Here is a 144,179-nt window from a genome sequence, read left to right as displayed (position 1 = left end):
GGGCCCCCATGCTTGGATGAGGCTATGTGGCCACTTCTGGCCAAAGAGTTGTGCATGGAAGGTTCTAGATCCTTCAGAACTCCTTTTCCCTCTGGTAGTGACTGGCGACATTTGAGATGGTGGTTGTTCCATCAGCCGGCTCCCTGAGCTACTATTATGAGCACAGTTCTTTTGCTGACCCATAATGGACATGTTGGCTAAGCAAGAAAGAAAACATTTTAGTCTTAAGTCACTGAGATTTGAGGGCTGTTTGTTACTGTATCTTAACCAAATCTGTCCTGACTGATACAATCCCTGAGTGAGAATATATGAGATTATCTATCAGTTTACTTCTAGTATTAGACCATCTCTATCACCAGGAATAATAGAGGCATGGCACAAGACTGAGCCTTATGGATAAACACACCTTGAATCATGGACTAGCCATTTACTAGTTATGTGGTTTGGGTAAGCTACTTAACCTCTCTGAACTTAGTTTTCTCAACTTTAAAAAATAAGATACATAATTTCCACCTTGATTATCTATTTAAAGGAATTAGAAATAGCATACTTACTCCATGTGTAACACATAAACACTCTAAAAATAGAGACATATAAGCTAGTCTAGTAAAATTCTACTATGCTTAACTTCCATGTCCCTTTCTTTTGGCAACCTACTCTTCCCTTCCCTATCATGTGGGTCTAGTAAGGTTGCCAATCACAGTGGCCTCTGCCCTGGCTCAAGGGTGGACATGTCAAGTCTTCATCCCCCTTTGCATTCTCAAGGCCTGGACAAAGGGCTGGCATATGAGCCACGCAAGGCCAATCAGGACATTTCCATGCAACTTGATATAGGACGATGGGTGAGAGGCTTATCCTGCATGAACAGTGACCAGGGATATGATAGGTCTGAGACTGGCAGTGATCATATGCCTTACTACATAAAGAAAATGCTTCAAAGGAAGAGAATAAATTTCTTATAGAAAGAGAAGAGCCAGGAGATGGGGTAATTGGGGGTAGGAAAAGATGGAGATAGGAAAGTGGGGGGAGAGAGGAGAGAGAGGCTGTCATCAGAGCTGCTGGATCTTTCTCCACGCGACTTGCCCTGCCCCAGCTCCACCTTTCTTCCTAAATACATTCCTAATGGGTTACACCAGTTTGACCTGAGATTCTGTCACTGACAATCAAAAGGATCCTGAGGAACCAGATATGCACACTTGTCACAGAAGACAAGCACACACCGGCTGGGCACAATCCAGGCAGTATGTGATTCGCATCTCAGAAGGCATGCCAAAGGTGCAGCAAAAATGCAGGGGGGAGCCAGGTGAAGTGGTGCCCGACTGTAATCCCAGCAACTCAGGAGGCTGAGGCAGAAGAATCGTGAATTTTAGGCTAGCCTTGGCAACTTAGTGAGACCCGGTCTCGAAATAAAACATAAAGGTCTGGGGATGTAGCTCAGTAGTAGAGCACCCCTGGGCTCAATCCCCAGCACCACAAACAAAAATGCAGGTGGCTATTCACCTGACTGGCTAAGGAAGGCGGTGATCAGCAAGGTCTTCCTGAGGGAGGTGGCATTTGCAGCAAAGCCTTGGGGAAGGGTAACCTGTCAGCGGCTGCTATATTTATTACTTTGTGTTTTCAAGCACCAGCAAGAGCACACGTACTCCACCCGCCCCATCTCTATCAGACGGAGACAACAGCATCAGAGGTGATATGAATTTTTTCTCTACTTTCCATGAATGCAGAGTGAATTAATATCATGGAAAACGTTTCAGAAAGTTTCTGGATATTTCTGAAGCCCTGTAGTTTTCTCTTGTCTCCCACCACCCCAAATGCTGATCAGGTGTGAGCAAAGTGGAAGGTTCAGGGGCTGTAGAGGTAAGCAAGACTGATGGCCTGTTCCTCCTACCTCACGGAGCTGAGGGCCCACTGAGAGCCCTGGGCAGTGGGTGGGGTGTGAAAAATGTCACAGAGACTGGTGAGACCTATGAGAGAAAGCAGCAAGGAGCTGAGACAGAAAATAATTGTGGGGTAGAGTGTGAGGGCACCTGCCTCAGATAAGTGTCCAAAGCCTCGTTGAGTCCCTCCCTTAGAACCAAGAGAAGAGACTGTTGAAACGAGAGGAAGGGCTGGGGAGGTGGCTGAGTTGTAGCGTGCTCGCCTAGCATGCGGGAGGCCCTGAGTTCCATCCCCTCTGAAAGTGAGAGGAAGCTCCTTAGGGCAGAAGGACCAGCATGTTCAGATGCTCAGAAGTGGGAGCCTTTAAGGATGAGGAGGCTGGAGGGGGCCAGGCCAGAGAAGTAGCAAAGGACTCCATCATGCAGAGTGTGAGGGCCTTGGAAGGGGTTTAGATTTATTCTAGGGTGTGGGAGATCTCTAAACTTTTAAACTGAGGAATTACAAGATCCTTCCCATTCCCATCACTTCAAGCTTGAATCCTAACTCAACCCCACATGGAGATATCTGGGAACCTCACTCTGCCAAACTGGGGGTTTTCCCCAAGGGCCCAGTGTCTATCCTCGTGGCACCTGGCCCTCACCTCGTGTCTGGTGACTTGACTGCTTACCCTGCTGCCAATTTTCTGAGTAGTTGGGAGCTACCCTGCACTCATCGATAAGCTTCCTGAAATATGGTCCCCAAGACATCTGAATCAGAATCATCCAAGCAGCCTGCGCAAGACCAACTCCCAAGGCCCTTCCCAAAGGCTCGTGGGGCAGTCCTGGGGTTCCAAACCTGTAGAAATTTCTAAAGGCGTCAGAAGAACCCTTGAGTGTGAGTCTGGGGTCTCCTCACCGGCATCCCTCCCCAGGGATGACCACCTGCAGGCCACCTGAACAGGGACCACCTGCACAGCATTCCCCAACTCCCCAGGCTCCCAGACACTGGGGCACATCTGCTGGGCCCATAGTCATCCCCTGTATTGAACATCTTGGGGACTGAACAAACATCCATCTGAACCACCAACACCTATCACTGTGCCCTCCTCCCTAGGGTCCCTAGCTGGGCAACCGCCTATCAGCTTGGATCCACAGACAGGTCCATTGCCCACATGACCCCATCGCTGAGCATGTGGACTTGATGGTTGGGTAGGCACAGAGTTGGGATCCTGGCATGAATACAGACCAGCTGGGTGGCTTCAGGCAAGTTACTGACTCTCTTGGAGCTTCAGTCTCTTGTCTGAGAAATGGAGCTGGTAACATGAATGAGTGTTTGTGTCCCCTCCCCCCACCCCTAATTCTTCTGTTGAAGTCCTAATCCGCATGTGATAGTATTAGGAAGTAGGGCCTTGGAGAGGCGATTAAAAGGGTCTTGAGGTCATGAGGGTGAACAGGATTAGTTCCTATAAAGGGGACCACAGAGCGCTTCCTTTCTCCCCCTCCCCATCTCTCTCTCTCTCTCTCTCTCTCTCTCTCTCTCTCTCTCTCTCTCTCTCCCTCTCTCTCTCTCTCTCTCTCTCACACACACACACACACACACACACACATTCTACCACTTAAGGATATGAAGAGAAGTCAGGAGTCTAATCAGGAGGTCTGATCTGGAAGAGAGCCCTCACTAGAACCAGCCATGCTGGCACCCTCATTTAGACTTTCAGCCTCCAGCCCCCTTTCTGTTTTCAACACCCCCAACCCTTCCCCCAAGTGTGGATCTCCTATGGCATCCCAAACCGACTATGACACTATAACCCTGATACTTTTGCTATGAGAACTAAGTGAAATAACGCATGTGACAGTGCCTGGTGTATAGCCAGTGCTGAATACCAGTGGGTTATTGCCACTATCCATTACCAGGATTGCCTGGTAATAAACCTGGTTATTATTATTACCTGGACAAATGTGATCTTCTTGACATCAAAGCTCTCCTTCTCTGTTAAATGATGACATAAGCCCTCCTTCAAGCTCCCCTGTCCTTCCTTGAGAGACAAAGCTGGGACAGGACACTAGTCAGTGGTTCCGGAGAGGGAGGAGGGCAAGGAGCAATTGCCCCCGACCCCTGGGGTGGAGCTCAGAGCCTCTTCTGATTTTTCCGGAAGGAAAGGGACTTGTCCCCTCTTCCCATTCCTGCCACTGTGACGGAAGTCTATTTTTATCAGCTTTGCACTCCCTTGAGCTGAGATGTTTGGCTACAGGGAGCAGCTTCTCCAGGGGAAGGAAGAACACACGCGACCTCGAAGTCTCTCAAATCAACCGCATGACTGGTTTTGCTGCTCTGGCACCTCTGTGCTCCAGCTGGGAGACCAGCTGTCTGGGAGCGGGGGCCACGGAGCTGGGCTGGGACATGCCCAGATCCCAGATGGGAAAGGAATGCATTTTCTTCCAACCAAGCTGCCTGGGGGTGGTCTGAGAGCTGTAGCTCCCAGACCAGGGCCAAGGTGGACACAAACCCACATGTGAGCCATCCCGTTCCCGGGCACCTGCGGCTGTGCCAGGAGGTGAGCTGCCCAGAACCACACCTATCCAAGTGGCCAGGACCCTCAGAGATCACCTCTCCCTGACCTTCTGGAGAACTAAGGCCCAGAGTCAAGACACTCCCTGAGTCCATGGTGAGTCCAAGGCCCAGCTCCTGACCTCCCCGTGACCTCCCCGAGGGATGCTCCAGTTGGCTGCTCAGCAGGACTGTCTGTTGCCCACAGGAAGAGCTCCACACCTGGCCCCCAGTGCCCCTCACAGCTGCCTGGTTGGCCCCTGGTCCCGCTGTTTACTGCCAGGTTTGCCTCCCTGCTTATTTTCTTACGGAAAGAGTCAGAGGGGCCAGCCAGGGCCAAAGTTACTGAATGGCCTTCTGAAGAGCAGACTGTTATTCCAGCAGCTCTGGAATGTCTAGAAAGATGAAATGGAACTACTGTTTGCAGGGGTGGATGGAGTGGTCCGGCCCCTGCTCTAGCCCTGTGTATATTATGGGGCCAGAGTAATTAAACAACTCTAAATCCCAGATTCCAGAGCACATGCACATCGTTTTCATGCCTGCGCCTCCTAATTCCCCCAGGACACAGAGTCACTGGACCACAGCCGCTGCAGTCCACAGAGGATCAGTGGAGGCTCAAGCAGTCACGTGACCGTTTCCAGAATACACAGCCGCCGCATCTATGGCTCCCATTCTTCTTACCCTCGATGGAAGTTTTAGAAACCAGTTTAATCTCACATGACTAGATCCCAACACAACTGGCAGACTAATATTGACTTCAGGCATGATGCAGAAATCCTCTCAGAATGTATGGGGTTCCCAGTGTAGAACTACCCCAGCCTAAACAGCGTCTCTGTGTAACACACTTCATTCCCGGGTGTTGAAACAAGGTTGTAATCTATTGATCTTGTTAGTGGAGGATATCTGGTTGCCAGGAACCTGTTAACAACTCTTCTGCAGACCTACTGTGTATGAGATATGAATGGACTTCCCGGATGGTACAGTGCACCATCTGCACAATGGGGTGTAGTGGCCTAGACGGATGGCACTGCTTCTTTCTGCCTCATCTCTGATCCACTATGGTTCCATGGAGACCTTGAATTCTCCCCTTCCATTTCTTGAATAGCTGGCTCAGCCTGGAATGGACAACCCACAGAGTGCCTGAGCAAGGTCCCCAGAGTCTCCTCCACCCTCTACAGTCCAAGGAAATGGCCCCAGGATAGGGGTGGGAGCCTAGGTCCACCTCTGACTGGAAAGGCCAGGAGGCTGGGAGCTGCTCCCAGCAGCATGGATGTGCAGTGCCACGGGCCAGCATGGGGGTGGGGGACTGTAAGGACAGCAATAAGGAGAGAGAAAAGCCAAATGCATTCAACAAGCATCAAGACCTTCCCCCCAGGTCTCTCTCTAAGCATGGAAAGGAGAACCCTAGCTAGCTTCTCTTGCAGGAGAGCAGACTCAGTCTTATTTTGCTACCCAGGTTGGGGACAGAACTATTATACTCCTGGATTCTCTCCACCAACTGTCTCCAAATGGAGGCAGAAAAGGGAGACATGGTGGGAAGAGGGATCTCAAATTCACCTTCTCCTTCCATTAGGAGCCAGAAAGACAGCTTTGCCCACACTTCCCCTCCGCCACCCGCCGCGCCCTCTCTCTGAGCCCTCACCCTGTGTTCATTACCTGCCCACTGATATTCAGAATGCTTTCATTAACGTCATCTCAAAAGCAGTCATGAAGAACTTATTAATGAAACCTGAACTGGCCAACGCTTCCCACAAATAGCCAACTTAAATACCGAGTCAAAGATCCATTTGTGGTGACAAAGAAAACCCCAATGTGTAAGGTCAGGGAAATATTGTTGCTCCTGGTCGATGCACAGGGTACTGCCAGGGAAGCTGCAGGAAAATTATTAATGTCTATTTTGGGGAAACACAGCTTAAAAATAAACAGCCGTAGTGGAGGGCAGATGTGTAACGATGGAGCAAACGTGAAAGGCAACGGCAAGGGTGTTCAGTCACAGATTTCGAGCCTGAATGATCAAGCTTTATTTGTTCCCTGTGTGGCTCATAATTTTAACCTTTTATTATGCAAAGCAGCCAGTTTGGTTTTACATTGCAAAGCAGCCAGTTTGGTTTCACATTGCCTAAGGAAGCTTGGCGTGATGAACGGATCACATTTGCCCATCTCTTCATCTATGAAAAGGTGGGTGAGCCTGAAAAGAGATTGCTTAAGTTATTTTCAACTCTTTGGAGATGAAAGCACAGGCACCCTACATGAGCATTCCCTCCCATAAAGTTGAGGTGGTAAAAACTCACAGTGGGGTAGGCTGGGGTATGAGCTACAGAGGATGCTCCAGGAGAGTCCTTAGGGTCCCAGGGATGAGCTTTCCTGAGTATGCCAGAGAACAGCCTTCAACATCAGAGGGTCATCAGAGGGCTGAGCTGCTAGTTGGGCAAACAGGTTTAGTCTGTGATGCTCCTTGGGAGCTCTCCAGGGTACTGGACAGGCTCTGCTTGGAGTCTCTGACCCCGTGGACCCTCAGGTCTTGAGCTGGGTCCGCTACCTCTGCTTTCCTAGATTTTTGTCTTCAAATCCAGTTATATCTAATATTAACAGCCTGTCAGGGTCTACATCTTCTTCAGTTTTACAGCACATGAAAAAAAAAAGTAGTGTAGCATCGTTGAAAGAGGGGACATTTCTTTGGGTTTGAAATTCAGTTCTACCCCCTCAATATATGAGTTGAAAAAATTATCTCTTTTCCTTAATCTCAGCTCCCTGCTCTTGAACATGAGATAATAACACTTATATTTTAGGGTTGTTGTAGAAATTTTAAAAGTTGGAAGTATAAAATACTTATCTGTGTCTAGCATATAGTAGGTGCTCATGAACAAGTGCCTAATATTAATATCCATATGAGCTGTGACTAGGATGCTCCTATCACCAGTCAATATCTGGATTGGTAACTCATATTCTCCATTTTTGAGTTAGGACTCAATGGTTGCAAGTAACAGAAAAAGGAAGTGAGCTTGTGAATAATAATAATAATAATAACAGGGTTTGTGCTCCAGGACATGGTGGTGTCTCATGGAAGCTAAGAGCATGAACTGCCACACAGCTGGGCAGGGTTGCAGACTGGGAGCTGTAAACTTACCAGGATCCTGCATTGTCTCTGCTCTTCTATGGAGTCTCCTTATTTCCTCTGTAGGCTGATTGTCCCTTTGTCCCACCTGCCCATGTAGATCCAGAATAGACACTTGACCAGATTGGCTCCATTTTATTAGTCCCAACTCCAATTTTTTGGAAGATAAACTTTGAATTGACCTGTTTGGAATCACCCCTGATTCAACAGTCAGAAGGGGGACAGATCCCACAGCAGGAATATAGAGACTGAGCAGGGAGGTGCCATTCTTGGGCAAACCAAGAAGACATGATGAACTCACATCCAATAGAGTCACTTGGACTTCCAATGCAAACAACTTTTAAATGTTTGTTGATGCAAAGAAGTTCTTAAGTAGTTATATGATAGACACTCGAGAGAGACAGTAAATGGCTAGATAGAGGATAGATAGATGATAAGACTTCAGGAGTGATAGAGGCAGAATTACTTTAGTCACAGGTTTTTCAGTGTATTTTTCTTTTCACTGGACTTTCCAAAAAATAGAAAGTAATAGGGATTGTCAGAGTGGGACCTACAAGCGTCATTCAATAACTGTGGGGCAGATTTCACAGACATCATACTTGCACAGAAGCCCTTAAAGGCACATGCAGTCCCAAAGTCATCCAGGAAGATGTCAGAGTGAACAGGGCTCCTGGTTCCTCAGCTTATGTCTCAGAGGTGGCAAGACCCTGCAAGAGAAACTCCTGCCCAAGTAGGACTAGTCAAAAAGAGCTGAGCCCAGAATATGTCTCCACACAGCCTACTCCAGGACAAATGCTCAGCCTCAAAGTGTTTAGTTGTGGAAGCTCATTCTCTGGACCCTCCAGACCCTCCCCTGCATCTACCCAAATGTGCTAACAGTCTCGAGGCCTCCTGCGTAATCTGTGAAGTCAGTGTTTCCCAACTTTGCTCAACAGAATCATTAGGAGAGTGATTTTTTTAAATATAAAGATCCTTAGACCTCACGTCCCACCCCCCAGGGCTATGTCTGCAAGCCCAGTGGAAGGGACAGGAGTTTATTTTGAAGCAGTTTTCCAGGTGGTTTTGATTTAGTCCCTGAACCAGGGTAAACAGTCTTGAACCACAAACCCAAGTGGAGGTTCTATCGTACTGTAATGGGGACGGAGTCTTTAGGTGTGATTTCTAAGAACAGCCTGTACTGTTCGGAGGGAAACCATGCCTTCCCTTTATTCTGCACTACAAGCTCGTGCAGGAAATGGTTTGGGGAGCAAGTCAGACGGAGCAGAAGAACTGATGTGTCTGGACAGATGTTGCCCCATCTTCCCAAGGACACCCAGAAGAAAGGTACCCAGGAGGCTGCAGGCGGAGAAAAACGGTGTTTTAGGGAAAGGCAGCTAAACCAGTGTCCATGGAGCAGGAGTATGCTCTATATTAAGCCACGCTTTACAGAATCCTGCAGTCAGGGAAAGTGAGAGCCCCCTGTCCCCTTAGACAGCCAGAAGGGCTTTGGGGCTGGTGGCAGGTAGGACAGGCAGAGAATCAGGAAGCTGGAGCTTAAGTAGAGAGTAAGAAAGAGCTTGAGGGGACTGGAAGAGTTAAGCCAGGATTTAGCAAAGAACTCTGCTGATTTCTCAGGAAGGAGGACACTGGGCAGAAACAGACTGACCTCAACTGACCTCCAGACTTGGAGACCACGTAATCTCTGTGTGGCCAGAGGGAAGAGCTGGGAGCTCTCCAGAGACAGAATTTGGCCTTCGTCACAGTTTGTTTCTAACAGCTGTGGGACTTTGGACAAGATGCTCACCCACTCTGGGCCTTGCTTTCTCCATCAGAAAAATGACAGGGTGGGGACAGTTGATCTCTTCCAGCTCTGAGACTCTGTGGATGGTGATGTTACCAAGCGTGGAAAAGTTCAAGCCCAGCTTCTGTGTTTGCTGGAACCTCCCTTGCTCTTGGTCTAGGCTCTGAGGGACCCCAAGACACCACAGGACCCTGCACTGATAACTGGTTAGGAGGAGGGAGGTGGGTACCAGGGGCAGGGGGGCAACCTAAGAGGGAGCCATGGAAGTTGGAAACTGCCTAAGGAGACCTGAGGTCAGACACTTGCTTCCTTTCCTCCAGTGATCTCAAGGGTCCCCACCAAAAGTTCTCACTACTTCTAAGTACAGAAGGGGATCCATAACTTTGCCTGTGATCAGGTTGCATAGGCTAACCAAAATATCAGGGAGTTTTGCTTTGGGCTGGAATGGCCTCAACATGGTGAGGTAACTGGGTAAGATTACAACCACCTACTTCTTGGAGGGATGAAAAACAGATGGTAAATTATAGCTTCCTTATATCCTGGTTGGCAGCTGTGGGGTGTGTATTAGCTGGTGCCTGGTCCAGAAAACAGAAACCATTGCAGTTATTTTAACAGAGAGAATTTAACCTAGAGGATTTGTTAAACTGGTTTTGGATGGCAAGAAGGAAAAAAGGAGGGAATAAAGAAAAAGGAAGCCAGGTATGGTGGTTCACACCTGTAAACCCAGTGACTCCAGAAGCTGAGGCAGGAGGGTCACAAATCTGAGGCCAGCCTGGGAAAGTTAGCAAAACCCTGTCTCTAAATAAAACATTTTTAAAAAATAACGAGAAAGGACTGGGGATATAAAACAGCCCTGTGTTCAATCCTCAATGCAAAAGAAGGAAGGAGAGAAATGAAAAAGAATAAGGACACACTGAGATGACAGGGTGGTTAACTGCAAAAACCAGCCACCAACCCCAGGGCAGGAAGACAGGGAAGGGCTGGGATTCCCAGAACCCAGCAGTTTGGAAGAACAGCTCCCTGGGGGGCAGGAACTGGGACCCAAACTTCCGAGGAGGGGTGCTGCCAGGCTGGCACATCTAAAGGGACGCCGGGAGGTTGATTCTAGAAGTATGCAGAAAAGCTACAGACTGGGACTGCCTTCTGCTGCCCAGATGAAGGACCGGGGCGGGGTGGGGGGGGTGAGTTTACCAGAAGCAAGAAGAGATTCAGGAAGGAGCAAGGCCCAGCTCCCGCCTCCTGCATTCTTGTCTCCTTCTAGCCTCCCCATTGGCAGGACCTAACAGGAAATGGCTGGCCAAAGGAACATGTGGCTTGCAGAGTCCTGGCCCTGTACCACAAAGTGGAGTACAGAACAACGGGTTGGGGCTGAGAGATGTTGTCACCAGGCTGTTTGACAGCCTCAGGCCCCATGAAAAGTGAAGGAGAATCGAGCAAGCCTAGGGGTGGAAGGTGAGGCTGGGCTGGAGTTGGCTTCCATGGGATGCTTTGGGACCCATGCAACTGCAAGTGCTCCAGGTAGCTGAATTTGGGGTGACCCAGGCTTCTCATGGCAGTGGGTGCTCAGCGGAAACCCGAGAAAGACTGGCCTGAGAGCTGTTCCTTTCATCCTCAGCATTTTCTCCCACTGTTTCCTTCTATAGGGAGTCAGCTGGGAGGAAGTCACTCAGGTATGCCTGAGACCAGGTGTCATCCTTGCTGGAAAGGACTTGCTAAGCTGGCAGAAGAAAGGATGGCAGTTCTTTTCCTTGTCATAGAAATGCCAGCAGAGTGTGGAGCATGGGAGAGTGGTGTGCAAAATGTTGTCCTGGCCCACTTTTGCTGCCTCTGTTACCATAGGAGTGTGGAGTCTGGGAAGTACCTGCCTGCGTGGACCTCAATGCAGAAATGTCATCTGGAGGAACGGCCTCGCTGGGTGATTTGAGGTCACTTCCTAGGTTTCAGCTTCCATGTCTGGGGAAACTAAGACATCCCAAAAAAACAGAGACAGGGGAGAGAGGCCTCCTGTTGGGACAGGAGCTGTCCCCAGAAGAGCCAGCCAGGGTCTCGGGGTGGGCTCAAGTCTCACCTCCTGCAGGTGTCCCCAGAGGCACCACATGACTACCATCGCAGGCTGACCTTTGGAGTCTGGCCTGACTCAGGCCGAGGTTTATCCTGAGTGAAGCTCCAGCTGTCCTTTGGTTTGAGTTTTCCCTGCAACTCTGTCACGCCCACGTCGACATGACACCCGGGTCTTTGAGCTCTAAAGCGTATTTTTTAAAACAACAACAAAAAAAATCTAGGTCAGGCAGTCAGCATCCAAGCCAGGTTTCAAAGGACTTTCCACTCTCCAGGCCCTTCCCTTTGAACTTGGCCAAAACCTTCCTCCTGGGCTGATGTTTCTTCCCTGATTTGAGAACCCAAAGGTGAAAAATGCAGGCCGAGTTCACCACAAGTGGGTGGAGTTGTTTTTGAGCTTGATGAGTAAGTGGGAAAAGTACTGGCAGCTGAGGCCAACAGCCCAGACCCACCCAGGATGGCCCAGCTCTGCCCAAGACCTTGCCAGTCACTCATGCCACCAGCTGCCCCTCTGAGAACTATTCCCTTGGAACTGCAGATGGTTCAAGTCACCACCCGGCCTTTTCTCCTCCTGCCTCCTAATGCGATCCTATGACATGTGGGTCATCGGGTCTCAGACTTAGAAACAGTTTGCAGCCCAGGCTGGGCCAGAGGTACTTTCAACACTGGCATCATCACCCTGGGAGCTGTCACCCCTGGGCATCTCTTCCCGGCACCCTCCCATTATTCATGCCTGTGGCCCGTGGGGCTCCCAGCTAGCTTGGCCAACTCAGGCTAATTCAAATCTGGAGACTTTCCTAGTAGCAGGGTGGAGTGATTCTAGTTGATGAATGATTTGGGGTGGAAGTGGAGGTTGGGCTTCCTTTCTCTGGAATCCCAGGAAGTGGAGCATAGCTCCAAAGAGCAACCATGTGTGAGTAACACCTCTGTCCCCAGAACCAGCCATCTGTTCCCCAGCATCTGAAGGGAAAAGGGCTTTGGAATTTCTTGGCCAGTCTCAAAGAAGTCAAGAAAAAGCCTTGGAGCTTTCCAAGCTGGGTCCAGAGGAGAAGATGCACATTTCTCTAGGCTGGAGGTGACAGCTTAGGATGCACCAGTGCCATGCCAGGACTGGAGCCTTCCCCAGGCTTTGTCCTGCTGGTCTGGACAGGAGAAAGGGGCGTCTACAACAGCTGGTCCTCCTCATGAAGCATCTCTTCCTGATACTGATCTAGCAGGGATGGATCCTGTCCTTTTTGGTTTTTATTGAACTTTATTTTATTTTTGCTGAATACTTTTAGGTTTTATTTTTTCAGTGCTGGGGATTAAACCTAGGCAAGCGTTCTCCACTGAGCAGATTCACATACCCACAGTGAGGATACAGGCAGTCCCAACTGCCACAATCCGTCTGCAGCAAAATAACCGGGGGGTGACGAGCAACTTGTGTAGATTGATACAGCAGGAGTGGGAGCTGTTTATTGTAGGACAGGAGGGGTATATATACATTCCACACAGCTTATCTTAATTACCATAAACTAGATACAGCAGTCAACCAATAAGGAATCTCCACACTTAATGGCTCACTGGCGGTACTTCACAAAACACTCCCTCTGGCAAAATGCCAGGCGCCATCTTGACTTGTTTACAGACCCTAACATTTCCCCCTTTTGTTTAATTTAAATAATGACCATAGTGGTTTTTACACAAACACCATAAATAATCTGCTACAAGCCAAAGGGGAGGATACAAAATGCCACAATACCAAGCCAATTGATGGCTCCATGCAAGAAGCCCTTGGAAAAATTATACCAGCAATGACACCATTAGCAAAGATACCGAGTTACAATTTGTTGTAGATTACAGTTTGTTGTCTCAGTTCAGGTAAAGCAGTGTCTCAATAGATTAACTAACAGTCCAGGTAAATCACAGTCCAGGTAAGTTCTGCAGGCAGCTAGCTTGATCCGAAATCTCGTCCAGTTCTCAGCAACACTGGAAATTCTTCCACCCTCGTCCTCACCGGCACTGGGACGAAGGCAGGAACTCCAGCAATGATGCTAAAGAAAATCCTGTAGTATTCCACTAAGAAAACAACCTTCTGAACAATTTAGTACATTTGAAATAGGCCTTAGTGGCGCTCATTACTCATTAGCCTCCAGGTGTGGGAGAACCATTGTAGTTATTGACATTGGAAATGATCAAACTTCAGGGACACGGCCCCGTCTTCCGCCTGCAGTGTCCCGGGCAGCCCCAGATGGCCCCGGGGAGAATCTGGGGAGTGTTCCAGACTCAAACTGCCACTGGGCACAGGGAGCAAGAGCCTGCGAGACTGTGCCTCCGGGTCAGGTTTGGATTTGGGCTCTCGCAGTGGCATCCCGCTCCCCGGGCGGGGGGCAGGGAAGAGCCGGCTGCGGCCGCTTGGAAAGTCCTTGCTGCGCCATGACCGGCTCGCACACGTGGCAGCCGCCGCGCCAATTCATGCACCCTCTGGTAACGAAAAGTATTCAGTAATAGCCTTTTGCTGCAACTTTTTTCCTGGTAATCCTTCCTCCTCTGAACTTTCTTCTTTCTGACTAGAGTTCCTGGGCTTCCATCAACACATGCCTTAACTGCTCTTGGTTCCACTGGGGTGCCTTCTTCCCTTAGTAATTTACTTCTCACCCCTTCCATATTTTTGTCACAAAGACAATACAACATTTCAAGACAAAACAAGACACAAACATACTGTATCAATCTTCTCCATTTTCTCAAAATGGCCATTTTTCCTCTCGCCCTATCTGCCTAGGGATGAGAAGATTTGCTCCCGTCCTATCTAGGGACGGGCAGCTTTTTTTCGTCACTTACCCCCGAGTGTCCTGGGGCTCCTGGTACGGGCCACCATCTGCCGCAGTCTGGCTGCAGCAAAATAACCAGGGGGGTGATGAACAACTTGTGTACATTGATACAGCAGGAGTGAGAGCCATTTATTTAGGACAGGAGGGGTATATATACATTCCACACAGCTTATCTTAATTACCATAAACTAGATACAGCAGTCAACCAATAAGGAATCTCCACACTTAATGGCTCGCTGGCATTACTTCACAAAACACTCCCTCTGGCAAAATGCCAGGCGCCATCTTGACTTGTTTACAGACCCTAACACCCAACACCCCAAAACCTCATGCCGCTCTTTGTAGTTACACCATGTCCCATCCCCAGTCCCCGGCACCCTCTGATCTGTTCTCCCTCACTGTGGTTTTGCCTTTTCCAGAAGGTCCTAGGTCTGGAATCCAGTCTCTAGCCCTTGAGGCTGGCCCCTCTCATTGCACACAATGCCTTTGAAATTCACCCAGGTCGTTGAACTTTTCAGTAGTTTGTTCTGCGTGTAACCAAGGAGCATTCCACTGCATGGCTGCACCAACACTTCATTCACCTGTTGAAAGACATTTCGTTTGGATTGAGGGTGTGTTTTATTTATTTATTTATTTTGTGTGTGTGATTATGAATAGAGCTGCTAGAAACCTTCATGTGCAGGTTTTTTTGTGAACATAGGTTTTTATTTCTTTAGGGGAAATACCCAGGAGTGAGCCAGATCGTAGGTATGTGTGTGTTGAACTACTCAGGAAATCACCAGTTCTCCAGAGGAGCTTCGCCATTTTGCATTCTCCCCAGCAGACATTCTCTTTTTGACTTTCACCTGATGACAAAGTTACCTTCCCTCCAAGGTGGAGGGTGGGGACCCAGGAACCGAGACCAACCTGAGTCCAGGGATGAGTTAAATGGTGGAGCAGAATGATTGTGGCTAGGTGGGCCTTCCCCCATACACCAGGCGTGCCTAGGGCAGAGAGCACCTCGAGTAAGGGCTTCAGGGGGACATGTGGGATATTGCGAATGGGGAGAAGAAACTGGGCTGGGACTCAGGAGCATGGGGGGCTTAGTGGGGACACTGCCATGTGCCTGTGGGCAGGTGCTTCTGCTTCTCTGAGGCCCAAGTTTCTGCTAGGATTGATCCCAGCAGGTTAGGTAAGGCCATTTGTGATATTTCAATTGTTGCAATGTCAGGGCTTGGGGAATGCCAGAAAACGCTCTAAATAAAGCTTAGACTCACAGGAGGCCACCTCCAGGTCACACTGGAGAAAAAGAAACCTCTGAGGTGAGGAAGATACTTTGGAGTCATGCAAAATCTAAAAATGCTTTACTTCACAATAGAGAAGTTTCCAGTAGCTCGGGAACTGTTCTCAGACTTGTGGACCAGGGAATATTCGGACTCAGAGGACAGCGCTCCATTCTGGCAAAAAAAGGCCAAATACATTTGTTCTCACGTCCCTGGATCACTCCTGTCTTCCGCCCTTCCTCTTCTCCCCAGGTTTGGATCTCTGTGATCTAACCCTCCCACCCCCATTCTACAGCGAGTTTCCCAGGCCACCAATGGAGAGCTGGGCTTGGGATCAGTTAGATCTCATTCAAAGCTGCACCACCTTCGGGCCTGGTAACTGCAGACAAGTTATTCAGTTTCACCAGACCTCACTTTTCTGTTCTGTAAATGGGGATCATAGGAGTGCTCCCTCATGGGGCTACTCTGAGGCTGAATAAGACTGGAAGTAAGGAAGGCCCAGTTCTGTCCAAGTTCTATCATGGAACCAAACTAGCTTCGACATCAGCTTTGTTGGTTGTAAACCAGAAATTCTAGAGCTTCTCCTAGCTGGTGCAAGTCACTCCGGGCAGGTGGAGGGCTTCTGGAAGGCTGAACACATCACTCACACCCCCTCTGTTCTACAAGGAATCGTAAAACTCATGTCTTAAATCTCAGAACCTTGATTCTGGACATTGTGTTGGCCACAAGAGGTCAGAGGGCATTCGGCCCTGCACCCCTCCCCTGTAAATGTACTAATGGCCTCACATTTTCCTCAATAGATTCCTGAAAGCTACATAATAAAATGGTTGGTTGTAAAGCAGTCCCAGTTTCCCACGGGCGTGGGGTTATTATTGGTGGCTATGGCCTGATCAGCAGTGACTCAACAGCAAATTTATCACTGTTACAACCAACAATGTCATAAAAGCAAAAACTGAATGTCTCTATAATCACTTAAAATACTCAAGTTATGCTCCAAATCCTATAAAATGGGCATAAATATACTGAACACTTTATTATATGAAGGGAACCAATAGCCTATATGGGTAATATATGGGTAGCTATAAAAAATACAACCATGTCATAAATTTGAACTAAAACCAATATTCTAGCCTTAATGGACATGAATTAAATATTTAATTAATGCTGGTTTCCCCTACTTGCTTAGAATTCAAAATGAATTTGGGATGGGTGGTTTGGGTAGATTAGGTCTCTTTTTAAAACTGATCAGGGAGGACTGAGTTGTTACCTTCATCCCTCAATAAATGAAGGTCCCCAAGAGGAGCAGTGGCGTTCAGCTCAATGCACTGAGTGGCGGTTTTAAGGATGCTGTTAAAACCCCTGGTGAGCACGTTCAGAGGAAGGGCTGCCTGGCCAGCACTCCTGCCAGCCTCTCCCACCTCTTGCTTTACATGAATGGAGGGAAGTTTCCTGCCCTGTGACCCCGCAAGCCTGGGGCTGGGCGGTCTTGCTCTGAGCTGCGGGAGGGAAGCAGTTTAACGAGCTGTTGCAGGTGCTTTCAGGGAGAGCTGGCACCAGAATCTAGGGGGGCTGGTTACCATGCTGAGCCTGGGTTGTGTGCTCGGACACCCTACTTTAGAGGGACCTGGGAATCTGCATTTCCAGCAGCCCCTGGGGGATTATGGTGCACACTGGGGGTGATCCCTGCAATAGAGTTAATTTTCTTCTCACCTTCCTCCTGGCTAGGCATAACCGCTGCCACCATTCTCCCAACTACACAATAAAACGAATGATTATAGCTCTCCTTCCACCCATTCCAAGACTACTCTTTAATTTTTAAGTCATTTTAATTATGCAAGTAACATAGGAATGTATGTTAGATGTCTAAAAAAAATAAGTAAAACAAACACAAAAACAAAGTCTAAAGCATTTTCTTAGAAGTGAATTTCCTCCTCTCCCTTCCCCGCCCCCTTCCCCAATCTCACTTTCTTCTCTGGAGGGAAGCCCTGTCAATCACTGCTTGTGCATCTTTCTAGAACTTTTAAAAAATGCATCTGCACACTCATAAATAATTGGAGGTTTGGCATAAATGGTGTCCTTCTAGCTGCATGTGGAGTGGCACTTTCTCTAGGAATCAAACCCAGGACACATACTAGGTAAGCACTCTACCACTGAGTACGTCCCCAGCCCTGTACTTGATTTATTTTTTGACTTTATAATATGCCTGGAGACCATTTCATGTTTTCCTCATTCTTTTTCTCTGTTGCACCATATTCCATAACAGGGCTATGCCGTGGGTTATCCAATTACTTCTCTACCCAGAAACGTTTTCTCTGCCTTTTCCTTTGTAAATATTACAAAGAAATATTTACCATATTTCTTTGTAAATATCTTTGGAAGCACTTCCATACCCAGGAACTGGACCAAGGAATTGGGCTACCTGGCTCCAGAGAAGGGAGCAAACAGCCGTGCAGATTGTCCATGGAGGGTGGAGAGCACTTTGCTGGCACTCCATACCAGAGGTGCTCAGACATGAGCATCTCTAACTTTCCTATATCTTATTGAGGGGCTTTATTGCTTCATACCTGGGGTGACTTCCCAGCTGTTCTCCCTCATCCAGGTATCTCCAGTTTGTATTACCAGATTGCTCTTCCTAACCCACCATTTGATGTATCCATTAACCCTGCAATTTAGGCAGGGCCCCAACGCCTCCCCAGCACAGGTGCTCACTCCATCTAGAAGTGGACCTGCCTTTCTGGCATTCCCTCCCCTGGGGCCCTCTATCGATCTTATGCCCCAGAACGCTCTGCTCCTGGGTGAGTCCCACAGTGTAGACAAGCTACTCTTCAAGTCCCCTGCACGGTCACTCCCACGAGACCACTCTGTACCCTCCCCCTGCTGCAAGCCTGTCTCCAGCCCCATACACTGAACTCTTCAAGCAGGTTACAGCTCAACCGTGTGCAGATTTCATCTTTCCCATTCAAGGCTCAGCTCCTCCAGGGCAGGAACTGCCATGGGCTGTGGACATCAGAGGCCACCATAAAGGACTATCTCAGTGCAGAGGATCCTAAAGGACTCAGATTCTCTTCTCCATCTCTTTGCACTTTCCCTGAGTGACAAACCTGCTTGCTGATTACATCTCCAGCCCTAACCTAGACAACTTTTCTTAGCTGACTGCTAAAACTATCTACACGGAGACACAAAGCTTGCTTCCTGCCTCAGCCTCTGTGTTCTCTAATCCAGTAAACGAACACGGCAGCCCAGTTCTTCTTCTTGTCCAGCCACAGGCCTCTGCAGGATTTTAACTCTCAGCCTTTACTGGTTGGCTCTCAGCTCTTGGCACTGAGTTGGATCAGCCTGCTTGATGGGCCTCACCCAGACCCTCGGCTACCCTAGGACAAATCTATCCGTAGACAAGAAGGCCCACCCCCTGACAGCCGTGGTCTAAACTCCAGTGGGCGTGAGAACCCTTCCTGTGGGGACTTTGTTAGAACTCAGCTGCTGAATCCTGTCAGAGTTTCTGATTTAGGAGGTTGTGGGAGGGACCCCATAACTGGCATTTCCAGAAAAATTTCCTGCAATGCCGAAGTTGCCAATATAGAAAATCACATTCTGAGAACCACTGACTTACAGGGTTGGGAAGTGGCTCCTGCCACCTAAATTTGGGGTGATAAAAGCCTGGGGCAAGTCCCTAGTTCCCTCATATTCACTTCCCAATCTTGTCATTCTCCCTCTCCACAGCTGGTTTTATGCAGCTGACAGAGGAGTCACCCTGCCCAGTTCCCCTGAAGGCTAGGGGTGGGACATCGGGTTGCTCAGCTGAGGGAGGGTGGACAGTTTCTTGGGGCAGCAACAGAAGTGCTGGGGAGTGTGTGTTGGTGGGGGGGGGGAGGACACTAGCATCAGAATCACCAAAGCCTAAGTCCGCCTCCTCAGCCCCAGCTGGTCTTCTGTCTCCTCTGCTTCAGAGCTGTGTGTCCTCTGCAGAGCCATGGGACTCTGAGAATCTGATGAAAGCAATGCGTTCCTCTCCCTATAAATACATAGAGACAGACAACTTAGGGAACATCCCAGAGCCCCCCAAAGCCCAGGCTCTCTGCTTTAACTACAATCCCCTGGGACCTTAAAAATACAGATGTCGGGAGCCCCACTGCAGAGATTCTGATAGAATGAACCTGGGGGAGGACTGAGGCTTGGGCCTGTTTGAATGTACAACCAGGTTGAGGACCACAGCAACTCGCCTCCTTACCTTGACCTCTAAGCCCTTGCTCCCTTTTCCACACTGCCCGATGCTGCTCAAGGTCCTCCTTGCCACCTTGGCACCAGGCCAGGCCTGAGCCGCTGTGGCCCACCATGATGATTGTGGCTGGATGGAGTGCTTGGTGTCTGTCCAGGGTCACCTCTCCTCAATTCTCATCCTCACAAGAGTTCACGGCCAATCTCTAGACCGTAGCCAGTGTCCTCTCAGAAAGGGCATCTGGAGCAGCCAACCCAATCCTTCCCACCTGGGAACAGCTGTATGCCCCATTAACTGAGGCGCTCCTTCCCGCTCAGGTTCAGATTAGTCATAGAAGGAGCTGCTATTCTGTTCTGTCTTGAGAAACAATTAAGATGAGGAAGGATCTCGAGCATCCACATGGAAAGGTCTGCTTCAGCGCAGGGCATTGACACACGTATGACAGCCACAGGAGGGTGCTTTAAGATTTCAGAACAAGAAACACTATAATCAATACCAGGAGACAGCAGAGGCGATTGCAATTGATTAAGTGAGGCCTAAAATAGAATGATCACAGTCTAATTATTGCTCATCACTGATTGAAAGCATCCTCTAAAGTTATTAAAAAAAAAAAAAATCTCTGGTCCTCCCTGGTCCCTGTGGGAAGCAAGAACAGGGCAATATTTCACTGGGCCAGGAACAGGCTCTCTCGTCCCTTGCTGGGCAGCTGTTGTCCTGGTGTCCTTCCTCTCTTCCTGGTACCTGCACCTCGCTCTCCCCTTGAGGACCTCCCCCTCCCATTTCATGGTATCTGGAGGACTGTCAACGTGTCCTCTTCCCACTTCCATCCCCCTTGCCCCTGAGTGAAGCCTGGCCCACCTAGGCCTTCCCCGGCTGGGGATTCCATCTGAGTGGGACCAGCTGAGGCACTTGGCCAGCAGCAGCCTGGCTCACTCACTTGCTTTTCATTCTGGCTAATAACCAGACACTTATTCAGCTTTTCCTATACCCTTCCAGTAAATTTCTTTTTTGTTTCAGTTAACCAAAGCTGGTGTCCCATTGTTCCCAAACAAGACAAGCTAACGGATCCACCCACGTCACTACCAAGGCTCCTACTGGGAAGGACGCCTGGTAATGAGGCTGTGTCTTTGGGCAAAGCTGGACCTAGCAACTAAGCCACTTGGGGAACTAGGTGGGGAGCCCTGAGGGCCAAAGCAAAATTAAGAGGATATAAAGACTTCAGAGATGGCCAAGTTCCAGATGCCTAGGGCTGAAGTCCACGAGGTCAGCAGAGGGCAGACCACAGGAGTGACGTCTCCCCGCAACCTGAGGTAACAGCAATGAGGTGGCTGCTCATCAGGGGAACTGGAGCCTCTCACAGCACAAGTTGCCCTCTGTGGTGTTGTCCTAGTTTCCCAGGGCTGTCACAAGAAATTACGACAAACTGGGTGGCTTAAAACAACAGAAACGTATTCTCTCACAGACCGGAGGTCAGAGGTCCAAAGTCAAGGTTTCAGCAGGGCTACGTTCTGTCTGAAGGCTCCAAGGAAGAATCCTTCCTTATTTCCTCCAGCTTCTGGTAACTCTAGGAATTCTTAATCTTTTTTCTTCTTCATCTTCTTCTTTTTGTTAAAGTACTGGGGATTGAACCCAGGGGTGCTTAACCCCTGAGCCACATCCCCAGCCCTTTTTATTTTTCACTTTGAGAAAGGGTCTTGCAAAGTTGCTGAGGCTGGCCTTGAACTTTCGATCCTCCTGCCTCAGGATCCTCCTGGGATTACAGGTGTGCATCACTGTGCTCGGCTGGTTCTTAATCTTACGGCAGCATCACTTAGCTCTCTGGTTCTGTTTTCACGTGGGCTCCTCCCTTGTGTCCGTGTGTCTTAATCTCTCTCTCTCCTTTATTTTATAAAGACACTAATCAGTGGATTTAGAGCTCATCCTAAAATCCAAAATGAACTCATCTCAAGATCCTTAACTTAATTGCATCTGCAAAAACCCTCTTATCAGATAAAGTCACCTTCACAGAATCCAATTGTTAAGACTTGGACATCTCCTATTTAGGGCCACTACTCACTGGTCCAGCTGGTACCCGCAATCAGATCTGTTTCTGCCTCCCCCTCCCCTCCTTACCCCTTCTTAGAGGAAGGCAGGGTATCGACACCCCCCAAAAGCAGGTTTCATCTCATGGGAGAGAAACAACACTAGAGGAAACCTGCTTAATTAAGAGGCCAGCACAGTTGGGATCAGGTTAGGAGAAACCTAGGCACAATGGTAGGGGTCATGGCACAAGGTCAAAATATACTCAAAAGACTGTGGATATGGCTGCCAAGGCACCCAGATTTCACGTTCATGGAGGCCTGGCAGATCCCTTCTATATTCCAGGCTATAACCCCAGGTGTGGGTAAAGCCCCAAAGGCAACCCTCCACAAGACAGGACACAAATGGAGGGAGAGTTGATAAACAAACGCCCCAGACTCCTCTCTTTTATGAGGGGGTTCTTAGGTCCTCATTAGATAGAGCCCCATTGCTCACTGTGGGGACCAGCCTGGTGTCTGGTCTTCTGTTGGCTTCTCTCCCTTACTTGGGTTATCCTTCTCGGTCTTTTCTTCTGCTCCCTGGGATGACCTCCTGGGTGAACAGTTTTCATCCCTGACTTGTCTTGGACCTTGCCTTCCAGCTAATCTCATTGGTACCAAAAGTGGTACTAGACAGCACACCTCAGGGTGGGATTCTAGAACTGGATTATTTACTTATGCTATGTACCTGAGTAAATTCTGGAAGCATTTAAGGAGACCCAAATCCCCTGCAGCCATATGACAGACTGCTGAAAATGAGTCACAGGATTTAATCACAAGGGCGGCCGCAGAGTTTCAATAGACTTCTTATGCTGAAGTCGGGACCCTGAGAGGGAAGGAGTGGATGCTAAGACCTAGGGATGGGACATATGGTGGATGTGTTAGATTCACCTGAGCCCTCTGGGCTGGCAAAACCTCCCTTGGCCCTTAGTAGGGAAGAGAACTTCCCATGGAGGTGATCCCACCCATCAAATAGATGCCTCTCCAAGTCCTCAGCTCAAAGGCTCATCCTCATCAAGATCTGACCCACCAAGTAAAAAGGAGAGAAGACGCAATCTACCAATATTAAGAATGAAACAAGGCATAAATCTAACAAAATCTTGTCATGTGTGGGATCCTTATGCTGAAAACTTCAAATCCCAGATTAAATACATCGTTAAAGGCCAAAATAAATGGAGAATGATACTTTGTTCATGCGTCAAAGGCCCAATTTTCTTAAAAAGTCATCTGATCTATTAATTCAGTGGAATCCCAGTTAAGATCCCAGGAGGCTTATTTTTTTTTTTTGGTAGAAATTAACAAGCTGATTATAAAACGTGTGTGGAAATACAATAAACAAAGCAGCTTTGAAAAAGAACCAAGTCAGAGGGCTCATGTTATGCGATGTAAGACTTCATATAAAGCTATCAGGCTATGTGACATTGGTGAAGATGGGCCGTGGGCCCCGCAGGGCAGGACAGAGTGCAGGTGGCACTCTGCAGCATGGTGGGGGCATTTCCCTCCCTCCTGAAGCAGGTGGTACCATGTTGTGCCTGGAGAGGTGGCAACTGCAGAGCATCATGAGCTGGTCCCTCTGGCCTGGAACTTGGCTTCCCCCCCCCCGATCCCCCCCCTCTTTTTTTCCAGTGGATATGAGCCACAAAGATTTGAAAAGTTTGTCCAAGAAGCTTCCTGGATAATAAACATTGATGGCAGGGAGGGAGGGTAGAAGTGGCAGTGGAAGATTGTGGAAGGTGCTACAATCTAACCGCAGTGCACAGCCTGTTTGTGGGTACATGTTGATCATCCCTGAAAACTCATGGGTTAACCTTGGTGAGGACCTGATTGGGGTGGGGCATGGTGCTGGAAGTGCTATTAGAAAGAAGAACCCGGAAAGCATGGCCGTTATCATTCATGTGACCCCAGCAGCACCCTAGACTCTGGGAAACTTGGGTTACATTTTCTTTTTTAGGTCCCCAATGTGATTGCATAATTAATAGATGCTCAATAAATATCTGTGGTGTGAATAAGTAAATGAATGACCTCACCTATATAAACAGATGCCACTGGCTTTAGTGATTCATATTTTTCATATAACCCTATGAGCAGAGTTCACAACCAAAATGACATACACTGAGGACAGGAACTGAGTCTTTCCCTCTTTGTGTCCCCACAGTGCCTAGCAAAGTGCTCTCTTTACAAGTGATGGACCCATGCCCAGGACTGAGTACAGGACAACACCCCACCTTGAATGAGGCACATTGACCCATTAGCTCTGATTGACAAATCCTTGCCAAAGGCGTTACATGAAGTTCCCATCACACCACCTGATCACAGTGACAGTAATTCAAACAGGGCTGGTGGGCAGAGCTTATGCTCATTAATTGGTAATGAAGGGAGGAAATTATTTCCCCTCAGAAGTGAAGTTTCTACTGATATGTTTGTGGAATTCCTTCCCTCCCGCCTTGTTTACTAGCACTCAATGCTAAAAAGAGACGTGGTTTATCTACATTTTTTTTTTCTGGATAATTCAGGCAACACATTAGAGGTCAAGCTGTCCTGAGAAAAGTGGTTTTCAGTTAATGGCTAGGAAATGAAGCTTTTCTTGTCCTTTCTTGGGCAGTTTCCTTTTATGAAAATAATCAACAACCTTGAAGCTATTTAACTCTTCTTTGACTACCGGGATATCCACTATGGTGGGAACTAAGAATTATTTCGACAACTCTGGGTCACCTGTGAGTTAGGAAAACAAGGACCAAACTCCAAGGGGGAAGGGGAGCATTTGGAACAGGCTCCAGGTAACTTCTACCTGAGCAGAGCTGGTGGGCGTCTATGGCACCGGGTACCAATTGGCCAGCTGGTCTCCAACATGCACTCAGACTTTAGCCTGATGTCCACAACAGTACTAATACCTACGGTGTCGAATAGATGTTGAGTTTCCCATCACTCAGGAAGATCCCACAAGATCCTAGACTTCCCGTCCCTGGCCCAGCAAAGGTAGGGCCTCCTGAGGACAATAATGAGGACTCCCCACCACCATGTGACAGACTCCTTGGGGACATGGAGGTCCTTGTAGAACTCCAAGTAGGACAGTATGGCCTACCCAACCCACCACGAAGAGATTGAAATCCATTGGGGGATAACCGGGATATAGAAGGCTGTGATTCCCAGAGACTCAGCCCATCATATAGGGAGGAGGCCTCCCAGAACTTAAGAGGACCCCCAAGAGGGCTGAGCCTACCAGACAGTTCTGGGACTCCTAGGAAAATGGCATCTGCAAGGCTCTAGATTCTGTCAGAGCAAACATTTTCCAAGGGTGTGACCTAGAGAATCAGTTCTCCAGTGTCAGCAGACGTTTGAATTATCCAGAGAACTTGTTTAAACATGGATACTGGGCCCTGTCCCCAGAGTTTCTGATTTAGTGGGTCTGGGGTGGATCCCGGTAATTGGTACTTCTAACACAACCCAAGTGATGCTGATGTTGCTGGTCCAGGACCACACTCCGAGAACAGCTGGACTAGAATGTGGGATTGCCAGGTGTGCCTCCTGCTCTGTCTAGTATCGTCTGCACAGGCCTATTAGACCCAGGGGTCTCCCTTGACATCAGTCCTGGCAGGTTCTTCCCTATCCCACCCTAGCAAGCCAGGTCATGGAAATTTCCTACCCAAACAGCTCATTGCTGCCCCCTCCTGGTTCCTGGAGACTGACCGGAGGCTGGACACTCAGAAATTAACCCTTTGGAATCTATTAGTCCCAACGTTCAAACAATTTTAATTCTAGCTGGGAAGATAAAACTAATACCTCACAAAGAATCTTCAGAACATTTGCAAAAGTCTGGATCAACAGAATCCAATGCAAGAGGATATAAAACTGAAGATGTCTGAGTTAAGGTTAGATGTGGCTGTCTTTAATCAATAGCTCTGAGACTGAGCTCCTATTTCCCACTGAATATGTCAATTAATTCCAGAAGTAATTCTCCCTTGATCCAGTGCTGGGAGTGAGTGACTCCTAACACATAAGTGTTCTATTTGGCTTTGTTCCCAATGATTTTCCCAAAGGGGCTGAGAAGAAGCAAGACCCTGGGCTAGGAGAGACATCATGCAGGTTTTAAAGTTCCCAGGCTAGCCCACTAAGGCTTGTTGACCTCATCTCCCATGAGAGACTGGAAGAAGCAATGCAATTACTATCACTATTGCTGTCAAAGGCTCAGGAAAGCGCTGTGGAATAAGAAATGTCTTTTAATTTGTCTGGTGCTGCTTGAGGGAAAATGGGGCTCAATTACTAGCCGGTGAGAAGGTCAGCATAGGCTTTTGTGAGGTCCTGAAGGGACCTCAGGGGCCTCTAGGCTACGGTGCTGTCTTTATTCCATCTCATTTCTCCGCAGGACTTATGACTTTAATTTACCTGAACAGAAGCGTGTCCAAGCATTGTGCCTGTGTTTAGCTGCTGAGACAGAGAATCAGGAGGTTGCAGGTGACACTGGGCAGGGACAGGGAGGAGGAAGACATTACTAAGGGAACTAGAGAGGAACTGGAATTTAAGGGGGGGTGTGGCTAAGAGGGAGAGGAGAGGAGGAAAGGAGGGAGGTGGGAAGGGGTTTGGGGAGAGAGGAAGAAGGGCTGATGGGGGTAGCAGCTAGGGAGACAGCAAGCTTTCTCACATGAGGAGTTAAATATGAGAAATGGGGGTGGGGAGGGAAGGAAAGAAAAGATATATCTTTCTGAAGGGACAGGAAAAGGCTCTGGGGGAAAAGATGAGCATTACATTGTTGGTGGTGAATCAAACTGAAAGTCCAAACATCTGTGAGAAATTCCGGCATTTGCCCTGGGAATCCCAGATGTGGAGCGGAAGTGGAGGGTCGGGGAGCCTGAGTCCTGTTCCCTGCGTTTAAAGACTGACAGCTTCTACACGCCTCCCCATGCCTCTCTGACCAGGCTCCCTGACTCCCTGCCACCAGAGACACGGTCTGAGGAGTTAAATCCCAGACCCTCAGTGTTCCACACCAAGGGGTGCAGAGTTCTGATTTTTCAGACCTGAAAGTTCAGGTCAAAATTATATTTGCCAAAGTAGGAAGGTAGGCCATGCTTTATTTAGTAAAGAGTCCGATCTTATGATTTTTAAATGCTTAGACAAATGCATAGAATAAGGCCTCCTTTGACTCTTGCCCTGGGCCCTACATGTTGGTGTGAGCCTGCCCGGCTCTAAATCATATTGAGTATGGAGATTTTTCAAAAACTTTCCAGAGGAAGAAGGGAGAAGGTAACATTGCATGTCACAAAGCAAGACTTCCTAAAATTTCTATTTAACCACCTCGGCTCTACCCCCAATCTCCTCCCCTTCCTACAGCCAACTCCTCTCTCCTTTCTTACCCAGGGACTATCTCCCAGGTCAGCTAGCCTCCCCGGCCTTGCTAGGTCTTCCCTCCTTTCTCCACCACCCTCCACCTCTTCAAATCCCCTCAGCTCCCAACCTTCTTTGCCTAGATCAACAAATCCCACAAAGGAAAAGCCAAGATGGCTTGCGCTCCCCAATGTGTTAGACCTTTTGTCATCAGACCCCGTTTCCTTCACAGTGGCATGGGTCTGAGCCACCCCTCCCACAGTGGGGTGACTCCTTCAAGGCAGAGAGAGTGTCTGGTTCAGTCAGCTCTGTGAGTTTTCCAGCACCTTCTAGTTTGAGAGCGTCTATGCAGGGAGCTTCCATGGAAGACCCATGCGGGAACTGGAATCTGGGTTGGGCCAGGACAGAGAGAATATGGACAGTGAGGTCAGAAAGGGAAAGGATCTCTAGGGACAGGCAGCAGTGAATCCCCCGGATCCTGGGGCAGGCGTGCGCTACTGAAGGGTCTCAAGCTAGGGCAGGACAATGTTAGGAAGACCCTGTAACGTCCAATGAAGTCAGGCACAGAAAGTGCAGGGAAGAAAGGAAAGCAGTTTCAAGGCCATTGTCGTGGCACTGGACGTCAGAGGGACGGGGACGTGAAGACAGAACAATGGATGTAGGAGATACTACACGCCTCGGTAAAATGACTTGCCTGAGGCCACACAGTCAGAGCTAGAATTTGAGTCCTCCAGTGCCCAAGCTGTACAATTTCTTCTGTACTGAGCCTCAAAGGAGGGGAGTCTTGCAGGCTGCAGAGGAGGAAGTGGTCTACCTCCTGGGCACAGGCTACTCTCCCAGGTCCCCCACAGGAGAGGATCCTGCAGAATGTTCTGGCCTTAACATTTGCAAGGACAATACAGTCCTGATTTGGGGCAAGGGGCTGTTGAGAATCCTGTGGCCAAGAGATTCATGTTAGCTCCTGTCCCTGGGTTGGGGACTGGATAGACAGTACTGCTCACTGCCAAGGTCCCTTGGGACCAGCTTCGAAAGCAAACTTTATTTCCTACCATCCACCTAGTCACCTATCTGGGAATCAGATGGATACTTCCAGGCACAAGATGCTTCTCCCACTCTTCCTTCTTCTGTCTCCATTGCAACCTGTGCCTCTATTGCAGTTTTCCACCCACCACCCTCTGCAGATAACAGCTGTGTGACTTTAGCTGTGTCACTGAATCCCTCTATGCCCATTTCATCATTTGAGGTGAAGGTGATGGTTAAGTGAGAGGGTACAGAGAGCACTCTTCACCTCCCAGCCCTGAGGATGTCACTGATGTCTTCTCTTGCTGGTTGATTGTGGGTGTGTCTCCCCTACTACTCAGCAAATTCCCCAAGGACAGGGCATTATTACAACTGGCTTGTTTGTGTCACCCCAAGACCAGCTCAGAGACCGGCGCATACTAGGCCCGACTGTTCATTCCATGAGCGCTGATTAAGCACTTGCTTTGAGCCAGACCTTGTGAGCAAATCTGAGTTTAGGGTTAATAAGAAGGTCAAGGGCCCCATTTATATGGGCACATACCTGTATATAAAAAGAGGGTTTAGGGTGCTATGCTGGGGTCCTATGAGCAGACTGGCACGAAGGAGTACACAGTGGATTCGATCAAATCAAAGCCAGCTGAGATGATTTGAGTTGTCCTGTTTGACCCTCACGGCAACAGCATTTAAGGATGAGATGATGACTGAAAACAATCCCACCACTAGTCGGTCATAGGGCTTAGCCTAGGCCCAAGACCCTTGCTTCTCAAGGAAAAGGACTCACAGCAAACCCTTTTAAAAACCCCCTCCACCTCTCCACAGCCCTGGCCTCTGCCCAGTCTTATGAGTTAAAGGACTTCCAGGCAGCATCCATTCATTCTCTGGGCTCTCCCTGGTTCCAGCCCCTGGGCTCCAGGGTATTTTTAGTTCTGAGAAACTGGGCCTGGGTGGGTGATTGGCAGCAGGCGGAGCCCACGTTTTCCAGACCTCCGTGTTGCTCCTGGCTCAACATTAGAGGTGGCTGGGCACAGGGAGGGAGCGAGGCATACCTGGCACCCCAGGCCACAGCTGCTTCATTGTCCCTGGGGGAGGAGCTGGGCTGCTGCTGCTGCCACTGACCCAAGGCTGGGAGCATTCTTTCCTGTTGATTCATCACAGGGAATGTTTTGGGCCCAGCTGGGGCGGGGCAGGGGCACTGGGGGGACATCTTAGACATGAGCAGTCAGGGGTGGACCACAGGCCCGGGCAGCAGAGTGAGCATGACTTGGCCATCACCCAGGGATCACTGAGGTCCACCTGGCCACAGGGCCCTCATCACACTCTGTCTTTCAACAGCACTTGTTTGCACATCTGCCTCCCCCCACCAGTCTAGGAAGCCCCCTCCTAGCATCTACCCTCCAGTGCCCTGTCTAGCACATAGGAGAAAATCAATAAAAGTCTGCTGGATGAATGAGCCTTTGGAAGGACACTCAGGCAAGGTGGGGGTGAGAGGGGGAACCAGGCTGGACTGCTTGGGCCTAGCCAGGAATCTGAGAGGTGGCAAACCTCTACCCATTTTACAGATGGTGTCACAGAGGCACTGAGGGTACCAGGACTATAGGAAAGAACCTGGGCACCTAGATGCTCATGCATATGGTGGGACTGCCTCTCTCATCCATCTCTACATTTGTTTCATTCCGCCACCCCACCTCACCCGACCCTCCTCTTGCACCCGTCTCCAAGAGCCTGATAGGGCCAGGACCACATCATTCAACTTTGTCAAGGGTGTACTGAGGATTCAAGTTCTTCCATTTACTGTTTATAGCCTGGGGGAGCAAGTCGGGTCTCCTGGGGCTCAGTGTTCCCAGCTGCACAGCAGAAACAATAGTGCTTCACCCCAGGTAGTATTCCATAAACTGGGGACGGGCAATGAAGAGGCCACCTGTTACTGAAAAAGAGCACGGAAGCGCCCTGACTTCATTTGAACCGAGCCTGCACAAGGCCGCCTACATCGTCCTAACGGGCGCACGGGAGCCAGACCTGCCACGAGAGGGGCACTGTGCTGGGGTCTTAGGTGGCAGTCTCGCGGGTGGGCACCATCACCCAGTTTGACAGCTGGGATACTGCGCCTGGAGGGGGACTCAGGGGCCCCTGAGGCTCCTCCAGCCAACGCCAACGCCGCCCTCTCCCGGGGTCCCAGGGCGCCCCTTCCCTCCCGCCGCAGCGCGCGTGCCCGCGTCCCGGGGGAGCGACCGCCCGGCCTGCGCTCAGCCGGGACTTGCCGGCCTGGGCCGAGCCGAGCCGCGCGCCTGGCAGAGGGCCGGCCGGGCGGGGCGCGCACCGCGGCGCCCGGGGCGGGGCCTGCGGCCTCCCCCGCGGCCGGCTGGGGCTGGGGGCCGGCTGCAGGCTCCGGCGGATAAAAGGCCCCCAGGGCCCGGGAGGCCCGCTCGCGCTGCTCGTCGCGGCGCCCGGCCCAGCCAAGCCCCTGACCGTCCGCGATCCAGCTGGTGAGCTCGCGCTGGCCCGGCCCCCAGCCCCGGGGTCTGCCTCTTGCTGTGCTGTCTGTCCATCCTTCTGTCTATCCTGACTCTGCAGGCCTCTGGGGGGCTAGTGGTCCCTAGTCCGTGGGACTGTCTGCCTCGTCCCCAGTCTCTCACAGTCTTCTTCCAGTTGGACAAGTGACCAACTTGGGGAGGTTGGCTCAAGGCCCGCGTGGGTGGTGCGCCTGGCCCCGGGGGTGCCTGCGTGTCTAGTGTCTAGCTTTTGAACCCGAGGTGTGTAACACTTCTTCTGCCTTTTCACCCAAGGGGGTTCAGATGGGCAAGGTGAGTTCAGATGTCACTCTTGTGACTTGGGAGACTAAGAGGCAGATCTGTGCCCTGCAACTATAGGTTGACTATGCTGGGAGGTGAGAGGGGACAAGGAATGGAAGGAGGGTCAGAAGACTTCAACCCCTATCTTTCCTAGGGCTGCAGGGGAAATTCAGGGCCCATTTGCTGGCACTACTTCAGGCCCACAGAGATGGATTCCCAGGGAGGGTACAGGACCCAGAGAGGAAGCCCCACCACTAGAGAGCCACAGAGAAGGGACTGGGAGGCATTCCAAAGCTGGTGTTCCTAGGACAGCACCCTCCTGCTCTCCTGCATCCCCTTGGGCATTTGCCCTCTTCCAGCTCTCTCTACCTGGGCAAGGTGAGACCAGGTGCCAGCATGCCCTGGCAGCACCTGGAGCAGGTGCCTCTTTGCCTTGAGCTGGCAGGGTCCTGGATCTCTCACTTGGTGGCACTCAGTGCTGGCACCCTCCCCAGAGCCCTCACATCATGGCCTGGGTCATAAATCAACCAGCAGCAGGGTGTAATTTCATTCAGCTCCATGCCTGCCTGCCTTCTTCCACCTTCTCCTCCAACATCCATCTCTGTTGGTTTTGAGAGCCCTGACTTCTAGCCAGGCTGCTGGGTTTAAATCCTGGCTGGGCAAGTTATTTCACTTCTCTGAGCCTCAACTACTTATCTGTAAAATGGAGAGGCATATACAATAAATGTATTATTATTATTATCCTTCCCTCCCTTCTTCCTCTCCTTTCTCCTTCACCTTCCTTCCCCTCCTTTGTCCCCTGCTCCTTCACTTGGGAAGAGAACCACTGTTGAGGCTGCCTCCCTTTCTAAGGGCTACTCAGCCTACTCCTCTGCTGTGTGCTCAGAGCTGGGGAAACAGATATGTGGAGATTGCTTGGGGAGTCACAGAGCAAACACACCAAGTGCTAGGAAGCTGGGGGGTGAGAAGGCTTAATGGAGGGAATAGCATTTGAGCCTGGTGTTGAAGGTGTGTAGGAGTTTGACAATCTGAGAGAGGGAAAGTGCACTCCAGATAGAAGGAGCCATGTGTCAGCTGGGAGCTGGAGGTTATGTCCTGGGAAGGGTGAGAAGATAAGTTTGGTGGGAGCAAAAGCTATAGGGATGCTGTAGTAGATGGGACAGCTGAGAGGAGAAGCTGTCCCTGTAGCTGACTCTAGCTCATACCGGTACCCATTCACTTTCTTGCAGCTTGCAGGGAAGGGAGCTGCCCTGGCCAGAATCCAGAGTCCTGAAGCAGTCCTGGTGACCTGGACTGTCCACACCCTCTGTGCTGTGGGGACTTTAGCCACAGCCCAAACAACAGACCTGCCGGGGACACCCTAGACTCCATCAAAGCATGTCTCCCCCTAGTGCTACCCCCTTATTTTAGAGATATTGCAGCAGAGACTCAGAAGAAAACAGAATACACAGCAGTTTGGTGGCAGAGTCAGGAGCATCCTGATTCCTGGGGGTAGTGTGAGAGGCAAGGTCATCTGTCAGGCCAGACTCAGTGTGTCCTAACAGATGAGGGCCCTAACTTATCCTCTCTTGTCATTTGGAGAGTGTCACTCCTGTAGTGACTGTAGGGTGGCTCAGTCTCTGGCATCTACCTCCTCATCAGGGAAGCAGACAGCGGGAAAAGCAGAGAAGGGAAGCTGGAGGTGATCGCCAGTGGAGAGCCTCCAGGGTTCCTGTGTGGAGAGCGACATGAAGAAAACAGTGTTTAAGTCTGGAAGAGGACGTGCAGGAGGGGACAGTGGGAAGAGGCTACTGTGGTGAGAGGAGGGAGGCAGCTGCCCCCTAGGGTGGAGGGAGGAGGATCTGGCCAATACTGAGCTTGGAGGGGACAGGGGCAAACCTGGAGAATATTGCAGAGAATGTTCCAGAGAATGTTGCAGTTGACAGAAGACGTGGCCTTCATTTCCTTCTTTGTACAAAGATGGGGTGAGATTCCGAAGATGGAGACCAAAGGTTCTGTTGTAGCTATTAAAGTAGCTGGTAATTGTAGTCCACTGCTCTTCAGAGGGCTTCAAGTCTTCATTCATTAATCTTCACAAAAATCCAATGTGGCAGGTAATGTTATTATCCCTATTTTTCAGAGGCGGACACTAAGGCCATGAGAAATCGACCCACTTATCTAGATATGAATGGGGGAGGTGGATTTTTTAACCCAGGCAGTCTGACTCCCCCGTCTGTACTCAACCCTGTGACATGTCACCTCCCATCCATGCAACTACAATTATTTTTGAGTGTCACCTATGTGCCTGGCACTATTCTGGGCTCTGGGGACATTACACAAAGTCCCTTTTCCCCTGAAGCTTCCTTCCCTGAGCTTATCCCGTATATTTGTAGCCCACTCCACCTAGTCCTGCATTGAATGATGGAGGAATAAGGAGTGACTCTCAGCTGTGGTGACAAGAGTGGCAGGGGCCTGAGACACTTCCTGCTTAGATGAATGGCGTGATCCCCAAGAACAGCAGTGCCAAGGAAGATGCCATCACATCAGAACCACCTCTAAGACACAAGTACTGGGCAGAGAGCCAGGGACCAGCCTCTCCAGCCTCTCTTCCTGATGGGCCTCAGCTCTTCATCAGCATAAAACCTGGGGTGGAGGAGTGGCAGCACTGGTGGCTCCAGAAGTCTCTGGCAGCTCTACAAGTCATGACTCTCCTGTTTGCCCTGCTCTCTCCTCTGGTCCCAGGACCCAGCTCATTCACTCTGAGGACTCAAATAGCATCTCATTCCAGCCTCATGGACACAAGGGCCCTCTCTATGATGTTCCCTTCCTAAATCCTCGTATGGCCCCTCGTTTCCTACAGTGATGGCGCTGCCTCAAAGGATGAAGCACAAATCCTGTGCATGGTCCATGAGGCCCTTGAGCATCTGGACCTGGCCTGCCCCTCCTTCCTTGCCCCTCCAAGCCCACAACACTGCAGAGTCTGGGGAAAAGAAGGGCACTCCCTGCTCTTGCATGAATTCACCTCTTTTCTTCTTCCCTCTACTCATCCTGTTCTTTCTACCTGGAATGCCCTTTTTCCTACCTGGGAGATCTCTTACTCCTCTGACCCCTGATTCCTCTTCTCTGCATGGAGAGGTTCAGCAGGGTATTTCATGTCTTCATTTCTTTGTCTTAGTATTGGCCTAATAACTGGCCTGAAGCACTCCAACAGTGTTTGTGGCATGGATGCAGGAATGATACACCTGGATGGAGCTGGAGCTGTGACTGATGGGTGTCACAGGCTATCCATGCTGCAGGAGAGAGCAGACAATATTTGGCTCAATCTCCTCACTTTAGAAATAAAAAATCAGGGCCTAAACAGTTTAAGAGACTTGGCCAAGCCACACTGCAAAGTGGGGGAGAACTTGACTCCTCTAATAACCCTTTCCTCCCCAACATTCCCCCTCTGTGGGGAAGGTGGCATTTGATACCTTTGATCCGGATGCTGTGAACATCAAAGGGTAGACATTATTGCCCTGAGGGCATCCCCACCACTCCAAGGCAATGCCCCTTCTCTACCTGCTCCCGATGCTGAAGAGGCCCAGGGTTTGGGGTGGAATTGGTGATCATTGTTTACTCATCCCCTAGGTACCCTGACGTCACCAGGATGTGGTCCCCACCAGCCACCTTATCCCTGTTTCTGCTGTTGCTGCTGTTAGGCCAGACCCCTCCCTGCAGGCCACAGTCACTGGGCACCAAGAAGCTCCGGCTGGTGGGCCCAGGGAGCAGGCCAGAGGAGGGCCGCCTGGAGGTGCTACACCAGGGCCAGTGGGGCACCGTGTGTGATGATGACTTTGCGCTTCAGGAGGCCACAGTGGCCTGCCGCCAGCTGGGCTTTGAGTCTGCCCTGACCTGGGCCCACAGTGCCAGATATGGCCAAGGGGAGGGTAAGTGATGGCACTGCCCCACAGGATGACAAGGATATGGTAGCAGGTGTCTCTCAGGGGCTGCACTCACTGATGTACCTGGTGTCACCCTATCCTTTAATGCTCAGCTCAAATGGTCTCCTCTGTGAGTCTTGACCTGAATGTCCCAGCTGCAGATGACCCTGGCATTCCCCCTTGTGATAAGGTGCCACTGTCACCAACACTGAGCTCTAAGTTCCTTGAAAGTGGTGACTGGCACACAGGGGTGCTTAGCAAACATTATTGAATGGATGACTGGATGGATGAGGAGTGAACAAGTCGGCCTAGTTACTAAGCTACTTGCCAGTTTCCAAAAAGAGATTCTATGGGTCTGACACCAAGAGAAGGCAGTAGGCAGAGCTGTTGATACTAAGACTAAAGGAAAGCCAGCTGCTCTGCTCCTCCATTTTTCTTTTCAGATAGAACCCAGGCCCTCATGCATGCTAGGCAATTTCTCCACCACTGAGCTATATCCCCAGCCCTTCTCCCCACACTTTTCTCTCAGGATTTGGAAGAGGAGACTTGATAAGTGTGGATCCCATGTAGGAAGCAGAGCTGTAACCAACCTCTCTGAGCCTATCCGTGAAATTTGCCCCTCCCCTTCCCCATAGGCCCGATCTGGCTGGACAATGTGCGCTGTATGGGAACTGAGAACTCCCTGGACCAGTGTGCGTCTAATGGCTGGGGTGTCAGTGACTGCAGCCATTCAGAAGATGTCGGGGTGGTATGCCACCCCCAGCGCCAGCGAGGCTACTTCTCTGAGAGGGTCTCCAATGCCCTTGGGCCCCAGGTAAGGAGGCTCTTCAGGGCCTGAGCTGAGGGCTGGATCCAAGACAGAGAGCCATCTGAAAGATGAGCCTGGAGGAGGAGAAAGAGATGGGGCAGAAGTGGGCTGAACAGTGTCCCTGAGGCTCTGACCCATAGCAGGTGCCCAGCTTGATGCAGGGCAGCCTGGGGATCAGAGGCCAGGCCTGCTGGGATTCCCAGAAGCTGCTCCCCATGAGGGAGGTGCAGGGGAGCGAGGGGCTGTTTCACCCACAAGGCCTGGCCACAATTGCTGCCTCTTCCCAGCACAAACAACCGTGAGCTAAAAACAACCCAAGCCAAACAACAGGGCAGGGCAGGGCTCTGGCCCCCACCATCTGCTGCCAGGCAGCCTCTGCCTGAGGGCAGCTAGACTACAATGGGGTTAGGGAGCTCTGCATTGGTCCAAGTCACCCCAGGGCTTGGGTGGTGGGACTTGTGGGCCAAAGGATCATGCCAGTCTCAAGCAGCTGTGCTGTGCCCATCTCAGCTCTTCTCAGGGTGGCATGAAGAAGGCCCCTCCATGCCCAGAAGAAGCCTCCCAATCCCCAAGGGCTGCTGGCTTGCTGCCAGGGAGGGCACATCCACCTGGTCTCTCCAATTTAACGAATTGGAAAGGCGGAAAAGGGCCTAGTGAAACTGAGGTTCTGCTCCTACTCACTATGTGGCCATCAGCGAATACCTCCTACCCTCTGAGCCTCGGTTTCCTGGCCTGACCTATAAGGGACATGGGGGATGGTCCTGTAAGAGCTCCAAGCCTGGCTCTTCTGAGGGAAGACCTGCAGCAGCCCAGCAGGAGGCCCAGGAACCTGGGGGCCCATCCCATGGTGACTATGCACACTGCAGGGCCAGCGGCTGGAGGAGGTGCGGCTCAAGCCCATCCTCGCTAGTGCCAAGAGGCACAGCCCAGTGACCGAGGGAGCCGTGGAAGTACGGTACGAGGGCCACTGGCGGCAGGTGTGTGACCAGAGCTGGACCATGAACAACAGCAGGGTGGTGTGCGGTATGCTGGGCTTCCCCAGCCAGGTGCCTGTCAACAGCCTCTACTACAGGTAGGAAGGTGGTGAGATTGGGGAGCCAGGCTGAGTGTATACATGTGTGCTATGTGAATGTGTGTACGTGGGTGTGTGTGTGGCAGTGGAACTGTGCAGGGTACAGTGAGGGCTGTGGGGATGGACTGATAGGGATGGGTGTCTGCAGGACCTTGCACGTGTTGGGATCAGGAGGAAAATAGCCCAACTGAGGAAAAGGGTTAAGGATCTTGAGTTAAAGATCCCTTCAGAATAATTAAGAAAATTATCAAATACAAACCCTAAGATCCTGAGAAATACATAGACGTGGCCAGAAAACAAAGTTTATGCTTGGCAATCATATAAAAAGAATTGACTATGGTATAGAATGCCCCACAATAAAAACAACTGTATGTAAAACTGTGTCCCTGATTAAAAGATGGATTTTACTGAAGATACAGTTTCACCCGCAAGTGTAGATGAAATGCATTCTGGTCGAATCTCTACCAGAAACTAGCCATGGGACCTTGGGCAGAGCATCTGGACCTCCATTATCATTCCACTGAATTGTTTCAACTTTGTCCCACTGAATTCTCTCAACTCTGGTCCAAGCCAGGCTTAATTTTGTTGTATGTCAGCAAGGTATGTGGTAGGCGGGTTTTGGGAGAGGAGACAAAAGTATTCTGTTAGAAATGTGACCAAACTGGGCTGGGCGTATGCCTGTAATTCTAGCAACTGGGGAGGCTGAGGCAGGAGGATCACAAGTTCAAAGCCAGGCTCATCAACTGCGAGGCATTAAGCTACTCAGTGAGCCCCTGTCTCTAAATAAAATAAAAATAGGGCTGGGGATGTGGCTCAGCGGTCAAGTGCCCCTGAGTTCAATCCCTAGTACCCCCGCCACCAAAAAAAAAAAAAAAGAAATGTGACTAAACTGTCATAGCAGATTGTGTCAGCCCAATAAATAAGGACACAGTCACAGCCCCACTGGCTCCACATCAGTGAAAGCCTGATTTCTCATGGAGGGAGAAATCTCCCTTGGTATCTCCAAGTCATTTGCCCTCAACCACTCCAGTTTGTCACACTTCAATGAAGCAGTTTCATGTCCCTTGTTCTGTCCTTGTATCTCTGGCTTAGATGGTCCTGGTCCTGAAGAAAGAGGGGTGGTGGGTATCAATGTGGTTCCATCCTTGGGGATGATGGGGTGCAGGCCCCTGGTCCCCCACTGCCTGGTAATTACACAGTTTGGTTCTGCTGACTCACCTGCCACCCACGAGGAGAGCAGCCCTGATTATAGCTTGGGTGTCTCTGGGTGGCAGTTCCCCCACCCGCAGCAAGTCCTATGACTTGTGCCTGTCCCCATATCCCTCCTCTTAGGGTACTCCCCAAAGGATCCCCTTCATCTGGACTGGGGGAGCAGGTTTGAATTGCCTAGTCAGTACATACCCCACTTCAGGACAAGCCCCAGAACCCTGCCTGCCTTTTCTATAAAATGGGATCATCGTTATTTGTGAGGTGCTGTCTTATCAAGGCTGCTGTGAAGCTCAGCACTGAGATAATATTTGTGAACAAGTTTACACACTGTGAAGTCCAGTGCAAACTTAATGGCAACTATGAGGAATCATAGTGGTAGCAAGAGAGTGGGATTTCCACACTTCCTCCACCTCCTGTCTGTTTTCTCCACCACAGAAAAATCTGGAATCTGAAGATGAAGGATCCCAAGTCTAGGTGAGGAGTGGAACCCTCAGGGAACATGCAAATGGATGCGGCACCCAGGGCTTCCTTCCCTTCCCCTCCCCTGCCCTCTCCTCAGCCTCTGCTCAAGCCCTCCTCCACCCACATCTCCCGTGTCCTCCAGGCTGAAGGACCTGACCAGTAAGAATTCCTTCTGGATCCACCGGGTTGACTGCCTGGGGACAGAGCCCCACCTGGCCAACTGCCAGGTGCAGGTGGCCCCACGACGAGGCAAGCTGCAGCCGGCCTGCCCAGGTGGCATGCACGCGGTGGTCAGCTGTGTGGCGGGGCCCCGCTTTCGATCGCCCAAGGTGAAGCCCTGGCGCAAGGAGTCCCGGGCAGAGGTGAGCCCCAAGGGACTCTGTACCCTGACCCAGAGGCACAGGCAGGACTCTGCCTGGAGGGGACAGGAAAGAGGAACTAGATCAAGAGGAGAAACTGAATCAGAGAACGGGAGAACCTAGGAAGTTATCTAAAAGAGACCATTTATAACCGTACATAAACGGCAAGTTGACATCACTTGCCAAGAATAGAAGGTAACCGTAAAAACAGTAATTAAATTGTAGTTAGGGCCCTCTGAGGGCCGGAGGTATTGAACCTGCCCTTTATTATAAAACGTAGGGAAAAACCTAGTGAGGTGTCACACACATACTAGCACCACACAGGGACTGTCTCCTTGATGAGGTCGTGGTGGTAACTTGTATTGAAGTGGAGGTCGAGAAACACGGCTTCTTCAAGACGATGGCTGTGGGCAGTCAGTAACTCCCGGCCCTAGCTCTGGCTCTTGGAGCTTGAAGGAGCCTTGCCCTGGTGTCCCACATTGGTGGCTTAGTCCCTCTGGCTGCCTTCCCTGAAGCCAGTTTTCTCCCAGCAGGAGCTGAAGGTGCGCCTGCGCTCTGGGGCCCAGGTGGGCGAGGGCCGGGTGGAGGTGCTGGTGAACAGGCAGTGGGGCACAGTCTGTGACCACAGGTGGAACCTCATCTCTGCCAGCGTTTTATGTCGTCAGCTTGGCTTTGGCTCTGCACGGGAGGCCCTCTTTGGGGCCCAGCTGGGCCAAGGTAAGTGAGAAGGCCTTCCAGGGGGTGAGGGGGTGGGAGGGCCTTGTTCCTCTCTTGAAGTCCCTGGGGTGTCAGTGCCCAGAAGTTCTCTCCTTCTGTGGAGGGACAGCCACAGTGTGAGGTCACAGAGATGGAGCCTCACACAGCATCTCTTCCCCCACCCAGGATTGGGGCCCATCCACCTTAGTGAGGTGCACTGCAGGGGATATGAGCAGACCCTCAGTGACTGCCTCGCCCTGGAAGGGTCCCAGAATGGCTGTCAACATGAGAATGATGCTGCTGTCAGGTGTAACATCCCTGACATGGGCTTCCAGAATCAGGTGAGTTCAGGCTGAGCGTGTGGCCAGGCAGGGATCTGGGAAACCTAGGGAACCCCAGGATACCAACCTTGAGCCAGTGGGGAGGGACTCAGGAGGGGCAGCCAGGGCTTCAGCTGTGTACAGTCCCCCTGCCCTATTTGAGCCAGCCTGGAGAGTCTATCACAACCCCTCAGAGGTGTCAGAGGGACACAGGGGCTCTGCAGGTGTGTCTGTACACTCTCACCTACCCTCTCAGGTTCCTTGTGAATCTGCAAAAGAAGGTGCCTGAGGGTGAGAACCACAGGCCGCAGGCACTGGGAAGTGGTAGTGGAGGCTGTGCCAGACACTTAAGTCAAACTGAGGGGGACTGTGGGCACATAGCTAGTGTTTCATAAAATGAGGTCAACTCTTGGGGGCTGTACATACGCAGTAGAAATGAAAGCCCTTCGCAAATTGTGCATCGCCATGGTAGGATTTTAGAGATAGGAGGAGGGCAAGTTCCGTGGCAGGAGCTCCTGTCAGGCACTTTTGAGTCAGATTGCTTAGTAGGCAAGGACATTAGGGATTATCCATTAAATGGTGCTCACTTTACAGAGGAGTCAAGCCTAAAGTGAGAGTGTCTGGTCTAAGGCTGCACGTGAGCTGGCCTGGGCAGGGCCCCCTGCTTGCAGTCCTCTGTTCTCCCCTCCCCAGGCTGTCCCATCCCTCACATGCCTCTGACCACTGCAGGTGCGCTTGGCAGGTGGACGAAGCCCAGAAGAGGGCGTGGTGGAGGTGCAGGTGGAGGTGAATGGTGTCCTACGTTGGGGCACCGTGTGCAGTGATCACTGGGGTCTCACTGAAGCCATGGTGGCCTGCCGACAGCTTGGCCTGGGTTTTGCCAACTTTGCTATCAAGGTAGGTCCCTGTCTTGCTCCTTCCCTATAAATTCTCAGCCTCCTGGATGCAGAGGACCAAAACTTCCTGTGTTAGGGCTGCTGGCCCTTCATTCTTTCATTCAACATTTAATTATTAAATGAAACTATGGGCTGATGCAATGCTGGGTGCTGGGAATACTGTAGTGAACAAGACAAAAATACCATGAAAGAGGCTGTCATTAGTAAAATATTCACATACCCAGATACAAAGTTTCATCTGTAGGAAAGATGAGTAGAAGTTAGCAGATGAGGGGGAAGAAAAATAAACAGTGTGTGCAAAAGCTCTGTGGCCAGAGAAAGCTTGATTGATTCAGTTGAGGAAACCAGGGGCCAGAGGTTGCAGAGTAGCTCTCAAGGGAGGTTTAAGGGTGGAGGCAGCAGGGGCAAGACCATTAACAGCCTAAATCCTACAGATTTTTAAAAGCTTTCTTCCTTTGCTGTTTGAAAAACAGCTGGAGTGGAGACTAAGCTGAATGAAGGGAGATAATGATGTTGGACTGAAATAATGTTGGACTAAACCAGGATGTGGCAGTCTGGGAGAAACAGCAGAATCAAAGACCATAAGGAAACAAACAGAAGATACAGGCCTGGCTGCCCTGATACCAGCCTGCTGGGCAAGGCCTGTGTAGACTTCATGCCGAGAACTGGGCACAGCCCTGATCACAACCCACAGCGGGCTGTGAGGAACAACAGGAGAAATGGGAACATGGCAGTTGTATGAGGAGGAGGGGAACAACTCAATCCTCTTCAGATCGTGAAGAACTGCCACCTGGGAGACGGATAGGAGCAGTCAGATGGAAGCCACAGGCAGTGGGTTTTTGTCTCCACACATGGAAGAAACTTCTAATATCAGAGGGGTCATACACTGTTCCGGGGTAGGGTTCATCAGTGAAGATTTTCAGGCCCAGGCAGGGCACACCTTGGTGGGAGTAATGGGATGAAGAGGTCTAAGCCTCAGATGGGCCTCAGAGGAGATGACTCCCAAGGCATCTCTCTACTCTGACCGGGTAATGTGGGCTGTTTCCTTAGGACACATGGTACTGGCAGGGGACACCTGAAGCCAAAGAAGTGGTCATGAGTGGAGTGCGTTGCTCAGGCTCAGAGCTGGCCCTGCAGCAGTGTCAGAGGCATGGGCCTGTGCACTGCTCCCATGGCACTGGGCGCTTCTCAGCTGGAGTCTCCTGCACAAACAGTGAGCAAGGGAGGGGCTCAAGGAGCCTGGATGGGTGGGCCTCTGCTCCCCTCAGGGAGGGCCTGGAGGGCTGGTTCAGCTGCCTGGCAGCAGGGACAAGGAGTGGGACTACCACTTCTGTATGGCTAAACCATGGGTCACATCAGGATACAAAACCTGCCCTGCCCAGCTTGTGCAGCTACTATGAGAAATAAAACAAGATGGGACAGCATAAGGAAAAAGAACAGAGTTTTTCAATTTGGGGTTATGACCAAGAGATTTCAAAAACTGAAATGGTAGAAAACATGAGAGTACATTACACTTAAGAGTCGTGTTGCTTTTTCTTGGCACTATGTGAGTATTAGGTTACAACATAAAATATATTTCTTGTTTGTAAGAAAAAAGTTTGGAAGCCATTGCAGAGGATATATAAATATGAGGTATACTACGGTCTGAAGCTTTAGGTATGTGTTATCTTCCTGAGCTGTGGGATTTAACCAAATGGCTTAAGGACAAGAAAGACTACTTTTTGGCAAATGTCTGCCCCACAAACCCAGATTCTCAGGGTAGCAGCATCTCTGTTTGACAACTGCCAACAATGCCTGTGCCAAGATAATTATATCCAGTCCAAAGGCACTGCCCAAGGTGGCCACTTGACCTTTTTCCCTGCCAAACTTAACCCCAAGATATCCTTAACCTCTGTCAGGGAGCTCTAGGCTTCCTCTCTGTGCAGTGTACCCTGGGGGAAAGCACTAGGCCCATCTATTACACTCTCCCCTGCAGAGTGACAGGGCATCAGAGCGGGTCCCCACAGCATGCTAGGACTCATAGCATGCTGGGGCTGCTCACTCAACTCCCCTTCCTAGAAACCTTGGAGCCTTCCCTCTTCTGCCTCCAGTGGCAGCTCTCACAGATGCTTCCTAACAGCTAATGGAAGCTGGGCAGACAGCCAGTAGGCAGCCTCTGCCATCCCTGTCTCTTCTCTCTGACTTTTCCCATGTTTTTGCTTTACCCCCTCTTCTTATTGCCTCTGAAAGTTCTCCTTTGCCTCAGGAACTTTGGAATTTGTCAGTGAGTATATCCTGGCTCTCTCCAAAATACACTCTAGGAATTTCAGGAGCACTTTTAGTGATAGTACAGGCATTATGTAGCAAAGCATCCTCCAAATCCAGCCACTGAAATGAGTCAGTGAAAAGAGCTCACTCTCGTCAGCACATGGGCTCATGTGGAGGATGCCTCTGTTTAAGCTGCAGCTGTGTGCTTGTATGACAGAATGTATGACCGAACACTAAGAGCAATTTTCTCCTTCAAGGTTGCGCAGCAATAGCTATAGATCTGCACATTTCTGTACTGACACGTAAGGGACAGCAATGGTAGAGGCATGTGGCTTCAAAGGAGGGTAAAGCCCCTGGAACAGGAGAGGAAAAAAAGGGCACAAAGCTAAGAGACACAGGTACCAGTGTGTCGGATTTTCCCATATGGAGAAGCACCAGAATGCCTGGATGCCTCAGAAGAAGCACAGGGAATACCCTGGTAGCAATTAGGCTGGAGTAGGAGCCCTCGAGGAAGCAGGCTCAGAACTTCAGCAGCACAGACTGGAATGGCAGAGTTCAGGAGTGAGCTTGGACAACCTTGTCCAATTCTCCCTTCCAGCTTGCCCCCCTTGGTCTCTGACACTGAGGAACTGAGGCCCAGGGACAGTGACTTGGTTAAAGTAACCAGGTTAGGTATCTGTAGAGCTTTTTGAAAGGACTGTATGCACTAAGCTACATAAAAGCACTTTATAGACTGAAAAGCATTTTACAAAAAACACCATCTTACACCTATTGAGTGTTTACTGTGGTAAACAACCACCTAAGCAACTTACAGGTACCACATTAATATCACTACATTTTCTCCATCTTAAAGATGACAAAAATGATAACACAAAAAGGTTAAGCAGTCATAGAACTGGGAAATGGCACAGTCAGAAGTCAAGTCAAGAATGAACCCTGGTGGCCTGGCTCCAGAGCTGGCAACCTTAATCATGACCCTGGAACTACCTCCCAGGTTAAGTTGATGGGTTATTCCTTTTCTTAGTAGAACTCTCATCTCCTGGCTGAACTGCGCTCTTTTCTGGGATTCTCCCAGAGAGCTTGATCTGGGGGAAGCTTGTGCTCATGCTGGGGAGCAAGACCTGTTGCCTTCCTACCCCTGGCCTCCTGCCTCAACTCTCTGCCACTTCAGGTGCTCCAGACCTAGTGATGAATGCTCAGCTGGTGCAGGAGACAGCCTACCTGGAGGACCGCCCACTCAGCCTGCTATACTGTGCCCATGAGGAGAACTGCCTCTCACAGTCAGCCGACCGCATGGACTGGCCATATGGACACCGGCGCCTGTTGCGCTTCTCCTCACAGATCTACAACCTAGGCAGGGCTGACTTTCGTCCCAAGGCTGGACGCCACAGCTGGATTTGGCACCAGTGCCACAGGTTGGTGCCAACCTGTGTCTTGGCTCTAGAGGGGGCAAACTTGCCTGGGTAAGGTGTGCACTCTGGATAAGTCTTCCTTCCTAGATGCTTATTGGCCTTGCTCCAGGGGCAATACAGTGATCCCAGTAGCATTCACCTGCCCCATGTCTCTTTCTTCAGTGAGACCTATGTTAATGGTGGTCATGGAGCCTGTTTCCCACAGTGACATCCCAAAGAAAGTCACTGCTGTGGTTGGTCTCTGCTATCATGGTATTATGCAATTTTTCTGTGTTGGATCTTAGGCTTTGTATTTTAGAAGACAGAAGTTAGGAACCCACAGAAAACTGGAGGCCTAAAATAGGATGCTAGCTCTGTGAAAACAGCTTGTTGGTTCCTACAGCAGGCAAGGCAACAAGGCCAGGCCTCCAAAGAATAGCATGAACAGTTTGGTGCTAAAAAAGAAGACAAAGGAGCATTCTTTCATATCAGGAGCCTCCAGAACAGAGAGCAAGACAATGCATTCTCTGACAAAGGCAGAATGGGAAAAAAAAAAAGCGTTTTTCTTTAGGACGCAGACATGGGTAAAGGAAAGCTGAGAGGAATGGTCAATGACTTTGGGACTTGGCCTTGCCTGAGATAATAAGCACCTTTCCCTGGAGCACCGACAGAGTTGTCATTATAACTAGATTGGAAACTATGGTAGCAATTTGGTCCCAGGCTGACAGAGTAGAGTAAGCTTCCTCCCCAGCAGCCACTTGGCCCCTAGGCTGGTCCTTGGGTCAGGTGCTCCTTCCTTCCACCTCTGCTTCAGGCCCTGCAGCCAGGCTACAGCCTCCTAGAGGCTACCAGGGCAGCTTTTACCCTGCCTTATGTGAGTTAAGAGCCTGGTAATGCAGACAGCTGTGCCTTGCTCCCTGTCAGGGGTGCTAGCAAAGTGGGCTGTGGGTCATACTGACCTTGAGTTTGGGAGGCAGAAGGGCACAACCTGCTATTATAACTTTGCTTTCTGGGTAATGATGGGGCCCAGTCCCTCAATCTCTCCTGCTAACCCTTTCAGAGGAGATCCTCTCCTATTGCTGTCGGGCTGACAGCTCTGTCTTCTGCAGGCATTACCACAGCATTGAGGTCTTCACCCACTATGACCTACTTACACTCAATGGCTCCAAGGTGGCTGAGGGGCACAAGGCCAGCTTCTGTCTAGAAGACACAAACTGCCCCACAGGTATGTGGTTTCCCATCAGCATCTACCAACATGCTCTCCGGTTATACTCCTTATGAATTCCTTAGCTCCTGTAGGGTCAGGTCTTCTCTGTCCTGTTCATCAGCTTCAGGTACTGGCTTGGCAACAGCACTCAAGGAAATTTAAAAAGGTCAATTTCTTACTTTATGAAATCTTAGGTGAAAGGTTGATTTCCTCTGAATTCCCATCTCACTTTGTACCACTTTAAAAAGAGTTAACACTTTTTATCTTAGATAATAGTTGCAGGCTCCTGAGCTCTCTGAGGGCAGGGACTGTCTCCTACTTACAAACTCCATCTGTGAACTGAGCATATCTGCACTAAACTGGAAATTTGTGGGAGGCTTAAGACAATACAGTATGTGACAGACCTAGCATAGTGCTAGGTCACAAGTACCTACCCAGTGCCTCAGTGACTGTGTATCCTTTCTCACAGGACTTCAGCGGCGCTATGCATGTGCCAACTTTGGGGAACAGGGAGTGACTGTAGGCTGCTGGGACACTTACCGGCATGACATTGATTGCCAATGGGTGGATATCACAGATGTGGGCCCAGGGGACTATATTTTCCAGGTAAGGATGCTTGGGGAAATCTCCACAGGAGCCCCGTTTCCTATAGAAGTTACAAATCGCGCCCTGAGACCAGATGATAGCAAAGTATTCCCCTTTGTAGTCTCCAGAAGGCCCATAGCTGCAGCTGTGCTGGGAGAAAAGAACATTCAACGGGAATCCCAAGACCCTGGGTTTTAGTTCTGAGTCAATGGACATTTGGCAATTCTGAGTTTCCATCTATAAAATGGGGACATTAATGCCTACTGCCTGGGGTGATTCTTAAGGGTAATGAAGCAAATAATAAACTTTTAAAAATATTATTATATATGATGTAAGGGATCTTACATGTCAACTCAGAAATCAAATCACTCATTTTCATCTGTCTCCCTCTCACTCCAGGTGGTTGTGAACCCCACAAATGAGGTGGCAGAGTCAGACTTCTCCAACAACATGATGCGCTGCCGCTGCAAGTATGATGGGCAGAGGGTCTGGCTGCACAACTGCCACACAGGTAAGTCTGAGGCACTGTGGCCCCAGTTTTGTGTAGGCTTGGGAAGCTGGAAGGACTCTAATTGTATTCCCAAGTGTGACTTATGTGGGTGTGTAAATGGCCAGGGATGGAGGGATGGGACAAAAACAAATTTCCTGTGACACTCTTACAGTGGATTTCTAGAATTGATCAGACCATCCACCTCATCCAATAACTACTTCTACATCCCTATTTGCCTTAAGGACTGTCACAGAATCCTTCCGACCCTCAAACCACATCAGGATTTTCTTTTCCAGTATGTTCCTTTTCCCCTGGCCTTCCTGGCTTGCCTCCATTCTAAGCTTGACTGCCTCACAGGCAAAAGCAGATCCCCTTGGTGTGCATTACTATTCCCCCAACTGAAATCATACCCACTTGTAAGAGGATCAAGGAGAACAGGGACATTTACAAGACTAGTAGTATCACACAAAGGAAGAGGTGGTGAGGAGGAGGTGGTCTCTGTACTTGTTTTTTGTAGAGTCCTTCCATCTTAAAGTTTTGAAATGCCTGTATTTGCTAAGGGGTGTGTGCATTCACAGCCATATTAGAATTTACAGGGTGGATGGCGCAGAGTTGTTTCTTCAGTCAACATTAAGACCTACTACAGTGCTAAGCACTGTCAGACACTTTAAGATGCAGGAGCTTAATGTCAAGTAGGGTGTGCAGACATACAAATGGGTGATCCCAAGACTGGCAAGTACCCTCAAACAGGCATGAACTAATCAGAGTAAGCAAAGAGTCGGGGGCTAGAAAAGGTTTCAAAGAGGATGTATATTTGAGCAGGGTATGAAAGGAGGGACAAAAGACACAAACGGGAATAGGAGGAGCATATGATTTGGTTTCAGACATCTTCACTGGGTTTCAAATCCAATTTCATCACTTTATAGCTATAGGAAATGAGAAATCTCAACCTGAATTTTCTCTTTTGTTAAACAGGGCCATGAACTTCCAACCTACTAAAGTTCCCTCTGGTTATGGTAGTTCTTAGAGAATGGACTTTATCCTGTGGGCTTCTATTTATCACTGACAAATTTTGGTCAAGGGAATAAAAAGATCACTTGGTTTTAAAAAATAACTGGCAATAGATGAGAAATAGAATGAGAAGAGGAAGAATAGCTGAAGGTTTTGGATTTGGTGATTAAGTAGATTTTCGCTGACATTATAATGAAACAAGGTGAGAGGAATCAGGAACTGGAATCCACGACTGTGCATATAGATAGCAGATTCTCCATAATCAGACTACAAGGGATCCAGAACATTGAAAAAGCAAAGAAAAACAATGCATCTTATAGGTTCTTTTTGCTAATGATTAGAGACTACCATTAGAGTCCTTGCAGAAAACAGAGGGCACACCAAATGGGTCTGAAATTACGTAACAAAAAAACTATTTATAGAAGTGTGCATAGGACTAAAGAAGACAGGGATATTGAGGCAATATGAGTAGGAGAACTGTTACCCCTCTAGGCTTGAAGGGGGAAGAGACATCCCAGAGCCAACTGAAAGCTAGATCCATGGATCTAAAGAGCCCTTCCATCTTAAAGTTTTGAAATGCCTATATTTGCTAAGGGGTGTGTGCATTCACAGCCATACTAGAGTTACATGGTAAACCTGGACAGAGAGGAAATGTTTGATGCCTCTTCTCTTGACTTCCTGCAATTGTTAACACATCTCAGCCAGAAAGGATAAGGTAGCCACTGTCATACAATCTCTGGGGATCAGTTCCCTGGAGCTCAGAGAGAACAAAAGGCACAGAATGAATCTGGGTCGGCAGCAAAGGAAGAACCAGCACAGCCCCTTCCACTCAACAGTCTTGATTTCCTGGCCAGGGTCTGTTCCTAGCAAATGACACTTCATGTCTATGCTCACAACTGAAGAAAAGGACGAGCTGGACAGAATGGATCTGTGTGAGGTTGTCAGGGAATGAGACTGCGGCAAGGTTGGCTACTTAGCTATTTTCCTTTTGCCCACAGGAGATTCATACAGAGCCAATGCAGAGCTTTCCCTGGAACAGGAACAGCGACTTAGGAACAACCTCATCTGAAGTCATCACTGCACACTCCCAGCTGCTGCCCACACACATCAAATACCTCAGCTTATTGGAGCCATGCCCTTCACAGAGCTCTGACCTACAAGGAAAGGGGCCCAGTGTCAAGGGGCACCAAGAACTTGCTCAGGAAACATTTTGATGGCAATATCACCAAACCAGGATGGTATCACTCCCTCAGGATGGTTCTGGGTCTGTCCCCTATGGCATACATAATAGGACCTCCAGGCTTTGGTCATCTAAGCTCCTCTTCATAAGGAGACCCAATCTTTCCTGAAATTTGCCACAGGGTTCCTGGATTCAGAAACTCTCAGTTTCTTAGGGGTGAACTATGGCCCAGACCTCCGCATAAACAGTGCTTTGTAAATGTCCTCAAAGAGCAGAAGACAGAGGACCAAAAATATGCAAGAAGTGGGATTACTTCTCTGCTAGAAGCTCAATGCAACATAACTGTCAAAATCACAACTTGCAGAGAAGTTGGTGAATGCAGTCCCTTGCTTTATCTGTCCTTATTTAGAACTTGCCTCTCACACTCTGCTCCTTAGTGTGTTACCTTTATCTTATTGCATATAAGGCTGTTTGTAATACTCCTGCAATCTCAGGCCTCAGGCATCCCATTATCTACTGATGGGTCAACATCACCAATTATTGAGTACTTGAGAAAAGACAAGTTTCACAGAAGTGGCCAGATGGGGCCTTCCTGCAGAACAGCAAGAGAAGATCAAAGAAAGAATGCTGAAGTATATGGACCCCAGTTTCTATCAGGGTCTCCGCCAAGGAGAGAAATGTGTCTTACACTTGGCAGACAATCCATTTTCTCTCAGGATCACCATGCATCTCAGGATTGGCCTAAATTTCAGGTCTCAACCAAGTCAACTTTGCATCAAATACATTTTTGTAATGGAAAGAAAAAAGTCAAGCCACTCTCTATAGAAACATGAAGATAGGTCTGGTAGGGTAAGGGACACAAGAATGGAGAAATCAGAAGGGGAATCATTTAATTTAGTGAAGGACTAAACCTGGGAAAGGCCACCATCCCTGCTTGATGTGGCTCCAGTATGCTGTTGTTCAGGTGGTATAAAAATACCAAGGTCTTCTTGGACATGATTCTTCATCTTTTCTCTACTGACACACACTTAAAAGAGATGATCCTTATAATTCTGACACTCCTAATGCCAATAAAGGTTGCTCATTGTGGACTGCTCCAAAGACCAGACCAGCTATGATTATGTAGTTCCTAGCATATTAACTCTTACCCCTTAAGCTCCCACCGTACTAAGGACAAAAATGCAAAGGGCACACATTTCATGACAGCCCCAGTATGTTTCTCTAACAAGATGTCAACCTGTCTCCTTCAAAGTTTCCTTCCCCAGGCTCAATGCTAAAAGATTAATGAGGTATAAAAGGTTGGGGCGGGGGTCAGAAAGGTTAAGGGACACAAGGTAGGAGCAAGAAGGTCAAGTTCCAAGACTGTCAACATTGTAGCAGACAAAACAGATTTATGACTCCCCTCCCCCATCACCAGATCTACCCCTTTGTAGAAAGTCAAGTGGGACAAGTTCTGAGGTACTCTCAGTGAATACAAAGAAGTGCTTTCTTCCTTCCTCTCACCCACCAGCTCTTCTTGACTCCCTCATCTCCTTCATCAGGCAGAAGAAGCATTATATTTTGGCGTGGCAGTTTAGGTAAACAAGGGAAGGACTGATTTCCTGTTGGATCAGGCAAACATCTCCCAAACAGTAACAACATTATACTCACGCATGCAGCTAATGGCCTGTGAAAGAATGTGCAGCTAGTGGGGGAGCATGTGGTGACTGATGACTAGATTCAGGCAGGGAGGTTACCCTTTGCTTCTTGCCAGATCTAGTTTCCAAGAAGGCCGGAAAACGCTGGCCAGGCAGACAGCCACTAGCTCTGGTCTCAGTCTTGCTGCCCACATCACACGTTTGATAGGTGCAGCTGGTTCTAATTCCTGGAAAAAGCCATACAAGGGCTGTGCTGTTACACCTCTGAGTTGAAAGGGAAAGGCATAGGAAGACTGGTGGCTGGCATGACTTATAACTAGATGAGGAATGTTCACAGAATACCAACCACCAAATTCCAGACAGAACCAAAACCTCAGAAGACTCCTACAATAGCACACTTTGGTCTTGAGAGGAACTAAAGTACTAGAAACCTCAACATACTCTTCAGAAGGTAACATACCTTTGTTCTACAAAGACTTTCACTGTAAGGAACAAATAAGAATTCAGAGGGAATGTACTTCTCTACTATAAATTTCAGGTGATCCTAGGATTTAGATAGTTCTAGGCAATGTTAACAATCTGTTACTGTCATGGGTACTTAAAAAAAAAAAAGCAGCTTCTGCTTCAATAGCACAGGACACCACTTCTTGCCACTTTAGCACTTTAAGGCCCACCTAGCACTACCATTTCTTTAGCGTGGAACTACTTTCCAAAACCACTGAGATAAAGCCAGAGTTGATGGCTCTGACCTGTCTGTGTCCTTTAGGAAATCTCACACTGCTTAGAGGTGTTTATTTCAAACTGGCTGATCGTCCCTGTAATGGATGGTCTGGTGCTGTTGCCAAGTACCTCTGGCACAGGCTGATAAGATCATACCAAGCACATGCTGTGTGCCAGATGTTTTCTGCAGGATGTCAGATTTGAGAGATGGGAAAAGGCAAGAGGTTGTGTGTGTGTATGTGTGTGTGTGTGTGTGTGCGCGCGCGCGCGTGCGCGAAGGGTTATACTAGGAGGTCAAGAAAGGGAGAGGAACTACCACACGTCAATCTAGGATAGTTACTGTGGAAATATATTCTGGGGCAGACAGATGATCAGCTCTCTACTCACTGGGATTCAATTAAAGAAACAGATTCATTTAACTCACGCAAAGCATTATAGGCATGAAGGTAAGAGGAGAGCTGCTCTCCTGTTTCTTTGTGGGAAAGACAAAACTGATAAATACCAGAGTGATATGTGTCATAAAATGGCCTTTAATCTCTCTCTTACAACACATTACTGCTTAAAATGAAACTGGTACACAGCTCCCCAAGACTGCCTTATGATGAGGAATGAAGCTGGCAAGCCCCCTGGCTGCTATGCAGCTGGAGCAGCCCCAGGCACTGAGCTCAGTACAAACTCTGGAGTCCAAATACCCACATCTGCTGCAGTTCACCAATTTTAGAGTTCTGGAACTGGGAGTGTAGATTCTGTGTATGTCAACTACAGCAGACACTGTTCTGTCTCTTTGTATTAAGTGTTTCCTACTTGCCCCCTGGTATTGCTGTTCTTAGCTTTGTGAGGTACTAAAGAATGCTCCATCTTTGCAAGGCCTAAATCTCCCATCATTGCAGGTTTGAATCCTCTTTTCTGTTTTATATTTGCTTTAGACATTTTAGGAAGCGTGACCCACACTAGTATGACTTGCCCTGTTTAGAGGACTTTTGGAAGTCACATCTTCCATGTTTCTTCCCAACAGATGGCTCCCTTTTATATACACTACAGTAGGGCACTTCCAAAGAGCTGCATTTAGGAGCAAAGACAGGAGTTTATCTTCTCTCTATATATCCACTCTTTGTCTTGATCACTTTTTCTCTTTCTTTAACATGCACATCTGCATGTACACAGCTCTGGAAGGATCCTCTTATCTGAAGACTATGAAAACACTTTTTGATTCATGGAATTAGCTCTTTCATTGTGTGATGTTCAAACTGCAGACTGGTCTCTACCTTCCCAAATGTCTTCCCGTTGCTTGGCTTCCAACCGTTTTCTCTCTGTAAATAAAGGGCAATGTTAAATGTGGTAGTATACTTCATACAACTAGTGACTCTCACTTAATCTAAAGTACAAGGCAAATTTTAATCATGATTCAGGGGGATTTCACAATCACCTTTTACCTTGCTGAAGTTAATGTCTTTAACTTATCAAACACTTTGTAAGTGAAAACAACATTGTTTTGGTTTTGTTTTTGCAATGCTGGGGATCAAACCCAAAGCCTTGCACATGCTAAGCATTTACTCTATCACTGAACTTCACTCCTAGCCTCACTGTAAGGCTTTTATATAGTCAAAAGAGGGAGATCTGGGAAAATAGCAACTTGAAGTATATGAAATAAGTTAGATCCTAGCACGATCAAGATTCTGTCTTGCTTATATGTATTTACTTTAATTCTGCTTTTCAATTGTGCTCAGTGCTTTAACACAATTCTCTATCATTCCTATGAGTGTACTGATCTTCATTAACATTTCAACAGGAATCAATAATGTTTTAATATTCTCCTTCTACTCTGTTGCTCAAATGGAAACAGCAGTGACTTGGCTTTACTCAGATCTCCCTATTACCACCTTACTGAAAACATATTTTAGAGGCAAATCAAATTTCATTATTTTGCACAATACTTCAGGAGCCAGGGGCTGGGGATGTGGCTCGAGTGGTAGTGCGCTTGCCTGGCATGCGTGCGGCCCGGGTCCGATCCTCAGCACCACATACAAACAAAGATGTTGTGTCTGCCGAAAACTTAAAAATAAATATTAAAATTGTAAAAAACAAAAAAATACTTCCAGGAGCCAAAAATCTTGGGGCATATGCAATTCCAATATGGTAAAATAACCACATATAATGAAAGGAAAATAAGGACTATTTTTTTAAAAAAAGTATAAATCTGGGTAATCCATCTTCAATTTTTAATACAGAAGTTTGGTTTTTCATATAAATCTTTCACCTGAGAAAATACAGTGGCATGTGCCTGTTAATCCCAATTATTTGGGAGGCTGAGATGGGAAGATTATGTGAGCCCAGAAGCTGGAGACCAGTCTGGGTAACATAGCAAGATCCCATCTCCAAAAACAGCATCAACAAAAACATAATATAAATGATACCTTTGTAAGGTGTCACAACACAAGTTCTAATTTTTTGGCCATTTATCTTGACACTATAAGATGCATGATAAGCCTAAATGCTTCTTTTCAAGGACTACTGTTCCAGATTGATAATGTCTTAAAAGTAAGACTTTGCAAGTAAGTCATGAACCAAGTGGATTGCAGAAATCAAGGTGAGTGTAAAACTTGGTATTTGAACATACCTTTCCAAATCAGCAGAAGCTTTTACAAAATTCCTGAACTATACGTGACTATACTTTAAGGCCAAAAAGTTGGTCAGGAAACCGCCTGGTACTTGGAAATGAGAAAGAAATTCCCTGCTATTTGGGCACCATCTTGTGGCATGATTTGAATACAGCAACAAAGTTATAAGAGGCAAAAAAATAGGTTTCTGCAAACTGTGAACTAAAAGCTGGTTAGTTAATACAGTAAGTAGCCTGGGCTATAAGACAGATTTGAATTGAGTTGAGATTCTCCAGGAGCCAGCATGAAGGATAACTGGCTTGCTCACGATTCCAGGATTTCTTGGGAAAGCAGTGTAGTTTCGATTTTTATAAACACGGAAAGTTAGGAGGAGATCTCAAGGCAAAAGCAGACCTGGACCAAATCAACTAAAAAAATTAAACTAAAAAACTAGTTCTAGATTCCAAAGAAAAGTGAAGAAACCAGAAACCTGAATTATCAGAACTCAAGATTTTTCAATAAGGTAGAAATCAAGTCGGAAAGGTAATATGAGAGTTAAAGAAAAGATACCCAGGAACAGCAGAAAAATATGACTGGCCCATAATCCACAATTCCAAAAGCAAAACAGTTCTGAAAACAAAAGTGTTGTGTATTTTGCTTTTGTAAAAAAGTATGGATTAAAATTCAATGATAGCAAATCTAACCTGAAACGATACGAGGTGAGGCTGTTCTTATATATTCCACTTAACATAGAGTCACACACTGCTATAGAAATGTTAATGTGAATTTGGTGTCAACATACCTTATATACAAACAGAGATATGATAAATTGTGGTATAAAAGTGTATTAAGAATTGTAATGCAATAATAATAAGAGAGCTCATGTATAATGGCATAATTTGGTGTGAACATACTTTATATACAGAGATACGAAAAACTGTGCTGTAAATAGATAATTATGATTGTAATGCATTCCACTATTGTCATTTATGTAAGAAATAATAAAAAAAATAGAAAAAAAAGAAATGTTAATATGTTTTACTTTGATGTTATAAAACATGTTTTAGAGATTATATTACCTTTCTAAATCTGGAAAGTTCAGAATTCTAAAACTGGTCCCACACTAATGCTTTCCAATAAAAATCTAGCTCTGATTACCAAATATATGTAAATGTAAGAGGAAATCTGGGTGGTAAACAATATGAGAAAACTAGCAACAGAGGAAGACAAACTGACAAGCAAACAGTGAAAATGTCAGGCATAAATTTAGAAGTGCAGAATATGAATAGCATAGAAAAATACAGGTTGGATAATAAAAGTAATTTCTTAATTTTTAAGTGAGGAAACAAGACACTTGGGGAACTTAAGTGACTTGTCTAAGGTTATATAATAAGTGAAAGAACTGAAACTGGAACCCAGGTCCTTATTTTAACCAGCATACTTTCCACTAAAAAGAAAGGGGGAAATATATGAAAAAATATACTGACAGAAAGATAAACATATTGTCCCTTCATTAAAGAGAAAAGAAAGCAGATAACAGCTGACAGACTGCATGAAACAAAGTGATTAACTTTACCTCTAATCATTAAAAGAAGTAAACAAAGCCCAACAGAAACCATAAGGGCAAGTAACTAAGGGAGAATAGAAGATAATCAGGAAATGATAAACCTAAAACATTCAGATAAACGTGGCCCTGAACACTTTTATTCTGTAGTATAATGAACTGACAAATTACTGTATTAAATGAATTGACTGAAAGCATGAGTGGTCAGTTAACTGCTTCTCACTGAGGGAATAGAAAGCATTGAAGATTGAAAAGGGCCAGTTTGGTGTCATTTTTTTTTTTTTAAATAAAGAAAAGGATTGTAAAGACTTTCAAAAATTACTTCTAAACCTAAGATAAATTATCACAAAATTCATTTGCAGCCACCTACAAAGTAAAAATCAATATGCTTTGTATAATAATTTGATTGCCTTCTTGGATGGAGTGATAAACTTGGTACATCAAGGAGAAGTAATCAAAGTAACCCATTTTGGGGCTACTGGGAATTAAACCCAGGGGTGCTTAACTACTAAACCATGCCCACAGCCCTTTTTATTTTGAGACAGGGTCTCACTAAGCTGTTTAGGGCCTCATTATATTGCTGAGGCTGGCCTCACATGTGATCCTCCTGCATCAGTCTCCCAAATTTTGCTGGGATTACAGGTATCTGCCACCACACCTGGCTCTTCTAAGTAACCTTTTAACTTTAGCAAGATTTTAGATTTTAAATTTACCAAGTATTTATATGATCATCAGTATACTAGAAATTATCATTCAGATCTCATAAGGAGGCATTGGATTCTCGACAGAATTTAGAAAGTAAGTTTATTAAACAGCAACTGACACCAAAAAACTGGAAAACACTGCCTCTCAGGAAAAAAAAAAATCACATTAAAAAATACAGTTAGAAACAAAACAAACTTCAGACAAGAGAAAAAAAAGACACCAAGAAAAGTACCTGAAGGTCTAGTTAGGAGTCAACATCACAGCACTGTCCTTGAAGGGAGAATAATGGAATGCCTACAAAGGTTTTCAGAAAGTAGCAACTGTGCCTAAATTTGTTTTATACAGTTGACTTAATAGAAAGATGGTTTTAAGGTCCTTAATGATTTAATTAATCAAACTAGGTGATCAACTGTTTAGCCTTTTAGTTTTGTGAACCAAAATATGGTCTTTTAGTACTAATTAATCATCTCCCCTAAGAGTAAAATGAAAATTATATAATGTTTTGAACAGCCAACAATAAAAAATTAAAAAAAAAATAATAATGTTTTGAACAGCCAACAATAAAAAATTTAAAAAAAAAAAAGAAAATTATAAAGTAAAATTATAGCAGGCTTTGAAAAATGAGAGGGCAGCTTGTTTTGAAAGGCAATGATATCTATCTTTAATTTCAGGTAGGTATCAAGTGTTTGGATAAGCGAACATGAAAAAATTTTACATATATTCCTGAGTTCCATCTTATTTTAAAATGTGTTTTTTTTATCGTTCAGTATGAATCAGTTGTTTAAAACACATGATTAAGTCAAACATAAAACACTCAAGGATGATCTATACCTTTCATTTTCCACTCTTAGGGTAGCTCTGATTTGTTATGCACTCTGCCAAAGTAAAAAGATACTTTTCTCATGTTCAGAGACTATGTACTACTAAAGCTCTCTTCCTCCTAATATGCACAATGTGGTGTACTTTAAATGATTTGGGTATTTCCCTTTTCTTCAATTCTTTCAGAAGTAGCTTGTATTTATGAATCTGTTCTTCAAGGCATAGCTTTCTCATTAAAAGGGTAAGAAAAATCCATGTAGGGTGGAAAATACTAGCAGGAAAAGCATTTAAAACTCAAAATGACAAATTTCAAACTCATTCATTAGGAGGGTTTCATATGCAGTGTTTAACTCCGGATTTTAGAAAAGAAAAATATAGAGGACTTACGAGTTCAGAGTAAAACCACAAGATTTATGAAGAAAAACTGAGGTAACCAATGTCATTATTCAGTCAGTGAATACGTTGAATTATCTTTTTATATCCTAGGCAACAGAACTCTTCCATGTAGGAGATATAAAGCTGGAAGAGTATTACATAGTATTAATGAAAGTACCTACAACCATGCTAATTCTGAACAACTGGAAGTGGTCATTTCAATACTCACCAAGAAACAATATAATGACCGATCAGCAATATTGTCATGTGTAGTGGATGAGGAGCAGTAGTACATAATACTAATTGTCATTACTTGGCTGTTATTTAGAATATTAAATTCTCATTAGTCATTTGAAAGAACAGTATCTTAAATTTGTAAAGTACCTTGCTAAACATTTTTACATAGTTAAAAAAATTTTTTTTAGTTATATATGGACACAATATCTTTATTTTGTTTATTTATTTTCACGTGGTGCTGAGGATCCAACTCAGTGCCTCACATGTGCAAGGCAAGCACTCTGCCACTGAGGTACAATCCTAACCCCATTTTTACATATTTTAACTTATGTTGACTTAAAAAATTCCCCCTGGTAAGATAGGGAAAGCATTACTTTCACTTTATTGGAAAGTGGGGCAAAGAGAGGCATAACTGAGTTGCCTATGGCCACACAGCTAGTTAATAGGAAAAAATCTTTATTAGAATCCAGATTTCCTCATTCTTAAATGAGCTGCCCTTAGTCTTTATAGTGAAAGGTTGTTCAAACACAATGTTGTGCAGATGTTCTATATTTCTACCAAGGAAAAAAGTAGAGGAAACTGGTTTAAACTAAACTACCATGCAGTCTTTAAGTCAGACCAAAGGAAGATTTTTCTAACAGCAAAACTGCTAACCACTACTAGAGATAACTAAAAAGAAGACTGGTTATATAAAATTCTCTGGAGACTAAAAACATTTATATATAATGTTTAGATACAAATGAATGTTTTAAGTCTCCAGAGAATTATGTATGTTTTTGTGTGTAATTTTTTTCCCCCCTGGGAGAAAAAAAATGTCAATTGTCCTAAAAGTTCTTCAAAAGAGATTATAGGTACAGTGGGTTTTAATTAACAAGACCTATATTAAAGTCTCTCATTTTACCAGGTGTTGAACTTAGGCAGTTACTTGCCTTCTCAAAGCCAGTTCTAAACTGAAGATAACATCACTTATCACAAAATTATCATGAAACAATACCACCACAACAAGTTATACCGACTGTCTTGAATTTCCAGTCCCTTTTCATTAAAAAAACAAAACAAAACACACACACACACCCCTTTTAATTTTGAAACGATAGGAAAACTGGAGGTATAATTCAATGGTAGAATGCTTGTCTAGTATATGCAAGGCTCTGAGAAGTCCAACCCCAACAGGGTAGAAGAAGAGAAAAAAGAAGAAAGCAATGAGAGGAGAAACAATTGCTTCAAATATCTGAAAGTAGTCCATATTTTCTTCCTTACTCAAGACACATGTCTCCACTAGATTTTTAAGTCTTAAAGAGAAGAGGAATCAAACTATGCCTTCTAATTCTAAGGATGATGCTTGGCACAGGGTAGGTGCTCAGTGAATGCCAAATGGAGGTGATAGAGCATTACAGAAATTTTAAAATAAGAAGAGTAATGACAAAAAAAATCATGTACTGAAATCTATCCTGGATTCACTATATAATGACAATGCTACTATTATTAATAAAAACAGCAGCAGCTAATATTTATCACATACTTATTAGACCTACTGATATAGCAGTGAGAATTTCTATAGTTTTCAAAGATGACTAAGTACTTTTCATGGATTATCTCATCTGATTTCCACTTTATGGAAGAGGAAACAGAGGCCTCCAGAGAGTATTTTGCCTTAGGTCACAGTTAATAAATGTCAGAGTTAAAGCATGGACCCAAGCAATCTGATTTCAGGATAATGTTATCCACTGTGTTGAACTGATTCCACTGAGAACAAGAATATAGGTTCTGCTTAATACCTAATCAAGGTTTATTTTTAATTTTCACAGGGAAAAATAACAAATTAAGTAAGAAGCCATGTAGACAAGTACATGAGTATTGGCTCAATACAGAAAGATGCCAAAGAGAGACTCACCAGGAAATTTTCCATATGCATGTTCTCAGACATAAAGAATAGGAGAGCTCTGAAGCAAAATAAAGGAAGAGTCCTCTAAATCCATAAAGCCCCTGTTATCAATAGATAGGAGGAACCTATCACAAACAAAGACCTTCTTTAGAAAAGCAACAGGGTATTTAACCAACAGTCTCATTTTAAAATCATCACTGAAATGTCCTTTGTAAAGCAAGGCATTTAAAAACAAATGCTTCCAATGGAGTTGCATGCTGATGTGCCTATAGAGAACTAAAGGGAAATACTCACAATGATATCTATGTGAAACAAATGCTGCAATATTTGTAGAGATACAGGTAATAATACAGTGACAGAAGCATGGTACATTGCTAAAGGATTACTATCTCCTTCTTCAGATACCACTGTTGTTACCCTATACTCATCTTCTGAGATAGATGTAGTTATCATGCAGAAGTCATTTTCCTCAGAGATAACCAATTAATACAGGGTTTAGGACACTGCACACTCTTCTTTAATCTAGTTCTATTATTGTCATATATAAAAACTAGGGGGAATCTTCTCCTGTTTCAATAGTTTGTAAGAAGCCTTGGAGTGAACAATGTATTGGGGGTCAAAATTAAAACTGCCTCATTATAATCATTAAGGTTTCAAAAATTATTTCAGTTCAACTCTGAAACTCTAGCACCTGCCATGACACACTCTGTCACTGGTTATCTGGCCAGTGCAGCTGAGAGTCTGCGGATGCCTGCTATCACCAAAGCAGAGTGGACGGGAAGTATTAATGGCCTTGTTAAGACTGGCAATAAACAAGCAGTCTGAAACTTCAATTCATTTAATGGAAAAATGAAGTTACTTTTCAGTGAGTGGAATTTTCAGAATAAATTGCCTCCACAGATTCCACAGATCTGGAGCTAAGGCAATGAGAGTGTCTAAGGCCTGAAGGTTGATAAAAAGTACTTAAGTGCCAAGCCCAAGGACTAAGTCTTTACATACAATTCAAAAGCCTATAAAGAGGAGATGCATTTTAACCTCAACTCCAAACTATAAGAAAAATCCTACTTATGGATCAGGGAAAATATTTTCTGAGAAATCTTAGGTACCAGAAAATCATTAGAAGACAGGTGAATCTAGATGTCTTCTAATTGAACCACTCAGGATGATCTTAAAAAGACAAAACTTCCTCTTACACATATTACTACCAATGTCGATTGCTGATTTTTCCTTAATTTGTCTTTTACCAAAGACTGAAGCCATGTGATAACAGCATGGTGATTTCATGGCAATTATAGTCCAATGAAACCATGGCAAACACGTTTTTCTGTCTGAGTAACTGAAATGTCTTCAGAGGAAAAGTTTTCTGAGTTTGGAGCAAAACTGTAGGAAAAAGCCAAGAATGAGTTAAACAATCTCTTGGAAAACAACAGTAGGAACATGGATTAGGGTGCCTTGGTGTATGGAATAGGAAACAAATCTTGATCCTAAAAATCTTCCTCCTGAATATAAGGCTTGAAAACAATTTCTCTACATGTGAGAGGCTTCTAGAAAATGGAAATGACAAAACAAACAAAACCCCACACATGCCTTACAGTGAACTGTAAGGGGACTAGAGAAGAACACTATTGCCTTAGCTCACCTCGGGCTGCTTGCAGTTTCTTTAGCTCTGCTTCCCGTTCTGTTTTGCTCTGTTTACTTCGGACCCCAAGAGCACTGATAACTAACCTTCTGGCTAGGGCTGCTGAAGTCTCAGGTCGCTCCTTTGCTGGCTGGAGGAACTCTAAATGGAAGAAAGGGAGGAAGTCGGAGGGAGTAAGGAAAAAAAAGAACTGCAGCACCAAGTGACTTAACTCAGTTATTAACACACAAAATATACTAGCATCAAGCAGATGACAGAGGAAATTAACATGGCAAAGCACAATCTTGGTTTCACTATCTGCATTAACATAATTTCTTACAGTGACTATCAAACAGCTAAAACAGATGTAAACTAGTTAAGGTTGACATCAGAAACTGGTTGCTGCATTGCTTTCAGGAAGTATCTCCCATTCTCCAAGTTACCATTCAGATGGCATATTTCCAACATAGTGGTTTTCTTTTGTCCTTAATTATACTTTCTTTAACATGAAAAATAGAAGTGATGTCTTTAGAACTCTGAATGGCATACTCGGTTGGAAAGAATAACATCACCATGACCAAGGAAAGCATTCAGAATTAAAAGCTCACCAGCATAAGCTCTAGCTTTGGCTTTGGCTGCTCTTGTGGCCTGTGACAAGGGCCTGATCTTCACCATCGTATGTTTAATACCCAGAGCATCACGAGCTGTAAGGAGGAATAAATATAAAGAAGAAGAAGATGTGAAGTGAAGTGATACAGAAGGAAATTTAGGACTAGTTCTTAGAATGTATTTCATAGATGTTACTTTTTTTCTTCAAAGCAAGAAATACATATAAGATATACACAATCTGTAAAGAATTAACTTTACATAAACTCTATGACCAAATCCAGGCAACCCACCTGTTTTTGTAAATAAAATTTTATGAAACAGAGGCATGCCCATCTGTTTGCATATTGTTTATTGCTGCTTTTTCTTGCTACAACAGCAGAGTTAAGTAGTGACAAAAACTTTCTGCCTCACAAAGCCTATAATTTAGTTTACTATTATTACTTATTTTATAAAATAAGTTTTTGAGCTCATGATCTAGGTGGTCCAGACATGAACCAGCCTTCCAACATCTCTAACTTCTCTGAATGTTTCTGCATCAAACCTATCATGAACTCCATGACACATGTGCAAAGGTCCAATCACATATCCAAAAAGTAGGTATTAAAGTTTCTCACTGGATAAGTTAAAGGAATACTTCAAATTCATTTGTCTGAGAAAAATAAATAAATACTATAAGATTCAGTGCCACTGTCTTCTTAAATCTCAATCTGTAATCTGTTCATGCACTATGTGCAAGTAACCCTGGAAGGAGTTGACCATCTCTCCAAATACCACTGAATAAGGTGAAAAGAGATAGGGGGAAAACAGGTATGCCTTAAAAATCTTTATCAATTCTGTTATCTATAGGAGCTGGCTGAGTAAAATACCAACTGGTTGGAATAGAGAAATAAAAAAAAGTAGCAGATGAAAATGGACAATAAGAAAGGAACACTGACATCAAAAAACACAAATAATCCAATCAATAAATGGGCCAAGGACCTAACAGACACTTCTCAGATGATAATGTGCAATCAAAGAATAAACATATGAAAAAATGTTCAATATCTCTAGCAATTAGAGAAATGCAAATCAAAACCACTCTAAGATTTCATCTCTCTCCTGTCAGAATGGCAGCTATTGACAAACAACAATCAGTGTTGGTGAGGATGTGGGGGAAAAGGTATACTCATACACTGTTGGTGGGACTGCAAATTGGTACAGCCAATATGGAAAGCAGTATGGAGATTTCTTGGAAAATTGGGAATGGAACCACCATTTGACCCAGCTATCCCTCTTCTCGGTCTACACCCAAAGGACTTAAAAACAGCATACTACAGAGACACAACCACATCAATGTTTACAGCAGCACAATTCACAATAGCTAAACTGTGGAACCAACCTAGATGCCCCTCAATAGATGGATTTAAAAAAATGTGGCATATATACATAATGGAATATTACTTAGCAATAAAAGAGAATAAAATCATGGCATTTGCAGGTAAATGGGTGGAGTTAGAGAAGATAATGCTAAGTGAAGTTAGCCAATCCCAAATAACCAAATGCTAATGTATTCTTTGATATAAGGAGGCTGATTCATAGTGGGGTATCGAGGGAGAATGGGAGGAACAGACGAACTCTAGATAGGGCAGAGGGGTGGGAGGGGAAGGGAGAAGGCATGGGGTTAGCAATGATGGTGGAACGTGATGATCATTATTATCCAAAGTACATGTATGAAGACACAAATTGGTATGAATATATTTTGTATACAGCCAGATATATGAAAAATTGTGCTCTATATGTGTAATAAGAATTGTAATGCCATTCTGCTGTCATATATAAAGTTTTTTAAAAAGGAACACTGAAATGGATTGGGTATGAATACCTGTAATTGGACTGGAGAATACTCCTAGGGCATGTGTATCATCCACCCATTTAATATCAAATCCTTTCTTTCTGTAACAACAACAAAAAAAAATTTATTTCTTAAAATAAATTTTCCTTTTGTGAAACATCTTTCAAATAGAGTTGTATAAAACATTTCATGAGAAAGAAACACTCAATGAAAACACAGGTGGAATGGAGATAATGACAAAAAATAGTTTGGAGGACAGAAGAAGCCATTGAATTTTAAAAGCAATAATACCATCATAAAGAATTATCTCGGAGTATTTTACATCCCCAGCCATTTTATAGACATCAACTAATTAATCCTCACAAGTCTCTTGGGGAGTTAAAGTATTTAATGCCCTATTTATAGGAGCTGTTCTTATGGGGAGAGAATGAGAAAAGATGTAAAGAGCAAGCAGGAAAGGTAGAATAATACAAGATGAGGAAGAAGTAGTCAGAAGGTCACCTAGATTTAATGCAAATATAAACTCTGCCACAAGTGGTAGGCAGGAGGATATTATACAAGATGTCATTAAAATTCTAAAATAAGGAAGTAATGGGCAAAAAGACAGCTATAATCATATAGCTTATAAATTCTCTTTTTACTTGTAGAAGGGAGGTAAGAAAGAATATAGAAAAGATGGTGGCAACATCAGAAAAATGGAGAAAAAAGAAATCATGGTAAGAAATATCAAACCAGGTTACAATCAAAAGAATGAACATTTACATACTAGAAAAGTACTTTTATTTTGGAACAGACCTACATAGTGAACACAAAGTCTATCAAAATGATGACATACACTTCATATTTTTTTCATCTAGAAACTGTAGAATCAATAAAGGTTCATTGGAAAGAATATGGGTTTTGAGGGTCAAGCATAAATAGATTCAATGTTTCCACCTTGAGACCATGAACCATCTCTCGAGCCTAGGTCTGCTCATCTGTAAATCTAAATGCAGTATCTTTGTTACTGAGTTGTGAAAACGGAAATGAGATCATCTCTGACAAAACCAAGAATGTGGCGTTTAGCACACAATGGGCATCTTATAAATGAATGATGTACATTATTATTATTAATAGCAATGATCATCAGAAAGATTATTAACACTGATGAAGATAGTAATGAAAATATGAAGTTGGCTCTGGTATCTGACTGAGGCATTTGCACCATGACCCCCTTTAAAAAAATTTTATGAAAATATAAAAAAAATTGCTTAAACATTTTCCTTCTTTAATGAGTCAAAAAAATTCCTTTAAGGGAAAATGAATAAAGAATGCTTTGAAGTTTAGTCAGAGAATTTCCTGAATAAAGGTAAGATTAACCATGGCATAAAATGACCACAAGGGTTGAAAATTGAAAAAGTTCAATAGTAAATCTATATTATAAGATAGTTTACAAAACAGATGAATTTCGAAGGGCCTTTCAGACTTTGAGATTTCATAATCTTTAAAATTCTTCTCTTTTGGGGGAATAATTTTGGATTTGACAGAAAAAATGGTTTTATAGGTAAGATTAGGAAGAAACAAAACAAAGGAAAGAATTCAATTCACAAGAATTAATTATTTTTGAGGAAATTCCAGACATCAACAAAATGATCCTTGGTTTTACAAACTGTTACTATTAATGACAATCTAAGGTAGTTCTAATTTGGACTTTCATTGACTTCTGATACTGGGTCTTAACATGATTGCAATCAATTAAATTGACTGACCTATACTACCCATTTAGAGTCAGGTTTATGCCAGAGAGTAACTGTCCCGCAGGATCCATTTATCCCTTCTTTCTTTCAGTTACAGAACCAGAGATCGCCCCCAGCCAAGTTTAACTGATTAAACAAGCATGTAGCTGCTTGCTGGTTTTGTGCATTCTATAATGTTATGTAAAAACCAAATGTTTGTTTTTATAAATAAATAAATATAAAGTAAAGTTTTATTTTATATTTTACAGCTACATTCACTTGTTTACATATTGTGTATGGCTGCTTGTAAAGAAACAATATAGCATCACCTAAAATATTTACTATCTAGTCCTTTAAGAAAGTCTTAGGTACTTTACCCTAATACATAATCTTATGAATTCTAGATGTAAATAAATTGAATTTTAAATTTATAACATCAGACAACAGTCTTGACACATATTTAATATGAGTATTGAAATATTAAAGTGTTTACTTCTTGATATTGACTTTTCTCAAGACCCTGACCATCTTTATCACAATAACTTTTTTCCTGGATTACCTCTTTATTCCTACAGCATAATTTTTTCTTGTAAGCTAGATGTACAGAGGTATACTTCTGACTCCTTTATCTTCTCCCTCATGTCCCCCCAGCCCCACTTTTATAGTACTAGGATTGAATCCCAGTCTTTCATGTGGTAGGCAAGCACTCTACCTCTGAGCTACATCCCCAACCCTATTTACTGTATTTTATCTTTTTTGAGACAATCGAAGATGCCCAGGCTAGCCCCAAACTTGCAATTCTCCTGCCTCAGACTCCTGAGTAGCTGGGATTACAAGTATACATTATCTCTCCCAGCTATCTTCTCCTATAAATATATCAACTATATGCATATCAAGAGTTAGCAAAAATGTTCTCAGCTAGACTTAATATTTTCATCACATAATTTAAATTATAATAAATCTATATAATATGAATGTTAAGAATAGTTATATCTATAAAAACTGTTGAATGCTTTTGAAGACTAAAGAAAGGTAAAGTCACTAAGGAAAAAAAACTATTATCAATTATGTTTGGGTAAAAAGAGTTATAGAAGAAAGTTTAGTCTATAAGGAATACGCATTTAGGTAACTATGAAGATATAAAGTTCTTGCTTCACTTTAAAGAAATCAAATTATAAATTGCAGATAAGGCATTATGAGAGTGACTTAAAGGAAAGAACTCTTTTATCAACACATCAATGACTTAAAAGGCTGGCGGGGTGGGGGGTTGTTGGAACCACATCAAAAGACTGGCAAGTGAGTGAATTCCATAAATGGAATTTATGTATTAAATTAAAATAATTGTGACATATAACAATTTTTAAAAAACATTCTCCATTTGACTATTTCTAAGTGGCCAGAAAAACCTCAAATCAATAATTTAATTTAGAGGTCTCCAAGTGTCCTTGGCACTTGGCAGGAAAAAACACATCCTTCTCAGGAGAAATCCTCTTCTTTCATTGTATGCCTCAATTCCCATAAATAAAATTCTAAGAATTATTAGCATACAGTAAAAAATACCTAAGACACATGCCTCCCTGCAAAAAAAAAAAAGAAAAGAAAAGAAAGTCATTGTGAGCAAAGATTTGCAGAAACAAAAGATACTAAAACAGGAGCTGTGGGTATAGTTCAGTGGTAGAGAACTTGCCTAGCATAAGCAAGATCCAGGTTCAATCCCCAGTACCACCAAAAGAAAGATAACAAAAATTGAACTAAAAGGACTTCAGGTAAAGTAAAACTACATGTCAAACTTCAGGTTAAAAAACACTTCAGAAACAAACATTTACGTACTTAATATATTATGTTTAATGTACTTAAAATGAAAAAAAATTGGAAGTATTTGGAGAAAACAAACTATGAAAAAATGAAGATGCAACCGGTATGATAATGTATGTCTGTAATCCCAGCAACTCAGAATGCTGAAGCAGGAAGAGGCCAGTCTAGGTAAAATTCTGATCTCAAAACAAAAAAAATAAAAAGGTATGGGGATGTAGCTCAGTTTGTGAGGCTCTAGGTTCAACCCCCCAGAACTGCAATCAATCAATCAAAAAAGTAAATTTTAAAAATGCCATGTAGATTTAAAAAAATGAAAAATTTTAAGAACTGGAAAAAATAATAAATGAAATTTTAAAACATAATGGATGTACTAAATAGCAATTAAAGCATAACTGAAAAAAAAATGAGTGAACTGTAAACTAAAACTAAAGGAATTATTCAGAATGCAACAAAGAGCATATGAAAGAAGGAACATAAGGATTAAATGAGAAGGTCTAATATATATGTAATTGGCAGCATGTTAGAGGAAGTAAAAGAAAGACTGGAGTAAAGGTAATATTTGAAGAGATGATTTCTACTCCAAAGTTCTCCAAAATAAATGAAAAACAATGATTAAATAAGTCCAAATAATATAAACTCAGGATAAATAAAAAGAAACCTACATTACAGTGAAGATGAAGGATAACAAAAACAAAGAGAAACTCTTTTTTTGGCAGGGTAGGGGCGGTGGGAACCAGGGATTGAACTTAGGGGCACTCAACCACTGAATCCAGCCCTATTCTGTATTTTTTTTAAATCTAGAGACAGGGTCTCACTGAGTTGCTTAGCGCCTCACTTTTAAGAGCATACAAAGGGAAAAGAAAAATCACAAGCAGAAGTGACAGTTGTCAAAATGTCAGCTGACTTATCATTAAGAGGAAGTCAGAAGACAGTAGAACATCTTCAAATTTCTGAGAGAAAAATAAATTGACAATGTAGAATTCTATATCCAGCCAAAATATCTTTCAAGAATGAAGTTAATAATTTCGGATGGAAGATATAAATGATACCGTAAGGAGATAATTCTAAATGCTTATATATAAAATAAAAACAATGTCAAATGGAACTTAGAGAAAAAACAAAAAGGAATTAAACAGTCATAATAAGTTGAGGAAGGGAGAAGTGGGAAATCGAATCAAAAGTTCTTATAGTGTTTAGATGGAGGGCGGAAAATTTGCTGTAGCCACTGATAAATTACACATGTATTTTATAATCTAAAGTAACCAAAGAATAGAAACTGATTATCATTAAAAAAAGGGGGTAGGGGGTATAAAAAATACCTATTCAATCCAAAAGAAGGCTAAAAAGAAAAAGGATAAGTAAACACATTGAAAAAAATGGTAAGTAAATATAAGATATACACTTGGACATAAATCCAAATATATCAAAATTACAATAAATATAAATGGGATATATGTACCATGAAGACAGTTTCAGAAGTCAATGATGATGATGATCTTCTAAAATGATAAAATATAGTTTAGAAAGGCTACCTGGCATTTTTAAAGAACTTAGAAGAGTAGTAGTTGGAAATAAAAGATTTCTAATGGACATGGATAATAAAATTAAAAAATCTGATGCTAAAATAAACAAAAGGGAATATGAAAACAAGATGATTTTTCAGAAGACACATTAAAAAGACTTCATCCCACTTTCCCTAATATCTGTAACCACTAGCAAATACTTACTGGTAACTGCAGAAAACCCGTAGAAGGTCTTCTGTACGAAATTCTTGGGGGAAGTCATAAATTTCAATGACATGTGGAAACTCACATTCACTGAGATCAATATCAGGAACTTCATGGTTGTAATAATCAAATCTAGGTTCCTGGATGCTTTTCCTGTTCTTCATATTCCCTGATAACTAGGAGGAAGAAGCATATAAGTTACTGCTGACATCAAATCAAGGTATTATAAAATATCCTCCTATATATAAACAATCCTGATTCCCTGTCTCCAAGTTCCCATTCTTTAACCTTTCACACTGTCTCTGTATTAATGTTATTCATAATACAATAATGACCAGATGTTTATCATCCAGTTTATGTTACAAACATGGGATAGCTGAAAAGGTGTTGAAATTCCAGCAGATGAACAATGCATGAAACTTGTACCTATCAACCAGTATGTGAGCAAACTCATCGAGGGGCTGGGGATGTAGATCAGTGATAGTGTTTATCTAGCATACAAGGCCCTCGGTTTAGTTCCCAGTACCACAAAGAAAGGAATTTGTTAAGACGAATGTAATTAATATAAGTAATTATACTAAAAATTTCTAGCTTAAGAGTTACCTAAAGGATTTCTCACAACAGTGGGCTAGTGAAGGAAGTAATGATAATGCAAAGTATCTAAAATTCTACTATCCTATTAAAACTCTCTGTTACACACACACACACGCACACACACATACACACACACACACCAATCCTGAAGGCTATTAATTATTTCACACTAAAACAGAAGGGGAAGGGAAAAGGAGGAAGTGGCAGTAAGATCATGACAATCTCTGCTCACTCACTTGTTATAAGACCTAGGGTATCTGCTCTTTGTTAATCAAAATTCTAACTAGCTCCCTTCAAGTTTTCCCTCTTTTAGGCTGTACCTCTTTTCTAATCAAATAAGGAAAATGAGAACTTACAATGCTAAGGATACATCTTCTCATCTTGGAGAAGTGAAAAATAGATTTATTTTATTAGGGAGGAAGGAATAAAAATATGAATTAGACAATACCAATAAAAGTATTTATTTCTGTAACTCCAATTCCTTTTCTCTGCTTAGCCTCATTTTTACATCTAAAAAATGAGAATAACAATATTATCTACACTTCATAGACAAGTATATGCACTAAATGAGATGATGTAGTAAATACTTACCATACTGCTTAGCATTCAAAAAAATGAATCTATTTTAAACAAGTTTTAAAGTGCCAACTCTACCACATCCTAAGCACCTAATGTTAGTTCCACTCTACTTAAGAGGTAGAAGCAGGAAAAGACAGTTCCTTCCACTGTAATAAGAAAAAAAGACCAGCTGTTCTATAAAATTATTTTTTTTCTTGAGTTCACAAGACAGCTGTTTGCCAGACAGCCAAGGGAACTGAAACCCATAGAATGACAAGATCTTCCAAGGTGAAACAGAAAACACAAATAGTTTTCCCTTTGGCAGACCATGGAAAGAAATGACCATCATAAAAGTGGACAAAAAGGTATCAGCTAAACTTTCAACAAATTCTTAAAGTCTGGGGCAGCTAGTGTTAACATTTCAGAATTCAGAGTTCCACAGACAAGAGGAGTCTGCAGTCACTCATCAATCCTTATGCCAGTGCCACCCTATCTTTATTATCATAGCTTTATATCAACTTTTGAAATAAAAAAATTGAAGTATTACAACTTTGTTCCTTTTTAAAACCATGTTGGATACTTGGGGCCTCTTGTATTTCCATAGGAATTTGAGGATCAGGTTATTAATTTCTGCAAAAAATGGGTAGCTAGGACTGCACTGAACATATTATCCAATTGGGGAAGTATCTTAACAATAGGAAGAGATGAACATGGATGACTTTCTGTTAATTTAGGCACTCTTAAATTTTTTTCAATAATGTTTTCTAGCTTTTCTAGTATAAGTGTTATACTTCTTTTGTTAAATTTATTTCTAAGTATTTTATTCTTTTTGATTCTACTATAAATGCAACTGTTGTCTTCATTTTATTTTTTTGACTGCTGGCATTGACTTTTTGAGTTATTTTGCAGAAACCAAACCAAAAAAAGCACTGCATATTTGAGCATTTGTAATAGTACAATCTGAAAGGTACAAAGCAGACTATAAAATACTTTGGAAATACAAATCCTAAGAACGGATTACCAAGAGGAAGGAAAACAAAATCTGGCAAGAAAATCATCATGGTTCCTTACTCTAACTTGGTCAACAATATTAAATTTGTACACCTACATTTCATTTCGGAGGTAAATACTGAGCCCTCTGGCTCCAAAGGCTGATATACCTCTGGCAAGTTTTTCCTATAACACAAACTATTTTTATCACCAGGGATTCCTAACTTTTCCTAACAGGAGAAAGAACTTTTCATTTCCCCCAAGGTATGGATATTATCAGGAGCAGTTTACATTTCTACTGGTAACATTTTTTTGTGTGTATGTGGAGGTAGGAGGTCAAACTGTTAAGAGCACTTTTTATCCTAAGGATCTCAGCAAAACATGCAAGGGAATCTGATAGAGAGGAGGAAAGAGGAATATGTGGCATAAAAGGAGGGAAATCTCAGAGGATAAAATGGTGTGAAGATGGAAGTGAGGACCAGAGTAAGACTGTGAAAAGGGATGGGAAGGTTGGACAACTGACATAGAATGCCTAGATATGGTAGTGTAGAACTTCAAGGAAAGGTTCTGAGATCTGAGGTACTGATTATATAGACATTTTTGTAGTAGGCCTGGACGGTCAAATACAGTAGCTGCCTGACACAAGTGGCCATGCAATCCAAATGGAGATGTGCTTTAAGTACAAAATATAAATCAAATTTCAAAGATTTAATGCAAAACATGCAAAATATATCTTATTAATAATTTCTTATGCTGATCACATGTTGAAATGATATTTTGGACATATTAGATTAAAATATATTAATTCCACCTATTTGTTTTTATTTTTTCTAATATGGCTACTAGAAAATTCAAAATTATACACATGGTTCACATTTATAGCTTCTACTATTCTACTATAGACAACTAAAACATTGTTACATGAGACAATATTTCATACAATCAAGGTGAAACCTTCATACTGTAAGTTACACATACACACACACACACTCATATCCATTATTATGGCTAAGGAATGTTTGATAGAGCAACAATAGAGGTGAGAGGTTTAGAATGATTCATTGTGATGTATCTATTACGGACCAAGGAGAAGTTTGCAAATGACTCAGAATAAATCATTTTTGAGACTTGAATCACAAACATTTTAGGATTTTTACCAGTGGTCTTTCTATTTATAAAACATCAATGATGGCCAAGTATTACTCATATGTATAACTAACTTACACAAAACCATTCAACTAAATTAACTTTCTCAAAGTAAGGCCTTGAAGACTATAAGTCTTCAATTATGACATGACATAATTGCCCTGATTTCTATTTGCGGGTATGTAGTGGGGGGAAAATAATGGGGGAGAGTACAAAGTCCGTGAGGCATGGATCATTGAACTTTTTAAGTTTTTGTTTAATTCCTTGTTCATTAAGATATAAAAGGAAAACAAAATGCCCTGAATTATTTTCCCCATAGAAAAAAATACTACATTATTTTGGAATAAGGTTATCTTTATATCTGTCAGATGGGCATGTTGGATTGGCTATTATAATTATCCTGATCACTATACACAGAGGGAAAACTGGATCATAGAGAGATTAAAGGACACCCTTAAAGTTACAAACAAAATTACTGACAATGTTTGAATATCAACTCTAGTCCTCTGTTAATCTAGTACTACTTCAATATCATATCAAAATGGCATTATAGAAGACAATCAAAAGTAGTGACTGTAACAACATTTGTGGTAACTAATTCCCTCTGATAAAGACCTATGGATACAAACTGTTATGGAAGAGATGAAGGAAAGGAAAGAAAAATATCAGCGGCAAAACTGAAAAGACAACCAATTTTTTTCTAATCTTATATTCTAGACAGCATATTGACCATAGAATAGATTACAGATTAAGCTTCCCCCCAAGTCTTCAATGCTGTACTAAAGCTCCTATGATTCCAACTACTCATGTTAAACTGAACAACATTCTGACTTCACCAACATTCTGACTCTATAATTCAATCATAAGGGACATATCTCTAGCTCTATATTTCTCTACCACACACATAATCTTGCACAAACTAGATACTCAATATATTTATCTATGGAATGAATAAACACATATGAGCTAAGTTAACTAATTATCCAAATGCATACTTAACAAGACTGAATCTATCAAGAGCTCTTTGTCGATAAGGATTTGATTTATACAACATATATTTTAAAAATGATTTTTGAATAACACTCTGAAATTTTGGGGAAAATGATACTCTTTTCTTTACCTTTGCCAATAAATTTAATTGCTGTTAAATAAATCATGAAGAAAATCCAAATAATAAATAATCTAAACTTCTGATAGTGTCAATGGAGGATCTATCCAGGAGTATTTTGTGTTTTATAAGTTTTTCTCACAGCCTGGAATGCCTTTTCTCCTCATGATCCTTCCTTTCCCAAGACCCAGCCTTAATCTTTACCTCCTCTTGACGTTTTCCCTATCAACTCTAACTTAGGGTTTCTTTTTTTTTTTTTTTTAATATTTCTTTTAGTTGTTGATGCACCTTTACTTTATTTATTTATATGCAGTGCCTCACACATGCCAGGGAAGCACTCTACCACTGAGCTACAATCCCAGCCCCTAGGGTTTCTTCTTTTCCTATTGGATATATATCTCATCAGTTCTAAGATGCACCTTTCTTCACATTTTAACATTCTTGACATTGAAATATATCTTATAATCACACATATTATTACTGCTTGCCTACACACATGCAATAAGTATCAAAAGCACCAGTACCAAAACCAGCAGACAATGGTCAGCAGTGTGGATGGAAATTTCAGATGTAAAAATAGCTGTAAGTGCAAAGGTGATTCATAATCCCAGCAATGATGACCCTAATTCTTTTATGTAGTCTTTTTAAGAAATGATGCGTCAAAGTCCTTGATAGCACAGTGAATGATACTGGATGAAAAAAGTGTCAATGACTCAATCAAGAAATTATTATAAAGAGGTAGACAGTGAACAGGAAGTTTTAGCAAAATCATTTTTTTTTTAATATCACCAACAAATTTAATGATCAAATAGACTAAAGAAAGGCTGATACCTACACCAGGAAAAAGTGCCCATGGAGCGCCAAACGCATGTACCCAGGAGACATTCTCATGTCTGGAGCTCCTCTTTCCCAGCAGGGGTCCCGAGTTCAACCAGCTGGATTATTTTGAGCCTTACTTTTGCATCTCCTCTGTGAGACAGAATTAGTGATACTGACAACAAACATCCTGCACAGGACTGCTGTGCCGACCAGTGACCCCAGCAATGACTTAGCAAAATCTTAATCATTTTACTATATTCACCTTTTGGATGTATATAAAAGAGATACAGGATAAATTTATGTCCAATTAGGTCTAAAATTTTTTTCAGTATGTATAAAATCAAAAACTTAAGGGAAAAGTACTATGTCAAAAGTTTTTTTTCATAATGATACATATAAAATAATGGTGCATTTCACAATCAACAGCATTTTTAATACAATGAAACAGAATACTACTTAATTTTTTTCTAGTCCTTTCTGAGAATGAGTCTCATGAGCTACCAAGACTGTAAGCTCCTTAAACATTGTTTTCTTTTACTTCTAACAACACCAAGATCACAGCCAGGAACGGAATAGATACTTAATATCTGTTGACTGGCTAAGAACTGTCAGGTAGTGGCATAAGCTCAAAGACTTGGAAAGCTTCCAGGGATAGAAACTAGGAGGCATGGATTCTAGTACCAATTCTGACATCTGACCAACCCTTAGCTGGGTAAGTATAATCTTTCTGAGCCTGAGTTTATCTATAAAATAAGAGGGGGCCAGATTAGATTATAGCCTAGAGTAGACCCCTTAAACAATGGTTAAGAAATTTATAGTCTTAGCTGAGCACAGTGGCACACTCCTGTAATCCCAGCAATTTGGGAGGCTGAGGCAGGAGGACTACAAGTTCAAGGCCAGCCTCAGGAACTCAGCAAGGTCTTAAACCACTTGGTGAGACCCTGTCTCAAAAAAATAAATAAATATGGGCTGGGGATGTGGCTCGAGCAGTACCACGCTTGCCTGGCATGCGCGGGGCGCTGGGTTTGATCCTCAGCACCACATAAAAATAAAATAAAGATGTTGTGTCCACCCAAAACTGAAAAATAAATATTAAAAAAATTCTCTCTCTCTCTCCACTAATAAATAAATAAAGAGGATGGGGATGTAGCTCAGTGGTAAAGCACCCCTGGTTTCAATCCTCAGCAGTTCTCCGACAAAAGGAAATTTATAGTCTTGTGGTACTAATGAGACTTATTCTCAGAAATGTCTTTTGTTTTAAAAATTATTTTAATCGTACCTACTTATGAGATGCAGTGTGATAATTTGACATATGTATGCAATGTTTAATAATAACATATGTATACAATGTTTAATAATAAAATCAAATTAACACTTCCATCATCTTAAACATTTAAATATATATTTTGATTAACACACAGCAATCGTACATACTTATCAAGTACAGGGTGATCTTTCAATACAGGAATACAATGTGTACTGAACAAATCAGTGTAATTAACATTTCTATCTCCTTATTACTTTGTGTTTGGAGTCTTCAATTTCTAGTTATTCATAAAATATGTAATAGTTTATTATAAATTAGTCACCCCCTATGTTGTGGAACACTAAAACTTACTACTTCTATCTAACTGTGTTTTTGGCACCTGTTATTTAACCTCCCTTTATTTCCTCTCCCCTGTTTTCTCAGCCTCTAGTAATCATTGGTCTATATTCAGACCAACTTTATTTTAGCAACCATATTTTAGAAAGAACACACATTGTCTTTCCATGTCTGACTTATGAAAGGATATCATTTTTATGGCGAATAATATCCCATGGATAGTGTATAATTCCCTTTATTCATTTATCTGTTGATAGACATCTAGGCTGACTCCATATCTTAGTATTGTGAATGGTGCAGCAATTAACATGGATGTGCAGGTATCTCTTCGATATGATATCATTTCCTTTTGATACATATCCAGAAGTGGGACAGTTGGATCTTACAGTTCAGAAATTACTTTTAATACTAACATTCCATTTTTTTTAAAGTCTTGTGCAGTTCCATCTCTAATACAATATAAAGTTTTGGTTCCTAACCCTCATAGTTTTAAGTGGTATAACATAATGCTGCTGGCTCACATCTTAGAAGGTAGGAATAAGAACACTTTGTGAGTACTTTTAATTAAACTCAGTTTTAAAAAAACTACAGTCATGGCTATACCAATTTAAATATGAGAGGCATCAGGGATAAGGACAGTGAGACTTGATCGTAAGTTGGTACTTATAAAATCAATACAGCTGATTCAAAAGTTACTATTTATATGGAATTAACCCATACAATCAATTATGTAGCTTAGCTTATTCCATCCCTTTATTTCTATTTATTTCTTCTGTACTTGTGACTACTTACCTGCCTGCTAATTAACAATTTTCTATTGAAGAAAATTCATTTAAAATTTTATAAATTACTATAAACTTTGATAAAATTTTGGCTAGAGAACACTTAATTATAAACCAAAACATGGAAGCTTCTGGATTATTTGAATTTGAGTCTATCAAATTATTAATATTATTGAGAATAATAATATTGAGAATAACTACCAAGAATTTCTCATGTTTGTTTATATTAATATTGTGAATAAATTTTACTCATTTAACTTTCTTATCTTTGGCAAACAGGGAAATAACATAACTTATTTAAAAGAAAAAGTATTTTAAATCTTTTCAACTTTTTCATGACCTAAATTCAAAAACGTTCCCTAAAAAGAAGTTCCCTAAAAAAGACTGTGATACTATAGTGTATAATGTTTGGCATAAGTTATATATCTAGTCTTATACTGCTATGAAAATAAATCCTTTTCAATAGGGGATAAATTCAGGCATTTCTACTCTAATATTTTATACATTAAGTGTAAAAGTAGATAAGGTCTCCAATGTTTATCCCTATGTGCAAATAAAATTATCTAATATATCTAGGCTATGTTTCTACCGACCTTATCAAGAAACCAAGGTCAGAAATGCAAACTTCAGCTTCATAAAATTTCTGACCATGTGTCATACCACGTGTCACCTAGAGATGCCTCTAGAATAGACATCAACAATATCTCTGATTATCATCAGTAGGTTATTCTCAAGGCTTGGGACAAAGGCATAGGCAAGAAAGGGGAAAGTGAGAGAATCAGAAAAAACAAATAGGAAACAAGAAGAAAAGAGCTACAATACTGACACATGTATACTGACTGTCCCAAATGTTTCAGATAATCATTTACTGATCCTAGTGCCAGAGGACAAATTTGAGAGACTAGTCCTTTCACATGAATGATAGTATACGGTACATGAATTACAAGAAGAGACCAAGTAAATATACTGAACCAACATGAACTTGGACCTGGCTCCTATTCAGACAGGTTAACATGACAGACCAACCTTGGCATTCTTGGCAAGGCGCTATACATATTCACTAACCGTGTAAACACTATAGTAGAATAGATTATATTTAAAATTAAGAGAAAGACTGAGAAGGCAGAAAAACATCTGCTTTTTCCCTCTTCTTCCCAAAATACTTGAAAGGACTGGATGAAGATATATTACTGATGAAGAAGAATGGTAAGACTAGAGTAGGCTGGAACAGTAAAATGAAATCAAACACAGGAATGCTAAAAAGTTTGAATCTTACAAACTAGTCCTGCTGGTTTTACTCAAGTAACTGATAGGATATTCAGTGACAACAGCTGTCTATAAGACATAAGAAAAATTGCAAAGCAGACAAAGATGGGATTTATTGTCATTCTGTTTCTTGCTTGATTTCTGTAGGCCCTGATCCACTTTTTCCTTATGCTACCTTGAGCTACCTATAAAGGCCTCATATGCGGGCCTGTTTTCTCTTAACAGATTTATCCTTCTTAATTACTTAAGAAAGTATTAGTCCCTTGCTATCTATCCTTCTCAGCAACAGGTAATAGATATGTACCTCTGACCTTCAAGAGCAGACTCAGACCCACTGGTTTAAGAAGCAAGCCATTCTTGACCCAGGCAAGAAATATAATAGCATGACCCACAATCTGAAGGATCAGAAATTTATTCTTGCTGTTTTAAGCCTGGTATCCTGTATATCTGGGTATCCTTTGGGTTTTTCTTTAATAATCTCAGCCTCTGGCCAATCTACACTGAATAGTACTTACATTCCCTCTGTACTGATTCTAGGCCTTATTGTAAACTTATATCTTCCCACACTCCAACCCCAATCATCACAACAAACAAGAATTCTGAATTTGAGTGTATTTAGACTGTTGGCTATCCATTTTAGCAGTCAGGCCTAAAAACCTGGGTCCTCCTTTCCTTTTCAGCACTCTTTTTGAAATCCCTGCCAACAGAATAACCAGCATATTAGTATCTTATGATACAAAATGATAAAATTAATTCAAAACAAAGTGTAGATAAGATTTAAGTCTCCCAAAAATATGTTTTTGCCTTTAACCAAAGTTTTTAACAGGAGCAAATCTTTAATTTTTGGTTAGAACTGCTGTTGTCTGTTTTTTCCTGACCAGGGTAGGGCATATATTCTGGTTTTCTATATAGACCCTAGCCTTCTCCCTCCCCACTATTGTCATGAAACAGGTAATAAATTAAATAGAATAAACATTATGAGTTACATCATTTACTATTCCTCTTCCACCTGCCCCAACTATGCCCCACATACCACATCTCATGGAGTTCACTGAAACAAAAGCAATGCTAAAGACAGGACAAAGCACACCAGCAATCTCTGAAGCTTCAGAAAAGGATCCTTAAATAAAAGCCTCCATTGTGTTGACAATATAGGCCCCAAACTGTTGACTTTTCTTTAGTTTTAAAAGGGAACTAGAATTAAAATGCAGACATGTATGCTGACTCAGAAGAAAAAATATTATGAAACAAATCTAATAGTTCAAAAGGTAGATTTTTATTTTTAGCAGTCACTTAGCTTTAAAAAAAAACAAAACAATGGAATCTTCTTAATGTTCTCTTTCTGTATGAACCAGAGATCTAGCTATCATTCACTAATGGATTGAACAACAGAATGCAAGAATCAATCAGATTTTTCACTGGATGGCCCAAGTGACTTCATTAAAATACACAGGATCTGGAAGATAACTCCATAAATCCCCACACTTAGGCAGTCAATTGTATATCAATTCAAAAATTTTTATAAAAATGTGAACTATGAATCTATTAAAATGAACTGAAAGTAAGATACACTGAAACTGCATACTTTATTCATTTTTCCTGTAAATGAAATTGTGCAAAAATAGTCTATTAATTTAAAAAAATTAGGAACACAAAAAAATACAGAATGAGAATTACAATCATAATCTCTTTTTTTTTAATCCAATTTGTTCCATCATCCTAGATAGGCAACATCTGTAAAAACTTAAACTAAGCAACAAATATACCACTTGTGGTAAATTAGAAACAATTATTATGTTCACAGAATTGAAAGCTTGTGACTCAATGGGTTAACTCTATGGTGTCACCAACATGAAACTATGCCAACCAGTTTATTATCCTGGGGGGATTTAATCTCCTTTTGGAGCTGCTATTTATGTCACTCATCAGACAACCAAACAGTTTTAGTACATCCTTTAAAAAAAAAAAAAATTTTATTTTTTTTTTTTAGTTTTGGTGGACACAAATCTTTATTTTTTATTTTTATGTGGTGCTGAGGATCAAACCCAGTGTCTTATGCATGCTAGGCAAGCACTCTACCACTGAGTCACAATCCCAGCCCTAGTATATCCTTTATACGATTGTTTTATATTAATTACCGTTCAGACTGCCATGTAATTATGTAGTCATTTGGTTACATATTGTCTCTTCAAATAATATAAACACCTTTAGAGGAAAGGCTGGCATGCAGCACAAAGCCTGTTCTTGTTCTTGTTGTTGTTTTTTACAATTTATAGTTCGTCAAACTCTTAAGTGCTCAGTATTTGCTATTCAGCTGAAAAGCAATCAGATGCCAACTACTTATAAGGCCTCCAGGGGAGGGTATACAAAAGGCTTTCCTCCCTTTGTAAATCATATAATTTGCTTTAAGTGATTGGGTTACCAATTTTTCCTATTTTGGGTTTTCCACTTAAAAATGGACACTTTTGCAGAAGATAGAGAAAGTGGGCGTGAGAATGTAAATACACATAGAAAAGAAAGATGGGTAGGGAATGGGTACTATTACTTTACTTTTCTTCCCCATGGTTACACAATGTTAGAGGTTTTCAGTAACAAAAGGATTTTTCCAAATGGAAGCCTTTAAAGTACAGTAGTACCGCTATATAAAAACTCAAAATTAATTATAACTAAATAATTAATAAAACAAACTCAAATCAAGATGTTTAGCTAATAAGGAGCCAGATGCTAATACTGATCATCAGTTGATAAGTGTTACGTTGCTGGTACCCCCACAAGCTCTCCCACGAATATATCTGCTGGTCAATACTGGAAGTGGCAAGGACTATCAAAGTTTTCTCTATGGAACAATAAATTCTTGTGATCCTGTACCAAGTTTTTGGAGGGTTAAAAGAAGTCATGTCAACAAAATCTCCTTTATCAATTACCAACTTAACTTTCTGGGCATTCTATATCACGGCTTTAAGAGATATGGGTGATCTCTAGAGACTCTGATCCAGAGTTTTAGTTTGGGGAGTTTAATAATGGCTTAACTAAGCTCTACCCCCCTTTGTCAGTTTTAGAAGTTCAAATATCACAGGAAATTGCTTTACAATAGTTGCCACAACATACTCTACAGTATAACTTCCCATCTATTAAAAGTATTAGATATGACTCCATAGTTTAGCCATTATCAAGAAAAACATAGGCCAGCTGGGAAAATTACGCAAACTTCTTAAGTTTTGGAAAATTTTAATGTAGGCACTCTAGTATATATGGAGCAATATAAATAATAAACTAAGAGTAAAACTCACCAAAGGGCTATCAATGTTAATGGATCTGTGACATCTTTTAATAACATTACTATTATGACATTTTCTAAAACTCAAAGCAGAAGAGAACCCAGTTTGGAACTGGATGTGCCACCTGCAGTCTACCCAACTCCCTCTTTTCTGCTTTCATCCATCCTCATCCCTCAACAGAAACTTCACTCCATCTCCAAAGACATCCAGGCACTAGCTATCTTAATCTTCAAATGCTACATACTCTGTTTTCATGCCATTCCCAGCTTTAAGTCATGACAATGTTCTCTCTAACTATTATTATGCTCCTTAAGTACTGAGTTGTTACCTAAATTATTTTTTTCACCTAGACCTGAAAAACTGAGTTGTACATCTGATCTCTTCCCTCTAGTACACAAGTAATTTCAAGCCCCTGGTAGTCACCCTAAAAAAAAAAAAGAGAGAGCCCAAGTTCTGCCCTATTATCTCCATCTGTTCAATAAATATTTGCTGAATAAAAAATGTGTAAAATGCTCTGCATGCCATGCCTTTCTAATGCAGGAAGGTGTTCCTTCTCTCCTATATATACATGTGCTCTATACTCAGGAAGCCCTTTTGTCAACACTGCTTCCTTTCTTAACTAAATCCTCTCCCAATGCTTTGACCTTTAATAACTTCTCTATATTCACCCAACTTCCTCCATTATTGGTATTTTTTTTTACCTGATTTGGATCTCAAAAGTCTGCCTAACAGTGATTTTCTAACTCTCACAAGATAACATGGAAGAAAAGTTGTCTTCAGAAAAGAGTCCAAAGAGTTTCCAGAGAGAAGGGGGAAACTCAACTCAGGACTAGCAGAGGTCTTAGCTATGTAGCACCAGTCAGAACACACATTTATTTTAAAAAGTAAATACACATTAAAGAGAGAACTTGGGCCATCTCAAGAATGAGAGATACATTTTGGGAATCTCCAGCTCTTCTTTTAAAAGAAATTTGCTGAGGGGTAGGTATGAGAAGGATGTAGAGTGATCTCAAGATTGTTATGGTGGTCTGGTCATTTTCAGTATCCTAGGATGACATGGTCTCTATTAGCTGACCAATAGGTAACACAGGAAAGTTTCTTAAAATGTCAAAAGAAAGAGCTGGGACTGCTTGGTCAGTTCTGTTCAACAAGTTGGCCTCTTTAGTTTCATGTGGCTCTTTCACAGGCAAATGGCAATTTTTCTATACTTATATACTTTTCTAGTTTAATTCTCAGACAAAAGGATCATCACTTAGAATGTAAAAGTCTCTTTGGAATGGTTCAAACAAAACCCTTCAGGTGGAGAAATGATCTGGCAGAAAGAATGTAAATGATGGATTTAAGACAGAACTAGACTGAAATCTTGATTCTGCATTTCCTAAAGGTATAATCTCTAAGCTTAAATGTTTTCATTGGCGTGTACAACGGCACACACCTGTAATCCCAGCAGCTTGGGAGGCTGAGATAGGAGGACCACAAGTTCAAAGCCAACCTCAGCAATCCAGTGAGGCCCTCAGCAATTCAGTGAGACCTGTCTCTAAATAAAATATGAAATAGGGTTGGGGAAGTAGCTCAGGAGTCAAGTGCTCCTGAGTTCAATCCCCAGTGCCCCTTTGCAAAATGTCTTCATTTATATAAGTGGGAATGTTACAGGGAAATCATTTTATCCCCTCCCAGCAAAGGTTATGTGAACCCACAATAAGAAAAAAAAGAAGTGGTTTTACTATTTTTACCCTTCCCTTCTCTACTTCCTTTCCTTCAAAGTGTCTAACAACATTCCAACATCCACTAGAAAGACAAATATGAATAACAGTTGTAATTCTCCTTCCCCCAAATGAGTTCATGTAAAATACACACCCAAAATCTCACTGAAAGTTTCCCTCTGTCTTTCCTAAATGCACGGCTTGAATCCATTATTCTGTTTATGCAGTAAGATCTCTTAGAAGTTGGCTATTACAAATACAGCTCAATTCTGTGTGTTAAATTTTAAATATCTATCAAGATGCTCTTTTCTCAATATACAATCCTATTAGGTTACTGCAGAAAACATTAAATTGAATGTGAGTGAATGTGTCAACACACACAAAGTCTTATCAAAATTACCTCCAAAGAAATGTAAATCAAAAACACTCTAAGATTTCATCTTACTCCAGTCAGAATGGCATCTATCAAGAATACAAGCAAGAATAAATGCTGGTGAGGATGTGGGGGAAAAAGGTATATTCAATACATTGCTAGTGGAACTGCAAATTGGTGCAACCATTACGGAAAGCAGTATGAACATTCCTTACAAAACTTGGAATGGAACCACTATTTGACCCAGCTATCCTACTCCTTGATTTATACCTAAAGGATTTAAAATCAGCATACTTCAGTGACACAGCCACATCAATGTTTATAACAGCTCAACTCACAACAGCTAAACTATGGAACTAACCTAGGTGCCTTTCAACAGATGATTGGACAAAGAAAATGAGGTATATGTATATACACAATGGACTATTAGCCAGCCTTTAAGAAGAATAAAATTATGGTATTTGCCAGTAAATGGATGAAACTAGAGGATATTGTGCTAAGTGAAATAAGCCAATCCCCAAAAAACAAAGGCTGAATGTTTTCTCTGATATGTGGATGCTAATTCATAATTAAGGGGGTAGGGGGGTAGGGAAGAAACAGGTACTTTGGAATAGACAGAGGGGAGGAAGCATGTGAGCAAGAAGGATAGTAGAATGAACTAGACATTATTACCCTAAGTGCATATATGATTATATGACCCGTGTGATTCTACATCATGTACAACCAGAAGAATCAATTATACTCCATTTATGTATAATGTGTCAAAATGCTTTCTACTGTCATGTATAACTAATTAGAACCAATTTTTTAAAAATCTCCAAATCTAGGTTTTATCCAATTTATAGTGTCGGAGCATCAAGCAATTTCAATTAAACATACCTCTTGTAGAAGACGTGGATCCACGCAATCACCATCATCGTTAAACATAGATTCCCAGCTCTCTTCAGTAGCAGTATTTCCCTCTATCTGAGAAGTTTCAGTTACATTAAAATCCATGGATGTTTCTATAGATGATTCTCCACCAGGAACTGATACACCAAAGCCTATATTCTCTGAGTCATCCTGCTCTTTTGTTTTTAACTCTTCAGCAGTTCTCAGTTCATGTAATGCCTCTGTTATATCACCAATACTATCCAGATCATTGCCCAAGGCATTCTCTAAAAGTACTTTTGTCCCATTTGACAAACTGAGTTCAGAGTCCAAAAAAATGTTACAATTACTACCAGTAATCTTCTTTATAGGTAAGGAGGAAGCACAATCTGACAAGCTCTCTATCAACTTTCCTGTTGACTCTGTAAAACTAGATGAAATACTCTCAACATAAATATCAGAGCAAGCAGTCAGGCTGCTGAAATTTTCTGAGTCACTCTCACTTTTAGCATGAAAAGGGGATGCATCTGAACTTATATCTATATATTTTGAGAAACTATTCGTATTGCTACAAGTTTCATCAGCTAGTGTAACTCCAACTACACAAGGGCTGCTTACAGTTATATGATCATGTATGGCACCTGTAGTGTCCATCATACAAGACTTACTGGTAATGTCACCTATACTCTTGGATCTATTATCTGTATCTGTTTCATGAGCAAGGACAATTATATCAGAAGGTTCACACTTTACACATAACTCATCAGCAGTGCCTTTATTCTTCTCATACTCTCTAATCACTGCTGGATCCATAATGCCATTTGTGCTCTCTGACTTGCTGGCCATAGTCATTTTATGAGAGATGAGACCCACAGTCTCAGGAATGGAATCTATAGCTTTCTGACACAAGATGAAATTTGTAGCATTGGCTTTATCACCTATATTCTCAACTTCAAAGTCTATACAAGTTTGATCAATGACACCATCTGGACTTCCAGGAACAGTAGGGATGCTTCCATTGCTGAGCTTCAGCATTCCATCTGATGTTTGCAAACCTTCTAGTACAATTTCAGAATCAGAGCTTAGTTTTACTGGTATACTCATATTCTCAGGTTTCAATATAGTTGTGAAAACTCTAGGAAACTGGGATAGTATCTCTACAACTTTGGCATCAGTTTCAATTCCACTTTCTGAATCTCTGCCTTCAAAAGTTTCCCCACTTGATTCAAGTCTACTGAAGTTACATAAGTCTACATTCTGGAATGGTTGTTTTAGAACCTGAGCCTCGGTGATTTCTGAACAAGACTGTGATAGAAGTATCCCTTCATGTCCTGTCACAACTGTAGTTTGAACCTCCAAACACTCCACGCTCTTTGGTTGTCTTTGTAAAGAGGAAGTGGGTATAATCTCTGTATTTGGAACTCTTTGCTGATGTTCTGGGGATAATACTTCACTGGATTCTGTGGCTCCTCTCTTACTACAAACCTTATCTTTTTTCCTTTTTTGAAGGTTTGTATCTTTTCTTTTTGTTGAAGATTTTCTTCCTTCCCTATAACTATGCTCCTTTCTATCAGGATTAATACTTAATTGTTGAGCTCCAGGTTTGTCTCCAAAGATCTCCTTTTGGGACAGACAAACTTCTCTCTGTTCTTCTTTTATCACAGAATTAGAAGGACCACAGCTTTTTTCCTTATCACATGTATTGAGGAGTACTGTACCCCTTCGAGCTTTAGGTACATAAAGTGCCATGTCAGGCCTTTTGGCTCGAACTCTACATCTCTCTGTTTCTTGCTGCATGGTACCAACTTCAATCTGAAAGAAAAGAGAGAGTGATTTAATTACCAAAAACTAATTACAATGTATTGAACTTAGAGATTCTAAAAGATTAGTTAGAGGACCTAGTAATCCATCCTGTAGAAATCCTCAAGTTTAAAAAAATAAAATAAAACCTGCCATAAAATAATTAATGCTATCAGGTGTACCACTAAGGATATTAAAAAAAAAAAACCTCTCATGAGATCATGAATTCTATACAAATACCCTTTTTTTGTATTCAATCTCTGAACCATTGAGCTCTACCTTCCAAATTCTTCTCTACATTTTTAACAAGTAGTTTTGTCTTAAGCTGAATTAAAAAAAGATATATGAATCAGTAATTGCCACCTATCAAATACTCATAAACACAATCATTTTCATATTCTAGGAGCTTAGACTTTTATTTTGAAGAGTATACTCAAGACGCATACCAAAAAGCCATATTTGTCAAATGAATAAAAAATAATTTTAAAGAGTAACTTGAATGTCAGCTATAAGATAAACAACAAACGAGGGAACATTTCCTACAAGAAATGGCTTTTGACCTGTTTTTTTGTTTGTTTTTGTTTTGTTTTGTTTTGGTACTGGGGATTGAATCCAGGGCACTTTACCACTGAGCTACATTCTGGTTCTTTTCATTTTATTTAAGATTTTGAGACAGGGTCTCACTAAATTGTTGAGGCCAGCCTCAAACTTGCAAACTTTCTGCCTCAGCCTCCCAAGTCACTGAGATTAGAGGCTTGTGCTATCATGCCCAATTTGAACTATAATTCTGCAGAAAGAAAAAGACAGCAGAAAAGAGAAAAGCATTCAATTACTCTGACTTGATCATTACATATTGTATATACGTACTGAAATCTTACACCTTCCCTCCAAAATATGTACAATTCCTCTGTGTCAATTAAAAGTAAAAATATGCCAAGGTGGGTGGCATACAACTGTAATCCCAGTCTCTCAGGATGCTGAGGCAGGAAGATGGTGAGTTGGAGGCCAGTCTGGGCATTTTAGCAAAAATTCTATTTCAAAAGGAAAAGAAGAAAAGAAAGGGTTAAGGATGTAGCTCAGTGGTGGAGTATTTTTCTAGCAGATGCAAGGCCCTGGGTTCAATTCCCAGCACTACAAATAAACAAACAAACAAATAAATAAAGGGGGAAAGGTACTATTATTCTATTAAAGGTTAAGCATCTTTAATCCTAAAAAGTTCAAAATGCTCCAAAATTTTAAACCTATTGAGTTTCAGCAACTCGGTTTTGGATTTTGAAGCATTTAGGATTTCAGATTTTTCAGTTAGTGATGGTTAACCAATAAGACAATACAAATATTTAAGAATCCGAAAAGCTCTGAAATCTGAAGCACTTCCAAGTCCCAATATTTCAGATAGAAAAAAAACTTAGCCCATAGCACTATTTAGTCAAGAGATCTACTACAAATCTTTGTTTCCAGCATAATAAAACAGATCCAGGTAAAATGAACAAGGGTGGAGAACAATAAAATTATGAGACAACTCACACTAGTAAAAACTGCCTGGAATTGCTACCATGGCTGATCAAGAGAATTGAACAAGAAATTAAACAGAGGTTAAATAAACTTTATAAATATAAGGAATCATGCCAGGTAATTTCATGTTGAGTTATTCTTTAATCTTCAAAATAATGCTCTGAAGTAGGAAGGTATCAGTTTGTCCAGAGCAGAGAGAAGTACTTTATATTAGCAAAGAAACACCCTATACACACATATGAACCCACTGTTAATATTTCGTAACATATACTTCAAAAGAAAGAGAAGGAAGAGGGATAGAAAGGCTAATGAATCCTGTTCAATATTAGATCCCTAATATTTAACTTGATCATATACATCCCTCAGGTTGTGGTTTGGATTCCCAGTACAAAACACTGACGCACTTCTGGATATAAAACGGTACATTGTAGATTATGTAATAGAACTAGTAAGTGGGCTCACAACTGATTAAATAAATAATGATAATGGGTAAAAATAAATGTGCAGGATGTTATTTAAAGGAGGACCACAGCCCTTGAGAATCAATATTTTACCAATATGGATGTAGACAATACATACTAAATGTTTATAAAATACACAATTGACACAAAACTGATGGGATTCATAAATACCAAAAATGAGAAGATTATAATTCACTCTCATTCCTATAATTTGAAATGCTACACTGAAGGCAGTATGAAGGCAAAACACAACAGACACAATAATCTGTTTTAGGGTTTAAAAAAAAAAAAACAGCACAGAAGAGTTGACTTTGGTACAATTTACACAAAGAAATACTTAAAGACTTCTACTTTGTCCACAAGACCAAGAAAAACCCAAAATTGCGAAGAGAACATTTAAAAAACCAACATGGTCTTTGATTACAGAGTACAAAAATATGATTAAAAGAACTAAATAAAAAACATTACACTTAACTTTATACCTGAAGGATTGGTTGCTCTGTGGAAGAGCCAAAATTTCTCTTCTATATATTTCTATACTTCTATGATTCTCCAGAACTCAGTGCCAGAACCCACTGGAATAAATTAAAGGAAAACAAAAGGTTAATTCAATATAAGAAAATACTCTACTTCTAAAGTTCTTCAATGCTATTATCAGATAATGAGTTGTTTTTAGAAGAACTTAAATAAAGCATAAATGAATGATCAAACATAAGACAAAGAATTTCTATTTATAATTATAGACAAGTGCTCTAGATAAATTTTAAGCATTCATCAAACCCTAAATTCTTTCATTCTATTTCAAATCTGCAACAAACCTACCAAAGGCTTCAAATTATATATTTTAAAATTATTATGATGTGCTATGACTAATGGCTTTCAAAACTCAAAACTTTTTTTCTTAATGCTCATAAAGCTGAACAGCCGTATAATAAATTCAATATTGTCTATTTTCTACCAAAACACTGATTTCAACTGTTCCAGGACCAGCAGTGTGTTGGTAAATTATCAACTAACTCACCCAGGGTATTTTGGAGTACTGGCTGCTATTTTTATCTATGTCAATTATGTCAACAATGTGACTTCTTTGTTAAGATGCACAATTTTTTCTGAATAATGGAAGAATATATCCTCAGATTTTTGAGCTCTTCACAATATAGTAAAGACATGATACATTTATATTAGTAGCATTTTCTCCTTCACTTTAAGTCTAGACAATCAATGAATAATAAATCAAGCCCTGATTTATGGTGTTTGCCATTGTCTGCACTGTAAATATTCTTAATGTGGCTTACTTTCAAGCTACTGATATGACATCATTGAACATGGAGTTGGGAAAAGATGTATAAAATCACACTATTATACAGGATTATCAACCACAACGATACAAGATACATAATAACTTCAAGAGCACAGATCAAAATAATATGCAGAAGTAATGAGTTTTAGGTATTTATTCCCTTAAAAATAAAATGTTTAATTGTAAGCCTATGTAGTTTAATTTTTAATAATGGCTGTGTTTAACAATCTGTACAAATTTCCTAAAATTTTAACTATCAGCTCTCAGGCCAGTAGGAGATACTCCAATATACCTAGATGTGACCATTTTTTTCATAACTTACAGACACAAAAAAAGGAGAAGTATCACCATCTTGTGGACTTTCAAGATATTGTCAATTTATTACAGCTTTGTTGAATTTTTATAAATTTCTTTTGCAAGAAATTTTGTTGAAATTTTTATGACGCATTCTCCCTCTTTCCACCAAAGCCATTTTTTTTTCTTCTGAACATTCTTAATGGCAAAGTATAGATATCGTGGGCCTTTGCCCTACATACTTCACAGTGTATTTGTTATAAATAGGAATATTCTCTTTTATAACCATGATACAGTTATCAAGGTCAACAAATTTAACATTGAAAGTTCTAATAAAAAACAGATGTAATACAATGTTACTGCATCAAATATAAGTATATCTTCTATTGCATATTTCCCTCTCCAATACAGAATACAGTTTAGGGTTAGGTGCTACACTAATTTTCAAGCCTCTAGCCTCCTATACTCTGGGAACATTTCCATAGCCTGTTAGGACACTGACATTTTGGAATAATAGCTCCCCTATCCACCCTTTTTGAAAACATTATTCACTTAAGGTTTGTCTTATGTCCCATGATAAACCCGAGATTATATATACTCAACTAAAACACTAAAAAGGTGGTGATGTGTACTCAGGGAATCACATCTGGAGACACATGATTTCCATCTGTCCTTCAATGATGCTCTTAACTTTTATCATCCAGTCACAGTGTTGTCCAATTTCTTAAATTAGTGTGCATTTTCTTCCTTGTAAGAAAACAAGCAGTCTGTGGGGTGGCACTTCAAAAGCAAGCAAATATCCTGTTTTTTCATAAAAATATCTCCCTACAGTTAGCACTCCATATGCTAAATCTGATGATTTTTATCTAATCCAATCTTTATTATGATGGTTGCAAAATAATGATTTTTCCAAATCCAGCAGTCCCTCTATATTTACCAATCAGTCCTAGGCCTTATTCTGAAAACAAAAGTAAACCATAAGGGCTGGAGTTGTAGAATGCTTGCCTAGCACATGTGAGGCAATGGGTTTGAACCTCAGCACCACATAAAAATAAACAAACAAAATAAAGGCATTGTGCCCATCTACAACTAAAATAAATAAATTTAAAAAATTTTACTCATGGGATTCCAAGATGGCCGCGAATATAGTGCATCACACCCCGTGTACCGCGACACTGCGCAGGTGAATAACGAGTTAGAATGACAAAAAGCTATCTTTTCAGAAATTTACAGCAAAATCGGGGTGCACCGAAACCTAGAGGAAGGATTTCCATCACCGAGGACCGGTTATTGAGTCTCAAACGCGAGCCAACTGTGCGACCGGAGATCCAGGCTGACTGATCCACCACTCGCCACGCAGCCCGCCCCACGGCTACAGATGGCGGGGCGCCGCAGAGAAGCGACCAGCAAGCAGAGAGAAACGGTGCTCCGGATTCTGTGTAGTCCTGCCGGCTGTGCCCTCACGGAGCTCCGGGCTGAGTTCGGGGTTTGAGACGGGAAGGAAGCGGTCCAGTTCTATCCCCCACAACGGAAAGTCCAACAAGGAAGCCAGCGGCCACCATCTTGGAGAGCTGACGTCACCACCACCAGTTTCCGAAAGATTGCAACAATAAAACAGGTGTGTGTTACTCAGCCCATCTCCCATACAGCGGGGAATTCGCATAAAATCTCTCCCAGGCTTTCTGAAGGAGGGATTATCAGAATGAGCCTGCATAGAGACGCGGGGAAAGGTAGAGACACCTGACCTCCAAATCCCCCTCCCATCAGCGGTGAAAACGAAAACTGTCTTGCCAGGTCTGGGGGAGGGGCAAGCGGAAAAAATCAAAACAATAGGGTGCCAATTCCCAATAGCCACCCTCCACATCTAGCAAACCGCAGGCCCAGAGTACAGTTTGAACTTTACTGCAGAGAGGCATCACACAGGGGAAGGCCGGGCTAGCAGGAGAAGCCAGGGGACTAGAGGCCAGGCCCTCGCAACTGGGCAGCTAGAGACCGCCCGCCCGCCGGCGACCGGCAGCTAGACCCCGAGGTGCGGCCCAGCAGGTACGGCGCAGAGACTCTAGGAAGAGGTCTATAGCCAGGCCTTCATGAAGTAGACAACCAGGAGCTGAAACCAACCAGAGACAGACCAGTCCCACCCCTCCCTTCGGACACCCCGGCAAGGAGCCTGGGGCCCTCCATAGCAGAGAGGTGACATCACTGGAAATCAATGATAAAAGAAGGAAGGAAAAATCCTGCATCACCTGGAAAATGAACAATATGTTACTGAATGATCAATGGGTTACAGAAGACATAAAGGAGGAAATAAAAAAATTCTTAGAGATAAATGACAATACAGACACAACATACCGGAATCTATGGGACACAATGAAAGCAGTTTTAAGAGGGAAATTCATTTCCTGGAGTTCTTTCCTCCAAAAAAGAAAAAAAACAACAAATAAATGAACTCACACTACACTTCAAAACCCTAGAAAAGGAAGAGCAAAACAACAGCAAATGTAGTAGAAGACAAGAAATAATTAAAATCAGAGCAGAAATCAACAAAACTGAAACAAAAAACCACTGAAAAAAATTGATAAAACTAAAAGTTGGTTCTTTGAAAAAATAAATAAGATCGACAGGCCCTTAGCCATGCTAACGAAGAGAAGAAGAGAGAGAACTCAAATTACTAACATACGGGATGAAAAAGGCAATATCACAACAGACACCACAGAAATACAGAAGATAATTAGAAAGTATTTTGAAACCCTATATTCCAATAAAATAGAAGACAGTGAAGATATCGATAAATTTCTTAAGTCATACAATCTGCCCTGATTGAGTCAGGAAGACACACACAATTTAAACAGACCAATAATAAAGGAAGAAATAGAAGAAGCCATCAAAAGACTACCAACCAAGAAAAGCCCAGGACCAGATGGGTATACAGCGGAGTTTTACAAAACCTTCAAAGAAGAATTAATACCAATACTTTTCAAGCTATTTCAAGAAATAGAAAAAGAAGGAGCTCTTCCAAATTCATTCTATGGGGCCAACATCACCCTGATCCTGAAACCAGACAAAGACACTTCAAAGAAAGAAAAGTACAGACCAATATCTCTAATGAACTTGGATGCAAAAATTCTCCATAAAATCCTGGCGAATAGAATACAAAAGCATATCAAAAAAATTGTGCACCATGATTAAGTAGGATTCATCCCTGGGATGCAAGGTTGGTTCAATATACGGAAATCAATAAATGCTATTCACCACATCAACAGACTTAAAGATAAAAAACATATGATCATCTCAATAGATGCAGAAAAAGCATTCTACAAAGTACAGCATCCCTTTATGTTCAAAACACTAGAAAAACTAGGGATAACAGGAACTTACCTCAACATTGTAAAAGCTATATATGCTAAACCTCAGGCTAGCATCATCCTAAATGGAGAAAAACTGAAGGCATTCCCTCTAAAATCTAGAACAGGACAGGGATGCCCTCTCTCACCACTTCTATTCAATTTAGTTCTTGAAATACTAGCCAGAGCAATTAGACAGACAAAAGAAATTAAAGGCATAAAAATAGGAAAAGAAGAACTTAAATTATCACTATTTGCGGATGATATGATAATATATCTAACAGTCCCAAAAGGGTCTACAAAGAAACTGCTTGAGTTAATAAATGAATTCAGCAAAGTGGCAGGATATAAAATCAACACGCATAAATCAAAGGCATTCCTGTATATCAGCAACAAAACTTCTGAAATGGAAATGAGGAAAACCACTCCATTCACAATATCCTCAAAGAAAATAAGATACTTGGGAATCAACCTAACAAAAGAGGTGAAAGATTTATACAATGAAAACTACAGAACCCTAAAGAGAGAGATAGAAGAAGATCTTAGAAGATGGAAAAATGTACCCTGTTCATGGATAGGCAGAACTAACATCATCAAAATGGCGATATTACCCAAAGTTCTCTACAGGTTTAATGCGATGCCAATCAAAATCCCAACGGCATTTTTTATAGATAAAGCAATCGTGAAATTCATATGGAAAAACAAAAGACCCAGAATAGCAAAAGCAATTCTAAGCAAGAAGTGTGAATCTGGAGGTATAGCAATACCAGATTTCAAACTGTACTACAGAGCAATAGTAACAAAAACAGCATGGTACTGGTACCAAAACAGGCAGGTAGACCAATGGTACAGAATAGAGGACACAGAGACCAATCCACAAAATTACAACTTTCTTATATTTGATAAAGGGGCTAAAAGCATACAATGGAGGAAGGATAGCATCTTCAACAAATGGTGCTGGGAAAACTGGAAATCCATATGCAACAAAATGAAGCTGAACCCCTTTCTCTCGCCGTGCACAAAAGTTAACTCAAAATGGATCAAAGAGCTTGATATCAAATCAGAGACTCTGCGCTTGATAGAAGAAAAAGTTGGCTCCGGTCTACATATTGTGGGGTCGGGCTCCAAATTCCTTAATAGGACGCCCATAGCCCAAGAGTTAATAACAAGAATAAACAAATGGGACTTACTTAAACTAAAAAGTTTTTTCTCAGCAAGAGAAACAATAAGAGAGGTAAATAGAAAACTACATCCTGGGAACAAATTTTTACCCCTCACACTTCAGATAGAGCCCTAATATCCAGAATATACAAAGAACTCAAAAAATTAAACAATAAGATAACAAATAACCCAATCAACAAATGGGCCAAGGACCTGAACAGACACTTCTCAAGAGGAGGACATACAATAATCAACAAGTACATGAAAAAATGTTCACCATCTCTAGCAGTCAGAGAAATGCAAATCAAAACCACCCTAAGATACCATCTTACTCCAGTAAGATTGGCAGCCATTATGAAGTCAAACAACAATAAGTGCTGGCGAGGATGTGGGGAAAAGGGTACACTTGTACATTGCTGGTAGGACTGCAAATTAGTGAGGCCAATTTGGAAAGCAGTATGGAGATTCCTGGGAAAGCTGGGAATGGATCCACCATTTGACCCAGCTATCGCCCTTCTCAGACTATTCCCTGAGGATCTTAAAAGAGCGTACTATAGGGATACTGCCACATCAATGATCATAGCAGCACAATTCACAATAGCTAGACTGTGGAACCAACCTAGATGCCCTTTAATAGATGAATGGATAAAAAAATGTGGCATTTATACACAATGGAGTATTACGCAGCACTAAAAAATGACAAAATCATGGAATTTGCAGGGAAATGGATGGCATTAGAGCAGATTATGCTAAGCGAAGCTAGCCAATCCTTAAAAAACAAATGCCAAATGTGTTCTTTGATATGAAGAGAGCAACTAAGAATAGAACAGGGAGGAAGAGAATGAGGAAAAGATTAACATTAAACAGAGACGAGTGGGGGGAGAGAAAGGGAGAGAGAAGGGAAATCATATGGAAATGGTAGGAGACCCTCAATGTTACACAAAATTACATATAAGAGGTTGTGAGGGGAAAGGGGGGGGAAACAAGGGAGAGAACTGAACAACAGCAGATGAGGTAGAGAGGGAAGATGGGAGGGGAGGGGAGGGGGGATAGTAGGGGATAGGAAAGGTTTCAGAATACAACAGTCACTAATATGCCATTTTGTAAAAATGTGAATGTGTAACCGATGTGATTCTACAATTTGTATTTGGGGTAAAAATGGGAGTTCATAACCCACTTGAGTCAAATGTATGAAAGATGATATGTCATGAGCTTTGTAATGTTTTGAACAACCAATAAAAAAAAACTGATCACTACTAGACAACAGGATATTATTTAGCACTAAGAAAAAGGAAACTTAAATGTGCATTACTAAATGATAGAAGTCAATCTGCAAAGGCTACATAATAAGATTCTAAATAGATGACATTTTAAAAAAGGTAAAATTATAATAAAAGGATCACTGTTTGCCAGGAGTTAAGGAGAGAGGGGAAAGATGAAAAGGTGGCTCATGCAATTAAAACTACTATGTCTGATGCTTAAATGGTGAATGTTTATCATTTACATTTATCAAAACCCACAGAAGGTACATGACAAAAGGACCTTAATTTAAACTAATAGACTTTAGTTAAAAATGATATGTCAATGTAGGTTCACTGATAAGAAATGTACCGGCCTAGTGCAGTATTTTGATAGTGGGAGGGAGGTTGGGAGGTACATGTGGGCATGGAGTATAGAGGAAGACTCTACTTTCTGTTTAATTTTGCTGTGATTCTAAAACCACTCTAAAAAAAATAGTTTAAAAGGAATTCACAATTATAACATGAAAATAAGCGCAAAATGAATAAATAAACCCTAAAAATATAAAAATCAGAAGCTCTAAGCAAAAATGCAAGATGTAGTCAAAAGAAAGTTACAACCAACTAATGTACATGAAACAGCTAGTAAGTGAATTAAAGTACTATTAAAAGGCAATACAAGGCACATCTTCTGAGAGATGTGTAGTATTCTTTGGTATTAGAAGGTCAGAATTCAGGTTTGGGTTCAACAGTGATAAGCTAGAAAAGTCACTGAGATGATTATTTTACAAGTTAATGGATATTTTATGATTATAACATTCATAGTTTAAGGTATACAAATATACAATGAGTAAGATAAGACAATTAGTGTATTATTTTAAAGTCTTTATCTTTTAATTATGCACTAAATTCTTTATAAATCTATACACACAAACTTACAGAATTATTACATTTATTGAGCTATTTTTTTCCCTTTGAACATTAGAACAAAGTAGTCTCCCAATGTTAATGGAGTGAAGGAAGTCTCTACCACTCTGTAATCCTCAGATTACCCACTGGAGTCTGTAAACTCATTGCTAATTATTAGTGCACCCAAACTCCAAAGTACTGTCAAAAATTGGCACACAAAGTATTTAGTCAATAAGTGAGTAAGGGTGATTACCCTTCTTCCTGCTTTCTGGTCACAGAAGACATCCTGGCCTTAGGGATAAAGACAATTATAGTGCTGTCAATCACATTATATCACTTCACAGATAGTGATACAAGAGTGCTACATGGCCTAAGCCAGGCCAAGCAAGATTTTCTTCCATGATTTTCAAAGCCAGAAATACCAGCAAAAAATTTTGTACCACCTGTCTAGTTGCCTGGTTGTACAAATGAATATATTTAACCAAAATATTTAACAACAATGCTATTAGTAAAAATAATGATTCAAGAATAAAATTAAAACCACAGTTTACAGAGAAAGATAGAAGGGAGAAAAAAACATGAGTACGAGCACATAGAAGCATTATTTCCAATTAAATTGAAGTAAAATTACAAATGAATAATAAATCAAGCTTAAGGATTTTTTGAATGGTTTTTAATCCTATCAACATCCAAAATAGAGCATAATTTTGGTGTCTTTAAAAATTCTTGTCTTACTTTGCTTCTCAGAACAAAAAATTTATACATTTTAATTCAGTGTTACTATACCTCTGTCATGAGCCATCTGTGGGCTTGTGTGTGGACTCTGTTGCGCATAGTAGCCTCCTGAGGGAATAAGTCTGGGACTGGGAATTCTCTGGGGCACCCCCCACAAGGACTGACTGCCTGATGCAGGTGAACTTCCCCATCAAGCTCTGCCTAAAATCTCACACAGCACCTGAGATGGGTGGGACTTGCTGAGATGTCAAACAACTTGCTGACTACAAGACATCATGAAGCAAGACTAGGCCCTTGAAACTTTATCCCTGCCTTTGATGTATCTTCTTAAATAAACCACCAGAGCCATTTTCTCGTTGTCTAGTTCAAGAACCCATGTGGACTAGATCTATCAGGTGCTTCAATGTTTATAAATATTAAAAAAAAATTTTATTCATAATGGATGCTAAGATTCATTGTTATAACCTCAGCTCTCCAAAGCTGGTCAATACAAGAAATGTCTACCTGGAAAATATTTTCTAACTTTTACAAAATCAAAGGTAAGGCAAATATCATCCAGTCTTCCATTTATAACAAGAAAGAATAAAAGCATATCTCCCAAATTTATGCGGTTCTTTGTATAGATCAAGAATGTGTCTCATTCTGCTCCCTTTTCTGCAAAAAATAAAAATTTAGTTTGGTATTCAAATGTAAAGATTAACCCATTCCAGATATCTGCATATCTGGTAGTATTTACTCCTCTGTCACTTTTTAAAGTCATCTCAAATTCCTTTGAGGAGGAGTCAAGACACAATTAATTCATACATATTAATAAACAAAAATATAAAGGCAAGGGAAATATTTAGGCAATATATTTACTTCAAATCTCTTTTCAGAAGATATCTTTAAGCTTCATCAACTTAAATTTGTTTAAATTATTTTTAAAAATTTTAGGATAAAGAAATACCTCAAATGACGTACACATTGAGTTCTATCCATGACATCATCTTTAAAATAGTTTGCAACAAACTATGCAATATAAAGATATTTACATAAAGTATATACTACCAGACCATTACAATTCTCATTATTAAAATACCAATCTATCTTGAATGTAAGATTCAACAGAAGAATCTAAGCACAAGCCTCAGAAATGGACAAAAATCTATACGCGAACTCATTTTATAATAAATGTGGCATCTCAAAACAATGGGAAAACATGGAGCATTCAATGCTAGGAAAAATGTCTGGCTGTTTATTTGGCTTGTCAAGACTGAGGATTTTACACTATACTCAAGTCTATGATTGGTCTATGATTTTTTCCTCCTATTGAATATGACATAATTGGGTTATCAAAGTTCCTGCAAGACATAGGAAATTAGTTAAGCATTTTTTGGTGAAGATGTTTAAAAATGACTCATTTTTAATGTCAAAGATAAGTTTTTCTTCTTGACCTAGTTTGGCAAATCTGTTTTTCTAGAAAATTTGACTTTTGACCTAAGTTTTTACATTAATTGATACAAAAGTTGCTCACAGTCCTTCCTTGCTATATATTGCTTTATCTTTGCTATAGTTGCCATTATGTTCTCTATTTTGGTTCTTAATAGTATTTATTTGTATTTTCATTCTTTTGAATTTGATCAATCCTGCCAGAAATCTCTCCTATAAATCTTTCGAAGGGCCAAATTTGGGTTCTATAGATCATCTCTACTATTTATTTTTCTACTTCATTAATTTCTGTTCCCATCTTTATTTTCTTCCTTCAGTTTTCCTTAGAATTATTCTATTTATGTTTTATTACCTTCTTCAGTCAGTGATTTCACTGGCTATAACCCAAAGTTATTTGTAATTGCTACTTTTATTTGTATTACAAAAGATTTTCAAACATAAAATAGAGAAAATATTACAGTGAACTGCCAAACACCCATCACCCAGCTTCAAATTACAGTTAATGTTTCTTCATTTTATCTATGCACACTTCTCAACTACTGTATTATTTTAAGTAATTCCCAGATATTATTTCATTTCACCTTTAAATATTTCAGTATATATATTTAATAAAAGTTTTAAAAATACAACCAAATTAGATTACCAAATTTCACCTTTTTAAAAAAGAAAGAATTCTTTCTATTGTCGTATATCCAGTATTCAAATTCTACCAATTGCCTCTCATTATTTTTTTGAAAGCTCAGTTTTTTAAAATCAGGATTCAAAAGGAACTACAGGTTGCTCTGACCTTTCAATATGTTGATGTCCACCAATGTATTGTATTTTCCAGTCCTGACACTTAAGAAAATGTTATTTGTTCTAATGTCCCACATTCTGAATTTTGATGACTGCATGCTCATGGTGTTTTTAAATTAAGTTCTTACAGTTTCTGTACTTCTAGAAAAGTGGTGTTTGATCCTAGAAGCTTAATGGGAGTTGGATTCAATGTTTTTATAGCAAGCATTCTTCATAGCTGGTGCTATAAACTTCCTATTATATCACATCAGGGAGCACAAAACCTGATTGCCTCCTTTTTGTAATGCTAACATTGATCAGTTGACCCAGGCACTGTTAGCCTGAACTATCCATTATAAAACTGCCCACCAACCTTTCACCTAAAAGTTTTAGCAACCTTTGATGAAAAATGCTGATTTTTTTTAAAAAAAGGAAAGAAAAGAAAAATGCCAAGATAGACTATTTCATCAGGTTTTACAAACTTATGACAGATATTTCATTAGGTTTTACAAACTTATGACATTCTGTCATTCTTTCTGGATATGTTAGCTGGGATTTCAGAATGAACTTTCATAAACTATTTTGTGACTCAAAGGTAGATCTTATATAGGTAAGACAGAATGATTCTTAAGCAGTTTCTGAATGAACTGGTCATTTGGAATCCTCCAAAGATGAAAAATATAATTATTTTGTCTTAACAAAACAAAGCAAATAACAACAACAAAAAATCCCTTATGGATTTTTACATATTTGCTCTGTTTCAATCCATTAGCTATCTTTGGCTAATGGCAGCCCCTTCAATTCTGATATAAGCACCAGTTTTTTTGTTTTCTTGATAGTTTCATGCTTTCCAGTATGACATCTTATGTAAGACTTACTAAAAGTTGGAATCAGTCATTTCACAAAGTCCTGTTTCATTTCAGTGAAAAATAGTATTTTAAAATCACAATCTGGGCACTAAGACATTTCACTGTTTCTTGTTCTGATTTTTTTTTTTTTTTCCGGTGGACACAACATCTTTATTTTATTTTTATGTGGTGCTGAGGATCGAACCCAGCACCGCGCGCATGCCAGGCGAGTGCGTTACTGCTTGAGCCACATCCCCAGCCCTGATTCTTGGAATTAAAGAATTATAAAACATTTCCATGTTTTCCCCCCAAAAATAAGTTATTTAGAAGTATCTGCCAAATGTATATATTAAATTGATTTCCAAGTTGATTACACTGTAGTCTAAATGAGACCAGATCTTTAAAATTTGTTGACTTTTGTTTTCATGGTCTAGTAAATGGTTAATTTTGGTAAATATCTCATCTTTGTCTTAAAAAAAAAATCATATAAATGAGCTAAAGTACTGTGTAGGGGTTTAACAGTGTGGCAGAACATTTGCCTAGCTAGCATGCACAAGTCCCTGGGGTTCCATCTTCAGCACCACACACAAAAAAAAGTATTATTCAAATCATATCCTTAATTAACTATCTACTGTTTGTGGATTTGACCTCTCCTCCTAATTTTGCCATACTTTTATGTGATTTTTAAAAGTTATGTTATCAGGTACTTTTACTGAGAATTGACCTAACTTTTTGGTAAACTGATACATTTATCTAAATTATGTAATGACTCCTTCCATTGTGATTTTTGGGGGACAGGGCTAAAATCTACTTTGTATAAACATTATACACCTTCATAAACTTTCATTTGGTTATGTATCTTTGCTTATCCTTTCATTTTCAACCTCTGTTTCATGTTTTAGGTGGCTTTCTCACAAACAGCTACTACTGAATTGTGTATTTTTTTTACCCAATTTGTCAATCTCTTTGTCTTTTAATTATCAAATTTAGTATCCATTTATAGTTATTGTGATTATACAAGCATCAGAAAGTGCTCTTAGCTTTAAATTCTGTGTCTCCTTTCTATTTACCCTGCTTCCTTATAGCCTTCTTCTTTTTCTGCTTTCTTATAGATTGAGCAAGTTTTTATTTTTCCTCAATCCTAGCAAAATTGTATAGTCTGATTTGAGTATTTGAATTCAGAGTCTTTCACTGATTTTATTCAATCAGGGCAATAAATTCAGATCTATCTTCCCTGCCATCAGTCATCTTCTCACATGTGCCTATTCTACATCTTAACTACACAACTAGTTTTTTAAATTTTAATAGCCATAATCTGTGATACTGGGGACCAAACTCAGGGGCACTCTGCCACTGAGCTACACCCTCATTCCCTTTATTTGAGATAGCATCTTGCTAAGTTGCTGAGGCTGGCCTGGAACTTGTAATACTCCTGTCTCAACCTTCTGAGTCACTGGGATTACAGATGTGCACCACTGTGCCTGGCTGGCTATGGTTTCTACCTATCTCACACCATGTCTCTGATCTCCCTGGTCATATTTTTTTGGAAGTTTTGTTATTGTGGTTGTTATTCTTTTTTAAACAATTTCTCTTTTCATCTATCTTTAATTATTTTTAATAGTTTTACACTATGGTCAAAAATTATAATTGTGGCATTCAATTTTTAATTTATAAATTGCACTAAATTTCTATTATAATTTAACACTTATTTTTTGAATTTTTTGAGGATTTAATTCTATTTACTCTGTTTTGCCTAATGCACTGTCTTTTTGCTTTTTGTAATTTGGGGTAGTGAGCTGAACTTTAGTGGGACTTTACAGAATTCCATTCAGCCAGACTATTTATGTCCTTCTAGAATGGTTCTGCAATAATGTTAAATTTTCAGTTTGGAAAGTTCTGGACCATACATGTAAAAAATAAACCCACATGGAGGTAAAGCAGTAGTTATAAATTCCCAGAGAAAACTTTTCCCCTTCACTCAGAGCTCAGATTAAAAACTTACTTATTTTCTTTCTGTGAAACTGAAAAAAATATATTTTTTTCCTAGTCTACTCTTTGAGTAAGCTGAGAGTTAAGGCTTTAGGGGCTTTACTCAGTAACTTAACTCTTCATCTCTTCTAGGCCCAAGGCCTTTACTCCTATTTACTAGGAGTAAAATTCAAGCTTGTTCATTACTAAAAACAGCAACCATTAGCCATTAGTAAAAGTAAAATATAATCCCAAATCATAAACAACCTAAATAGGAATGTTTTTATGATGACACACCCACACAATGAATGGACAGCCAACACAAGTGAAAAAAGAAATTACAATTCCAATCCATTTTTTCTTACACTAAAGTATGTGCATGTGGGGTGTGGCTCAGTGATAGGTGCCTGGCATGAGCAAGACCCTAGGTTTGATCGACAGCACTGCTAATAAATAAATAAATAAATTCATGATCCACAAATGACTAATCTTTACCTTGGTCAAAATAGTTATATGTGTGGCACAATGGACTTTTACTCAGTCATAAAGAAAAATGAAATTATGTCATTTGCAGGAAAATGGATGGATCTTGAGACCATTATGTTAAGTGAAAAAGCCAAACTCAGAAGGTCAATGGTCATATGTTTCATCTCTATGTGGAAGCTAGAGAGGAAAAAGGAAAAGAAAGGTAAAGTGGGGATCTCATAAAAAGCAAAGGGAGATCTGTGAGGCTGGGGCAAAAGGACAGTCAATGTAGGTAATGAATGATTGGGTCAGGAAGATGAGGGCTGATCCAAGAGGAAATAAAGTACTAATACCTTCAGAACTCTTCCCCTCCTCCAATCCATTGCCAAGGTTACATGTCTCCAGAGAACAGTTTCTCCCTGCAAGGGGTTGTTACCGAGTAGTCTCTGGGTGGCTCCCTTCCTGCCTGTACCTGTGGGTGGCTTCATTCCTGCTCTTAGGTCACTCTCATCTTTTGGGTCAAATAGGCAGGATGGGGGGGAGAGAGAACAAAGGAAATCAAAAATATATAAAAGGGGCAGGACACCTCCACTCTCTCAGGCAACACCTAGGGTCCCCTCTTCTGCAGGAGTCTCTCTGTGTGTTCTATCCTTTAAATAAAACTTTTGCTCTTGCCTCAGCGTTTCTTGGGTGTTCAATCTTGAAATGGGATTCCAACCTGACTCTCAACACCAGTATCATCAGTAGAACAGAGGAAAGGGTCTGGGGCTAAGAAGTGCTGTGGAGTAATACTGGCCAAACCGTATTGTTATATTGTATGCATATACTAATACATAAAAACAAATCCCACCATTATGCACAACTATAATGCACCAATTTAAAAAAGAAAAGTAATTAGGTGTGGTATAAGTTACTAAGCCTCGAGTTTACTCAAAACATAAAATGAGAATAAAAAAAGTATTTCAAGCAGATTAAATAAGATTGTACATGTATAAAAATTTGTCAGGCATGGTAAAGTCTCTATAGAAGTTAGCTATTCAGCAGGCAATTGAATTCCATAAGTTTTAAGTTTCCAAGGGAGTAAAAAGTCCTTAAAATATTACAACGTGTACTGGCTGCTTGTAAAATCCATTACTGGACACTAACATCTACTTGCTTATATATCCTAGCTTTATCCATCCTTCTCCCAATAATAGCTCAATGTTGTAAACATGTAATAATACAAAGTAAATTCAATGCAACCAATTGTAACATGAAAATTCAATCCTGAAAAGAATGTGAAATTTCATGAAGACTATGAAAATACTGAAAAAGATACTCATCTCACAGCTAAAAGGGGAAATTCAACAAGAATGAGCTACAACAGGAATCAAGAAAAAAAGGAAATAACAAGGGATTAAGAAAATCTTTTGAGAAACTGGTAAATCCTTTAACACTTTTGAAAAAACTGATGCACTAGCTTGGTCCATATGATAAATGCTAGGAAAACTGAAGACAAAATAAAGTATGCTATCAGACTATCACCAATTTTATTGGAAAAATTATGCCCAGAAAATATCATATCATTCTTTTATTCACCCAGGGGATTAAATCCAGAGCTTCACAAATGCTAAGCACACACTGTACCCACTGAGCCACAATCCCCAGGCCCCATTCTTTATTAATTCTGAGAATCAGCACAGCTACAACTACAACCTACATTTTGTGAACTATATGGTAAAATAAATGTTTCCATTTCTGAAGGTCATCTCTAATAAATTTTTTTTCTAAAGTTAATAATCAAAAAATGTTAGTCTCCACTTTTAAATAGGCCAATTTTAAAGACATGTTTTCCAAGTACCAATTTTCTCAACTGGCAAGAGTTTCTCATAAATGTACATTCCTAAGGAGAAAAAGATTATTTCAACTGCTAACAGAGGTTATAACTTGGAGAGCAATAAATGAATGAGGAAAAAAATAATTTTAAAGAGTTACTATTTTTAAAAAAATTTTTATAGTTGTAAATGGACAGCATGCCTTTATTTGTTTATTTTTATGCTAAGGATCAAACCCAGTGCCTCACATGCTAGGCAAGTGCTCTGCCACTGAGATATAGGCCCAGCCCGAGGATTACTATTTTTTTATACTACCTTTATCACAGTATTGTTTATTTTTTTTACAACTAACATGGACTAATTTTGCAATTAAAAACAAAAATCACTAAAATTTATAGACAATTTATTTTAGTAAACTAGGACATTACAGTAAACTGATACAAGAGAAAGCAAAAGCAATGAACACTGATAAACAGATCTTTATTGGGTAAAATTACTGTAAGTAGAGAAATGATGAGTGGAGAAAAGGAGAGGAACTTTTTAACGTACCTGACAGCATAATAAAACCAGCACACAATACCTGATGTTGGAAAGTACCCTAAAATATTTCAGAATGCTGAGCAATCTCTACTTCTTGGTCTAAGAATGATCTAGGACTACACAATTGAATATACTATCCACAAGCAGCTACTGAGCACTGGAAATGTAGATGGCCTGAACTGAGATGTGCTGTGCACATGAAGCATACTTGGATTTTAAAGACTTGGTACCAAAAAAACCGGGGGGGGGGGGGGGGGGGTTTAAAAATCTCATTTTTATATATTGAAATGATACAATTCTGGATATACTAGGTCAAATAAAACATTAAAATTTTAACTTCCTCTGTTTACTTATGTACTTTTAAAAATGGTTTCTAGAAAATTTAAAATTACATATGTGCTTCACATTTGTGGCCCACATTACATTTCTAATATTATAACACTAAGATCTTGCTGTATCCCTGATGCCACAGGAACAAATACAATCTGCTTTTCTTCGTCTTGTTAGCCTCAACAACATGGGAATATACCAAATCAGAAAATCAACCAAAGCATGAGCATACATATAGATAGACAAGCTTATCTCTAAACACTTTAATGTTCCCTAAATTCATAATGATTTTTAAAAGGTCTCAAAAAAGTCTTTAATGCTTCATAAATCCAAAAGACCAATTCGACAACACTCCCATGAGATAAAAGTTGTCCTCAACAAATTTAGGAGCATTTTTTTCCAATGTAACTTTTTCTCCCCCTGAAAGTGAGGATTTTGAGCTTATTATCTGAAATAGTGGAGTGCCTTAGATTTAGAAAAAGAAAGCAACTTCCATGCTAGGCACGCCCTTGTAATCCCAGCAACTTTTCAAACTCAAGACCAGCCTCATCAATTTATTGAGGCCCTAACTTAATGAGACCTTGTCTCAAAATAAAAAAAAGGGGGGGTGGGGGGGTGGGGCTGGGGATGTAGCTCAGTGTAAAGTTTCCCTAGGTTCAAGTCCCAGTACCAAAAACAACACATAAATAAATAAATAGGTTTTGTTTTTGTTTTACTATACTATCAAGAACATTCTTTTTAAAAAAATATTTATTTTTTAGTTGTAGTTAGACACAATACCTTTATTTTATTTTTATGTGGTGCTGAGGATCAAACCCAGGACCTTGGACATGGTAGGCAAACACTCTACCCCTGAGCCACAACCCCAGGCCTCAAGAGCATTCTTTATCCTCATTGGTCTAATTACAAACCAGCAAAATTAAGAGATGCCCGGTTCATCAGTATAAATGCCCACTTGTAAGGAAATGAAAGTGTCTTAAAGAAATTCAATATATTTACAATTAAATGTAAAACATATTGTATAACAAAAGCAAACCAAAAGACTTCTGCATTCTACACTAAGATAATTAAATGCTTTTAAATTATAGCCATATCCTCAAAAAAAATTCGACTGTTCTTCCCTCCCTGCACCTCAGAAGGAAAGTCATCTCCAGGATATATAAAGAACTCAAAAACTTCACATCAAAAAAACAAATAACTCAATCAATAAATGGACAAAGGAACTGAACAGACACTTTACAGAAGAAATACAAATAGTTAACAAATATATGAAAAAAATGTTCAACATCTCTAACAATTAGAGAAATGGAAATTAAAACTACAGTGAGATTTTATCTCACTCCACTGAGAATGGCAATTATCAAGAATACAAATAAATGTTGGTGAGGGTGCGGGGAGAAAGGTACACTCATACATTGCTGATGGGACTGCAAATTGATGCAATCACTCTGGAAAGAAGTACAGACTTGGAATGGAACCACCATTTGACCCAGTTATGCCACTCCTTGGTATATACCCAAAGGACTTAAAATCAGCATACTACAGTGATGCGGCCACATCAATGTTTATAGCACCTCAACTCTAATAGCTAAACTATGGAACCAACCTAGGTGTCCCTCAACACATAAATAAAGAAAATGTGGTATATATACAAAATGGAATATTACTCAGCCATAAAGAAGAATGAAATTATGGCATTGTCAGTAAATGGACGAAACTGGAGGCTATCATGCTAAGTGAAACAAGCCAATCCCAAAAAAACAAAGGCAGAATATTCTCTCTGATATGCAGTACACAATATGCTAATACACAATAAAGGGGTGGGGAACAGAAGTATAGAAGTTCATTGCATTAGACAAAGAGGAATGAAGGGAAAGGAGAGGGGATGAGAATAAGAAAGACAGTAGAATGAATGGGACATAACTTTCCTGTGTTCATAGATGAATACATGACTGGTAAAAAATCACATTGTATACAACCACAATAGGATCCTAGTTAGAGTAAGTTATACTCTATGTATGTATAATATGTCAAAATACTTGTAATGTCATATATACTTAAGAAGAACAAATTTTTTTTAAAAAAGTAGGATTTTGTAGGCAAGAGCCTTGGATTTTATTATCAATGTGTTGGGAAATTACTCAAAGGTTTCAGCAAGAGAACTGACATGATCTAACTGAAGATCATTCTAATAACAAGTAAGTTATAGGGGGATAAGGGAAGTGTTAGGAAGTTATTGTACCATATTTAGGATAGACACATAGGAAGTTATAAGTAGTAGTCAAATTAATGAAGATTCTAAAACCAAAACAAACAAAACTTGGTGAATTCACTGTGGGTATGAAGAGAAGAAACGAATCACTCTGAGATTTTTGGTATGATTAATTTGAGTGATAATATTTATTATATTTTATTATAATATTTATTAAATTTTATTAAAATGGGGGAAGACTGAACAAGGAAAGAAAAAAAGAGGAACCAAGGGTTTTGATTTGGACATGTTAAATTTGCCTACTGGACATTCTGGTACAGTTGTTAAGGAAGCAATTAGCATATAATTCTGAAGAGCTGATGGGAGGTATAAGCATTGGAGACAAAAAGAGCCACTGGTGCTTAGGGTTGAGAGGGACTCCAACACCTAGAAGTGAAGAGGAAGAGGAGGTACTACCATCAAAGAAGACTGAATAAACACACACACAGAAAGTAAACAGGAGCATGTCAGATCCCAAATGGAAAGTACACAAAATACTTTTTAAAAGGCAACAGTAACAACTAAAAACAGTAACAAAGGTTGGTGAAAGGTCAAGTAGGAAGAACAGAAAAATCTCTACTGGATCCAGCAGGATAGAAGTTGTTAGTAACATTGGAATAGCTTCAGTGGAGTTAGGGAGATAAACATCTCACTGGAAAGGGCTAGGAAACAAGTATGAGGTAAGGAAAAATGATCCAATGGGGAGGAAGAAACTGGTGATGCAAATGGGGGATGGGAGGTTAATTATAAGAAAGGCATAAACAGGTTTTAAATCCTAGAACATAAAGTTACCAACTATGAGATTAGAAATTCTAAACAATATCTGCTTCATCATTTTTTAGAAACATGAGGGGCATATTACATAAATATGATATTCTGTACCATTCAATTACTCCCCAGAGGGCCATTAAAAGCACTTTAGCTTCATTATTTGTACATCGATAAAGCCCACATATTCAAAATCCATTTAAAAGTTATTTTTGACTTAGAAAAGTTCAGGATTAAAGCCTCTACAAAATAGTTCTTTAGTCATCTGAATTCAATCAGTAAGGCACATATACTTATTTAGCAGCAATATATGTCTTCGGAGTACTAGGCACCCTTGCGAATGTAGCAGTTAATGTTGGTAAACATTTATACAGTGCTTAGTGTTCTGCTAACTGAACTACATTACCAAGTTTTTAAATATATTTTTAGATGTTGATAGACTTTTATTTACATTCGATGCTGAGAATCAAACCCAGTGCCTCATGCCAGGCAAGAGCACTACTGCTGAGCCCCAGCCCCAGCCCACCAAGTTCTTTTTCTTCATCACTACGGGCTATTTAGTACTTAAGAAATAAGATCCCCTAATAGAAAAAATGGGGTTTCTCTATACAAAACCCATATCAAAGGTCTACAAAAAGAGGAAATTTTTAAGAAAAAAAAATTAAAGCAGTATAAAGCTAATAAAAAGTAAGGATGTTTTTGTATTTTTTCTCAGTACAAAAGGTTTACACAATAAATCTAAAAATTTTTTAAATGTGTGATCTCACCTTTCAAAGATAAGAACAATGATAACATTTTGTCATATACACTTCTAATGATTTTTATATTTTCAAAACCATGGTTAAAAATACATAATAAATTTTCTCTTGATTTTTTAACCATATAGTACACTACTTTTAACTATGTGCACTCTGTTGTACAACGTATCTCTAGAACTTTTTCTTTTTCTTTTTTATTTTTGGTACTGGGGTCACTTAACCAGTGAGCCACATCCCCCTTTTTTTACTTTTTAATTTTGAGACAGGGCTTCACTAAGTTGCTGAGTCTGTCTTTGAACTTGCAATCCTCCTGCCTCGGCCTCTGTAGGCTCTGGGATTACAGGCATGCACCAACACACCCAGACTAGAACTTTTTCATCTTGCAACTCTATACTCACTGACCAGCCACCCCTTGTTTCTACCTTCCTGTAGGCCTTAGCAACCACCACTCTGCTTTGTTTTATGAGTCTGACTTTTTTAGCTATGTCATATCAGTAGAATCAGGTAGCATTTCTTTTTTTGTGATTGTCTTACTTCACTTAACATATTAATGTCCTCAAGGTTCAACCATGATGTAGCCTAATAGTAATTCCTTCTTTTTTAAAGCTGAATAATATTCCACTATGCATTCTTTTCTTTATCCATTCTTAGGTGATGGACATTTAGGTTCCTTCCATATTTTGGTTACTGTGACTAATGCTTCAATGAATATGGGGCTGCAGACATCTCTTCCAGATGCTGTTTTCAATCCTTTTGTGAAACTTACTCAAAAGTGGGATCACTGAATCACATACTACTGTTTTTAATATTTTGAATGATTTCTACACTTTTTATAATAGCTGCACCATTTTACAATCCCACCAACAATGCAAGGGTTCCAGTTTTTCACATCTTTCCTAACTTTTCTTATTTTCTGGGGTTTTTGTTTGTTTAATAGTGGTTATCCTAACAGGTGTGAAATGATATCTCACTGGGGTTTTGATCTACATTTCCTTGAATGATTAGTGATGCTGAGCATCTTTTCATGTAATTGTTGGTCATCTGAGTATTTTCTGGGGAGAAATGTTTATTCAAATCCATTGCCCATATTTTAATTGAGCTGTTTGTTATTATTAAGTTGTAGGAGTTCCTACATATTCAGGATATTAACCCCTTATCTGATAAATGGTTTACAAATATATTCTCCCATTCTGGAGGATAACTGTTTCTGATAACTGTTTTCATTCTGATAACTGTTTCCTCTGCTGAGCAAAAGGTTTTCAGTTTGATGTGGTCCATGAAATAAATACTTACCCTCAATATATGCATTACTCTTTATTTCTTATTTACTTTATTTCATTTTTTAAATTTAAAATTCTTAAAATTTAAAATCAATTCATTAAAATGATTTCACCTACAGAGTTTAAAAAATACTACCAATAGCATCTTCAAGTGAAAAACTTATACAATAGACACAGAAGTTATTCTCTATTTCAAATGATATGGAATTCTAGTTGTAAATACAAGGGAAAGTTACACATGAGCAAAAAAATCAGATTTTATCAACTGATCAGAATTATTCTTTAGCACAATAATAAAATTAGGTATACATTCAGTGCTTCTACACTCTCAAGGTGTTCCACTCCCAGTCACATAGTATTTGCAAGTAACCAATCTCCTTCCAAGCTGAATGTAGTAGCACATGCCTGTAACCCAGCTACTTGGGAAATTAAGGGAGAAAGACAGCAAATGTGAGGCCAGATATGGATACTTACTAAGTAAGACTCTCTCTTAAAATAAAAAGAGGCTAGAGAGAGGGGATGGGAATAGGAAAGACGGTAGAATGAATCGCACTTTCCTATGTTCATACATAAATACACAACCAGTGTAATTCACCATCAGGTACAACCACAAGAATGGGAAGTTATACTCCATGTATGTACGATATGTCAAAACACACTCTACTGTCATGTATATCTAACAACAACAACAACAAAAAGAGGCTAGGTATAGCTCAGTGGTAGTGTACCCAAGGGTTCTATTCCCAGTACTGGGGGGGGGGGGGGCACACAACCAAAACATAACAAAGAAACACTTGTGTGTTATATAAAATATAAAAAATTATTATTGGACAACAGAGAAATGCCTTCGTATTTTAAAATCTATAAAATCTGCTAATGAACCATAACCGAATATGCTGTAGTTTTCTTAATGCATTCTTTCATAAATGTACTTACACTTTCACACATGAAGACACAAAATAATTCTCACTTCTCTTCAAACCAGATTGTACAAAACATGTACTACAATTTAAATTAACAGAATAAGACAATAATCTGTAATGTTAAGTCTGTAGTAGAAGAAATTACTCTAGGCCTTCTCTTTAACATACCTGGACTGAGGAGAAATAAGTGAGATAGATACTCTTAAAATCCTTTCACAGACTTTTCTCAAAGGCATGCAAGAAATAGATTAATAAATAGAAAGCAAAACAAAAAGTCAACAGCTCTATGCAAACTGCCAAACTGGTCCACTTATAAAGTAACACCCCAGGCATTATTGGCTGCAAAAAGCTGCCCTTACCCCTTATACTAAATAACAGTATGGACTTTGTATTTTTCTTTTTTTACTTTTGAGATTGTGCAGGGGGCTGTCTTACTGTTACACAAACTGCCCTCAAACTCAGGATCCTTCTGCCTCAGCCTCCCAAGTAACTAGGATTATAGGTGTGCTCCACCTTGACCAGTAAAAATAGTAAAAATATTACTATTTTTTAGAATAATACCTAATTTTTATCATTTTTTTCTCTTTACCACCTGTGATTTCTTGTTACTCTAAGCATTTCTATTTTTTCTCAATCTATATTTTATCTTAACCAAAAGGCCAAGTAGCAATCTACTTTTCTCAATCTAATGGGCAATGCAAATTCCAGTATGTTCAAATTATACAAAATAAAAGGCTTCTAAGTGAGAATCTGAGGGATTTCTTATTTCAGCAAATTATGTGAACTTTAACATACTAACTTTATGATACCTATTTTTGCCACTTAACCAGATTTTATTTGCTCACTTGATGATCTTGGTTGCATTCAAAACAGTATCATTTTATCCTCCCCAAAACTCTATGAAGTGGTATTATTACTATTCTAATTCTACAATTGAGGAAACAGAGTTACCAGAGGATATTAAACAACATGTCCAGAGCTGAAGTGGTAGAATATGGCAGAGGATTATCTCGATTCTAATACTGACAATTTGATGCCCATGTTTGTGTTCATAAATGCATTATGGCAATGTGTAAATAACAGTTTGCTGAGTACCCTTTACTTTAGTACCTTTGGCAATTCTCTGGAGAAACAAGAGTGAGGAGTAACTACATCAACCAGTTGATACCTAGGTGATCAGAATTCCTAATTTCTCCCCTTTCATATCTTTAAAAGCTGTTCTAAGAGACATGACTAAGCCATGAGTGGAAAGCCAGAGAAACACCACTGAGTAAACAAATGCTGATCAGAAGTTTTCAGGGGTTTAGCTCTTTGGGGCAGGGGGTACTGGAATTCATGGGTGCCTTATGACTAAACAATATCCCCAGCCCTTTCTTACTTTGAGACAGAGGAAATTGCTGAGGCTGACCTTTAACCTGCGACCTTCCTAACTCAGCCTGTCTAGTGGTACATGCCTGGAAATACAGGCATGTGCCACTGTGCCAAGATTCAGAGGTCCAGTCTTAGGTAAGATTATAGCATGCCTATCCTATTCTGAATCGAAACCCTAGACTTTCCATTGCCATTTGAAGTATTTACCAAAGATATTTAAGACTGTTCCTTCTGAGATGAAGTCCCAAATAATCTTTGACTACTTATAGAATACTTGGGTATAGTGGTTTTCAACAAATATTCCTTGAGTATATGTAGGTTAGGTCTTCTCTGTTCCCTGCTGACATAACAAAATATTGGCCTGACTCCCAATTATCCCTTGAGTTCCTTGAAAGCAAATAAAATATCTTATGATTTTTACATTCTCAATAGTTGGCCCCTTCCTGACACATGAATGGCTGTAACTATACATTCAGTAAACAAATGAGTATGAAGCAATGTGTTTAACAAAAGCAGTATCAATTAAATTTTGCTCCTTTTTAGACTGTATGTACATTTTTTAAAGGTCTGTATATTCTTTAATAAATTTTAAAATTCTATTGTATTTCTTTGACTCAACTCATTAACTATTTTCCTACTAAAGCAGATATGACAGGTGTTTTTTAAAAAAAAAATTTTACAGAAAGAGACCTTAGGTGCACACTAATGATAATAATAAAACTAAACCAGATCCAGATTTAAAGGATTTCCCTAATCAATGCCTGGTTCACTCTTGAAAATCACAATTTTATGTGATCAAAGAAATAATACTCTGTATTTTTAAAACACCACATATTTTTATAGATGGGTAATATGTAGACATATTCTAGTTATGAGAAATGCTGAAAAGCACTAAGACTTCAACTGTTTCTGAGCGTATAAAGATCTTGTGGATTCAGGAAACATGGCTATATCATTTAAATTTGTGTTGCACCAAAGAATTCAGTGAATGAAGCACTAGGGTAAGTGCTCATGAACATCATTTCATTTAACCATCAAAATTACTCCTTCAGGAACATTATTACTGCCACTATTTTACAGATGAGGAGGACACACATCTAGTTAATAAGTACAGGAATCACAACTGATATCCATACAGTTCTAATATAACATCCATGCTAGTAACTACGCACAATTCTATCTTACAGTACACCCTCAGCAAAGCAACTCTTAAATTTTCTCACTCATAACCACCTAACTAATATTGAAACAAAATACCATATTTGTTTCTAACTCTATCACTGAGAAAATCGTTCACCTTCTTAAGTTCCAAACATTCCCCCATCTTGACCACTGAGGGCTGTTTATAACTGACATTTCGTTTTCTGAAAATTGTATTTCCCCCCCACATACCATAAAAATACTGCTGGCATCCACAGCTGTGTTCTGTATAAAACTTGTCACAGCTGTCAGTGGCAGTGGTCATGATCTTAGGTGACTGGAGTTTTGGAAGACTAGAACTCTCAAACACAGGTTGTAAATATTTATGTAATATTCACCACACCAAATGCTGAATAAAACCATCTGGGAAAAACAAGGAAGTTATGTGATTAAATGTGTTAAGTATCTATCTAAATGGAACAGCTATTTGAAAAGATCAATTTTATGCTATTTTTGTTCAAAAAGGGTAAGGAAGCCATTTTCCAGATTTTATTTGTTTACAAGCCAAGTGGCTAAACATCAAAACTGAAAGAACCAAACTGTCTTCTGTTTTTCTCAACACTGAAAGATAATCAGGCAAAAGACCTGTATTCAAATGACGTTACAAATTATTTAAATGTTTTTTTTTTCCTTTTCTGACTTACTTCCACCCAAAACCTCAATAAATTTTGAACCATGGGTCATGAATGGTGAAGTCAACCAAGGATGTTTTTATTCTAGTCTCTCTCTCAAGGAAGAAAGGAAAACTGAAGCAACATACCAAGACTTTTACTGAATACACTGCAAGTCTTCCTTCTCCCTTGACCTCCATATTCAATCAATGGACAAGTTCTACTGACCGTCATACCTAAATATCTCTTTAACCTGGGTTAATTCTCCCTATCCCTAATGTCACTGCTCCAGGTTAAACCAACACATACAAATCCCTATATTGTGGTAACAGGCCATCTCTCTGTCTTAGCTTCCTTTCCATCACTCCTCACCTTGCATCCAGAATGACCGTTTAAAAATAATTCCCTGCTTAGCTATCCCCCTCAATAAAAACCATTCAACGACTCCCCAATATTTTTATGATAACAATCAACCTCTTAACATGGTTTACAAGACTTGTTTTATCCTGGCTCTGGTCAATTTTCTCCACTCTTACCTTCTGTCACTTCTGTCCTTGTATACCATTTAGCCATAGTGGGCATCTTTCAGCTTTTCAAACTTTCCATATCTGTTTTGCAGGGTTTTTGTTTGTTTGTTTTACATATTAGCCACCACATGGTCTCTTCCTTCTACCTATTTTACTTTCCTACAACTTCCCATCTTTACTAATCTCCTCTATTCTCTCTCTCACAAATTTCCTGAGAAAATCAACTTAGGAAAGATTTTATTTTTGGCTGGTGATTTCACACCATGATTACTTGGTCCTGTCACTTTGGGCCTTTGGTGAGGTATAACATTACCCAGTGAAGAGTGCAAGGTGGAGCAGGTGCTGCTTATCTCACAGCTGCCAGGAACTGGGGAGGGAAGAAATCGAAAAAATGGACCCTTCAGGGATATACCACCAGTGATCAACACCTTCCAGTTAGTAGCCACCTCCCAAAGCACCAACTGGGCACCAACTATTAACACCTGAGTCTATGGAGGACATTCCAGATCCAAACCATAACATTAATTATTTAAGATTATATATACTCTTCTATATACTCCTATTGCAGTTCTTATCAATACTTTGGTAAAATTAGTAAATTACTTAACTATTTAATCTTCTGCACTACTAAACGAATGAATGAATGAATGGTGGGTGGATAACGTGCAAAATCACAAAATTTCCAAAACCCTTACTTTCTTGCTGGGTTCAGGAAATTTTGTGATTTTTACACATTTCATAGCAATATACCTAAAATTTTAAGGGCAAACAACTACCTCAAATTTAAGGAAAGACAAGACTTCTCAAAGGAAAGATGAGACATGAGGACACTTCCTTACCTATAGTAAACAATGGATATCATACAAGTCAGTCAGAAGAATTTTAATCAAAATTAAAATTATTTTAAAATTACTACAGGCCAAACATGGGCTACTATGACAATATAAAACCCTTGGTAACCACAGAAACAATAGGATTCTCACTCACCCATAGGAATCTTCTCCAAAGACCTCAATGCAGGCTGAAAAAAAAACGACTAGGGTACATTTGGAAGAGAATGGAAGCTCCTTTGGGAAAAATACCAAAACCTACCTGGATTCTTCTTGCCCACCTCTCCTATAGGAAAAGTCTTAAGTGGTAAGGGGAAAAAGGCAGTCAATGCTATTGCTCTCAGGAAAAACGCAAAGACCTACTGTAGTTGATTAAGGGAAATGAAACAAAACCAACCAAACCAAAGTCCTCTACCCTTAAAGAACCACTGAAAAAGTTCCAAGTGAGTTCCAAGGGAAAGTAAGACACCTACCTAAAATGAAGACTGAACCATACCAATGGTATCAACAAACACCTACTTGGGAGAAGAGCTAGCGCATGGAGAAATACCCTCTTTAAGATGCAAGTTCAGCAGGAAGACATAAAGGTGAGGGTAGAGGAGACATTAAGAAAATCCCTCTGGCAGGGTGAAGGTACAGTAGTCAGAAATATGCTTGCCTAGCATGTGTAAGCTCTCTAGTCAAACTCCAGCATACACACACCTGCACCCCTTAGTGATTCACCAGAACCTACAAGATATAAAATAAGGAATTTAAAGTTCGCCATGACTTGGTGTCAATGTACTGTTTCAATCAGATTCCTGCTACTCACAAATAAAATTCTCCATTCCAGGCAGGATGGCCTCCCAGCCTCTTTCATTCAACATCTGAACTATCCCCCTAGAATTATCTCATTTTAAACAGCCCTAGTTTCTATTAATTCAAAAGACGTATATCAAATTTGGCTTTTTCCTATAACCATTTGAAGGTACACTGCTTTCATCCTTCTGTGAATTCATATACATTCATTATCTGTGGTATTCATGTCATTAGATACTACCTTATACTGTTGTTTAAGTGTTGCATTTATAGCCAGGCATGATGATGATGCACACCTATGGTCCCAGCTACTCAGGATGCTGATGTAGAAAAGATCAATTGAGTCCAGTAATTCAGGGTTAATCTGGGAAAAACAGAAATACAACCCCACCTTAAAAAAAAAAAAAGTTGCATTTATGAATATTATCTCATACTGTATACGTTTCTTGAAAACAGACATAATTCCTCATGTGCTCCTTGTATCCTTGTGAACACAATTACTAAATATATACTCAGAGAAACAAATTAATGCAAAAATTAATTCAACAAATCTCTGGAAAGTTCATACTTTGAGAAATTGAGGCAAATGGCATTGGTTTTTGCTGAGATCTGCAGCTACATTAAACTTATCTTCCAATTTCTGAAGTTGAAATTAGTATCTGACACATGGAAAACAATAAAATAGCTAAATATTTAACTAAATTTCATCTTCTAAGGCCACAAAAAAAATGAAACCCTAGAGTTCTATTCCAGTCCTCCTCAGATTATACCAATATCTTGAAATAGTCTACATTCTATTTGTTCATTTTCTCCCTGAATAGACTACAAATATCAAAGACAAAAGTTGTACTGTCTCCTCTTTTTAAAGCCTGCAACATAACTATCACAGCACTAAGTACAGACATAGTAAGAAGACAATATTCCTCCCAAAATTTTAAAGGTAACATAAACGCAGCTCTTATATACTTATCTGCCCCATGTAAAAACATGTTAGTTACTCTTCCTACTGGAAAGATTTATTTTTCATCATCTTTGGCTCAAATTCTTAAATGCTATCTGCCAGGTCTCATGCCCCAATAAATATGCATCCACAAGCAATTATGGAGATAGATAGCTTATGGGGAGGGGGCACTCTTTGGTCAGGTCCCAATGCTGGCCTGTGGTTAGGGGAAAGGAAAAATGGGGGGAGGGGTATAGCCCTGTGATTAATCACTGCCCACTCTGCTTAGGGGTATTTATCACAGCCCACTGTCAGGTAAATCACTGGAAAAACACCTCTTCAGTAATTAATGTGAAGTGACGGATGGACAGCCCCTGGGCCCATTAATCAGGAACATCAGCAGCCTACTGAGATTATGAATGTCAGGATGCATAAACTGCCGGTGGATCAATAGGCCCAGGAATTCATCCAAGGCTCTCATTTCCGAGGCATCTCCGGTACATTAGGCTCCCTTAACCCCTCCCTCAATCTGAGGTGAAAACCAAGGCTTCAGAACAAAGAGCAGGAGCTGAGGTCTGAAGTGACCATTGTAAGAAAACAGTCAAGGAAGCTGTTCATGCCTAGGAAAGATACCAGGATAGTCAACATGAGTACAAAGTGCTATTTTGACCAACAGGGTCTCTCAAAATGTTCAGTTATAGGAAAAGTAGAGGAACCATAAAGATATAGTTAATATTCATCTATTCACAGCTTGATAATCCACTTTAGGGATCACCTAGGTTCTTGCTTTTAATCTTTTACCCATTTTCCTATCCATACTTTCTTTCCTTTCACATTAGCACCATTAATGTAGAAAGAAATAAGGATGAAAATTCAATTTTTACTACGTATGAATATAGGCAGAAATTTTAATTTAAGAATAAAAAAAACTTGTATAAAATAAAATCAATGAATTATCTTTGAATTTAATTCAACATCATCCTTATTACCATGATGAATAGGGAATTGCCAGCAGAAATATCTACAAGTATTAAAAAAATATTAACATCAAAAAGGTCTGCTCAACTTGTTAAACAGTCTGGAGTTGAAAGAGAGTTACTGTCTACTCATCATCAAAAGTTTAGCCAAATTTTTGTATGGGAAGTAAGGCTGGCCAATGGCTTCATATTGAATACACTCTAGGCTGGCAGTGACGGGAAGGAGACTGCTTGCTGCCACATCCCGCCAAACCCCAGTGCTGTGCTTTGTGGTGAGACTCAGGCCAGGGCTGCAATTGTTGGTTAGAAAGTGTCTCAGAGTTACGGCTGCCTGTTCCGCTAAATCTCATTTCATCCTACTGATGGATGGATGGACAGATGGCTGCTTGGTGAAAGCAGCATTATCAGCCAGCTTCTATGGGGCCTCTAAATGATGGATAGCCCTCTTTCTACTTTCTCCAAACCACCATCGATCCAAGCCATATTTCAGCGGTCAGAAGCCCAGTAATATTAAGACACACAATCAGGTTAAGTTACTTGCAGTGTAAACCTCTAAAACAGAAATCCTAACACCTCTGCTTTGCTGTCATGAACTAGGCTAAACATGTTACAGTTTCATTCTTTCTAGCTGTTAACACAATGAATTCCAACAGCTTAAAGCCCAAAGGGAACAGCTGGGCTCCATTCCTAGCAGTACTTGAAAAGCTAGCTTGTTTGCCAAATTTTTTAGTAGCCAGTTCGTTTCTGGGAATGAACTCTACAGTACTGGTGAGCAGATCTGTGAGTATGTGTATCCAGTGGAGTGTGATGCTATTAGAATCATCAAACCACCTCGAGTTTGCCAGTGATATATCACTGTCCTCAAACATGTATAGAGTCCTGTCTACCAACACCAAGGATGGTGATTAAAAACAGGACAATTAAATTCTATCAACTGGCCCAGCCTGGTGTTGTATACCGGTAATCCCAGCAGCTCAGGAGGCTGAGACAGGAGGACCCCAATTTCAAAGCCAGCCTAAGCAACTTGGCGAGACCCTGTCTCTAATAAAATATTAAAAAGGGCTGAGGATGTGGCTTAGTGGTAAAGCGCTCCTGGGTTCAATCCTTGGTACAAAAAAGGAAAAAAAAAATCTGTCTTCTATACAGAATGCTAAAATCCTGTTTCTATCTAGTTCACTTTTACTTTCCTGAGTACATATCAAAGTGTAAGTACTAATCCTTGCCTACTTTCCAAAGCACATTCTTATGTCCATTTGCTTTGCCTTCTTCTAGTCATCTCATCTGTATTAGACTCCATGCCTTTCTTTGTTCCTTCGATGCTATCCTGAGCTCTCAGACAACTTAGACTCTATCAAAGTTATTTCCATTGGTGTGGCTAGAAGAAATGGATACTGTGATATGAACTCCTAGTACCCACATACTCTTTTTCTATGCTCACTTATTCCCAAATTAAGACCTCCTCTAAATGCTTCCTTATCTCCTACATCCCAATCAGGTCAGCTTGGTTCCTAGTATTGACCAACTCTTTTTTTTTTTTAATTTGTTTTAATTAGTTATACATGACAGTAGAATGAAGTCTGGCACATCACACATAAATGGAGTTTAACTTCTCATTCTTCTGGTTTTACATAATGTAGAATCACACCAGTCGTGCAGTCATATATGCACATATGGTAATATCGTCCAATTCATTCTACTATCCTTCCTAGCACCATATCCCCTCCCCTCCCTTCATTCCTCTCTGCCTAATTCAAAGAAACTCTATTCTTACCTAGCCACCCCCCTTATTGTGAATTAGCATCCACATATCAGAGAAAACATTCTCTTGACTAAACTACTGCTACCCTAAACCTATAAGTAGAGAACCTTTATATTTTTGGGGTAAGAAAAATGATTCAATGAAATAGCAACAGTCTTTCTTCTTGTTGTTAATAAATGTTAATGTTTTAACATTTATGCCTTAACAACATCTGTATCTGTTTCTGTCAAAACAGAAATAATATGCTATGTTTAAAAGATCCTTCTTTAGCAGGGCCCAGTGGTTCATGCTTGTAATCCCAGTGACTCAGGAGACTGAGGCAGGAAGATCACAAGTTTGAGGCCAGCCTGGGCAACTTAATGAGACATTGTCTCACAATAAAAAATAAAAAAGGCTGGGATGTAGCTCAGTGGTACAGCAGCCCTGGGTTCAATCCCCATTACTGCAAAAATGAGTGGAGGTGGGGGGAGTAACCATTTTTTTTATTATAGTTCTGTATTTAAGAAAAAGACTTCCCCTTATAAATATCAAAGAATTTTTTGCAGTATCTGTAGACTACTAGAAGGGATAGTATAGGCCACAACATCCTAATTTTTCAGATAAGAATACCAAGGATCCAAGGTTTTACTCTTCATGGTTACAAAGATATTAAATGGCAAACCCGCAAAGCAAGCTGAAATTTAAGATTACAATTACAAATACTGTCTCATTCTACTGTATTTCTCAGACATTTTGTCTTTATCCTGGGATTTCAGAGAGGGTGGATAATGATAGTTGAGAAGTGCTTATGTGTTTATATGCGTGAGAAGAGTGCTACAAATAATTAAATGTGGTCACCTAAACTACTGAGCTTCCCACTGAAGTTGCACATAGGTTATCTGATAGTCATTCACCATCTTAGAGAACAAAACCAGATGTCAGTGAAGCCCGGATCATTAGAAACCACTACTCTTCTCTTTTCCTTTATTTGCCCCAGTCCTATCCAGAAGGTTGAAAAAGAAAAGGGAAAAAAAAAAAAGATACTGAATGCAAGTAGTATTGACTTAGCCTAAATGGACAGGGAAGCAATGTGTCCTCTTCATTTCCAAGAATGCCAAACTCTGGTCAACAATACAACACAAGATGACTGACTGGATTTCACCCTCTGGTGGCCAGAACGTGTCACTGCTACATTTCCTCATTCCCAACCTACCTCCATTCAGATTTTACAGTCTTATGGCTAAGAACCTTCAAAAATCATGCTGTATCACCTCCTCATCTTAAAGATGAGAAAACTGGTTGGGGAGTGTATCTAAGACTTACACTTATTTGACTGGAAACTGAGACCTGAATCCAGATCACCTATCTAAACTAAATCAGTAATGTTGTCACCATTATAGCTATATCATTCAGTTTTCTACCCAGTATATCATCAGGATATATGCTGAGTAAAGTTTAATCAGAAAGTTAATTGTGCTGCAAAAATAATCACATAATGCACATCAAATTCAAATATATTATCCACACTAATGCTCATCTCCATTAGTGTAAATGATCAGGATGACTTTTCCATCTCATTCCCACAAAAATATGTTTCATACACTGGACAAAACCTCTACCACAACTATTGTTAGCACCAGAAGAAAATCATTTCTCGGGGCTGGGATTATGGCTCAGTGGTAGAGTACTTGCCTAGCACGGGCGGGACCCGGGTTTGATTCTCAGCACCACATAAAAAATAAAAAATAAAGGCATTGTGTTGTGTCCATCTACAAAAAAGATTCCCTCCCCTCCACCTTTAAAAAAAAAAAAAAAAGCAATGACTGTTTTGAAGTCTTATTTCAATATAATCCATAAGAGTTCACAGAAAGGCTGTTTTATTTGCATTAACCAAATACATTTTAGAATAATCAATTTTTATATTCATTTGCACAGCTATCTTAAATCAATACAAAGATCCCTAACTTTCATTTAGAAAAGCTATTTTGAGATTCTAGTTTGGTTAAGAAAGGACTATTAACCCATGCCTAAAAGAATAATAACATAGTTTTCAAAATCTGTTCTTGTGAACCATGTCCAGTTATATATATATATATATATATTTTTTTTTTTGGTTCATTAAGGTTTAAGCCCTACAAACAGAAGTCAAATAGTAGTAGAATAGTACCAATAAGAGTAGTAGAAGGAAAATAAAAAGTAATAATCAGCTAATATTTAATGAATGCTTACTATGTCACAGGGACTGTGCTAAATACCATATATATACTATCTCATTTGATTCCAACTAAATATTATGAGGTAACTAGTATTATCCCAATTTTACAGATGAGAATTAGGAAGCTTAAATAACTCAAGATCACCCAGCTTCTTCTAAGTGGGTGATCTTTTGTTAGGATTTCAAAAAGTCCCCACACTTAACTACTATGCTAGAATGCCTGATGGTCTAACATAGTACATTCTGTCTCACAATAATGTATTAATTTCATAAATATTTGCAATTCGCTTAGAATCTGTGTAAACGTAAAGCAACTGAAGAGAGCTCAAAGATTGCTTCAGTAAAATGAGAAAACCAACCAGAATAAGAATGAAAGAACTTTAAAGCTTTCATAGCATATCAATTTCCAATAACCTTCTAGACTTAAAGTGCTGACAATAATAATTCACTATCGTCTCTGAAACTTCCTCATTCACCTTGCCTCACCTCAAAGCCATATGGTAAAGAACCTCACCAGGTGTCAGGAAAGGATCTCCCTCTCTACTATTCCCCAAGAGAATAATTTATATACTTCTTCCCTGCAACTTCCCCAAGCATTTGAAATCATCTAGAGGCACATGTGAACATGGGAATAACAACCAGTGGAACTGACAGCACAGTTCTTAGAGTAATGGAAACCTTAAAGTACAATATATACTTTCAAATCTAAGTCTTAGAAGACATTTGTATATCAAATACCAACTGCAAATGGTATTTTTTACATGCAATATTATACAGAAAAATTATAGTATTAAATATTAGCTTTCCTTGAGCATTTATAACCTTTGTGCCTCTGCATGCAGTTGGACAAAAAATGTAGCCTACACAATGGGAAGAAACATTTCATGAAAAATATGAGTATCTGGACAAGATAATCATATTATATCTAAGTATAATATGAGTGTATAAAGGATACACAATTCCAGGAGGATCTTGGGAGCCCTAAAATACACAAATTATAGCATTAAAAAGTTATTCTCAAAACATAACACAATTAATACCCCAAACTTGTTTTACACTCAACTGGCTATATATAGTCACCATGAATTAACACCAACTGATTTCACACTTTATAGGCTAGGAAACAGGTTGCAGCTTAATCTCTTTCACACTCCAATGACATGGGAACCTCATGGTTCACCAAGTTGACTATTCCATGTTTAATGTTAGCACCTACTATTGATTACCACTAAAGGCAGTAAGATCAAAGCCTTAATATAACTGAACAATAGCAATATAATATATAATAAAAAGGTATAGGGAAAAGCCTGCTTTCTGCTCTGTGTGTGTGTGTGTGTGTGTGTACCTGCTGGTAGGGATCAAAGAAAAAAACCTGCTAAAACTTCTTCCCCTAACTAAACATCGGAAGGATAGTCTGTATTTTAGAGTTATTTGAAATTAGTTTCTCTCCTGGGCCTGTCCTGAGTTAAACTGACAGACTATAGTTGAAAATAAAGGAGATCAAATGGATAAGGCCTTGGGGACTATACCTCAACCAAGATATACATTACTATTTGATTTTTTTCCTCTCTTTAAGATGCAGACTAAAGCTAATAAACCACTGAGAAAATTTTAAAAGTTAAAGACTATTACACTTAATCTGTGCTTAGTGTCTACACACATACACGTATGTATGTGTATATATGTATATTATCTTGTTTGATCCCAAGTATAATACTAAGGGGTATCTATTATTATTCCAATTTCACAGATGAGAAAACTGAAAATTATATTACTTAAGATCCCAGAGCTTCCAAATGTTAATTAACTGTTAAAAGTCCCTGATATAACTACTACATTAGACTAGAATGCATACCTTCTAAAAACTATGAAGTAAAACAGTAGCAGAGAATATTAAACTCCAAAGTGAACTAGCAACAAAAAGGAATAACTATAAAGGAGGTAGAGTCTATATATCAGCAATATGTTTCCCAGTGAAAAATAAACCAAAAAAGCAAGTTTCACTTCAAGGCAGGCAGAGAAAACATTAGGAAGTTAATGAATAATAGCTTCTATAGTTTGAAATTTGCTAATTAAGAGTTTCAATAAAAATTACCTTAGAATAAATAACATTTTCAGAGCTATGTTACTTTAAGAATCAGCAAGCCTATATAGCAGACTGCAAAAGGCTTTCAAAGAAGTTATGATCTACTGCTCAAACTTTTAAATTGCTTTCTAGTCTATTATTCTTATGACTCCAAAAGAAAGATAAATGTTAAATATTGATATGAGCTAATAATATGTAATGGCTTTTTCTCACATCAAACAATACATGAATAAAAATGAAGTTTTCCCACTTAAGATATCTCTATCTAAATGAAAAGATAATTTAAAAACAGAAAGGTAGTAGTAGTTGTTGTTGTTATTGTAACTGCCAAGTAAACAAGAAAAACAGTAAATGACAGAAACCCAGAGGACAGAGATATCACTAAAGGTCTGAAATGGTTAAGGAAAATGTGATGAAGCAATGGTATTGAGGCCAGAACTACAGAAGCTGACATTCAGACAGAATTGATGTAGAAAAAAGAGGCTGAATATGTGAAGAAGCAGTAAGTTAGAAAGCATTATTTTGAAAATAGTTAATACAAATTTTTATTTCAGTTCAAGATGTTATCAAAAAGTATCAAAGAGTATGTAGCTTATCAACAACAGAAATTTCTCACAGTTGTAGCAGCTGGTGGTTAAAGAACAGAGAGCCACCATGGTCAGGTTTTGGAGAGAGCCCTATTATAATTTGCAGATAGCTAACTCCTACTTATATCCTCACAAAGGAGAAAGTGAGTGAGACAGCACTTTGGCACCATCATATAAGGTCATTAATCCCATTCATAGGGGCTTTATTCTCATGATCCAATTACTTTCCAAAGGCCTTGCCTCCAAAATACCAATACATTAAGGATTAGATTTCAACTTATGAAAGGGGGGTTGCACAAACACTTAGTCCACAATACTAGTTTAGGTAAAGCCAAAGGTTCATTGTCAGAAAGATTATATTCAGCCTGGAAGGCCTTCAACACTAGGATAAGGTGGAGAATTGAGTCTAGACTCTACAGGTAAGTCCTGAGAAGTTATTACAGTGTCTACACCTTTCCTTTATCACTACATTTGCCTTTCCATTTAGCCCTGGTATCTTTTTCAGTATGTATCAATGATATAGAGGAGATAACAAGTATCCTTGACTAAAACCTTTTCTCATGATTACTTAAATCCAATTTCATCAATGAACAAACAGTAACATATTTAACCTAAAACTAGTAATAGAATTAACAGAAGGAATGGGGTCAAAAACAATGGGTCCCAAACCTAATTCCACATTTATACTTAGGAAACAATCAAATACATTTACTGGTTGAGTTTCTCTTAGCTGAAATGCTTGGAATCAGAAAGTTTCAGATTTCAGAGTTTTGGGATTCTGGAATATTTACTTAGACTTAAATATAAGTCTGAGTACCCGTAATTCAAAAATTTGAAACCTGAAATGAAAAACTTTTTGAGTGTTCAACTTGTACTTTGTATAATCATCCTTAAAATTCAAGAAATATCAGAATCATAACTTGCCCTAGATTAAATTATTCTACATAATTCAAATAATAAGCCAGAAATTTATTCCTTGATATCTGACACAGATGGCTCTAGCTGGTCATATATTTCTGAAATGAAACCAGCTGGTGGTAAATGTACATATATGTTTGTAAATCAAATCAAAAGATGTACAAATACATAAGATACATTTGCCTGAGATAAAGACCCAGTCAATCATTTGGGATTTAGATATTCTAGAGACTGTCCTTAATATCACTACAATAATTCCTGGAGAAGATAAGACCCAACTCCATTACCCTAACCCTTTTTATTTAATTTTCATTTTCAGTTTCATTCCCTGGTACAAAGTGATATGTCTAGTCTCTTCAAAAGAAATTTTTTTTTAATTTTGGCACCAAGGATTGAACCCAGGGATGCTTAACTACTAAGCCACATCCCCAGCCTTTTGAAATGTTTATTTAGGGACAGGGTCTCACTGAGTTACTTAAGGCCTCATTAAATTTCTAAGCCTGGCCACTGGGATCACAGGTATGTGCCACAGCACTTGGCCAAAATTTTTAATTCCATCTAATCTTACCTTACAGTTTTAATAACAGAATTAAACAATAACATCTTGAAATGATAAGTATTTATGCCTCCAAACACCTCTGCATGTTTTGTTTCAGTTTTATCAGCAGATCCTAACAACTAGAATAGCTTGCATTCAAACTGCCCACAAAACCAGAGTTGCCCTGCTCTTTTCTCATTTCTTCCCCTTCCCATCTCCTCTTTAACTTACAATCACTTTACCCTGCTGTCCACCTTCCCCAACTGCTATTCAACAATTCATAGGCTGCCACAGATTGTCAGCACTGCGTTTGGGGACTTAAGAAGTACTCTTGTGGGACAGTACAGTGTGTGAGTATAGCATTTTCCTGGACACAATGTCACTCTTTATGGCTAGTTGCAAATTAGCTTCTTAAAAAAAAAATAATAATACTCCTAATAAGACAGGTACAAGGAGATTTTAAATAACCTAGATTAAAACTCACTTTGGGGCTGGGGCTCAGAGATAGAGCACTTGCCTAGCAAGCATGAGGCACTAAGTTCGATCTTCAGCACCACATAAAAATAAAATAAAGCTATTGTGTCCACATACAACAAAATATAAGTTAAAAAAAAAAACTCACTTTGGTTTGCTCTGAGATCTAGGCTATTTCAGTTATGTACAATGAAATCCCATGCATCTACTTATATGAGCCAAGCATAACATTTAGAAATGTCTGAAGATAGCTTTCTGGTGCTAACCAAAGCAAAAAACTACCCAAAAAAACTTAACAAAGGAGAAATTTATTTCCCCCTTTTATCTGTGCCCATGACTCCTTAACCTTGTATTCTTTTTGAGAACACTGTTTAAACTCAGGTCTCAACATCAACATTTATTTCTCACCATGTCTAGCTGTGCTAAACAATTTAAAATGAATTCTGCAAATCACCAGTATCATGTTATTACAATTTCCATTCAATTTTTGCCATGTGCTTCAGCAGCACATGAGTACAATTATTCTTCTGACAGTTGCTGTGACTGACCCTCTGATTACCACTAAAGCCTTCACCCTGTACATCAGCTTCCCAGTTGCCACTGGCAACACACAAGAGTCAGAAGCTGGAAAATACTGAAAATATCAGAGGATGGGTAAAACAGCAAGTCATATCGACTTACTGTCTTTAAAAGAAAAAATGTTGACTGAAAATAAATACCTACAGGGTAATATAAAAATCAAAAACAGTTATCTAATTGTTTTTTTACTCCTACATTTTACTGAAGATTTATGATCATCTATTCTTTCTGAATAAATTAATTAAATCCCTATAACATTTATTTTATTATAATCCCTACAATAAAACTGCATCTTTGCTGCTCCCTATGTGAATTATAGGAAAGTTAGAGTTTAATAAGCTCAATTGTTACAATGGAAAGAGAGTAAACCGACAAAGCTAGTAATTAACTCTGAAAACTAATTCCAAAATTTAACCAATCTTTACTATCTCCACAACAAACACCAAAATTAAGAAAGACAAAGACAACAGAAGAAAGAAAATCTTCAAAAGATCCTAAGTCTTTCAGGAAATTGACACTTTCAAACTTATTTTACACGGGAGTAACTAGATAACACTGAAGTAATAAAATGTAAGCAAATGTTTAAATAAACACAAAAATGTGCCTAAGTATAGACTACTAACTTGCCACATTGATGTTTTGAATAAAAAAAAGTCTACACCATGCAAACAGACTGTGTGTGAAGGCAAATTGTACAAAATTCCCTCTAACAGACAGCAGCCTCATCTGGATATAATAACAGCAAAAATTACTTTTATATAAATATACAGTATTTCTTTTGACAACTGGGCATTTAATTTTCATTTTCTAATTTTGTAACTACTAAGAGTTTAATAGTTTAATAGTGATTACCATAGAATGTATAATGAAAACAAATACTTTTTAGAAGCTCATTAACAAAACAGAACAGGAAATGACATCTAAGGACTGATCTAGAAACTGATCAGAAATTACTTCTGTCATCAAAACAGATAAGAAACACAATAGTATAAATGACCAAAAACACAAAAAGATGTTCAACTATACCCTGTCATCTATAGTTCCAACACATAGGCTAGTTGGGCAAAAAAACAAACCTCATCAGTTAGCAAAGAAATGAAAAATAAAGATGGTTTTATCCTTGCCTATTTTTCAGGTAAAAAAAAAAAATGAATGGTGACGTCTTGTTTTGATGATGCCAACAGAATGAGGTTCAAGTACACTGTTAGTGTAGGTATACATTTTATTACTATAGAAAACATTTTAGATGTGTTTAAAGGCTTTTAAATGATCACTTTATAACTCTTTGGTGAAATAAGCAACTGTTATTTTAGGTTGTAGTATGATTGGTATTATGTATCTATATCTAGAGATATGTCTACATCTGAGTGCTAAACATGTAGAATATCTGAGTTTTGTCTAAATGTTAGGTGGATTTGTAGGATTAAAGGTACCTAGGGGCTGGGAATGTGGCTCAAGCGGTAACGCGCTCGCCTGGCATGCACAGGGCGCTGGGTTCGATCCTTAGCACCACATAAAAATAAAGATGTTGTGTCCACCAAAAACTGAAAAATAAATATTTTTTTAAAATTCTCTCTTTCTCTCTCTCTCTCTCTCTCTCTCTCTCAAAAAAAAAAAAAAAAAAAAAAAGGCACCTAGATTTAATACATGCAAGGTAATCAATAAGTGGTCTCTTTTATATAACACACATTGTATCTGGACCTTAAATATATAAAACAGTCAATGAAATTTTTTACCTTTCTGCCATTTGTATTCAACACCATTCAGATGAAAAAAAAAATCCACTATTTGGGCACTCCTGCCATTTAAAACTTAATCTGTATCTACCTGCTTTGAATGAATGGAAGGGAAGGGAATGAGATACTTTAGCAATGCTTCAGAAACTTTAAAATCAAAGGGCATTTGACCAGGCAATTCTCCTTCAAGGAATGTAATCTAATGAAATAAAAGAACTTGTATATAGATACTTATTCCAGCGCTATTTACAATAGTGAAAAATTATAAGCAAATTTAAGGTCCACTGACATGAGCAAAGTTGAATACATTATGGTATATTCAGACCACAGGAAACTACAGGCAATAAAAGGAATGACATAGCTCTATAAATGCTGACATGATAAAAATCATTACTGAGTTTTTTTAAAATGGAGAGTTTAACAAGAAGTGTACAAAAACAAAATGAAGAAAACTTAAAACATTCCTAAAATACACAAAAGTAGATTTGGGCAAACAGATATTTCTTGTTACTGAATAGAAAACTCAGAATAATTCAATATCATCAAGTCGGCGAATTAAATACAAATACTGGAAAACTTTTTTAAAAATGGAGACAGACAAGGTGATAACAAAATTTAACAGGAAAATAACCATGTAAGGATAATCAGGAAAACATTAAAATTTTTAAAAGCTAACCCCTTATATACTATTAAACCTCTATAAAAGCAACAGTGAGAAAATAATAAAAAGTCCAGAAATAGATCATACAAAAATTGTACATATGATAAAGGTGAAATCTCAAAATCACTGAAGAAAACTGGTCTTACTGGAACAATCAGTTTGCAAAAACGATTATAATATTAAAGACAGAGTTCACACTCCTTGTTTTGTAACAAGTTTTCAAAATCCAATGCATATTTTACACTTAGAACACATTTCAATCCATGTTGTAAAAGTAGCTACCCTACTATACAATGAAGGATTGGACTATATGCCCTAAGCTAAAGAGAATAAAAACTATAACCAAACTGAATTCTACTTACTAGGTGTCCTTTAAATAATGGTAGGAGTTAGCAATTCTTAAACTATTTTTTTACATTCTACGATTGAACAAATAAGCAAAAATTTTTCACTGTTGGATGGAGCCATAAATATGAGAAAAGGGGAAGACAAAATAAAATCCTATAGTGTTTGTTAGATCAAAATCAAAGGTATCAGTATAAACTCACTGCATTTAGTAGTCAAGAAAAGTTCTATGGGTGTGTATATAAACACACACAAATCACATATATGTATTTCCTAGGTGTCTGCTGAGAGGGCTTTGAAGCAATGATATCCAGTAGCAGCTAAGACTTTCAGAATTTAGACTATAGCTTACAAAGCTATTCATTACTCAAAAGGAACAAGGGATTCTTTAAGAAAGCACTCATTCCAGGGCTGTGCCTGGGAGAGTGCAAATATGACCCTAAAATACCTCATGTGGAAGCAAGAAGTGCTTAAAGAATGACTGACTGGCATATCAAATGGAAACAGGAATCAGTTGAAGGGGCTCCAAATGGCCAAATCAGAGAAAGAGTAAAAAAATAAATATAGTACTATTATAAATAAATGAGAAAGAATGATACAATCAGAAAATCACCATTTAGGAACCATTTTGAAAATTATTCAGGCAGACCTCATCAATAGATATTAAAATCAAGAGCAGCAAAATATTTTATGAAATCTTAATGTATGTTTCCTGAGATATTTTGAAATTACAAAGGGAATGTAATGCCACTGAACTATATGTTTAAAATGGTTAAAATATGAAAATAAATTTTGTCATATACATTTTGCCACCAAAAAAAAAAAAAAAAAGACTTACAAAAGGAACTAGGTGTGGTGGTGCATGCCTGTTAATCCCAGCAGCAGGGAGGCTGAGACAGGAGGATCACAGGTTAAAAGCCAGGCTCAGAAACAGCAAGGACCTAAGCACCTTAGCAAGACCCTGTTTCAAAATTTAAAAAATAAAATAAAAAGGGCTGGGGATGTGGCTCAGTGGTTAAGCATCCCTGGATTCAATTCCCAATACTAAACAACTGGGAAAAAATTATGAAAGGAAAAACTGTAACTTCACCATGAAAAGCCTGGGAGATTCAACCTTAATGAAGCGATCCAAGATTACATTACCAATATTTCAAGATTTTGGACCTCCTGAGCTTATGCCCTGAGAAGCACAATACTAGTTTTGTGGTATTCCTGACAAAACTGGATAACTTGAATCTAATTATGAGAAAATATCAGATAAACACAAACTAGATACATTCTACAAAACAATTAGCCTGCACTCTTCAAAAACGTCCATGTCATGAAAAAACAAAGACTGAGGAACTGCTCTAGATTTACAGAAATAATAAAAAATGAATACACTCCATGATCTGGAATTTCCTTTTATTCTCAAGTACATTATTGGCACCATGGGTAAAATGTAAACAAGTCTGTGGATTATAATATCAATTAAATTATTATTACCAAATCAATGTTAATTTACTGATTTTGACAGCATTACATAAAAATGTTCTTGTTTTTAGAAAATGCACACTGAAAGATTTAGGCATAAAGTAAGGGGAAAGGTCTATGCCTTTCTTTCACAAGAAACAGTCATGTACCACATAATGATGTTATGGTCAACCACAGACTGCATATAGGACAGTAGTCCTATAAGATAAAAATGGAACTGAAAAATTCCTATCACTTAGTGTCAGCATTGTGTTTGTGGTGATGTTGGTGTAAACAAACCTACTGGGCTGCCAGTTGTACAAAAGTATAGTGCACAATTATGTGCAGAATGTATTATGTGATGATGATTATCAACAACTGTTAATGGTTTACTATATTATATATGGTACATACATACGTAGTATATTTACTATACTTTTCGTCATTTTACAGTATATTCTTAAAAAACTTTACTGTAAAACATGGCAAGTTATATAGGCAGCACCCTCATTCATTAAGTTTACCATGTCTTTTGATTGCTTCAATAGTTAACATCAAGTGATTGACCTATACCATTTAGGTTTATGTAAGTATTCTATAATGTACACAAAATGATTAAATCACCTATGGATGCATGTCTCAGAATATATCCCCATCATTTAACACCACCTAACTGTATACACCTACATTATAAAAGGGAAAAAAGAAATACACTAAAATGCTAACATTTGGGATATCTGGGTGAATTCTACCTACCATTCTTAGACTTTTTTCTATAGTCTGAAATAATGTCAACATAATAAAACTGTTTAAAAAACAAAAATATCAGCACAGTGCACGGCACAAAAGCTACAATCAAATAAATAGCACTTGTCAGATGTTGTTAATGAAAATATAATCCCTTAGGATTCTGTGCAAAACAAAATTCTCAAAAAATATATACTTTTATAGTGAAAAAAATGAAGGGGGAATTTAAAAAATAAGTGTAGTATATCCCATTTAAATATACATGTACGAATACACAGGTAAAGACATAGAAAATTACTAGAAATATACACTGCACTATTAACAGTTGTTACCTCTAGGTATGGAATTAAAGTGATTCTCATTTTCTTCCTCAAGCTCAGTATTTTCTAGTATTAATATAATAAAGAAGATTTTTGTGTTTTTTTCCAAAAATTACTTTTAGAAATTCAAGTGATAGCTCACAATCAAGAAAAATGTGACAGTCTTCCTTTTCTATAGCAATGCCCTGTCTAGAGACCAATGTTTAGTTACTACATTTGAGTACCATATTATTACTTCACCTTTACTTATTAAAATAATAATAATCACATAGTATAATTTCACATAAGAATATTCTAGTCTTGACCAGACATGTAGCACACACCTGTAATCTCAGTGGTTCATGAGGCTGAAGCAGGATCACAAGTTCAAGGGCAGCCTCAGCAACTTTGCAAGGCCGTAGTAACTTAGTGAGACCCTGTCTCAAAATAAGAAACAAAATGGACTGGGGATATGGTTCAGTGGTAAAGTGCCCCTGGGTTCAATCCCTGGTACCAAAAAAAAAAAAAAGGATTATCAGCAAATAATATTTGCACAAGCATGATAGTATAAATATAACATTAACTATTTTTTTAACCAAACATTATAATAAAACTAAATTAGGGGCTGGGGCTGCAGCTCAGTGGTAGAGCATCTGCCTCGCACAAGTACGGCACTGGATTCGATCCTCAGCACCACATTAAAGATACTGTATCCATTTAACAGTTTAAAAAAAAAAAAATCAAATTGGGAGGCTAGGGGCAAGGTAACAGTGGAAATTGTTATTTAAGACAGTGAAACTTTCTGTGCCATCATAATGAAAATGCAATACATAATGAATAAATAAGTGAATTAAAAGATAGCATTATAAAAACATTATTTTAAAATGCAGAGATATGTAATGCCAGAAGAAACAGCTTAAGAAGTTGAAAGTGGTTACCTTTAGGGACTAGAGAGAATAGGGAAGGTAGAAAAAAACTACTCCCTGTATTTTGTTATGAATTCTTTTTTTTTTTTTTACTATTTTACTTTTTAAATTATGTCTACTATAAACTATGTCTACTGATAAAAAAAGAATTTAGAAAATCATTTCAAAAAAACAAAAGTCAAATAGCAACATATAATCTTTTTTTTTAAGATTTCTTTTTTAGTTGTAGATGGACACAATACCTTCATTTTGTTTATTTATTTTTTTATGTGGTGCTGAGGATTGAACCCAGTGCCTCACACATGCTAGACGAGCGCTCCACCACTGAGCCACAACCGCAGCCCCTCTTCTTTTTATCTTAAAAAAAAAGAATTTTTCATTCAAACTTGTTATAACATTTTCAGATGAAAGTGACAAAAAATTCTAAGGAAAATGTTATCTTTTTGTTGGAAGAGCTTCATATTTCTAACACTGAAAGCGTATGAACACAAAATACAGAAGCCTTAAAAATAAAATAAAATTTAAGTACCACTTCAATGGATAGAATTCAGTAACTGTAATACTATGAAGACTGTAAGTCTGACCTTACTTACAAATTCATTAATGATCAGGAGACAATGCAAATAACACATTTAATTAAATTTACTCATTTAACTATTTTGGGAAATACGATTAACAGCAGTGACAGAAGTAATATAAAGACAGAGATGGATTAAAAACACTGGCCAAAAACCAACCAAATTGGAGAATGAATGGAGGACTGAGTAAAAATTGCAGGCTTTAAATCAACCAAAGAGGGATACCAGTTACTTATCATCAATTTTTCACATTGTTGCCATGTGAAGTAATTTTGTTCAACATTGTTAAATGGAAATATACACATATGTACACACACATACACACAGGACTCATAAAGGGATTATACCCTAAAAACAACCCACTGGTTGCGTGTCCCTTATCTAAAATGCTTGGGACCAGAAGTGTTTCAGATTTCGGAGTTTCATATTAGGGATGTTTCACGTGTACTATTGATGCAATTTAAGAATAAATTTGTACTCAATTTCAAAATTACAGAAGTTCTATTGAGAATTACCAATAATTAATTAAACTGTCCTAAAGACAATGAACTATTATCTACCCTGTATTCCTCTTCTAGCTACACTTATCTGAGTATTCCTATTCTTTATTCCCAGGCACTGACCATTCAAATAAAGTATACATTTCCCAAATCGTCCAAGCTATGGCTACGTAATTAAATTTCACCAATGGAATATGAACAAAAGTTGTGTGTGTGTATTTATTATATAAGATATATATATATATATACACACACACACACACACAGTATTTATTCATTCATTCATTTATTTATTTCACAGGAAATATCTTTTAAGGGAGGCAGATGTGTTTCTCCTTTCTGATGAATGGAATGTGGATGAAATGGCTAGAGCTCTAGTAGACCCTACAGAGACTTTGGAAAAGGACAGAATCCATGGCAAACCATACCAGCCCTAAACTGACTTGCTGGAACTCTTCACCACAAGAGAAATAAACTTCTATTCTGTTTAAGTCTCTGCTACTTGGTTGCAATCAAATTAATCCTAATTAATTTAACCTCTATATTAATATACACTCCTTGTTTTCTTTCTCTAAACAACCTCTGTTCCTTTGTAGGCTCCTTTTCTGCTTCCCACTCCCCTACTGTGAGTATTCCTGAATACTCCATCCTTAGTCTTCTCTTCTCCTGCCAACCTCTAGGACAAAATAGTCTTTTAAAAAAGACCATATCTCTGATCATTGGAGCTCCAATTTTACCTCCAACAGTCTATCATTCTACCGACATGAAAAAAAAAATAACATAAAGGAATACAGCTGATTTTTAAAATGAGAGAAATAAACAGATGAAATGGTAGTGGTAGCAATAGCAGCAACAGTTGTGGTGGTAATAAATAGGTATAAATACCAAACATTGTTCTAAATCTAAGAACTAGTCCTCACAATTCCACAATACAAAAGTATTATCACCATCCCCATTTTACAAATAAGGAAAATGAGACCCAAACAAATTACTTGCTCAAGATACACAACTAATGTACTAAAGAGATCATTAAAACCTGGCTCCTACAACACATCCTTTAGCCAGTGCACATAACTAGCAACCTTGTTCAAAGGTGCTAACACAGCTTAAGACTTTTTACTATCTTCAGCAACTGCAATAATCATTTAACTATCCTCCATGGTAATAAATTTTATGTCTTTGCAGATTAATTTTTAGAAACTGCCAATAATCACTTAGGTAGAAGTATGGAAATAAGATAGGTGGTCAAGCAAAATAATACTCTTTGGGAGAAAAGGAAGAGGACCATCAGGTAATGAGACTGGTTTTCTTACATGGCTCTACTGGTTCTAAAAGTAGTACTGAAAGACAAATTCCACAGAACATTTATTTGCTAGAATAAATGTGTCACCTCAAAAACAGATTAAAAGGGACAGCACTCATTAATTAATGTTTAAAGCACCAGATTTTTTAAACCACTTAAGTTATATAATACCTGGCATTTAACATTAGAAATTGAACTCATTATCTTTCTCCTACACCTATCTGAGGCCCTTTCCCAATGTTACTATCAATGACACAACTACTAAATACTTTCAGGTATTCCTGCTTGAGGTTATTTCAAGCACATAACCACCAAGACCACCTTTCTCAAATACTGTTATCACCATATGAATCTCAACAGAAGTACTGTCATCTATTGGATCACATCCAACCAGGGTGTAGAAAACACTTTGTAATTAAACACATTAAAATCTCAGGATGTAGCTTAGTGGCACTTGCCCAGGCATTGGATTACATCTCCAGAACCAGCAAAAACAAAATAATATTAATATTTCTGTGAAAGTATGAATTGTTATACTACAAAGGATAAACACCATGAATAGCCTTACAACAGTACAGACTGGCTTTTGCTACCATCTGAGTTAGCCTCAAAATTGTTAAAAAAGATTTTCCATTTTCAAAACAGTATAATTTAGGAATCATAAATAAAAAACTATACATCTGAAACTGGTCAATTCTAAGAGGTGAGATTACAGGTTAATTGGGTACTCCTCCCACAAGAAGCAGATTCCATGTAACTGCTGCTCTCCTTGGATCTGCCAAGTTGTGACAGACACTATTATGACTTCCAAGCCTAGCTCAAAAAAGGCGATGCAAGCAAGGCACAGTGGTGCACACCTGTAATCCCAACAGCTAGGGAGGCTGAAGCAGGAGGATCACAAGTTCAAAGTCAGCCTCAGAAACTTAGCAAAGCCATAGCAATTTAGCAAGCCCCTGTCTCAAAAAACATTTTTAAAATGGGAAGAATGCTGCGGATGTGGCTCAATAGTTAAGTGTCCCAGAGTCCAATCCCTAGTACACCCCACAAAAAAAAAAAAAAAGGTAATGCAGCTTCCACCTGGTTCTCTCAGGGTGCTTACTCTGGGAAAAAAGCTATCACCAAGCCTTTGCGGAGAGATCTGCCAACATCAACCACCAGACATGTCAGTAAAGAAGCTGCAAGATTCTAGCTCCCAGTCATCAAGTCAGAACCAGCTTTCCACCTTACCCAGTTAAGGCTTAATTAAGTGCAGCATCTCCACAGTGTCCTGATTCTTGACAAAATCCATAAGCAAAATAAAACAGTTGCTTTGCATTAATATGTTGTATTAGCATGGCTTGCTACAAAAAACATCTAACCAGAAAAAGCACCCTTATTCTAGTTCAACAGCTTCATATTAAAACATACATAACTCCCTAAATAACAAGCTTTTATCAATTGGGCAGCCTGTTACTAGGATAATTCTACTTAGAGGGCTTAATAATTCATCTCAAGTATATTCTAAGAACCTATTATATGCAATACTATGCTAAAAGTGTAAGACATAGGATAGATTACATAGTTTACAATATAGGGAGAGGAAATAAAGAGGTATACAAATATTTATGAAAGTATATAAATGCCAAAATAGATATGTAAAGATAACTCTACCATAAATGGTTAATTGATAGTATAATTTTGGACTTATAAACAGCTTTGTTACTCCTTTAGGAAAGCACAACTTTAGTAAACACCTGGTGACGGGAGGGGGAAGATTGGAGGAAAACATTGAAAAGGTGGGACTTGTTATTGTATGTTTACATTATGAGATTAAGAGTATTTTCTGTTGTTATCCTTTAAAGCTTTCTATATTTTCCAAGTTTTCTATAGTGAGCATGTATTAGATTTTGAGAAAAATCATTTCAAAAAGGAAATAACACTGACTTATTTTTCTTTAAATGTATTAAAAATATACTATGAGGGGTCAAATAAGTAGTTAACAGGACTGTAAAAAACTGGTTTGGTAGTTGCATGTTGAATATACAATACAAGTTTAATATTAAAGGGAAAATGATAGTGTAATAAAAACTGCATAAGCATTTTACTTGATTTACTATTAATATCTGCTTCTCTTTCCTAACTATAAGTATTTACAAGTTCTCCTCTTATAACCAAAACCAAATGAATACGCTCTCTCTCTTGATCAAACCTTCCTGCTTTTCCCTCATTCATTTTCTTTCTGTTTTTAATTTCTTACCCTGAGCTTCTAAATCAACCCTTCTCTTCTCATCTGATCACCTTACTTTCTAACTACCTATGAAACTGTCGCACTCAATGTTTCTGACTTTTCCGTTTCTGTATGACGGTGTTTTTTTTTTTTCTGTATGACAGTGTTTTTGGAATCTACCTTTCTTTCTTTCCCCTACAGTTACCCACCCCACTTTCAAGACATCCTTATTGTTTACTTTTTCCTTTAATTTTTAGAAGTAAGAGTTAGTATTATCCCTATTTTATAGTTAAGAAATGGAAACAGGACCACCAGTATAAATTTGAGAGGATTTAAAGCCAAGCGCTTCCCTTCTTTATTACTCTTCTAACGTTCCATCACAAACAACTTGAAACAGCCTAAATACAGCCAATATTAACACATTCAGACTCTGTTCTAAGAAGCAAATTTGATATTAAGGAATGCTATACATCTTTGGCCCACATTTTTAAAAATATTTTTCTAGTTGTTGATAGACCTTTATTTTATTTCTTTATAGGTGGTGCTGATAATCAAACCCAATGCCTCACACGTGCCAGGCAAGTACACTACCGCTGAGCCCGAGCCCCAGCCCCAGCCCCTTGGCCTGTTTTTGACTGTCAGCCACTTTCCTATTCCAGAAATTCATATCATGTTCATAGGTAAGCCCATATTATTTGGAAATTTCACAATACTAGACACCAGAACCTGTTGTTTCTAACAATACTTCTTTGCTTCTGTTTTTATCCCTTGTCCCAAATCTGCCAGGTTTGGCATTAAAAGAGACAAACAAACAAGAGGAACAACAAATATTAATAAAACTAAGAGTGAATTTGAAGAATGGGAAACTATACAGACTAGCATGTCAATGAGTAATACACATCAAACTGGAAGAAACTGGTCTATGTTTTATTGATAGAGGAGAAAAATTCTATTCAAATGCAAGAGTACTGCTGCTGAGCAACATACTATACTTTACCTCTACCTAATGCTCTGACAACTGGAATTTCTCTGTAATTCAGTTAAATTCTCAGGAGTCACTCAAGCTTCATCCATCCTCCTGGGCTCATTAATAGAGAACTCTAAAGCACATTTTCAGGTAGGTAGCATAGAGGTGTAGGGTACTCTTTCAACACATGAATAGCCTACTTCTATTTCTTGTCATTTCTCCTATAGGTAGGAAGTCTGTAACAAACATAACTCAACAACTTATAGTTCTAGTTAGCAGCTGTCAAAGATCATCCTGTAGGTCACCAGTTTTACACACAGTATGAGGGTTAGTCTTAATAAATTAATTAAAAATCTATACTTTTACTCCCTTAACCCTAGTTAATTTTCTTATGACTAATGAGCTGCAAGCTGAAAATAAAAAATAAACCACCCTCTTCATTTATTCATTTCATTTAATTAATTTATTGGTGAGATATTTGTGAATAGTTAGCTCATGAAAATAATGAGGACAAGGTCACAGATTCAATGCTGGCCAATTAGCTTTTCAGTATTTCATGTTCCACAGTCACAGTCAACAACCTTAATCTTGGGTAAACACTAATCTTGTGAAGCATTACCAAAATCTATGACTTTAAAATAGTAATAACAATCCCTATTTTTTACCAAGTTTAACTAGAATATGCCTAGTTCAAATAATCTTAAATCTTTTCAGCCATGCTTCCATCTTTAAAGTTTTATAGATGATGAGAAGTGGAATTCAAAATGATCTTCAGTACTACTTCAGCAGTACCTAGTCTCATACTGACTTCAAAGCTTAATTTATTTTCACAATACAGTATGGCCTCTCCTGAATCCTGTGCCTCAGTGACACAGGATATCAAGAGAATGCACCTATTCAGAACTCTCTAGCACAGTCATTACTGAACATTCATTATGCCTACTCAGATTCTGCAGTTGAGAGTGAAGTCTACCTTCCAAATTCCTTGTAAGTAAAAACGAGTCAAAGAGCAAAAGTGTTTTAAAACTAAGGAAAAAATAACACATTAGATAGGCTGGGGTAGATGTGGCTCAGTGGTAGAACAATTGCCTCAAACGTGTGAGACCCTGGGTTCGATCCTAAGCACCACATAAAAATAAATGAGTGAAATAACGGTATTGTGTCCAACTACAACTAAAAAATAAATATTAATAAAAACACATTATAGCACACAAAGTAGATTCTAATGAAAAAGACTGTCTATCGTCATAGCTTTTTATAAATTCTGTTGTAGAAAAAAGTTTTCTTGCTAACTCATAACTAAACTGAAACTGAAAAAGGATATAGCCAGGGGATATACAAATCAAAAAAAAAAAAAGAACAAAGATTTCTTGAACATCTAAATCTACAGGCTTCTGCTGATTCCATTGCAGCACTTGAAGAAAGTAAAAGTACATATTCCAATTCTTAACCCTAAGACTTTGCCTTAACCAACAAATCATTTTTCTCTATAAAGTTTTCCTCTCTGGTTTCTCTAAACTAACTCCTTATAATTATACACCCCCATGCCAACAGCAACAGCAGACACTAAGTTTCCACTTTTACAAAATGAGGTCACTGGGCACCATGACATACACCAGTATTCATACACAAGAGGCTGAGGCAGGAGGATCATGAGTTCAAGGCCAGCCTGGGCAATATAATGAGATCCTGTCTCAAAAAAATTTTTTAAAAAAGGGCTGAGCATGTAGCTCAGAGGTAGAACACTCTAGGTTTAATTCCTAATGCCAAATTTAAAAAAAAAAAAAAAAAAAAAAAACTCTACCCATTTAATAGCCTAACTTAAAAAAAAATAAATAATAAAAGTTTTTATAGAAAAAACGTTCTATAAAATTCTACCGTAGTCAATATCTGAGTCACAAACGTTATTGTTCTGCTACAAGCACAGAAGTGCACTCTCACTACAGATCATAAATGAAACACCAGTCCAATTTCAACTAAGTATGTACAAAGCAACATTTGGAATCTCTAAAAACGTAGAAATCACAACACAGCCCAACAACTTTTTCACAACAGCATTAAAGAAGTCTTTAAAAGTGGGGGGGGGGGGGAATGAACCCAGGGCTTCATGCACCTTATCACTGAGTTACACCCCTAACCCCATAATTCTTTTTATATAAAATAACACTGCAAAAAAAGAAAAAAAGCCTACAATCTAAATACTCTATTTAGAAGTTTTTGTTGTTGGTAGTGATGGTGGTGGTAGTTGTGTTGTTTTGTTTTGTTGCCAGTACTGGGGATTGAACCCAGGGGTGCTCTACCACTGAGCTACATCCCCAGTCCTTTGTACTTTTTATTTTGAGACAGGGTCTTGCTAAGGCTGGTCTTGAACTTCCGATTCTCCTGCCTTAGCCTCCCTAGCTGCTGAGGTTACAAACAAGTACACTAGCTATTAAAAGTACTTTTTTTTAAGTCTGTAGGTTAGGGATAATTATTCTCATTTTACAAACAAATGGAGTCTCCAGAAAATACCTAAAGTTTTCATCATTTCTTATTATCATAATAATTAATAAAAGCAGCAACAAAATAAGAACTTATTACTAAACCCTTAAAAGATACACCTCATTTAATCCTTACAGACACATTATGAAGCAAATGTTATCACCCCTGTTTTAAAAACGAGTAAACAGGCTCAGAGAGGTCAACTAATTCATACAAGTTGAAAACTGGTAGGTCACAACACTGGGATTTGAACTTATATTTGTTCTACTTTGTGCACAGTTCTAAAGCACTTTACTGCCATCCTGTGTTTTCTGACCTATATTCAAGTATTTTCCAATCAATAATTTTGGAACAAATACAAGCTAACATACCTAATTACTACAACCCAAAACCCTTTTAGAATTGACTGCAAAAGCTCTATTCTCTACAAGAGGGGAAAAAAAATAAGTCAATGAGCAACCTGCTTAAGTCTCAGAGCTCAATAGTCAGAAAACTGACTGAAATATTGGCTATTGATATTCTGAGTTTAACTCTAAGGAAACTCCTAGCACATACACCAATGACAGGTGAAAATAACAATATTTCAACTAATAGACACACAGGTTAATGGGACTGTGTTAGAAGCAGAGCTACAGCCAGGAGCAGTTTGGGAGGCTGAGGCAGGAGGATGGAAAGTTCAAAGCCAGCCTCATCAAAAAAACGGAGGCCCTAAGCAACTCAGTGACACCCTGTCTCTAAATAAAATATAAAATAGGGCTGGGGAGTGGCTCAGTGGTCAAGTGCCCCCGCCCCAAGTTCAATTCCTGGCACCCCCGCCTTGTTCCCGCCAAAAAAAAGAAGCAGAGCTAGATTTAGTGCATGAGTAGCATCAGGGGGCAAAAGACACAAGAATTGGTAGAGATTGGTCATTGGTTCAACACCATACTTGTGGATCTTTAAGTGCTTTCTCAGATGTTGGTACCTGTGTGGTGTTGAGAAAAGATTAAAAGACCAAGTGGGGCAGATACTTGTGTGCGCACTGGAGAGAGGGAAGTTCAAATTCCCGTGGGCCTTAAAAATCCAGATGAAGTTTAAAATTGACTCCACAGGTGGTAAGGCCCTAATGTCACTTCTTCACTGGGAACCTAGCACAAGACCATTTGTGTGGTTCATATTAGTTTCCAAAGAGACTCTCCCTCGATTTATTAACTCCTCTGCTTCATAAAGATGTAGTTCTTAAAATTTAACGACCTGAACTGGAAACTGAACTATACTATGAATTTCTTAAACATGCTATAATTTATAGCCCAAACAAGGAAAAAAGATTACTGTTCCCATTTTTCAGATAAAGAAAACGAGGCGACAGGAAACATTGTACGACAAAAGACCACAGGTCCAGTAAGCAACAGACCCAGACTCCTCCAGTGACATCAGACTCCAAACCCAAAGCTCCTGCTCTTAGACAACACAGAGGCAGCTGTACAGGTGCAGAAAACTTGAACTAGAGTTTTCCCAGGGCAGCCCCACAAGAGAAGGAAGTGCATCCTCCCTTACAAACCGTTCACTTCCAGCCCATACCCCCGGACACTGTCACAAGGCTCGCGGCCTGGAAATCACCGGTAGCCCCCAGGTGGTCGCGGGGTTGCCTAGGCCGCCCACGCCCCCGCAGCCCTGCGGGGGACGCCACAGACCCCAGCTCACTACCTGTTGAAACCCTGGAGCGGGACGACCCACACGCTGGGAGCGCTTAGGGTGAGTCCCCAAAGCGGGTATGTGGCCCCTGAAAAGACAGAAGGGTCCCCGGAGGGTTTCGGTCGACCCAGGGCCCAGCAGGGTCGAAGGGCAAGAGTTTCCCAATAACCTCCGCCCCGGGCGGGGGCCGGACCTGCACGTCACGTGAGGAAGAAAATACCGGTAACAAACACAAGAAAAAACAAAGTCGCTTCCCGGGCTGCGAGGGGAAAAGTGGAGTCAACGAGCCCCAGCTTGGAGTGCGAAGGGGTCGAGGGGAAGTGGGGCTCGTGGTTACCGGGACACAGTAGCTCTCCGCTTCCGCCGCCTTCCCGAAGCTCAGGCTCTTCCGCTCGCGCCGTTGGAGCGCGCTCCAGGTCTTAGCGTCGCCCCCGCGCCGCGAGGCCTTCTGGGGGCTGTAGTCCACGCGAGGCCTGGCCACGCCTACTTCGTTGGGTCACGTGGGCGGGGCTGGCAAATCACGGGGGCGGGAGAGTGTTTACGCTCCTGTCCTTAGAAGCCTCCCTAGTTGCCCTCATCTGTAAACCGGCTCACATCTCTGCCCGTCCCAGTCGGTTGTACGTTTTCTCTTACGTTCACAGCCAAGTTTCTTGAAAAAATAATATACACTCGATGTCTCCATTTCCTCCCTGTGCACACTCCATTCTGCCCTGCAGCTTCCGCCCCCGTAGAAAATGTCTTTGTGGGCTGGGGATGTGGCTCAAGCGGTAGCGCGCTCGCCTGGGATGCGTGCGGCCCGGGTTCGATCCTCAGCACCACATACAAACAAAGATGTTGTGTCCGCTGAGAACTAAAAAAATAAATATTAAAAAAAAAAAAAATTCTCTCTCTCTCTCTCCCCCACTCTTTCTAAAAAAAAAAAAAAAAAAGAAAATGTCTTTGTTGCTGTCAGTCCCTGTTGCCAATTTACGAGAGGTATTTCCAGGCTCATCTTAAATCTTAGTCATTTGACGTTAATGGACGTTATCGCTTATTTTCTGTAATACTGTCCAGATTTGCCTTTTCCTTTCAAGGCATCCTACTCAGTATCTTTCAAGAATTCTTTTCCTAATTCACCTTTTAAATGTTGGTGTTCTCCAGAGCTCTTGATACTGGGGTGAGAGAGGGGAGATTCCAGCCCCTTCTCTCCTGAACTCATTGTACTTCCAACTTCCTAGACGACTCTCCTCGTCCGGGTCTCACAGGCATCTACAAAGTACTTGAAATTTTGGGGCTGGAGATGTAGCTCCATGGTAGAGCACTTGTATATCATGTATGAGGCCCTCGTTTCAAGCCCCAGCACCCCAAAACAAACAAAACTTATGAAGTGAACTACTGCCCCTCTTCCCAGATTCATCTCTCTCTCTTCCTCTTC

At 40.3% G+C, this 144,179-nt stretch overlaps 2 protein-coding genes across 22 annotated transcripts; one reads left to right on the top strand and one right to left on the bottom strand.

The window, feature by feature from the left end:
- Positions 1 to 30,402: 30,402 nt before the first annotated feature.
- Positions 30,403 to 49,763, top strand: Loxl4 (lysyl oxidase like 4). 5 transcript variants are annotated; one of them, XM_058581198.1, is made up of 16 exons: positions 30,403 to 30,524; positions 32,472 to 32,625; positions 34,437 to 34,735; positions 35,365 to 35,543; positions 36,404 to 36,609; positions 38,254 to 38,292; positions 38,423 to 38,642; positions 39,170 to 39,356; positions 39,522 to 39,676; positions 40,385 to 40,552; positions 41,602 to 41,764; positions 43,970 to 44,213; positions 45,299 to 45,414; positions 45,866 to 46,002; positions 46,381 to 46,492; positions 48,481 to 49,763. In XM_058581198.1, the coding sequence occupies exons 2-16, from the start codon at positions 32,558 to 32,560 to the stop codon at positions 48,549 to 48,551; spliced, it is 2,364 nt and encodes a 787-aa protein (XP_058437181.1). In that variant the 5' UTR covers positions 30,403 to 30,524; positions 32,472 to 32,557; the 3' UTR covers positions 48,552 to 49,763. The 5 variants fall into 5 exon arrangements, with proteins under 5 accessions (XP_058437181.1, XP_058437182.1, XP_046305807.1 ...); XM_046449851.2 differs by having other exon boundaries at positions 30,413 to 30,524; positions 32,060 to 32,625; positions 39,173 to 39,356; XM_058581197.1 differs by having other exon boundaries at positions 30,413 to 30,524; positions 32,060 to 32,625.
- Positions 49,764 to 51,529: 1,766 nt separating this feature from the next.
- Positions 51,530 to 143,211, bottom strand: R3hcc1l (R3H domain and coiled-coil containing 1 like). Of its 17 annotated transcripts, none has more exons than XM_058581201.1 (11): positions 143,103 to 143,171; positions 132,478 to 132,640; positions 116,083 to 116,205; positions 113,268 to 115,772; positions 87,862 to 87,954; positions 83,616 to 85,418; positions 68,517 to 68,692; positions 63,290 to 63,360; positions 61,428 to 61,523; positions 60,841 to 60,981; positions 51,530 to 52,329 (listed from the first exon to the last, which is right to left on the bottom strand). In XM_058581201.1, exons 6-11 carry the CDS (start codon positions 85,401 to 85,403, stop codon positions 52,262 to 52,264), a joined length of 2,340 nt encoding a protein of 779 aa, XP_058437184.1. In that variant the 5' UTR covers positions 85,404 to 85,418; positions 87,862 to 87,954; positions 113,268 to 115,772; positions 116,083 to 116,205; positions 132,478 to 132,640; positions 143,103 to 143,171; the 3' UTR covers positions 51,530 to 52,261. The 17 variants fall into 17 exon arrangements, 16 of the variants coding, with proteins under 16 accessions (XP_058437184.1, XP_058437190.1, XP_046305811.1 ...); XM_058581207.1 differs by lacking the exon at positions 143,103 to 143,171 and adding an exon at positions 86,274 to 86,437; XM_046449855.2 differs by lacking the exon at positions 132,478 to 132,640 and having other exon boundaries at positions 143,103 to 143,193.
- Between the last annotated feature and the right edge of the window lie 968 nt (positions 143,212 to 144,179).

This window comes from Marmota monax, unplaced genomic scaffold (genome assembly GCF_021218885.2).
Source record: "Marmota monax isolate L192 unplaced genomic scaffold, Marmota_monax_Labrador192_F-V1.1 WCK01_AAM20220418_F8-fsc00004, whole genome shotgun sequence".
Classification (NCBI taxonomy): domain Eukaryota; kingdom Metazoa; phylum Chordata; class Mammalia; order Rodentia; family Sciuridae; genus Marmota; species Marmota monax.
Note: the sequence above shows the minus strand (reverse complement) of the source record. Positions and strands in the feature narration are given on the sequence as shown.

Coding starts and splice junctions, on each gene's coding strand:
- Loxl4 (XM_058581198.1), top strand. CDS start 32,558: ATGAAGAAAACAGTGTTTAAGTCTGGAAGAGGACGTGCAGGAGGGGAC. Junction 40,553..41,601: donor TTGCCAACTTTGCTATCAAG/GTAGGTCCCTGT, acceptor CTGTTTCCTTAG/GACACATGGTACTGGCAGGG. Junction 41,765..43,969: donor TGGAGTCTCCTGCACAAACA/GTGAGCAAGGGA, acceptor CTGCCACTTCAG/GTGCTCCAGACCTAGTGATG.
- R3hcc1l (XM_058581210.1), bottom strand. CDS start 85,403: ATGCAGCAAGAAACAGAGAGATGTAGAGTTCGAGCCAAAAGGCCTGAC. Junction 63,361..68,516: donor CGGGTTTTCTGCAGTTACCA/GTAAGTATTTGC, acceptor TTGTTGTTACAG/AAAGAAAGGATTTGATATTA. Junction 61,524..63,289: donor ATTCTCCAGTCCAATTACAG/GTATTCATACCC, acceptor TCCTCCTTACAG/CTCGTGATGCTCTGGGTATT.